The sequence below is a fragment of the Saccopteryx leptura genome, chromosome X (assembly GCF_036850995.1).
Source record: "Saccopteryx leptura isolate mSacLep1 chromosome X, mSacLep1_pri_phased_curated, whole genome shotgun sequence".
In the NCBI taxonomy this organism is placed as follows: Eukaryota; Metazoa; Chordata; class Mammalia; order Chiroptera; family Emballonuridae; genus Saccopteryx; species Saccopteryx leptura.
In genome coordinates, this window is record NC_089516.1 from 82,482,598 (window position 1) to 82,626,776 (window position 144,179).

At 40.5% G+C, this 144,179-nt stretch overlaps 2 protein-coding genes and 1 non-coding gene across 4 annotated transcripts; 2 read left to right on the top strand and 1 right to left on the bottom strand.

The window, feature by feature from the left end:
- Positions 1-40,425: 40,425 nt before the first annotated feature.
- Positions 40,426-68,696, top strand: NOX1 (NADPH oxidase 1). Its single transcript, XM_066356429.1, has 13 exons — positions 40,426-40,581; positions 43,979-44,074; positions 50,579-50,689; positions 51,250-51,334; positions 52,469-52,620; positions 52,724-52,905; positions 52,993-53,125; positions 55,982-56,074; positions 56,624-56,859; positions 57,073-57,235; positions 57,787-57,933; positions 58,133-58,257; positions 66,926-68,696. The coding sequence occupies exons 1-13, from the start codon at positions 40,537-40,539 to the stop codon at positions 67,050-67,052; spliced, it is 1,695 nt and encodes a 564-aa protein (XP_066212526.1). The 5' UTR covers positions 40,426-40,536; the 3' UTR covers positions 67,053-68,696.
- TRNAV-UAC (transfer RNA valine (anticodon UAC)) lies at positions 45,641-45,716 on the top strand. The gene has a single exon. It is a non-coding gene; the product is annotated as a tRNA-Val (tRNA).
- Positions 68,697-68,844: 148 nt separating the features above from the next.
- CSTF2 (cleavage stimulation factor subunit 2) lies at positions 68,845-102,443 on the bottom strand. 2 transcript variants are annotated; one of them, XM_066356427.1, is made up of 15 exons: positions 102,321-102,443; positions 101,111-101,189; positions 100,168-100,337; positions 98,995-99,131; positions 98,063-98,182; positions 97,822-97,959; positions 94,393-94,516; positions 84,391-84,453; positions 80,919-80,978; positions 80,165-80,306; positions 79,154-79,329; positions 78,559-78,866; positions 74,636-74,746; positions 73,429-73,554; positions 68,845-70,437 (listed from the first exon to the last, which is right to left on the bottom strand). In XM_066356427.1, the coding sequence occupies exons 1-14, from the start codon at positions 102,376-102,378 to the stop codon at positions 73,432-73,434; spliced, it is 1,809 nt and encodes a 602-aa protein (XP_066212524.1). In that variant the 5' UTR covers positions 102,379-102,443; the 3' UTR covers positions 68,845-70,437; positions 73,429-73,431. The 2 variants fall into 2 exon arrangements, with proteins under 2 accessions (XP_066212524.1, XP_066212525.1); XM_066356428.1 differs by lacking the exon at positions 80,919-80,978.
- Positions 102,444-144,179: the final 41,736 nt, after the last annotated feature.

Here is a 144,179-nt window from a genome sequence, read left to right on the forward strand (position 1 = left end):
GCTATAGCACACAGGTATTCCACAAGAATTTTTTTTTTCATTTTTCTGAAGCTGGAAACAGGGAGAGACAGTCAGACTCCCGCATGCGCCCGACCGGGATCCACCCGGCATGCCCACCATGGGACGACGCTCTGCCCACCAGGGGGCGATGCTCTGCCCATCCTGGGCGTCGCCATGTTGCGACCAGAGCCACTCTAGCGCCTGAGGCAGAAGCCACAGAGCCATCCCCAGCGCCCGGGCCATCTTTGCTCCAATGGAGCCTCAGCTGCGGGAGGGGAAGAGAGAGACAGAGAGGAAAGCGCGGCGGAGGGGTGGAGAAGGAAATGGGCACTTCTCCTGTGTGCCCTGGCCGGGAATCGAACCCGGGTCCTCCGCACGCTAGGCTGACGCTCTACCGCTGAGCCAACCGGCCAGGGCCACAAGAATTTTTAAAACATTCAGTATGTCACATGTAGTCAGAGGCACTGACCTCTTTTCTCTTAAATTGTCAAATAAAAAAATAACAGCCAACACAATAGCAGTTTGGTATGAAAGAATCAAAATTATACCAATTTTTTGTCAAATTGGCAAAAAACATATTTTTTAGTGTGCCATAGAATGTTAGTAATTAGTTTATATGGGCCACAAGATGAAAAAGGTTGAAAATCACTGATATAAACTAATTGTCAATTTTATTTGTTCTACAAATGCTTTAAAGACTATGAGCATAAAACTGTGAGGTAGTATAAGAGAATTAAATAACAGCTAATATTAATGAACACTTACTATTTGTCTAACATTGTGCTTTATATGCATTACTTTATTCAATCCTCAGAACAACCCTTATGAGGTAGGTACTGATATCCTGCATTTTAGAAGTGAAGATTTGAAGGCATAGAATAGTGATTTGAACTGCCCAAGGTCATAGCTAGTGTCAGAGACAGGATTCAGTCTTAAAGACTGAGGCTCCGGAGCTTACACTCTTTTTTGGGGGAGGGGACTGAGTCAGAGAGAGGGAAAGATAGGGACAGACAGACAGACAGGAAGGGAGAGAGATGAGAAGCATCAATTCTTTGTTGCAGCACCTTAGTTGTTTATTGATTGCTTTCTCATATGCGCCTTGACTGCAGGGCTACAGCAGAGCAAGTGACCCCTTGCTCAAGCCAGCAACCTTGGGTTCAAGTTGGTGAGCCTTGCTCAAACCAGATGAGCCCATGCTTAAGCTGGTGATCTCAGGGTTTCGAACCTGGGTCCTCTGTGTCCCACTCTGATGCTCTATCCATTGTGCCACCACCTGGTCAAGCAGAGCTTACACTCTTAATCATGACACAGGCCTCTAAATCACCTTGGCAACAAAACATATAATATGTGAAACTGTGAAGGATCAAGGCCAATCTGAGTGGGACATGAGAACCAAGTGTGAAAAGAAAACATTTCTGTGTATGGAAGGAATATCTAAATAGCTGTGCATATTATTTCAGGTATATTCACAGACATTAGCTCTGTTACTGTTGTATCATTGTTAGTACAAGTCTTCTGAGCTGTGCACATGGGTTTACATTGTTCTAAACTTCAATTTATCAAACAATTATTAAATTCTTATTTTGTGCAGGGAAAACCTATGTAGATATCTCAAAGTGCTTTATAGAGGCTCAAAGACTCAAAGGAAATCCCAAATATCAAGTGTAAGTGATATTGGAGATAAACAAGCACTCTTATGTATTACTGGTATGAGAGTAAAGTATTGGCACAAATTTTTGCACGGCAAATTGACAGTATATTTCAAAATTAAGTAGGTGTGCTTTTTGTCTCAGAACCTCTAAGAATTTTTCTTGTGGAAAAATAGCCATAACTACGCAGAGATATGTATAAGAATGATCATTGCAGCATTTTGTAACAGTGAGAAATTGGTAACAACTTAAATTTCCATCTATAGAGAAATAACTAAATTCTAGAAATTCTATAATTGGAAGTGTTTAATCATTAAGAAGAACATGGTAGATGTGAAATTACTGACTGAAAAGACAGATGGAAAAAGCAGGAGAAAAAAATGTATAAGATGAGGTTATGAAGAATTACTCAGAATTTGGAAACAAGAGTATAATAAGAAAAATAATATTCCCCTCCCAAAGATCTTCCACATCCTAATCCTCAGGACCTATAAATATATTACATTACATGAGGTTGCTAATTAGTTGACCTTGACGGAAAGACCCAGGTTCGAGACCCCGAGGTCACCAGTTTGAGCACGGGCTCATCTGGTTTGAGCAAAAGCTCACAGCATGGACCCAAGATTGCTGGCTTGAGCAAGGGGTTACTCAATCTGCTGAAGGCCCACGGTCAAGGCACATATGAGAAAGCAATCAATGAACAACTAAGGCATTGCAACAAAAAACTGATGATTGATGCTTCTCATCTCCCTCCATTCCTGTCTGTCTGTCCCTATCTATCCCTCTCTCTGATTCTCTCTGTCTCTGTAAAAAAAACAAAAAACAAAAAATTAATTAGTTGACCTTGAAATAGGGAGTTGCACTGGTTTATCCAGGTGTGCTAAATGTAATCATAAAGGTCCTTATAAGAGAGAAGGTGATGTGAAGATGGAGGCAGAAATACTTCAAGATATTACACTGGTGGCTTTAAAAATCGAGGAGGGGGCTACAAACAGAAATGAAGCTCTAGAAATGATAAAAAGTAAGAAAATAGACTCTCCCATAAAGCTTCCAGAAGAAGAAGAGCAGTGCTGGCACCTTGATTTCGGCTCAGCGAAACTGGTTTTGGACTTCTGACCTCCGTAATTGTAGAAAAATGTTCTTTAAAATCACCTACTTTGTGGGAATTTACTAAAGTGGCACCAGGAAACTAATAGAAAGGGAAAAGATGATTCCTTAAGGTTTTAATGTCATGTTAAGAGCATTTTCTAACAGGCCTGTCCAAGTGTCATTTGATGTTCTAGGTTTAGAGAATTGTAATTTATCATAATTCTTTAGGGTTACAGTTATTTTACAATTCTATAAGATTGATAAGATGCAATGATATTATTTTCTGTCCACCTAAAGAAAATACCACAATTTTGGTTCTTGTTACTCTATAGGACATTAATCAACTTTGATTTTAACTTAGCAGTATTATTTTAGTATTTCTTTGTTTTTTAACTGACTATAAAATACCAGTTTTCAAATCCTCTTTTGAGTTAATTTTGCCACCCTGCTGTTTTCCTTCTTCATGATTTAAAATTAAACTTTGACACTTTGACACATGCTCACTCTCTATTTGTATGAAACTTAAAAAAAAAACATTTTGAGAATTATACTTTAAGAATGATCCCACATTTGTAAAAACAAAACAAAAGCAATATGATCGTGTGGGGAGCTGGTGAAAAATGCTCCATTGTCTTTACAGCAGTTCTCCAGTTGGGAAGTTAGAGGAGATTATTGGTGATAGCTTCTGTGTTGAGTAGTTTGAAAGATTTGGATTTTGTATAATGTTACATCATATTTGTAATCAGAAAAATACATTACTTCACAAAATAAATATATGTAAGTGAAATAAGCCTGTCAGAGAAAGACAAATACCACATGATTTCACTTATATGTGGAATCTAATGAATAAATTAAACTAACAAAATAGAAATGGATTTATAGATACAAAGAACAGACTGACAGCTGTCAGAGGGGATGGGGTTGGAAGGCTGGGTGAAAACTATGAAGGGATTAAGCAAAAGAAAAACTCACACACAGACAACAGCATGGTGATTTACCAGACAGAAAGGGAGGACGGTAGAACAGGGTAAAGGGGAGATAAATAGAATCAGAAGGAGACTTGACTTTGGGTGGTGACTACACAATACAATATGCAGATGATGTATTATGGAATTATACACTTGAAACTTACATAATTTAATTAACCAATGCACCCCAATAAATTACAAATTCAGTAAAAAATTTAAAAAGTAAATATATGTATATAGAAACAAACATTAGCTGTATATAAGAAAAATAGTGATTATTTATTTGGAGACAATACAAGATGAATTGAAATAGTAGAGATCAGAGTAACAGAAGCTAATCCATACATGTTACCAACCTGGGCCCACACTGCCATCTTTCCTAAAATCACTCAAAAATCCACAAACCCCAAACAAGCAGCATCTGGCCTCAGTGTGTCCTATGGCTCGTGCTAAGCAGCCCCAAGCCAAGCATTAGTGGCAGTCAGCCTCTGTTCACAGCATAGCCACTCTGAGGTGCCTCCAACCACAGCACTGGCAGCTACCAATCACAGATCACTTTGTAGCTTCTACAAAGTGGTCCTGGGCTGGACACAGGCAGTTGCTTAACTGGACCTACACTGGAGGCCCTCCCAAGAGACCCCAGAACCAACACACTTTGTGTCCAGCCTCAGACCACACACAACAGTACCACCTAATTGGCACCACAAACAACACACCCAAAGTGTGGACTTGGCAGGCACCAGAGTTCTGTTAAAGTGAATGCTGCTCTGTGAGGTCAGTACCTGCACAACAACTTGTTCATTGTAGTCGCAGCTTGTTCTTCCACAGACCGTCAGCTTGAGGGTCAATATCACCCACCCACTGACATGCTCAACTACAATAGGAGGGCACACACGATCCACACAAGAGACAGCCCTAGAGCACCCACCTCAGGTGATAAGAGAGACTGCACCACAAGGCACCTGCTGCATAAGGCCACCCTGCCAGGACTTGGAGAGATGTAGTAAATCTACCTAATATGTAGACACAAACTCAGGAAGGAAGCCAAAATAAGAAGACAAAGAAACATGTCCCAAATGAGAAAACAGAGCAAAAATTCCAGAAAAAGAACTAAACAAATAGAGGCAAGCAATCTACCATATAGAGAGTTCAAAACACTTGATATAATAAGATTGCTCAATGAACTTAGAGGAAGAATAGATGAACTCAGTGAAAACTTCAACAAAGAAATAAGAAAACATGAAAAAGGAGATAAAAAAACAAAAAGAAGCAGTCAAAAATTAATAATACAATAACTGAAATGAAGAATATGTAAGATGGAATGAATAGCAGATTAGATAATGCAGAAAATTGAATCAGCAATTTGGAAGACAAAGTAGTGGAAAACACTCAATCAGAACAGCAAAAAGAGCCAAATAATAATAGACAAATGAAGATACAGTATTTTAAAGTACCTCTGGGAAAACATCAAGCATAACAACATTTGCATCATAGGGATACCAGAAGGAGAAGAGACATAGCAAAAGATTGAGAACCTATTTGAAGAAACAATGAGTGAAAATTTCCTTAACCTGGTGAAAGAAATAGACATACAAACCCAGGAAGTACAGAGAATCCCAAACAAGATGAACCCAAACAGGCCCACAGCAAAGGCATATCATAATTAAAATGCCAAAGGTTAAAGACAAACAGAGAATCTGAAAGCAGCAAGAGAAAAACAGTTAGTTACATGCAAGAGAGCTCCCATATGACTGTCAAGTAATTTCTCAGCCGAAACTTTGCAGGCCAGAAGGGATTGGCACAAAATGTTCAAAGTGATGAAGAGCAAGGACCTACAACCAAGACTGCTCCAGCCGACAAAGCTGTCATTTAGAATCAAAGGACAGATAGTTTCCCAGACAAGAAAAACCTGAAGGATTTTATCACCACCAAACCAGCATTACAAGAAATGTTAAAGAGACTTTTATAAGAAGATAAAAAAATAAGAATATATTGCAAAGAAAATAAATTCTCATTTACAAAGGTAAACATATAATAAAGCAGTGGATCAACTAAGTATAAAGCTAGTACAAAAGTTAAAAGGCAAAAATCAAAAGAACAAGTGTAGTTACAAAAGTAAATAAAGGAGTACACACAAACACAGATACAAAAGAAGTAAAAAATAATTACAAAAACATAAACATGGAGGGAGTAAGTAAAAATGGTAGTGATTTTAAAATGTGTTCAAACTTGAGTGACCATTAGCCTAAAATAGACTGCTATAAACATAGTTTTCTGGGTAAATATAAAGCCTATGGTAACCACAAACCAAAAATCTACAAGAGGTATACAAGAAATAAAGAAAAATCCAAACACAACACTACAGAAAGTCATCAACATACAAGAGTAGAGAGCAAGAGAATAAGAAAGGAACAGAGAAGAACTACAAAAGCAACCAGAAAAGAAAATGGCAATAATTACATGCTTATCAAGAATTACTTTAAGTATAAATGTTTTTTAATGGATTTTATTTATTGATTCTAGAGAGAGAAAGAAAGGCAGGGGAGGAGCAGAAAGCATCAGCATGTAGTTGCTTCTTGTATGTGCCTTGACTGAGCAACCTTGAGGATTTGAACCAGTGACCTCAACTTTCCAGGTCGACGCTTTATCCACTGTGCCACTACAGGTCAGGCTAAATATAAATGTTTTTAATGCTCCAATCAAAAGATGAATGAATAAAGAAGATAAAACATGTAGACAATAGAGTATTACTGGGCCATAAAAAAAATAAAATCTTACTACTTGCAACAGCACGGATGTACTCAGTGAAATAACTCAGAGAAAGACAAATACCATATGATTTTATTTATATGTGGAATCTAATAAACAAACAAAACAGAAACAGACTCATAGATACAGAGAACAACTGAAGGTTGTCAGAGGGGAGCCGGGTTAAGGGGATGGGTGGGAGAGGTGAAGGGATTAAAAAATGCAAATCAGTGCTTGGCCAGGCAGTGGTGCAGTGGCTAGAGCATTGAACTGGGATGCTGAAGACCCAGGTTCAAAACCCCCAAGGTCACAGGCTTGAGTCCAAGGTTGCTGGCTTGAGCAAGGGGTCAATCACTCTGCTGGAGCCCCCTGGTCGAGGCACATATGAGAAAGCAATCAATGAACAACTAAGATGCTGCAATGAAGAATTAATGCTTCTCGCCTGACCAGGCAGTGGCACAGTGGATAGAACGTCAGACTGGGACATGTAGGACCCAGGTTCGAAACCTCGAGGTCACCAGCTTGAGTGCGGCCTCATCTGGTTTGAGCAAGGCTCACCAGCTTGAGCGAGGGGTTGCTGGCTTGAGCAAAGGGTCACTCAGTCTGCTGTAACCCTCTGGTCAAGGCACGTATGAGAAAGCAATCAGTGAACAACTAAGGTGCTGCAATGAAGAATTGATGCTTCTCATTTCTCTCCCTTCCTGTCTGTCTGTCTCTATTTGTCCCTCTCTCTGTCTCTGTCACACACACAAAAGAAAAGAATTGATGCTTCTCATCTTTCTCCCTTCCAGCCTGTCTGACCCCCCACCCTCTCTCACTAATAAATAAATAAATAAAGTACAAATTGGCAGTTATAAAATAGTCATGGGGATGTAAAGTACAACTTAGAAAATATAGTCAATAATATTTTAATAACTATATATTGTACCATGTGGGTACTGGACTTATGGGGGAAGGATCACTTTGAATGTTATATAATGTCTAGCCGCTATGCTGTACACCTGAAACTAATTTTTAAAAATTAAGTAAGTATATGTGAAAATGATTCACACTGTGTCTCCCCTCAACAACTTTAAGATGTGTGTGTATGTGTGTGTGTGTGTGTGTGTGTGTGTGTGTGTGTGTGAGAGAGAGAGAGAGAGAGAGAGAGAGAGAGAGAGAGAGAGAGAGAGAGAGAGATTATGATAGGTACCCTTGAAGGAAAGAGGCTTCTTGTCTATTGAGGGCTTATCAGATGCCAAGGTCCATGTTAGATTATTTAGGTAATTTCACTTCACCAGCACAATGATTATTGGAGGTGGATGCTATCTATCTCTATTTCTCAGATGAGGAAGCTGGAGCCGAGAGTGAATTGCTCAAAGTCATACAACTATTAAAGCAAAGAGCCAGAATTTAAATCTTGGTCTTTCTGAATCCAAAGTTTATTTTCTTTCCATTCTACCACATTGCCTCCCACTGAGATTGGATCCCATAGGCTGGACTGGGTAGGATTGAAGTCATAGGTTTTTGTTTTTTTTTAAAGATTCTATTTATTCATTATAGAGAGGGGAGAGAGAGAGAGAGAGAGAGAGAGAGAGAGAGAGAGAGAGAGAGAAGGGGGGAGGATCAGGAAGCATCAACTCCCATATGTGCCTTGACCAGGCAAGCCCAGGGTTTTGAACCGGCAACATCAGCATTTCCAGGTTGATGCTTTATCCACTGCGCCACCACAGGTCAGGCAAAGGGGTTTTATACTCATCTTTGGATTTTTAAATAGGGCAGGTCCATTCACATGTAACACAAAAGGGAATAAACAAAAGGCCCCTATCACTAATATTTACACAAAAGAGCCTTAGCCTGCTCTGTGTGGTTCCCTGATATCCATGTGCTCAGACTCTTGGCTTTGGCCTCCAGTTCCCACCTGTTTACTTGACCCACTTTGTCTCTGCCTCTCTTGTTTCCCACCCTCTTGCTGCCACACTTGACTTTCCAATTTGGTCTTCTCCATTGGATTGGCTCCCTTGCCAATGAGTCATTGCTCCTCCCAGCCTCATTCCCAGGTGCCCACTCCTGCTAGGCAAGCTCCCTTGTCTTCCAGCCAGGAGCGTGGGATTGAACAGACAGAGCCAGGTCACAAAACGAGACTGTCTCTGGGAGTGGCATGGAAGAATCAAGCTTAGGGGTCAAGTCAGGAATTCAGCGCTAGAATAGAAAATCCAGAAGTTATTTGAGAATAAAGTTGAATTTGAGGCTGGGGTGTGAAGGATGCGGAGGTAAATGACAGGGCAAATTTAATTTTTTTTTTATTTCTAGATTTGAGAGAGAGAAACATCGTGCTATTCCTGTATGTGGTCTGATTGGGGATCAAACTGGGAACCTCTGTGCTTCGGGACCATGTTCTAACCAACTAAGATACCTGACCAGGAAAGGGTAAATTTAAAGCCTACAGATATAAGCTGGCCTGGAAGCCAGTGGGGTGTTGGGTGCTGAGACAGGAACAGAAGGAATGTATATGCTTGGTGCTAAGTGAATACTTCTAAGTGGGTTTAGGGGTTTTATTGCATAATCATTGGAGCTTATGTCTGCTTGGAGTTCTCCTATAGTATCTGGCAGTATCAGTCAGTGAAATAATAACAGTTTTTGGGAGCACTGAGTTAAGAGATTCCATTCTGACTGAGGAGATGAGGTCAGCAGAGGATGTGAGATTTAAACTAAGCATTGAAGGATAAGTAGGATTGCTACTGGTAGTGGGTAAGGGTGCATCTTAGCAGAGGGAATATTACAAGCAAAGACACAGAAGTATTAAAGTCTGTGACATATGTGTTCACTGACTAGCGAGTACTTACAGTGTGGCTGGTATATAGTGTGCATTTGGGGTGAGGCTCCATGCAAGATGAGGTTAGAAAGATAGACGAGGAGGTGGGAGAACTGTGGAGGGCTTTTAAAAAAGTTATAGGAAGGCCCTGGCTGGTTGGCTCAGTGGTAGAGCGTCGGCCTGGCATGCAGGAGTCCTGGGTTCGATTCCTGGCCAGGGCACACAGGAGAGGCGCCCATCTGCTTCTCCACTCCTCCCCCTCTCCTTCCTCTCTGTCTCTCTCTTCCTCTCCCACAGCCAAGGCTCCATTGGAGCAAAGTTGGCCCAGGAGCTGAGGATGGCTCTGTGGCCTCTGCCTCAGGCGCTAGAGTGTCTCTGGTCTCAACAGAGCAACGCCCCTGATGGGCAGAGCATCGCCCCCTGGTGGGCGTGCCGGGTGGATCCCGGTCGGGCGCATGTGGGAGTCTGTCTGACTGCCTCCCCGTTTCTGGCTTCGGAAAAATACAAAAAAAAAAGTTATAGAAAGAATGACATGTTGCGATAATGTATGAATTTTAACACATTTATAGATTTGTGTAACTGCCACTACAATCAGGACACAGCAATTCCAGTGCCCCCTCAAATTTCCTCATGCTACCTCTTTATGGTCATACCCTCCCCACACCACTGGTAACCACTGATCTATTTTTGTTTTATAGTTTTGTCTTTTGAGACTGTCATATAAATGGAATCATACTATTATAACCTGTGCATTGAAGCCTTTTGAGCAGAGGAGTGATATTCTTAGGGCTATTTCAGGAGGATCACTTTCATGTTTGTGTAAAAGAAGGATTAGTTGAGGGTAAAACTAAAAGCCAGGAGACCAGCTGCAAAAGTTCAAAGCAGGGATGACCATTCCTTTGGTGCATGTGGTACATATTCATTAAAAGGCTGATTGTACCCTGGCCAGTTGGCTCAGTGGTAGAGCGTCGGCACGGTGTGTGGATGTCCCGGGTTCGATTCCCGGTCAGGGCACATAGGAGAAGTGCCCATCTGCTTCTCACTCCTCTCCCTCTTGTTTCTTTCTGTCTCTCTCTTCTCTCCCCCTCCTGCAGCCAAGGCTCGATTAGAGCAAGTTGGCCCCAGGCACTGAGGCTCCATGGTCTCTGCCTCAGGCGCTGGAAAGGGCTCAGTTGCTGAGAAAGGGAGCAACGCCCCAGATGGGAAGAGCATCGCCCCCTAGTGGGCTTGCCAGGTGGATCCTGGTCAGGGCACATGTGAGAGTCTGTCTCTGCCTCCCCACCTCTCACTAAAAACAAAAACAAAAAAGGCTGATTGTAGTTAATGAAACAACTGTGGGAAGAAGATAAACTAAAGTAGGTCATATTTATATAGCTATAATGTTTTGATAAACTTTAGTATGATTTCCCCCCAAGGATATAATAATACATCCAGAGACAAACAAACAAACAAACAAAGACTAAAAAAAGTCAGGCCATAGAATAACACATACAGTATAGTCCAAACTTTATTTTGTAAAATGTCGTGTATATAGTCATAGAAAAAAAGGATCTTACCTGTAGTTGCTGCCCAGTGGGATTAGTGGTGATAATTTTCTTCCTTATGATACCCTACATTTCCAAAAACCATTTTCTCTCCTCGATCTCCCCTCTCCCACCCCAAAGCCTTGAAAATGGGTAGAATATTTCCTACATATGGATCGTACTTTCTTATTTCTTTGAACAATTCATAATTTTTTGTTGAAAACTGAATATTTTGAATAAGTAGAAATTCTGAAACTCAAATTCTTCTTCTCCAGGATTTGTTGTTGCTGCTTATTGTAAATTATTGTTGTTCGTTTAGTGACTTTTCTAAACTATTTGTTTAAATTCTGTGTTCTTTGTAATGGATGGCTACTTAAATCTGTGTTTCCTCATCTTAGTGGTCAGCTAGTGTTTTCAAAAGGGCTGTCCTTTAAATACCTGGAGTCAAAACAAGAAAAAGAAAGTAATATTCTCTCAAACTTTGTAGATTGGTTCTTTTCTGAGGTAGCACTTCAGTGTTTAGCCAGGTTGTTAACAATTATGCTTCACTTCCTGCTTCCCTGGAGTCTGAGAATCAGCCAGTGGTGAAAGCTCGGGGTCCTCTCAGGCCCTTTCAGAGCATGTGTTCAGCCCTGGGTTGTTTCTGTGGTACACCCAAGAACTTTTAGAAGCCCTCACTCCCTGCCCTGGCTGGGTGACTCGGTGGATCAAGTGTCATCGTGGCACACTGAAGCCGCTGGTTCAATCCCCAGTCAGGGAACTCAGGGAATGTAGGAGAAATTGGCGAGTTTATGCTTCTCTCTCTTTCCTTTCTCTCTCTCTCTCTATCAGTGAAAAAAAAAGTCCTTATTCCCTCACGTAGCTCCTTTCCCAAACTCTTTCTTCCCATATTTTTCAATCTATTTATTGCTTGTTCCAAATGATTTCCTTTGCCGCAGGCTGCAATTACCCTTACCTTTGTCTTGAAATGTTTTCAGCAAATACCACCCTGTAAGCCAGGGGTCCCCAAACTTTATACACAGGGTCCAGTTCACTGTCCCTCAGACCATTGGAGGGCCAGACTATTAAAAAAAACTATGAACAAATCCCTATGCACACTGCACATATCTTATTTTAAAGTAAAAAAACAAAATGGGAACAAATATAACATTTAAAATAAAGAACAAGTAAATTTAAATCAACAAACTGACCAGTATTTCAATGGGAACTATGCTTCTCTCACTGACCACCAATGAAAGAGGAGCCCCTTCCGGAAGTGCGGTGGGGGCCAGATAAATGGCCTCAGGGGGGTGGCCCACGGGGCCGTAGTTTGGGGACCCCTGCTGTAAGCTGTCTTAACCCTTGGAACACTTGAAGTTGGGCAAAGCCCTATGACCTTCCTTTAGGGAACCACCAGACAGGTTGAAGTACACATGCCTAATTCTTTTTTTTTTTTTTTTTTTGAGAGAGAGAGAGAGAAAGAGAAAGGAGGGAAGAGAGATGAAAAGCATCAACTCATAGTTGCAGCACTTTAGTTGTTCATTAATTGCTTTCTCATATGTGCCTTGACTGAAGGTTCTCCAGCCGAGCCAGTGACCCCTTGCTCAAGCCAGCAACCTTGGGGTTTCAAACCTGGGACCTCAGCATCCCAGGTCACTGCACCACCACCAGTCAGCCTAGCATACCCAATTCTGTGAGAATAAGGTCTATGTTGTTTCCTCTGACACAAGCATCCTGCACCAGCAGTGTGGGATACTATCTTCACAGCTGCTGTCAATTTGAAGAATGAGGGATGGAAAACAGGCAATTTCAAACGCCATAAATCTTCTTTTACTGCAATTGTGGAAGCTTCTTTCTTTGTTAAGCTTTCCCTTGATTTGTGTAAGTTTTTGTCTAGGTTCCAGAATTCCTGGAAACTTGAATCTGACAGTTTGCCAGCTTCTTAGTTGTTTTTGTGGAGAGACAGAGTCCAGTAGTTCTACTCCCCAATTTTTGGTGACTTTGGTTTTTATTTCATTTTATTTTTTATTTTATTTTATTTTTGTAAGCTCTTAATATGCCTTAGCTAACGACAGCTTCCAACTCATTATTTTTTTAATGCACAAATCATCTCGTCATTGGACAGTGGAATCCCCTTCAAAATGGCTCTTAGTTCTTTCAACAGAATGTCAGTAACCTTCGATAGCATCCTTGCTTTCAGCTATTAGAGATCTCAGGCTTGTCTTGTACATTTACTGACTCAGCCATGGATAGCCATTTACTGAAAGGACTTAGCTTCCTTTAGGTGGGAAATAGTATTTAAAGACCAAAGACTGTTTTGTATCACACCTATGTGTAAAATTATACTGTTTTTAGCTTTTTCCAATTTACTTATTTCATTCATTATAATGTTCTCAAAACTGAGACTCATGGACATAGATAACAGTGCAGTGGTTACCAGGGGGAGGGAGATGGGGGGTAGGAGAGGGTAAGGGAAAGGTGTAAGGAAGGACAAATGTAAGGTGACAGAAAATTATTTGACATTGGGTGATGGGTATAAAACATAATCAACTATTCAAATGCTATAGAAATGTTTACCTGAAACCTATGCATTCTTGTGGATCAATGTCACCCAGTTTAATTTAATATTCCGAAAAAAAAAAGAAAATGAAAGACCAAAGCCTGGATGCTTTTGAATTGTCATTGCTTCTAAACTTTTCAGTAGAAAGACTAAAAAAAAAACATTTTAAAAATAAAAATTATCATGAGTTTATGATGATATTTTCAATTTAAAAGTACAAAAATTAATAGTTACAAGGGTTTACCTAATTTCTTTATTTTGTACTTATAGGTTTTGTGGGGTTTTTTAGTCTGACTATCTTGGTTTCTAACTACATTAACTTTATACTTATTTGTTTTATTCTAAATAAACCAACAATGATTTCAAAATAACAACGTTGATATTGCTATTAACAATAAGCCTACTGAAAACAGTGTAAGTTTTTTTTGAGCTTCATTTTGTCCTTAGACCATGTATCACTGAGGATGTACAACCAAAATACTGTGTTTTAAAGTCACTTGAAGTTATTCCCTTCTTTATATAATTATGCCACCAACATGATATAGAGTAAGGTTTATTTGTTTCTTATCATTTTCAATTTTTAGAGATTGCTTTGTATTTTCCTTTTGATTTAATTTTACTTTAAATTATGCTTCCAAAGTCAAAACTAGATAACAAGGTTCATTTACAGAAGTTTAACTTCTGTCCCTATCACTGCACTCTGTTCTCTCCTTCCCCTTGCTTGTTTTTTTTTGTTTGTTTGTTTAGATTTTGGTTTATACTTTTGATGTTTCTTGTTGAAAAATATAAGCAAATATATGTGTATGTATTTCTTTCCTTTTTGTACACAAAAGGTAGCATACTATTGAAACTATTAATACCTTCATTTTCCTCAATTATATCCTGGAGATCATTCTATGTTAGTGTACAAAGATTATCTCCGTTCTTCTTTATAATTATGTATTATTTTATTATGTGAAAGTACTGAGTTTCTTCCAGTCTTTTGATATTACAAATAATGTTATAATAAACAGCATCAGGCAGATGTCATTTTGAATTTTTTCCAGTATGTCTTTGGAACACATTCTGAGAAGTGAGATTGCTTTAGCGTATGCATATGTGATTTTACTAGATAGCAACAAATTCCCTTCCATAGTGGCTATACTATTTTGCATTCCAACCAGCAATATATGAGAATTCAGTCCTCTTTTTTTTTTTTTTTTGTATTTTTCTGAAGTGAGAAGTGGGGAGGCAGACAGACAGACTCCCCCACATGTGCCCGACCGAGATCCACCCAGCATGCCCACCAGGGGGTGATGCTTGGCCTCTCTCCAGCGTTGCTCCACTGCAATCAGAGCCATCTTCAGCTCTCAGGCCAACTTTGCTCCAATGGAGCCTTGGCTTCAGGAGAGGAAGAGAGAGATAGAAAGAAAGGAGAGGGGGAAGGGTGGAGAAGCAGATGGGCGCCTCTCCTATGTGCCCTGACTGGGAATTGAACCAGAGATTTCCACATGCTGGGCCGATGCTCTACTGCTGAGCCAACTGGCCAGGGAAGTTCTCTTTTTTTTAATAAAGAATTATTTATTTAATTTAGAGAAGAGAGAGAGAAAGAGAGAATGAAGGGAGGAGCAGGAAGCATCAACTCCCATATGTGCCTTGACCAGACAAGCCCCAGGTTTCAAACCTGTGACCTCAGTGTTCCAGGTCAATGCTTTATTCACTGCGCCACCACAGGCCTGGCTGAGAGGTCAGTCCTCTTTATATCTCTCCACAGAACCTGTGTGGATCAATTTGCTAACTCTGACCTTCATGGCATGAGAGACTTCGCCTCCTTCACCACTCATCCCCCAGATATATACCAGAGCTTGTGGTCTATTATTTTTCTTATTAAATACTATACTAAAAACAAATGGGTTGCCTGAAATTAATGAGGAATGAAGTAATGTGGCAAGCCTTGGCTTGTTATGAGCCATTTCTCAAGCTTCCTCTGGCTGAGGAATGTTTCTGAAACATGTTCAATAGCCCTGACAGCCTGATTGCAAATGAGTCCACATTGTCTGCTGCCGAGACCAACCATGTGATCTTGCCTATGCATGTGACCAAAAAGCATGGCCTACTACACACAAGGCAGAAAGGGTCATTAGACACACATTTTTATAATTCCCTGAAGTAACTGTTTTCTGTTCATTATTACAAACTTTGAAATAAACCCATTGAGCCTGACCAGGTAGTGACACAGTGGATAGAGCATCAGACTGGGATCCAGAGGACCTAGGTTCAAAACCCGAGGTCATCGGCTTGAGTGCGGGCTCACCAGCTTGAGTGTGGGTAGCTGACTTGAGCGTAGGATCATACACATGACCCCAAGGTCACTGGCTTGAGTCTAAGATCACTGACTTGAGCAAGGGGTCACTTGCTCTGCTGTAGCCCTCCCCCTTCAGTCAAGGCACATATGAGAAAGCAATCAATGAACAGCTAAGATGCCACAATGAAGAAATGATCCTTCTCATCTTTCTCCCTTCCTGCTTGTCTGTCCCTGTCTGTTTCTCTGTGTGTCTCTCTCACTAAAAAAAAAAAAAAAAGCAATAAACCTATTGAATGCTGCCACACTATGCCAAGTAAATGTTGATTTAAGAAATGTGCAAATTTTTAAGAATTTTTGTGAATTTATTTGAGCCAAACTGATGATAATTTTCACAAACAAAATCTCAATGGATTGGGAAACTGCTCCGGAAAATGGCAGTTTTGCACCTTATTTTATACATTAGAATCAAAGGAAAAGATGTAAAGGGGTTCCATGAACTCCATTGTTGGTATATTAGGGAGACGAGAGAAAACAAAGCGGAGAAGTATCTGAGATTGGATAAGAAGTAAAATGGATAGACACGTGTATCTTTTACATTGGTGAGAATAGAATAGTGAACAATGAACACTTACAGCATATGAAGATGGTATGCGGGGAACATGATGACAATGAGGGTTCTGTGGTCTCTGCACTGGTGGGAGATTGTGCCCTGAGTATTCTGAAAAAAGGGGATTATTCTGACATTCCAAAGGCATGTTACCGTAGATGCAAAAAGACAACAGACAGGCTCAGTTGATAAGGACTAATCTTTGTCAACAAAGATACCAGTCTAAGACAGGACTATCCCCCATGACTCACTTTTAGATAGAAAATTTTAATTTTAGATCATCCTAGGTGGTTACTTTAGGTCTTGCCTTACCTTGTCAGGTTTAGTATGTGTCCCTTTTCTCATCCACAGAAACTAGACTGTTGGTCTATAGTGTATTCAGATATCAAACTATAATGTTTTATGCCTGAAACTTAAATAATATTATTAACCAATGTTCGCTCAGTTAAAATAAATTAAAAAAAAACCCCACTCATGTAAAAATGTCAATATCTTTGGGGAAGATTTACACAAAGGGCTATTGTCAGGCATTCACACTCCAGTGTGGCAATTAGATCTACAGCTTTCTCCTTTACAATGAAGGGAAATACTGGCACCTGGAGGTGCGACGCACTCCAGCTAATAATGGATTGGCACAACTTCTGGGAGTCACAGAGACCAGTGTTTGCTTTTTGCTCAATGAGTTGTATAAATTGTTAATCAACATGAATAATTATTGTTCATCCTTCTCCTCTTCAAAGTATTCCCCAAATCCATACTTTCTTCCTATTTCCACTGCTCCTACTCTAGCCCAAGACATCCTGATCATGTCCCCTGCTCCCATAATTTGTGTTTTCCACCACGACCGGAGTATAACGCATAAAAATAGGAAACCAGGTCCCATCTCTTCTTTGCTCAATACTGCTTTCTATCACAGTTAAAATAAAACCCAAACTCCTTACCTTTTAATATTTTATATGTGCAATATTTTATATCATTTTTATAATTGACTTCAAAACCCTTCAGTATCTGTTTGTAATGAACCTTATTTAATCTACTGTCAAATGCATATTTAAAAAATTTTTGTCATCCCTGAAATTGGGACAACTTTTACCATTAATGATATGTCATGTTTTTTTGTTGTTTTTTTTTTTACAGAGGCAGAGATAGACAGGGACAGGCAGACAAGAATGGAGAGAGATGAGAAGCATCAATCATTAGTTTTTTGTTGCACATTGTGACTTTTTAGTTGTTCATTGATTGCTTTCTCATATGTGCCTTGACCGCGGGCCTTCAGCAGACTGAGTAACCCCTTGCTTGAGCCAGCGACCTTGGGTCAAGCTGGTGAGCTTTTTGCTCAAGCCAGATGAGCCCGCGCTCAAGCTGGTGACCTCGGGGTCTTGAACCTGGGTCCTTCCGTATCCCAGTCTGACGCTCTATCCACTGCACCACCACCTGGTCAGGCGATATGTCATGTTTTGAGAACACTTTTCCTTTCTTGGTGCATAAAAAAATGTCAGGTCTCACAACCTACAGCATCTTGGATTCATAGAAGCAATGATTTGGTGAAATGGTGTATCTGTCTACAAAATGACCTTTTGCAATACTGGTCTAGGGTAAGAGCAGCAGAAGTAGGAAGAGGGAGTAGATTTAGTTTGTATTTTGAAGTGAAGAAAAACCAGGCAATGTTTATTCATGTTAATAAGTAATTTATACACTCATTGTAAATTAGTTTTAATCCACACTCTGGGGATGGTTAGATAATATTTGAGTTACCCTAATCAGGAATATGCACTCCGGAGTGATTAGTTAGCATTTCAAAGACACTATTCAGCTTCCCATACCCCAACACCTTTATGTTCACATTTTCCTACTTAAACCTGTGCGAAAGCAGAATTCTTAAACTTTCTTTGTGCATTGGGCTATGTCTGTTAACTGGTGAACTCTTTACAGTCTTTTTTAAAAATTTGTGTACATTATTGACTTTATATAATAATAGCAAAGATTGTTCTTATGTCTGTAAGTACATCAACATCATCAGACACCTCTCCGAGAGCACTGGGACAGGAACATGGAATCTGCAGTTAGTAAACTCAATTAGCTGTGCCAGGCTGTGTACCACCCTTGAGGAGGCCGAGTCACAACCAGCAGTTTTGTTTGCATAAACCACACTTCATTTTTTACTGAATGACTACTCCCCAAATTAAATCACAAGAAAAACATCTCATTTGAAAGTCAGTAATAAATTAAGAACTCTTCAGGACTGAACATATAAATGTCAGGATTGGGGCTAGATAACGTATGTCCAGGAGCTGAATGAGATTAAATTGTATACTTCTGGAGAACTGTTCCCATTTTAAGTGTCTTTCTCTTCTTGGGTTGTCCATTGATTTATTATATATTTGAATTCATTTTAAAAGCCTTTGTATAAGTTAAGAATTTCTTTAGCCTTTAACAATCTAAACTATCATTCTGATAATTATATTGTAATATTTTCCAATTACCTGTAACTGACACACCAAGTTAATTGGCTTTGTGTGTCACTTAAAGCATTGGTGTTTTCAAGTCATGTGGATGCCCGAAGTCAGCACAATAAAAGGAACAGGTGAACAAAAATATTTTTCTTTTCTGCCTGCTTGAGAAGGCTCTGATTTCTATGTACTTAGCCCAAATCACATATGCTTTGTATTGTCTGTGAATTGCATCTCTGATGGCTTGGTTTTTCCTACATATTTAACAAGAACATAAGTGTCCCTGGCCCTGGCTGGATAGCTCAGTTGGTTAGAGCATTGTCCTGAAGAGCAGAGGTTGCCGGTTTGATCCCCGGTCAGGGCACACACAGAAGTTGATCCATGCTCCTGTTTCTCTCTCTCCCTTTCTCCCTTACTCTCTCTCTCTCTAAAACAGGGGTCCCCAAACTTTTTACATAGGGGGCCAGTTCTCTGTCCTTCAGATCGTTGGAGGGCCGGAGTATAAAAAAAACTATGAACAAATCCCTATGCACACTGCACATATCTTATTTTTAAGTAAAAAAACAAAACAGGAACAAATACAATATTTAAAATAAAGAACAAGTAAATTTAAATCAACAAACTGACCAGTATTTCAATGGGAACTATGCTCCTCTCACTGACCACCAATGAAACAGGTGCCCCTTCCAGAAGTGCGGTGGGGGCCAGATAAATGGGCCGCATGTGGCCCGCGGGCCGTAGTTTGGGGACCCCTGCTCTAAAATAAATACAATAATCATTAAAAAAATAAGTACCCTCTGATAGATCTCCTACAGAAGGCCAACTTTATGGTAAACTCTTCACTGTAGCTTCTGTTATTTTGAAAAATCATTAAACAACCATCTCTCTAACCATCTTCATTGTTGGCCACTGAAATATGGCTGGTTTCAGAAATCTCAGTTCCTCTCAGCAGTGCTTGCTGCACATGTCACAGAACTTGTTAGTGCAGAGTACTCTTGTTCTGCTGCCACAACTACCACTTCCCTCATGCAATTACACTGAGCCTCAGAGAAAACTACAGCTAACATGACTGTTAAAATCTTACTGCTTCATTGTGTGACTTTTTTTTTTTTAACAAGTTGGGGGAGAGAGAAGCATGGACCGACAGACAGGAAGGGAGAGAGATGAGAAGCATCAACTCATAGTTGTGGCACCTTACTTGTTCATTGATTGATTTCTCATATGTGCCTTGACCAGGGGGCTCCACCTGAGCCAGTGGCCCCTGGCTCAAGCCAGCGACCTTGGGCTCAAGCCAGTGACCATAGGATCATGTCTATGATCCCACACTCAAGCCAGTGAGCTCGTGCTCAAGCCAATGACCTCGGTGTTTTGCACCAGGGTCCTCAGCGTCCCAGGCCGACATTCTGTCCACGGTGCCACTGCCTGGTCAAGCCATATGTGACTTTTAAAAAGATGTGTCTTGTTCCCAACTCTGTGTACATATTATCTTTTTTCCTCAAAATTTTCTTTGTGTAGAAATTCTACCATGAATCCTGGGTACCAGCTGTCTGGGGTACAGTGAACTCCAGTGAAAGGTACCTTGTCTATTTTGAAAACATTATGTGACCTCCGCTGATTCTTTTTCTGTATGAATACTGACTGATGGGAATCATTAGTGTATCATTTATTAAACATAATTGCTTTGTGAATTGTGCAAATGGTATCACCTATGCAACCTTGTTTGATCTAATTTTTCTGGTTTGTACTGTTATTAAAAGCACATTGTAGTGCAGTCATGTTTTTAATGCACAAAGTAAAATGAAAAGGATTATAATTAAAGCCTATTGTGTTGGAATGCTATTATCATAATAATAAAGATACAATTTTGACATTAATATGTGTGCTTCTTTATTAACCCAGAAAGTAACAAGATCTAGCAGCAAGTTTAATAATCAACATAATTTTGAAATAGTGGTGGATAGAAATGGTCTTTGGAGATATTGGTAACAGCTGCAATGTGAAGTGAAAATATCTTCAGTATGTGTTGTTGACAAAGTCACAGATACTGCTAGTAAGACTGTGGTGTACTGACTAAATTCAGTTAGAAATTGATAAAAATAAAGGCATAATTCTTTTTCCCATAAAAATCCATGGGCTTCCCTGAATTCTATCTGTAGGACCCAAGTTTAAGAATCCAAGTTTAAGAATTCATTAATGAGTATGAGATGTAAGAAATAATATTATATTGGTGAAATGAATTGTGTTCAAAATATATGGAATGGTTAGAAATATTGTCTAGGTGACTCTACCCTTGCTTGAATAGAATATAAAAATCTCGCTAGCCAGCCCCATAGCTCAGCACTCTTTTGAATGGCATTCTAGGCCTCAGACTCTGTATAGTTCTGTATCTCTCTATGGGGTCGCCAGCCTGCCAAATGGTCCCCAGAGATGCCTTCCTGTATAGTCCCTTTCCACACTGAATAGGGATAACCTGTGTAACCAGTAAGCTATTATTGAAATGATGGCATGTGAGTTTCAAAACTATGTCAGAAAATACATTGCAACTTCTGTCTTGCTCTATCTTGGATCATTGCTGTGATCTTGTTATGAGAACATATAAGCAGACTTACGGAAAGGTCTAAGTGGTGGGGAACTGAGATCTCCTGCAAACAGCTAATGCAAACTTGCTAGACATATGAGTGAACTACCTTGGAATCAGATCCGTGGCCCATTCAAACCTTCAGATAACTGCAGCCCTAGCCAACATCTTGACTGCCACTACCCAATTAAGCTGCTCCCAGATTTCTGGCACACGGAAACTACTTGAGGTAATAAATGTTTGTTGTTCTAAGGCAATAAATTTGGGAGTAATTTATAACACAACAATAGAGATACCACTTAATACAAGATTTTTCTTCTCCACTCAGAAAATAGGCTTATCCTGTTACATTATTAGTCCATCTGTTTTCAAGTAAATCTTTTATGCAAGAAACTTCATGGAGTTCCTAAAGTTCAGAGAACAGGTACTTTCACCCAGTTTACAAGGAGGGGCTCTGTGGCTGCTTCGGTTTCTGATGGCTAACAACTATATTAGCCATAAATTTCATTCTGATAAATTATCTTCACTGTAACCTTCTGTCTAGTATGGAGACTATGGGAGAGGCAATTCACAACTCTCATTTAACCTTAATCTTCAGAGGTTCCCTAAATCTACCAAAAAAGAGGGGGGGGGGTCAAGTCTATTTGCAACACATTTGCAAATGCCTGTAAGGCCTTGGATCAACACTGGCTGTATTTGTTTGCTAGGGCTGCCATAACAAAGTATCAAATACAGAATGACTTAAACAATAGACATTTGTTGTCTCCTGACCTGTGGTGGCACAGTGGATAAAGTGTTGACCTGGAAATGCTGAGGTCACTGGTTCAAAACCCTGGGCTTGCCTGGTCAAGGCACATATGGGAGTTGATGCTTCTTGCTCCTCCTCCTTTCTCTCTCTCTCTCTCTCTCTCTCTCACTCTCACTCTCTCTCCCTCTAAAATGAATAAATAAATAAAAATTTTAGACATTTGTTGTCTCACACTTCTGGCAGTTAGAAGTGGTGATCAACATGTTGACAGGATTTGTTCCTTCTAAGAGCTGTGAGGAAGTCTGTTCTGTGCATGTCCCCTAGCTTCTGGTGGTTTTCTGGCAATTTTGGTTGTTCCTTGCTTTATAGAAGCATTGCCGTCTTTATCTTCACATGGTTGTTCTCCCTGTACGCATGTCTATGTTAAAATATCCCGTTTATAAGGACAACAGTCATATTGGATTAGGACACCACCCTCCTCCAATCTGACTTCACTTAACCAATTATAACCAAATAAGGTCACATTCTAGGGTACTGGGGGTTATGCTTTGTGGACCCTGAGAAAGAAGATACCTACTAAGAATGGTTCCTGGTAGCTAACAGGGCTCAACTTAAAAACAAAAAAATAAACAAACAAATAAGCAAAAATAGAGCCAGGGAGAAGCCTGCATTCTGCACTGTGTTTCTGCCATTTGAGCCAGCCCTTACCAAGGAGTTCTTGGTGTCCTATTTCAACCTATAGGACTGAAGCTTCCCCAACCCATCAGAGCCGCACAGCTCCGACCAACCACAGTGACCCTCTTTTGACCAATCAGGACAGTGCCTTTAGAACTAATCCAACTTCAAGGATTTAGAATCCTCATTTACTTGTGGACAGACCAATCTGGGACCAAGGCAGGGGGCTTCTGTCTCTATAAGCCAGCTCCCCTCCAGCTCTGGAAATGTACTTTCCCTTTCCACTGAAGACTGCATTTCCCCAGGTCACCTGAAACACTCGAGATGTCTCAGTGTAACAAAGCAGAGCCGACAGCTGCAGCACAAAGCAGAACAGCACGGAGCAGAGCAAAGCAGAGCATCTAGCCAGAGGCTAGCCTGGGCCCAGGGCCAACTGGCTCTAGAGCTGCTTATAGCTATACTGTTTGCACAGCCATGCTGTATCACACTTGAACTTTTTTGCACTGAATAAAGTTTCTTTTTTCACTACACTCCAAATTGGGTTTTCCTGTTGTCATTAAATTGGCACCAATAACCATTGGTTGACAGCTTTCGACAGATGGATTTTTGAGGAGACACAGTTTGACACATAATACTCTGGATTTGTTGCTGTTTCTCTAGCCACTGAGCTCATTTCCACTTCATACCCTTTATACTAGTCCTTCCATCTAAAACCCCAAAGAAACCTGACCAAGCGGTGTCGCAGTGGATTGAGCATCGGACTCATCTGGTTTGAACAAGGCTCACCAGCTTAAGCCCAAGGTCGCTGGCTTGAGCAAGGGGTCACTTGGTCTGCTGTAATCCCATGGTCAAGGCACGTATGAGAAAGCAATCAGTGAACAACTAAGGTGCCGCAACGAAGAATTGATGCTTCTCATCTTTCTCCCTTCCTGTCTGTCTGTCCCGCTCTCTGTCTCTGTCACACACACACACACACACAAAAAAAAAGGAACAGAAAAAACAAAGAAGCATGACTGTTTCCTTCTCAGCATAGAAATGTCATCTCATATGTAACCATCTCAAAGAGGTCTTCCCTGGTTACCCCATCTAAAGTAGCCCCTCCACCACATATACATCATTCTTTACTCCATTACTTGTTTCAGTTCTCTTCATCCTTCTCATCACTAATTGAAGTATATCTTTTTTTAACCTGTTTTTACCAGTCCTTCTTGCCAGAATATAAGCTCCATAAGGACAGGGTGCTTGTCCATCTTAGTTATTGCTGTACCATCAGCTCCTAGCACAGAACCTGTTAGAGAGTCAATATTTAATAAACGTTTGTTGAATGAACACTGAGTGAACAAATGTTCACTTTATTGATTCTCTGATGTAGTCTCTGGAAAGCCCACTAAGAATTAAATTTTACCTGAGAAAATAGAATTTATTGTAACCTCAAGATATTTATTTCCTTTCTTTGAAATGAACTAATAATCCTCTGGAAGAGGTCAATTATAAAATAATAAAATAATGTTACCTCCCCCCCCAAGTTACTTGTTTTCCCAGAAAACAAGTAATAATAAATAATGTTAATAATAAGATAATGTTATCTCCCCCCCCCCAAAGTTACTTGTACTACCAGAAAACCACCTGACAGCAGCAAAACAATCAAAGTGAAGTGAGGTCAGTTCCAAGGCAGAGACACATTTTACATTTTCAATCCTTCCTCAAAGATTATCTCCCACCTGCTCTCTCTATAGCTTGGCTGGTTCTTTCCAAATCCAGTAGTCACACATTAATGAGCCGGGGCTGAACAACCTATTAGGAAGTAAAGGGGATCCCCTCTCATTGGATCAACTGCTCAGAAAAGGCCAATGAACTAAGCTGACGTCTCATTGAGATTTCTAAATCTAAGAGCCTTAAGTCAAAGCAGTGGCTATACTTTGTTTCTCAAAAGTCTTTTAAATTTTATTTATTTATTTTTATTTATTCATTTTAGAGAGGAGAGGGAGAGACAGAGAGAGAGAGAGAGAGAGAGATGAGAGACAGAGAGAGAGAAGGCGGGAGGAGCTGGAAGCATCAACTCCCATATGTGCCTTGACCAGGCAAGCCCAGGGTTTCGAACCGATGACCTCAGCATTTCCAGGTCGACGTTTTATCCACTGCACCACCACAGGTCAGGCTCAAAAGTCTTTTAAAAGAGAATTGACCACTTTGAGTTCTGACCTGTCTGAAGGTAGAAGGGTGAGCTTACAGCTCTCAGCTGTAGTCCAGGTGCAAAGATAAAGTGATATCTAAACCATCTCTTGGGGGTTTTTTAATTATTGTTTGTTTTCGCATTTTCTTAACCATCAAAAGAAGACTCTAAATGGAACTTTTGGTGTATATTCACCTAAACTCAGGCTATTCCAATAATAAAAAGAAGGGGTTGTTTGTGGGTTGTAAACTGAGAAGTTTCAAGCAAAGGGGAAGAGAGGTTTAGTTTCTAAACTATTCAAAAAAACCCCCACAATATTTGGCCTGGCCAGGCAGTGGTGCAGTGGATAGAGCGTCATACTGGAATGCAGAGGACCCAGGTTCGAGACCCTGAGGTTGCCAGCTTGAATGCGGGCTCATCTAGTTTGAGCAAAGCTCACCAGCTTGGACCCAAGGTCGCTGGCTCGAGCAAGGGGTTACTCGGTCTGCTGAGGCCCATGGTCAAGGCACATATGAGAAAGAATCAATGAACAACTAAGGTGTTGCAACGAAAAACTGATGATTGATGCTTCTCATCTCTCTCTGTTCCTGTCTGTCTGTCCCTATCTCTGACTCTCTCTCTGTCTCTGAAAAACAAACAAAAAACCACAATATTTGTATTAAATAAAGGGAGGAATGAATTTCATTAAACCATTTTGTGATATTAATTTCCAACATTTTTTCCATTTAATCTTTTTCTAAATATGCTTAAGTCAGTAGTTTTTGAGCCCTTGTGGGTTGCAGACCCCTTGCAGCTGTGCTTCTCGTTTAATGTGCACATGAATCACCTGGTTATCTTGTTAAAACAAAAATTCTAATATAATAGGTCTGGAGAAGGAATTATAGGGTAAATCAGGTAGATTCTCAAACTTCCCCTTTTATGCATTCACTTTGGCTTCAGCCAACCCCCAAATGCCCAATGGAGCCCTATTTTCTGAAATCCTCTGCTGCGGTACCCAGAGGCGGGTTAAGGTCGGTTGAGGCCCAGGGTGTAGAATAAAATATTGGGTCCCTTAAAAAAAGAGAGAGAAAGAGACAGGGAAAATAAAAATACATCTTAACTATATTTTTAAATAAATAAAAAATATTATGTACTATTCATGTTAAAATTGTACATATGAAACCAAACTTGGTGTCATTAGAAAAACGTGTAGAGTTCGGGTTTTGTGGGACCCTTCAGAAGTCGGGGCCCAGGGCGCGCTCCCAGTGTGCCCACGGTTAAATCTGCCTCTAGCCGTATCCCATTCTAAGTACTGCTTCTTACCAGACACCTTGGTTTACCGATCTTGCTCACCTTCAGATTTACCTGTCTTAGGTCCCTTTCTCTCTGGACCCTGTCCTCTGTGAAAATATAATGAACAATGGATGATAGAGAAGTGAAAGAAGCCAATCACAAAAGTCACATATTGTGTGATTTAATTTGTATGAAATGTCCAGAATAGGATAATCTATAGAGACAGAAAGAAGATGCCAGAGAGCAGAAAACAGGTGTAAGGGACTGGGGGAAGGCAAGAATGAGGAGTAACTGATAGATATGAGGTTTCCTTTCATGGTGATAAAAATGTTCTTTCACTAGATACTGGTGATGGTTGCACAACATTGTGTATATACTAATGTTACTGTGTTGTGTACTTGAAAATGGCTAAAATGGTGAATTTTATGTAATGTGTATGCTTGCCCATGTGCAGTCTGGAAGACCAATAGGCACACAACTAGTCTCTCAGTGTACTTGATGAGGTATAGGAGTGGAGACAGCATCTTAGGGTGGAACCCTAGAGCACCTGGGCCACCTTCTCTAATCCATCCAGCAATTCTCTTCTTTATCACCTCCACTCGAAATCTTCCCCAGATTGCAGGATACCTCTTCCCCATTCAAAATCCAGTTCAATTTTCTTTCCCCACAGTGAAGAGCCTCAAACCAGAGTCCAAATGCTTAATTAACCAAAACCTTTTAGTGTGTGTATGACAGAGACAGAGAGAGACAGAGAGAGGGACAGATAGGGACAGACAGACAGGAAGGGGAGAGATGAGAAGCATCAATTCTTCGTTGTGGCACCTTGGTTTTTCGTTGATTGCTTTCTCATATGTGCCTTGACCAGGGATAGGGAGGGACTACAGTAAAGCAAGTTACCCCTTGCTCAAGCCAGTGACCTTGGGCTCAAGCCAGCAACTTCTGGGCTCAAGCCAGCAACCCCGCGCTCAAGCTGGATGAGCCCATGCTGTAGCCAGCGACCTCGAGGTTTCAAACCTGGGTCATCTGAATCCCAGTCCCACACTCTATCCTCCTGCGCCACCACCTGGTCAGTTTCAAAACTTTTTTTTTTGACAGCAAGACCATTTCAGTCTTCAAAATTTAGATAAACTTATTTTGTACTCTCTGGAAGGAAGGACAACTATGTGCATCCTGTTCTGGGAAATATTCCTTACCCTTACAATGAGCTAAATGTTTCTAATACAACAAAGAAAAAGAATTTTTAAAAATCAACTGCATTTTCTTATTAAAAAAAAACAACAATCATTTATATCCTGCTTTACTTGCAACCAAAATAGTTCTAACTCATTTACTCTACTGCACATGCATGGAGAAACAGTATATATAAAAAATATGAATTTGAACTCAATTGAACATGAACAAGAAAGGTCACCAAACATGGTTACAGGAATGACTGAGTCACTTACTCAGGGTGGGATACACAGCCTACTGCAGTTTTCCCCTGAAGCCAGGGAGGATGCTTTTATCACATAACTGCCTGGCCTAGTTAACTATTCAGGAATGTGGTGACCTCTCTTTGTTCCTAGAGGCTATTCACGAAGAGCCCTTGTGCATATTTTCCCATAAACTAAGGTTAAAAAAATAAAAATAAAAAAAGGCCTGACCTGTGGTGGCGCAGTGGATAAAGCGTCAACCTGGAAATGCTGAGGTCGCCGGTTCGAAACCCTGGGCTTGCCTGGTCAAGGCACATATGGGAGTCGATGCTTCCAGCTCCTCCCCCCTTCTCTCTCTCTGTCTCTCCCTCTCCTCTCTAAAATGAATAAATAAAAAATTAAAAAAAAAACCACTAAGGTTTCAGACCACCCCTCACCACCTCTTCATCATCCTGGATGCTCACAATGGGTGGCCGACTTTGAAGCCCAGGCGGAGGCTTTCCTGTCTGATGTGTTGATGCATTCTTTCATGGTGTCGGTCAAATAAGTTTGTAAATATGATATATAAGTTTGCTCACTTATAGTTTGCATTGGTGTAAGGCCAGTCGGTAAAGAAACAATAGAGCCAAAAGCTGATGGGCTATCATCTTTAATCCTAGCTTGCACCCGGTAGGCAAGTAAAAACACACACTGGGCTCCAAAACCCACTCACATTCAGTGCTCACAAAGCTACTGACTAATCTGGGTTTCCTAGAATCAAAGGTTTCTAGCTCACCAGACTTATTCACCTCTGTTCCCCATCTCCTTCCTTCTTCCTGCACAAACTCTGCCCAAACTGGCTTTTCCTTCAGCACTCTGCCATCTTGGCTGCTTCTCCAGGCCTCCTCCACGTGGCCTTTCTCTGCTCTCTGCTCTCTAATGCTAATCTCAGGAACCAAGAGAGCAAGCTCCCATTCTGCCCCCATTTTATAGTGCAGAAATCAAAACCTTTAATCCAATATCCCAAATAGGGAAGTCTCTAATACAAAGTCACTTATCTGAGGCATGATGGGATTGCACCACCCCACATCAAAAAGGGTGGAAAAGGCTTAGTCCTAAAACCAAGCCCCAGGCTACAAGCATTTTGCCTGCCCACTGCCCTCTCCCAACACACATTAATATCACCTGGGCGACGGGCTTCCATGTGGGCAGCGCCATCTCTAACAAAGTGAGCATAATATATTTTATCTGCCCAACAATTGGGTATGGGAGACAGGCTGTAAGCTGGCAAAGTCATTATAGCCTAAGGCTTAGTTTTAAGACTAAGCCTTTCCCACCCTTTTAATACTAAGATCTTTTCGAAACTAAGCTTTTCCCCACACCCTTGACTGCTGCATGATATAGGGTGGCGCACTCTTTTGAGGAATCCCATTTATGCCTCAGATAAGTGGCTTAGTATCAGAGACTTCCTTATTTGTATATTGGCTTAAAGGTCTTGATTTCTACACTATAAAACGAGGCAGACTGGGTGTTGGGCAGATAAAATATATTATGCTCACTTTGTTAAAGATTACGCTGCCCACGAGGAGGCCGTCGCCCAGGTGATATTAATGTGTGTTGGCGTGGGCTAAAGGCAGGCAGAATCCTTGTAGCCTGGAGCTTGGTTTTGGGATTAAGCCTTTCCTACCCTTTTTTTGATGTGGGGTGGTACAATCCAATCATGCCTCAGAGAAGTGACTTTGTATTAGAGACTTCCCTATTTTGTATATTGGATTTCTACACTATAAAATGGGGACGGAGCGGGAGCTTGCTCTCTTGGTTCCTGAGATTATCATTAGAGGAGAGAGCAGAGCAGAGAGCAGAGAAAGGCCACGTGGAGGAGGCCAGGAGAAGCAGCCAAGATGGCGGAGTGCTGAGTGAGATGCCAGTTTGTGCAGACTTTGTATCTGGGATAAGGAAGGAGATGGGGAACTGAGGAGAATAAGGCTGGTGAGCTAGAAACCTTTGATTCTAGGAAACTCGGATAAGTCAGTGGCTTTGTGAGCACTGGATGTGATTGGGTTTTGGAGCCCAGTGTGTGTTTTTACTTGCCCGCCGGGTGCAAGCTAGAATTAAAGAAAATGACCTATCAGTTTTTGGCTCCGTTGTTTCTTTACCGACTGTCCGAATCCAATGCGAAACTGCACTGGCCGGGCTGCTCTGATGATGGCCCTGGCTTCTGGCTTTACACTGGGCACTTGCTCTCTTTCAGTTCCTGAAATTAGCATTGCATAGGAGAGGCAGCCAAGATGGCGGAGTGCTGAAGGAGAAACCAGTTTGTGCAGAGAGAAAAAGATGGGGAACAGAGGTGAATAAGGCTGGTGAGGTAGAAACCTTTGATTCTAGGAAACTCGGATGAGTTAGTGGCTTTGGGAGCCCTAAATGGAAAGAGAAGTGTTTTCCCACTGTGTGCATTTCTCACCCGCCAGTTGCTGTTGTAAGGTACCAAAAAGCTGCAAATTAATATTGATATTTGTAAAGCCAGTTTCCACGGTCACCATCACAGTTGCCTGGCCCATGCAGGTTCGCATTGGATTTGGACAGACGGTAATGAAATAATGGACCCAAGAACTGGTGGGCCATCATCTTTAATCCTAGCTTGCACCTGGTGGGCAAGTAAAAACACACACATTGGGCTCCAAAGCCCACTCATTCAGTGCTCACAAAGCTACTGACTTATCCGAGTTTCCTAGAATCAAAGGTTTCTAGCTCTGCAGTCTTATTCACCTCTGTGCCCCATCTCCTTCCTTCTCCCTGCACAAACTGGCTTCTCACTCAACACTCCACCATCTTGGCTGCTTCTCCTGGCCTCCTCCACATGGCCTTTCTTTGCTCTCCTTTTCTGCTCTCTCCTCTAATACTAATCTCAGGACCCGAGAGAGCAAGTTCCTGGTCTGCCCTCATTTTATAGTGTAGAAATCAAAACCTTTAATTCAAAATACAAATAAGGAAGTCTGTGATACAAAGTCACTTATCTGAGACATAATGGGATTCCTCATAACAGTGCACCACCCTATATCAAAAAGGGTGGGAAAGGCTTAGTCCTAAAACCAAGCCCCAGACTACAAAGATCCTGCCTGCCCGCAGCCCGCCCCCAACACACATTATCACCTGGTTGACGGGCTTCTACGTGGGCAGCGCCATCTTTAACAAAGTGATCATAATATATTTTATCTGCCCAACAATATTCCAGGAAGAAAAGGTCAGGCTTTCCTGTACTTTCCTTGGAAAATGGAGGAAAAGGAATGTAGAAGTCTCCTGACTTACAAGGATGGCTAGGGTCATTTGTTCTTAAGTTCTCTGAAAGGATTAATGTTAACTGAGAAACTTCTTTCCTTTCAGAATTAATGTACCACCCTACACTGATCTTAGCTCTCCCTCCCTTCCTGGAATCCTGAGATTAACGTGTACCTCTAGGCATAGGAGGAGAGATAGATACTGATAGGATTTGTGAATGTCTTTGATTGTATTACCTTGAAAGTTTTAACATTTTCTGTAAATCCCCTTGACAAGTGTTAATCTTGTTAATGTAATGTAAACCTTGTTAAATGTTAATCTTGTTAATGATTATGTCATGCTGTCATGTCCCCCCACCTGTATGTAGTCAAAGGGTATATAACCAGCCTCTGAAATATACTGAGCACGCACAATTTGGGTCTGCAGATGCCCCGTGTCAGCCATATGCGGCCAGCATATTTAACAAATCTCCTCCTTCAGTAAAACTCTTCAAACTTCATCTGGACTTGGTGTCTCTACATACACCCAATGAAGGTACAGTGCCTTGCAGAATCTGGGGTACAGTACTTTATAATAGTGCGAGCTAGGATTAAAGCTAATGGCCCACCAGTTCTTGGCTCCGTTGTTTCATTACTGTCTGTCCAAATCAAATGCGAACCTGCATGGGCCAGGCGGCTGTGATGGTGGCCATGGCTACTGGCCTTACACATGGTTTGGTGAGATTTGTACATACTCATAGTTCCCTTTTTCTTAGTCTATTGCTTTAACTAGCTAGAACCTAGGTTGACGTTTCTCCGTCTAGTGTTGTTGTGTAGCTTATTGTTGTGCTGATTCTTTTTCTTTATTCTACTTTAGGTTACATAAGTTCAAAACCCTTTTGATTTTGTCTTGATTATTTTTTATTGTTATTAATCATCATAAATTTCCCCCTAAAATCCATCCATGAGTAATTGCAACTCTGTACTGGGCCTCCTGCACAACACAACATGTTATCTTAATGGTAGGGATTATAGTCTGTCAATATTTTTATGTGTGTGTGTGTGTGTTTTCCTGAAGTGAGAAGCAAAGAGGCAGAGACAAACTCCTGCTTGTGCCCAACCAGGATCCACCCAGCCTGCCCACCAGGGGGCAATGCTCTGCCCATCTGGGCTGTTGCTTCTTTGCAACTGGAGCCATTCAAGTGCCTGAGGTGGAGGCCATGGAGTCATCCTTGGCACCTGGGCCAACTTTGCTCCAATGGAGCCTTGGCTGTAGGAGAGGAAGAGAGAGACAAAGAGAAAGGACAGGAGGAAGGGTGGAGAAGCAGATGGGTGCATCTCCTGTGTGCGCTGACCTCGAATCAAACCCAGGACTTCCACATGCTGGGCTGATGCTCTATAGCTGAGCCAACTGGCCAGGGCTGTAGTCTGTCAGTCTTGAGCTCTGAAAACTTTTGAGGCTTTACCTTCTTTCTCAGGTAGAGTAAGAATTTCAGAACCAGCCTGACACCAGGTGGTGGTGCAGTGGATAGAGCGTTGGACTGGGATGCAAAGGACCCAGGTTCAAGACCCTGAGGTCGCCAGCTTGAGTGCGGGCACATCTGGTTTGAGCAAAACTCACCAGCTTGAACCCAAGGTCGCTGGCTCGAGCAAGGAGTTACTCAGTCTGCTGTAGCCTCACGGTCAAGGCACATATGAGAAAACAATCAATGAACAACTAGGGTGTCGCAACAAAAACTGATGATTGATGCTTCTCATCTCTCTCCGTTCCTGTCTGTCTGTCCCTATCTATCCCTCTCTCTGACTCTCTCTCTGTCTCTGAGGAAAAAAAAAAAGAAGTTCAGAACTAGTCTATAGTCACAGGAAAGTCATTTCTTATCGTCTATATTAGTTTCCTATTGCTGCTATAACAAAGTACCACAAACTTGGTGGATAAAGGCAACCCAAATTTATTATCTTACAATTTTGATGTTAGAAATCTGCAATGGGTCTTGCTAGGCTAAAATCAAGATTTTGGCAGGGCTGCATTCCTTCCTGTAGTTCCTAGGGGGAGAACCCATATCCTTTCCTTTTCCAGCTTCCCTTGGCTCATGGCCTCCTCCCTCCATCTTCAAAGCCAGAAACAGAATTCCCACATCACAGCACTCTGACCTCTTCTTCTGCCCCCTTCTTCCACTTTTCAGGGTCCTTGTGCTTACACTGGGCCAAAATTTATAGTCCAGAATAAACTCCATATTTTGAGGTCAGCTGAGCAGCAACTTTAATTCTATCTGCAACCTTAATTCTTCTTTGTGTGTGGCCAGTAGGCACAGCCACCATCACAGCCACCTGGGCCATGCAGGTTCGCATTGGATTCGGACAGTTGGTAAAGAAACAATGGAGCCAAAAACTGGTGGGCCATCATCTTTAATCCTAGCTTGCACCTGGTGGGCAAGTAAAAACACACACTGGGCTCCAAAACCCACTCACATTCAGTGCTCACAAAGCTACTGACTTATCCAAGTTTCCTAGAATCAAAGGTTTCTAGCTCACCAGACTTATTCACCTCTGTTCCCCATCTCCTTCCTTCTCTCTGCACAAACTCTGCACAAACTGGCTTCTCACTTAGCACTCCACCATCTTGGCTGCTTCTCCTGGCCTCCTCCATGTGGCCTCTCTGCTCTGCTCTCTCCTCTAATGATAATCTCAGGAACCAAGAGAGCAAGCTCCCGTTCTGCCCCCATTTTATAGTGTAGAAATCGAAACCTTTAATCCAATATACAAAATAGGGAAGTCTCTGATACAAAGTCACTTATCTGAGGCCACATGAAAAAGGGTGGGAAAGGCTTAGTCCTAAAACCAAGCCCCAGACTACAAGGATCCTGCCTGCCCACAGCCCGCCCCCAACACACATTAATATCACCTGGGCGACGGGCTTCTATGTGGGTAGCGCTATCTCTAACAAAGTGAGCATAATACATTTTATCTGCCCAACACCATGTAAGATGACATGTTCACAGATTCCAGGAATTAGGATATATACATCTCTCAGAGCTATTACACTGCCTACCACACCATCACTTGACAAATGCTTTTTGAGCACCTATTATACATGGAGAACTTCATGCTCTGCCTTATGGAGACCCCTGAGTGAGAGAGAACTATTCAGAAAAAGTAAATAACAATAGAAGGTTTTAGGCTTCAGGACAGGTAAGAACATAAGAGGAAATCTTGCTATGCAAATTAGAAGAGGGTGTGGCATGACTGTAGAGGTGTTCAGAAAAAGTTTCCTGAAAGAGTCAGAACTTGCTTAATCGGTTTTAAAGAAAGGGCAAACCTTGAGCATTGCTTTAACAATATTTAAACATTGAACTGAACTCAGTGAATTGAGTAAGTTTTGCATACTGTCAAATTAATTAAACAAGGAAGCCATGAGACTGAAGTGGCTTTAATGGATTGGTGGGCCATGTAAGTAAACCGAAACCTATGCCCATAAATGCCTCAAGGTTAAAAAAACAGAAGCCTAAGGATACCCAGTCACAAAGAGCTAAGGAGGCTTTAAGCTATACCCAATCAAATTATTTCCTTTTTTGCTTCTGTGCCTTCACTCTGTAAGTCATTCCTTAGCTTCTGTCTGTGGAGCACCGCTAACCACTTGCAGTTTAGTGCTGCTCAATTCAAATTGATTTTTGCTCAAATAAACTCTTTACATGTTGTGTTTAATATGCCTCAACTTATCTTTTCACAATACATATTTCTGAGTGCAGCTTTCCAACATTAACAGTCCTAAAATGAAAGTAGTCACTGCTATTCAAGTGATGTCTCCGTAACACTTGTCAGCTTCAAAAGCACTGTTCTAAGCTCATCTGATGCTCCCCGGAGTCCTGTGAGGAAAGTAGGAAAGGCAGGGAAGCACATGAACTGTGTCATCATTAAGTCTCCAAGCCCCTTTCCAGGCCTAGGTCTGCACCCTGTGTTCCTTCTGCCTGGCAGCCGCAAGGACACAACTTGTTTTCTCTCCTTTCAGTAGCAGTCTTCCCAAGCCTAGCTACAGAATGAGAGTCTCCCCACCTCCCCCATTTCCTGGCTGCCATTTAAAGTCAAGCAAACAGGCTCATTTAATTTGAGGTTTATTGGCTAACCACTTTGACCAAACAGGGAATAAAGCTAACAGATAAAAGATTGTCAAAGATTCCATAATATTACAAAGTTTATATAATGAATGGCTTCTAATCTTTTCCTTTTTTCAATGGTAAAAGAAAGTGCCATTGGGTATAAGGCCCTCAGCTAATATTTTCTTAGACATCATAGCAGTGAACCACTATGGAGTGCATTGTTCCAGATGCTTTACATATTTTGACCCATTTAATTTTCACAAAATTTAATTTTATGGATAAATAAAATAAGGCAGACTTCACACCCAGGTATACCGGCTCTGAAATCTGTTTTTTTAAAAAAATTTATTTATTCATTTTTAGAGGAGGGGAGAGGGAAAAGGAACAGGAAGTATCAACTCCCATATGTGCCTTGACCAAGCAAGTCCAAGGCTTTGAACCAGCAACCTCAGCATTCCACGCTGACACTTTACCCACTATGCCACTACAGGTCAGGCTGAAATCTGTGTTTTTAACCACTATACATACTGCCTCACTGCTGTTTCCCTACCACCACCCACCTTCTACCTGTCAACTGTGCCACCGGTGGGCCAGAGCTTAAAAATCTTAATAATCAAATAGTTAAAAGACTTTTTAGAAGCATTTTTTTCCTGAGTATTCTAAGTACATTTTTAAACTGTTATTAATTTAGTAATGACTGTTACATATCAATTCCTGGAAAAGGTGTACAAGAGTTATAACTGTAAAGGTAAGTTGGAGACAAGTGATGACGAAGACAAGTGATCAGGAAGAAGACAAAAACCAACAAGTCAGGGTGTGGCTGTGTTTGCAAGGTACAGAAATCCACCTACCGTAGGCGGGAGCAACAGTCTACAGAAAATGTTTCCAAAAGACTATGGCCTCTCGTGTAACTGTGGATGAGTTACTGATGACAGTAAAGGACTCCTTAGAGGTCTCCAGGAAGCAGTCAACCTCAAACTTAAAGCCAATCTATAAACCTGGGAAATGCAAACATTAAGACAATCTTGTGAAACAAAGAGGGTGGGGAGGTATTATAATGTCTAGAGCCAAAAGAAAGAAAACAATTCTTGGAAAATTCATTTAAAAAAGAGATGGACAATTATAATTTTTTAAGTATGTCCAGCATTGCCTAAGGAAGAGTGGCCTCAGATGTGGGGCATAAATATTTTAGTTTGATTAGCTGGTTTAATCTTGTTTTGAAACAACCCTATTGATTTTGCTGCTGCAGCTTAATAATAATATTTCTTTAAGATCATTTGACTATCTTTGCTCAGGTTTTATGTTCATCAACTGATCAATTGACTTCTTACTACTTTGGTATTAGGAATAGGGCCCCTACCCACTGGCTCCATTCAGCATGATATATAATCCTTTAGGTAATATATACATTGTTATCTAGATTATAAATCACAGGATCTCATGGTTGGAGGATACTTCAAAGATATTTAATTAACCATCCATCTGGTGCTGAAATTCCCTCTATAAAGTAACTGGTATGGGGTTGCTTATTTCTTCTTGACCTGTCAGGTAACAAGAAACTCATTACCCCTTCACTTCTTTGAATACCGTTTTAGAAAATTCTGCTTTATATTGAACAAAAATGTGTTACTTTAGAGTCTGCAGTCCTAGGTTGACTCCTTGGGTCACATACAAAACAAATTAAACTTTCTCCACCCCTACCCACAGAAACATTTGTAAGCTCATGTCCCTGACTAACCTTTTTTCCAGGCCAAATTCCCTAAATTCTTTAATATCCTAATATAAGATAGTTTCAAATTATTACATCATCCTGGTTACCCTCCCATGGACAGGCTTTAGGTTCTCTTTTAAAGTGGAGTCTTGGGCATGCTGAAGTATTTTTGTAAAATTTCCAAAAGTAATACATTTTCATCACAAATGCTTAGGACAACTGTCTCTTTCTGTTTTTCCTTCCCCTCTGTCACACTTCCCCCCCACTTCAAGCAATGCTGGAATGGCTATTAGTATTTCTAGAATAAAGTTAAGGAGAAGTTCTGTTGGTGGTACGTTTAGTTTGGATTTAGGAGAATATATCTTATGTGGTTTCCTGACACTTGCATATATAGTTAACTGATTGTTAGCTGTCTTAGTGTAGGAATGCCTTCCAGGAAGACTCCAGCCACCAGCTGTGCTAATTTCACTGTGTTGTGAAAGTTGCAAGTGTATTGGGCAGCTAATGAAAATGTTATGCTATTTTTATGAGTTTTGTAATACTGAAGAGATTTATCAACTTTTTTTAAATTTTTATTTATTTATTCATTTTTAGAAAGGAGAGAGAGAGGGAGAGACAGAGACAGAGAGAGACAGAAGGAGGGAGGAGCTGGAAGCATCAACTCCCATATATGCCTTAACCAGGCAAGCCCAGGGTTTTGAACTGGAGACCTCATCATTTCCAGGTTGACGCTTTATCCACTGCGCCACCACAGGTCAGGCGAGATTTATCAACTTTTTAAAATATAAAATGTGCTGTGCATTGAGCTGTACCCTAATAATGGGAAATTTTTATGGTATGTAAATTGTACCTCAGTAAAACTATTAAAATGTTATGTGATTTCTTTTCTTACTTTAAACAAATATTCACTTTTATGCTTAAAGTAAAATAAGAGTATATAGCCAGGTATGTGCAAAAAGCTACACCAAACATCATACTTTTTTTTTTTTTTTTTTTTTTTTTTTTTTTCCATTTTTCTGAAGCTGGAAACAGGGAGAGACAGTCAGACAGACTCCCGCATGCGCCCGACCGGGATCCACCCGGCACGCCCACCAGGGGCGACGCTCTGCCCACCAGGGGGGCGATGCTCTGCCCATCCTGGGCGTCGCCATGTTGCGACCAGAGCCACTCTAGCGCCTGAGGCAGAGGCCACAGAGCCATGCCCAGCGCCCGGGCCATCTTTTGCTCCAATGGAGCCTTGGCTGCGGGAGGGGACGAGAGAGACAGAGAGGAAAGCGCGGCGGAGGGGTGGAGAAGCAAATGGGCGCTTCTCCTGTGTGCCCTGGCCGGGAATCGAACCCGGGTCCTCCGCACGCTAGGCCGACGCTCTACCGCTGAGCCAACCGGCCAGGGCCAAACATCATACTTAATGGTGAAATGTTGAAAGAATTTCCTTTGAGACTGGGAATTAGACAAAGGGATCGCTATTACTATCTTTGTTCAACATTGTATTAGAAGTTCTAGTGAGTACAGTAAGTCAAGAAAAATACATAAAAGGTATAAGAATCAGGAAGGAAGAAATAAAATTGTCATTGTACCAAAAATATGACTGACTGTGTTTGTAGAAAATCTAAAAGACTAAATATAGAAGTATTATTAGAATTAATAAGTGAGTTTAGCAACATTGCTGAATACAAAAATTGGTATGTAAAAACCAGTTATACTGTTATTTATTTATTGCACTTTTAAATAATAGTTAAAAATTAAAATAAAAAATATACTTTACAATCATATAAAAATATAAAATACTTAGCAGTAAGTGTAACAAATGAGGTACAAGAAGAAGTTGATTGTAAAATTCACACAAAATGCAAAAGGTTAACAATAGCCAAAGCCCTCTTGAAAAACAAGGTAGGTCAACTTGCCCTATCAGATGTCAAGAATTATCATAAAACCGTTAGAAATAAGGCTGTGGTATGGGGAGAACTAAACAGAGAATTCCAGGACAAACTCACCATTTGATATGTAATAGAAGTAAGACTTTAGATAAGTAAAAAAAAAATAGCTTTTCAAAAATGGTGTTGTCACAATTAGTTTTCTATATGGAAAAATAATAAATTGGACCTCATCTCACAATATACATGCAAAAAAGAATGAACTCCAGATGGATTTGAAACAAATGTGAAAGGCAAAAATATAAAGCTTTTAGAATAAAATATTAGAAAATATCTTAATGATCTCTAGATAGTGAAGGATTTCTAAAAAAAGGAAGAAAACTATAAATCATAAAAAGATTGGTAAATCAGAGTACATTAAAATTAAAAATTTCAAAACAAGCCAAAAACATAATCAATCAAGGACTAATATTGGATTATAAAAAGAATTCTAAGAATCTATAAGCCATAATAAAATAAACTGATAGAATTATAGGTCAGTAACCAGAATAAGCACTTCTCAAAAGAGAAACCTCAAATGGTCAATAACTGAACTACAAGATGCTCAACTTTATCAGGAAAACAAAAATTAAAATCACAATGCAATAGTATTTTACACTCATTAGAATCATAAAAAACAAAAAAGTATGGAAAATACTAAGTGTTGGCGAGCATGTGGAAGAAATAGAATGCTCATTCATAGCTTATTGGGATATACATTTATGTGAGTACTTTGGGAAAGGGTTTGGCATTACATAGAGGGGTTGAACATAATCAAATCCCGGGACCAAGGAATTCTACTCGGGTATATACTTTAGAGAAACTGTAGCATATCATCTACATCATTCCATCAACATTGTTTCATCACCATATCCAAAAGCGGTAGAATAAATAAATAAACCATAGTTTAGTCATGCAATGGAATGTTATGTAGTAGTACAAATGAACTGAAACTAGGCGTGCCAACATGTGTGAATCTCAAAAACACAATGTTAAGTGAAAGAAGCAAACCATGGTACCATATGTACATAATGTTCAAAAACAGGAAAAATTAAACAATATATTGTTTAGGGATTCATTTAGTTAGTTAAACTATAAAAAAAAAAAAAACCAAGGCAATGATTATCCCCAATTTCAGGATAGCTGGTTATATCTGATGGGTGAGGGGAGAGGCCTAGCAGGGAAGTTTCCACAGAGGACTTTAAGATATTGAAAAAAATGCTCTAATCTTTTTTAAATTTAGGTAGTGAGTATATAGATACTTGTTCCTTAAAACTATCTTTTAATTACATCAATGTTTTTATATATCTTTCTATGTATATTTTACCATGTTGTAGTAGGAAAAAAATCAGTGTCCAGAACTAAACACTGCTCTAGCTAATGAATCATGCTAGGAAGCAGTCACCTCCCTCGGTTTAGGTACTTTAATTATTTTCTAAATTTATACACGTATTCTCCTATTTTTTTTGTCCATTCTTTTCACTTGTCCTTCCTGCCAGCCAGCTCTCCTCAGATCCAGATCATCTTCTCCAATACTCATCATCCTCCATATACTAAAGTTTCTGAGCCAGCCAGGCTTGAGGTCTGGATTGTACCTGGCAGGTGTGACAGCTCATCTGACAGCCCACCTTACAGCAACTTCTTTAACATGCTCACTTCTTCACTTCTTGTCCTGCTTCTCCTGATCTGTTTCTAGCCCTGCCTATTGTCTTTCTTACGAGAAACCTTAACAGGTGCGTTATCAAGGAAGGTAATGCCTCATATTAGGTCATGTTGATAAGATGATGAGAGCATATTCTTATTCAAGAAGACTGCTATTTCCTGATGAAATAAAACCTCACCAGGGAAAACCCCTGTGGTTCTCATTGGTAGGGCCGGCCTACTTACTACCCAAGCTGATAACAGTTCCGTCCAGAGGAGGAAGGCTGCACGCACTTATTTATTCCTGGAAGCTTTGTGGGTAGATGTGCAGCTTTCAGCCCCTGAGCTGGAAAGAAGTCCCAAATCTGAAGAACCTTTTCAGAATCCAGGTTGCTGAATCTGCTGCCTAGAGAAGTTCCAAATCACCTCTTGAGAATGGGAAACTGGGTGGTTAACCACTGGCTTTCAGTTTGGGTTCTGGTAAGTGATATTTCATTGTCTATTAATTACTCTTAACAGAGTAAGGAGACATCATATTTGTTTATATTTGTTAAGCTATTTGAAAGGGAAAGATCCCATGCCATTGTGGAACTCATCAAGGCCAGTTATCAGATATAAATTCCAACTCAAGGATTACAGATATATGGTTTATTCATTCTTCTGTGTACAATATATTTCACTACTTTAGAGAAGGAAAAAATACAACTCTAGAAACTGGTTGGTAAAGAGACAAATAATATGCTCTCAAACCACAACTATTTAAAATTTCAGTATGTTTTCATTTTCTGTTTTCTTTTTTTCTCTTCCATCTCACTTCTAACTACTGCCCTGGGGCATTCTTTTCTCTCCATCCTATACTGTTTACATCAGATTTCATAAAATGATTAAATATTTGAGTTAGAGGTGATCTTAGAGATCATCTGGTGCAGCATTGTCCATTAGAAATATAACGTGAGCCATATATGTGATTTTTAAAATTTCTAATACTTATATTGAAAAAAGTAGAAAGACAGTCTGGCCTGTGGAGGTGCAGTGGATGGAGCGTTGACCTGGAACACTGAGGTCACTAGTTGTATCCTCAGGTGTGCCCGGGCAAGGCACATATGTGAAGCAATCAACTATGACTTGATGCTTCTCACTCCCCACCCCCCCAAATCAATAAAAACAAAATGTTTTAAAATAATAAATAAAGAAGTTATAGGCCTAAATGATACTTTAGACCAGATTAATTTGATAAAAAGAGAAAAAAGTAAAAACAAATAGGTCAAATTAATTTCAAGCAATATAGTTGTTTAATCCAATATATCAAAATATCATCCTGTCAGCATGTAATCAATACTGAAAGTATTAGCATGATGATTTATATTCTTGTATTTTTACTGTCTTTGAAATCTGTTGTGTATTTTATACTTACAGCACATCTCAAACAGAACTAGCCACATTTCAAGTGCTTAGTAGCCACATGTGGGTGCATAGCGCAGATACATGTCAAGACCTTGATTTTACAAGAGAAAATAAGACCTGGATTTCACATAGTGAGTTAATTGCAGAACCATCACTCAATCCCAGCTCCCCAGTGTTCACACCAGAACTCCTGTGTGTGCATGCGCAGGTGTACACACTCATTCTTTCATTTCTGAGCCACCCCTGAGCCTGGGACTCCCTGTGCCCTTTCTCACTTTTCTTTATCTTTCTGTCATTGTCCCTTCTAGGGTTCTCTCTTTTCTCCTGTTTTTCCTTTGGGTCCCATAGGACTGCCATGTGCTCCAGGGAAGAAGGTGTGGAGAACAATCATGTTCCCCTGGAGGGTTGTTCTGCATTTAATGACAGGCCAAACGTTTATTTTGGCAGGTTATAACTTATATTTTCAGTGTTCCAATGACCTATGTTTAATTTCTTTTGAAGTAGTTTAGGAAATAGCGTACTTGGGAATGAATTTCAGTTCTGCTATTAACTGAGTGACCTTGATCAAATTGTTTTTCCTCTTTAGACTTCGGGTTACCTGTGTATGTTTTTTTGGGGGGGTTAATTAAGTGACTGGATTAGATTCATATATAAGGGTATTTCTAGCTTTAAAACCCTCTGTGCTTTGTCTCCCTTTCCTATTTTTTGCTTGGAGATTTCATTGCCCATGGTGATGAGTCACATTTAACTGTCTAGTTTTGAATTTCCATCCCTCACCAATCCTGCTGGCAGGCTCAGAGATCCTGCTGGCAGGCTCAGAGATCTTGCTGTCTCTGACATATACTCCTATGCACTATTTTTTTTTAAATGTCAAAGTGGAAAATGGAATTCCTTACTCTCAGATGTCACTGTGTTTCATCACTCACCTTACCTACAATTGTTTATGGGCTGACTCAGAGATTCTTGTGTCTGTGTCTCTTTTGGATCCTGCAATATTTCTGCTCCCTCTAAATAAGTTTCTCTCCTCTATCTTCTGAATCTATCTGTGGCTTTCATCTCTTTTTCCATTAGGGTCAAAGACTCTCTGGAAGACACTTATCTCTGGAAAGGGTCTCTAAGCAAAGGATGCAAGAAGAAATTCATTGGTAAAGTCAGTCTGATAACAATGCAACTCTGTAACCAGCATTATTTATTGAGCTCTTACTCTGCACCAAACATTGCATTAATTACTTCACATGCGTTATTTCATGTAAGACTCACAGCAGTGCTGTGAGGTAAATGTTGTTATTATTCTCATTTAATAGGCGAAGAAAACTTAGATTCAGAGAAGTTAAATAACATGTCTGTCTAAGATTACAGAGCTAGGAAGTGGTAGAGCTAGCATTTCAGCCCGGGGAATTTTACTCCAATATCACACTTTAAAACACTATGTCATGCTGCTAGAGGTGTGTGAGTTGTCCAGATCTAGTGAATGTAAATGAGCATGTCGTTGGCTAATGGCCGTTTACCTGGGGCTGAGATGGTTCTGATCCATCCTGGGTCCAGAGATATTTATTATAGGCATCCCAGTGTCCCAGAGTCCTGCTCATTTACAAACTAGCACCTCCAAGTTTCGGCTAGAGCCCAATTGGTTGGTTTCCAAGGCAGTGAGGAGTGGGTTCCAAATTTCCTCCTTTGCCAGTGCAGAGACAGAGCTTAGAATAGACAAAAGTGATGTTAAGAGCTCAATGAGTCCAGTGCAATGATAACTTAATTTGAAAAGAGACTTACAATCTGAAAACAGGGAAATGTGTGTCAGAGTGTAATTAAAGAGTCCATCTGGAAATGTTTAGTCTTTTTCAGATGAATATTGTTATTGCTTGTTAAATTTATTTTTCATTTCTTAAGAAATCCATTCTTCACTGATGGCTATCTTTTAGGCAATAGTTTAAATGCTCTAGTCCAGGAGTTGGCAAATGTTTTCAGTAAAGAGGTGGGTAGTATACATTTTAGTCTTTGCCGTAACTACTCAACTTGCTCACTGCATCATGAAAGCAGCCACAGACAATGCAGAGATAAGTAGGAATGGCTAAATTCCAATACCACTTTATTATAGACACTGAAATTTTAATTTTATATAATTTTCATGTAAAAGTTTTCATTCTTCTCTTGATTTTTTTCCAAGCATTTAAAAATGAGAAAACAAAAAATGTAAAAACCATTCTTAGCTTGAAGGCTGTACAAAAGAAGTGGTAAACCAGATTTGCTCCATGGATCTTGGATTGCTGACCCTGCTCATTAGTGTCTAGTGCACATTTTGAAGTTCTAACTTACTCTGAAGTGAGTTAGAAATGAGCAGGATTGTACTGATTTAAAATGAAAACAGATAAGCACAAAATAGCCAAAGGGTGACACTATTTTCTATGCCTTAGTTCCTGCTGCCCATACCCAAATTTTACTTTATTCTTTGCTTTTGTTTTTTATCTTCCTCTAGGTTGTTTGGTTGGGGATGAATGTTTTCTTGTTTGTACATGCCTTCCTGTCATATGAGAAGGGCGACAAGTACTACTACACAAGAGAAATCCTGGGGGTGAGTATCACAGTTGTAATGTGAGGATCCTAGACATTTTTTCTGTGTGACAGAGACAGAGAGAGAGACAGAGAGAGGGACAGATAGGGACATACTGACAGGAAGGGAGAGAGATGAGAAGCATCAACTCGTTGTTGCGGCACCTTAGTTGTTCACTGGTTGCTTTCTCACATGTGCCTTTACCGGGGGTGGGGGGCTACAGCAGATCAAGTGACCCCTTGCTCAAGCCAGTGACCTTGGGCTGAAGCTACCCGCCTTGGGCTCAAGCTGGTGAGCCTCGCTCAAACCAGATGAGCCCATTCTCAAGCCAGCGACCTCGGTGTTTCAAACCTGGGTCCTCCGTGTGCCAGTCCAATGCTCTATCCACTGCAGCACCACCTGGTCAGGCCCTAGGCATTTTTCTTGTTTCTGATCCAGCTCTTCTGAGACCTAATGCCCTGATGGCCTCTAGGGCTAGAGTTGCCAGAAAAATTACAGGATGCCCAGTTAAATTTGAATTCCAGAAAAATAACGAATCATTTCTTTTGGTATAAGTAGTTTCCAAATATTACATAGGTATACAGAAAGTCCTTGCTTAACATCATCATCAATAGGTTTTACAGCTTCAAGCAAAATGACATGTAACAAAACCAATTTTACTCTGGGCTAATATAAACAAGAGTTAAGTTCTGATTGCATCTCATCAGCATTATAACAAAATGACTTTATTCTAGGTCCTGCTGTTCCAAAAGAAAAAAAAAATTATAGGTTTCCTTGGTGATCTGAAAGTGGCAGAGCATTCCTATGAAACCTTTTGTAAGCCAAAATGGCATAAAGTAAAAAAGCAATTACCATTAATTTATGTGGAGAACATTTTGAACATTCCTTGACCCCTAAAATAACCTCTCAAATCATACCAAATAGGCTTAAATTACATCTGGTTTTATACTAAGCATAACACTCTTATTAGCTCTGATACTTTACTTTAGGACACACCTTGCTAACAGATGTACATAATGAATCAAGATGAAGCCCAGATGCTCATAGACAGTTTGAGCTCGGGCAGCTTGGTGCTGAGATGCTGAGGTAGTTTCTGAAGGGCCTTGGCGGTCCACTTGCTGCTCAGCGTGCACACTACCTCGTAACAGCTGGCTTAAACAAACACTGAATGCTATTTTTGCTTTTAATTTTTGTTGTTGCTATTGTTAGTGGAAAAGGTACCAATGTAGGATTTTTGTTAAAGCTAAGTGGCAGAACACAAACTCTCAAACACTAGGGTGATATCTGTATTCTTTTTAAAAATCTAATGTTCAAATTTAGCCATGCACCCTGTATTTTTGTTCACGAAATCTGACAGCTCTATGTAGGACACACTCCCCAGACCCATTAGTGCAAACACACAATAAAGTAAACTATTAAGCAGTGCTTTTCAAACTGGTTTTCATGGAAACCCAGATGCTCCTACAGGGTAGAAGGGGAAGGTTAACTGAGCAGTGCTTCTGCCACTGCCCCTGCTTCAACCAAAGCAGCCCTTAACTGTCTTAGATTCCTGCATATGAGTTTAAGAGTTTGGTTAAAAATAAACAGGTCCTGGCCGGTTGGCTCAGTGGTAGAGCATCAGCCTTACATGTAGAAGTCCCAGGTTCGATTCCTGGTCAGGGCACACAGGAGAAGTACCCATCTGCTTCTCCATCCTTCCCCCTCTACTTTCTCTCTGTCTCTCTCTTCCCCTCCAGCAGCCAAGGCTCCATTGGAGCAGAGTTGGTCCAGGTGCTGAGGATGGCTCCATGGCCTCTGCTTCAGGCACTAGAATGGCTCCAGCTGCAATGGAGCAACGCTCCAGATGGGCAGAGCATCGCCCCCTGGTGGGCATGCCAGGTGGATCCTGGTCGGGCACATGCAGGAGTCTGTCTCTCTGCTTCCTGGCTTCCCACTTCAGAAAAATACAAAAAAATTAAAAAATTAAAAAAAATAAACAAAACCACCACTGTGGATGATCTCACAGAAGAATAGCTTCTATTAAATAAGGGTACTTAGGAAGGTATGTGGGTTGGGTCGTGCTGCAGAACTCAAGGTCTGCAGAAAGGGAAGGCCGGGTCTGTGTAACAGGACGGAGAAGGCTGGGAAAATGGCGCATTAAGAATAGAACATGTGGTACATCTATGCATAGAATACCGCTGAGCCATAAGAAGTTCAAGTATTGCCATTTGTGACAACGTGGATGGACTTGGAGAGTATTATGCTAAGTGAAATAAGTCAGTCAGAAAAGGACAAGAACTGCATGATTTCACTCATATCTGGGATACAAAACAACAAAGAAACAAACAAAACCCCTCATGGATACAGACAACAGGATCATGGTTACCAGAGGGGAAGGGGAGCGGAGGAGGATGAAGAGGGGAGGGGGAGTTGATCCATGGTCATTTTGGGTGCTGAGCACACAACAGAGTATACAGATGTCATGTTATAAAGTTGTACACCTCAAATTCATATAATGCTACCCCAGTAAATTTAATAATAATAATAAAAGTAATAGAAGAGGAAGGTTGGGGGTGGATAGAGCACATTGGTGTGGGAGTTTAGGGGGAAGCATGAAGATGGGAAGGGTTCTCTGACAGGCTCCTAAATTCTGACTAGAGAAGCAAATGTGACTGCTAACTCTGGTCAGTTATTCAGTAACAACAGGTGAGGGCTTTGGTTAAATCACTGTTATGTTAGGCCCTGGCCGGTTGGCACAGTGGTAGAGCGTCAGCCTGGCGTGCAGGAGTCCCGGGTTCGATTCCTTGCCAGGGCACACAGGAGAAGCACCCATCTGCTTCTCCCCCCCTCCCCCCTCCTTCCTCTCTGTCTCTCTCTTCCCCTCCCGCAGCCAAGGCTCCATTGGAGCAAAGTTGGCCCGGGCGCTGAGGATGGCTCTGTGGCCTCTGCCCCAGGCACTAGAATGGCTCTGGTTGCAACAGATCAACGCTCCAGATGGGCAGAGCATCGCCCCCTGGTGGGCATGCCGGGTGGATCCGGGTCGGGTGCATGTGGGAGTCTGTCTGCCTTCCCATTTCCAACTTCAGAAAAATACAAAAAAAAAAATCACTGTTATCTTGACGGTGCCTTATTCTATTAGCTTTCCACAAAGATCCACACATGTACACATTTAAAGACAGCTTGTCCTTTTTAAAAATCCTCCTTTTCTCTCCATAATCAAAGAATCCATGTTGAGATCACAACTAATTTAAATGTTCTGTTTGTAGCTTATTTCACCTTGCTGTTTTCTGTGTTAAATGTCGGTTCTTGATCCTTCTTTGAAAACTACAAATACAAAGGAAGTGATAATGTGTTTTAAAAATAGCTTTTTTAATTAAGGGAATGGTGCAATAAACGTAGCTACTTGTTAAGAGCTGAGTTGTTTTATGATCAAAAAGTCAGCAGTAGAAAAATGAATCATGCCGATATCCTGTGGGCATTTCATTTTTAAAGGTCCTATTAAAAAATTAATTATAACTAATGCTGCATTTGATGAGATCAAATGATATAGAAATGTATAAGTAAAATATGAATATTACCTTCCCATCCCATGCCCCAAAGATAACCATTATTAATAGTTTGTTGTGTGTATATATAGATATACTGACATATGTTCATGAATGCATCAGACATATGGGTTTTGTTTTGTTTTTGAGGTAGATATTATTCTTATTCACTTTTTTCCTGTATATGGTAAAATTTGCTCTTTTTGGTATACTGGTCTATAAGGTTTTTTGATAGTTTATTTTACTTATTATTTTTATTTAGAAATTAAATTTAATGAGGTGGCATTGGTCCATAGGAACACATAGGTTTCAGGTGACCGTCTCCATGACACATGAAATATTTGTTGCATTGTGTATCTATCATTTGGAGTTAAACCACTTTCTGTCACCATACATTTGGCCCTGTTAACTCCATTTTCCTCACCCCTCTCCCTCTGGTAACCACTCCATTTTCATCTATGTCTGTGAGTCTCAGTTTCATGGCCCACATATGACTGAAATCATATCATTCTTAGCATTTTCTGACTGACTCATTTTGCTTAGCATAATATTCTCAAATTCAGTAGGACACATAAGTTTTTAAAAATTTTAACCAAAGACAGTATCATGTTGTAGATATTGGCTGGAAATTTCTTCCCACACTTAGTATATTTTGTTTATCTTTCCATGTGTGTATGTGACCAGTGATGTGTGGGAACCAGCTCTTATCAGTTTGCAGTAACCAGTTCTGTGCATCTCTTATCAAGCTTGCATTCAGTGGCTTTCTTTTTTGTGTGTGACAGAGACAGAGAGAGGGACAGATAGGGACAGACAGGAAAGGGAGAGAGATGAGAAGAATCAGTTCTTTGTTGTGGTACTTTAGTTGTTCAGTGATTGCTTTCTCATACGTGCCTTGACCAGGGGGCTACAGCAGACGGAATGACCCCTTGCTCAAGCCAGCAAACCCATGCTCAAGCCAGCAACCCCATGCTCAAGCTGGCGAGCTGTGCTCAAACCAGATGAGCCCCCGCTCAAGCCGGTGACCTCGGGGTTTCGAACCTGGGTCCTCTACATCCCAGTCTGACGCTATATCCACTGTGCGGCCACCTGGTCAGGCTCAGTGGCTTTCAATGACACCAAGTTGGTATCTTGAAGTCTGCCATGGTGAAAGTATTTACAGCATGTAAATTGGCAAAGGCTGGAAATAAAGACCACTGTCTTCCCCTGAAAGCTGATTGTTAAAACACTGACTACCCCTACACCACTGCATAGAGCTCTAATCCTTTTGAAAACATATCACTCCATAGCATTGATGTGCCATAATATATTTATTTATTCCACACAGTATTTCTTAAATTTGTGCTCTCTCTAGGAAAATGCAGAGAATTATTTAATCAGGATGAAGCAGAGCAAATGAGTAACAGAGGAAGCGGTTTAAGTCTGTAGTCAACGCGGCATTAATAACAGCAGCAGTTGAATTAGATTATCAGTGTTGATGTTGAAAAGTGAATATAATTTGGGATATTTCAGTGTGCTGCAATGGGAAAAAAAAGATTTGTTCTAAAAAGAATTCTTTTTATACAAATGGCCTCCACAGAATATGGAGCTATGAAATTCTAGTCCTACAATTCACAATTCACTGGCCAATTTTAGACTTAAGAAACCTGTGTAACTTAAATTAGCAAGCCAAGGGAACCAATGTGGAAACACAGCATCTTCAAGATGAGCAGAGAAAATTTACTCAGAAATTGAACAGACTGTCTCTACCAAAAAGAGTCGGAGTGTGACTCAACAGAGGGAGAAACACTGGTCACATGCAAGAGCCCGAAATGGAAAACAGTAAGGCCGCTCTTGTTCACGGCACTGCCTGACATTGTAAGACATTACGGATGCAAGGCAGGTCTTATCTGGCTCATTAAACCCACTGTTATGTTTCTCCGGGTTCAGGTTGTATGGAGAAACAGTTTTTCTGCCAAAAAGATTACTAGAAAAAAAAAAGGCTGAGAAATTGTTAAGTTTGACCCATATTTTTCCCTTTAGCACATACAGGCACGTATGTAAGGGCCAGCCAGGCAGCTGAGGCGCAGCAGTAATTGCCTGGCAGCTGTGGGATGGTCACACTTCACAGCCTGCACTCGGGGCCAACTCTGAGTACATGGAGCCAACTCGGAGACCAGAGAGAGAAGTTGGATTTAGCTACCATGGACTAGAGCATATTTTTTTTTCAGTGTATATCTAATCAAGCCTATTTCTGGACTAAATACTTTTTTGAAGCACTGATTTCTTGTCTCCTTTTCTAGCAGTTTGTACTGCTGGATTAGATTGATCTGTTGGGTCTGTTGCCTGGCGACCCCCCAAAATCAGTTTGAAGTTATATTCTCAGAACTTCTCCCTTCTCAAATCTCTACCTGAGTTGAATACTTTTGCTTTGAGATATTCATTAGTTTTGCTTTAGGCTTTACTCAATTATTAAAGATACCTTAAATATGAGAGATTACATTTCAATTGTTTTTGTACATGATTATTACATGCTTATAATCACTACATTAGAAATACAGAAAAGAGTAAAAACAGTCACCATCTATAATTATACTTCTAAATATATAAGCTTTATTTAAAATGCAAATAAAAATGTGTGATCCTCAAGATTGTTTTACAAGGGACAAGCAATAAAATCATAACTGAGTGCATTAAACAAAAATACTAATTGCAAAGTAATACACCCATAGAATGTGTTTGTTAGCATGGAATCATTAAATTTTGTTATCCTTCATATGGATAAATGTATAGTCACACACTTCCAAATCACTGTTACGAGAATTTCTTGATTCAATACTAAGTTTAGCAAATTGTTAGTCATTTGCAAATAGAGAACTGGGCCTGATTATTCCAGCTATTGAGAAAAAAGGGAGGGAGCTGCAGCATGGCCACTTCCAGGTTTCAGACAAGAGGACTGGGCTCGTGCTCTCCTGCTAAATGGTCCGGTGAAGCAGCTGATATTATCTTTTCTCCTCTGCTCTAGTCGGCGCTGGCTTGGGCTCGAGCTTCTGCTCGCTGCCTGAATTTTAACAGCATGCTGATCCTGCTTCCCATGTGTCGAAATCTGCTGTCCTTCCTGAGGGGCGCCTGCTCAGTAAGTCCCAACCACTTGTAGGTCAACTTTCACTTTAAGGAAGGTGATTTAGAACACCTCAAATGAAAAAGAGAAGTGAATTAGGGTAAAGTTTCAAAGAACAATGATTTTTTTTTTCTGAATAGCAGTACATCGTGTATTACTTTTAGGACATTTATCTGAATGTGAGTTTATAAAGTACCTTCAGTTAAATTAAACCTATCAGAAAAAAGCAGACATATCACGGGGTTTTTAGGAAAAAATGAGAAAAAGAATGAGAAATGACTGTGGTGCAAAATATAACTTTCTCTTACTTTTCACACCACTCTGAAGTATGAATCACTTATGGTTTGTAAATTAAGACGTAAAAAAATATAGACAAGAGCCCCTGGACTCTTCAGTCAGTAGCTCAACCTGGAGGCCCGAGAAATGAAAGCCAGAAGGACTCCTGTGGTAGCCAAGAGGGTGGGCAAGGGTGGGTGGGTATTGGCATGCTCTGTGTAAGATATGTTGGTTATGGGCTGGTGAATTTCAAAAGGCTGCCGGGGAGACATCTGACCTTGATCACTTTATATTTGTAGCTTTGTAGGCGCACCTTGAGAAAGCAACTGGATCATAACCTCACTTTCCATAAGCTGGTGGCATATATGATCTGCCTACACACAGGTAACTAAGGCACACCATAAAACTGTAGGCTTCCGGGCCCAGGCGGTAGAGCATTGGCCTGGCATGCGAAAGACCTGGGTTCGATTCCCGGCCAGGGCACATAGGAGAAGCGCCCATTTGCTTCTCCACCCCCCCCTCCTTCCTCTCTGTCTCTCTCTTCCCCTCCCGCAGCCAAGGCTCCATTGGAGCAAAGTTGGCCCGGGCGCTGGGGATGGCTCCTTGGCCTCTGCCCCTGGCGCTAGAGTGGCTCTGGTCGCGGCAGAGCGATGCCCCAGAGGGGCAGAGCATCGCCCCCTGGTGGGCAGAGCGTCGCCCCTGGTGGGCGTGCCGGGTGGATCCTGGTCGGGCGCATGCGGGAGTCTGTCTGATTGTCTCTCCCCGTTTCCAGCTTCAGAAAAATACAAAAACAAACAAACAAACAAACAAAAAAAAAAAACTGTAGGCTTCCGGGCATTCTGAGTCTAGTTTCATTCATCCATGCATATAAGATATTCAAAAAGTGCTTATTTTACACCTGGCATTATTTGTTATGCACTGTTGTAGACCTATTTTCATAGAACTTATATTCTATTTGGGGGGGAACAGAGTATGAAAAAGATCTTGGGTCTCTCTATGATCAAGGTTTATTGGACACCTTCTGTGGACTTGGAACTCTGCTAGAATCTATATATATAAGATTCTTCTTTTCTAGTGGGGCATGCCTGACATAATGCCCCTTGTTTTTCTTAAGTGATAAGTGGGGAGACAGAAAGACAGACTCCTCCATGTGCCCAACAGGGATTCACCAAGCTAGCCCCCTAACAGATGACGCTCTGCCCATCTGAGGCCATTGCTCCATTGCTCGGCAACCCAGCTATTTTAGTGCCTGAGGTGAGGCCATGGTGGTATCCTCAGTGCCCTGGGCCAACTTGTTCCAACTGAACCATAGCTGTGGGAGGGGAAGACAGAGATAGAGAGAGAGAAGGGAGGAGAGAGGGGTGGAGAAGCAGGTGGTCGCTTCTCCTCTGTGCCCTGGCTGGGAATTGAACCCAGGACATCCACATGCCAGGCCGACACTCTACCACTCAGCCAACCAACCAAGGTCCATAATGCTCCTGAGACACCTCTCACAATCCTTTTCATCTTTCCATCTAGCTATTCACATCATTGCACACCTGTTTAACTTTGAACGCTATAGCAGAAGCCAACAGGCCACAGATGGATCCCTTGCTTCTGTTCTCTCCAGCCTATCTCTTCAAGAGAAAGAGGGGGATTCTTGGTTAAATCCCATCCAGTCTTCAAACATGGTGAGTTGACTTAATGGCAAAGCATCTGGGCTCTGGTCACAAACAGAAAAGGCATGGTATCCTTGGTGGATACTGTGTCAGATTGACATTTCTCCTTTCATAGACAGTGATATATGTGACATTCACCAGCATTCCTGGTTTCACTGGAGTGGTCATCACAATAGTACTTGTTCTCATGGTGACTTCAGCTATGGAGTTTATTCGGAGAAGTTATTTTGAGGTCTTCTGGTATACACACCATCTTTTTATCATTTACTTCATCGGATTAGGGATTCATGGCATTGGGTAAGGTCCTCTAATTTTTTTCTCATGCCCCAGTCCCTGACCTTGCATAATTCTTTGCTTTAAGCTGTCCTTCTTTGTCTATTTCAGTGGAATTGTCCGGGGTCAAACAGAAGAGAGCATGAAGGAGAATCATCCTCACAGGTGTGCAGAGAGTTTTCAGAAGTGGGATGATCATGACTTCCACTGCAAGCATCCTCAATTTGAAGGGAACCCTGCTGAGGTAAAAACCCTATGAATGAGGATAAATTCCTGTTAGAAGCTGTTGTGCTTATTGTTGTAATGGTAGATTACAAAGTAATCTACCATTATTAGTTCAGCTAATATATCCACAAAATTCCTACCATCAAAAAACTCCAATCTCTCTGGCAAGAGGCTAGGGAATTACCATTAGCAGAGGACCCTGAAGAGGAAGAACCAATGGTAGTGCATGCTATGAAACCATCTCTAAAGGTAATAATCTTTTTTTTTTTTTTATGTTTTTTTTCATTTTTCCAAAGCTGGAAATGAGGAGGCAGTCAGACAGATTCCCACATGCGCCCGACCGGGATCCACCCGGCACGCCCACCAGGGGGCGATGCTCTGCCCCCCGGGGCATCGCTCTGTTGCATCCAGAGCCATTCTAGCACCTGAGGCAGAGGCCACAGAGCCATCCTCAGCGCCCGGGCCATCTTTGGGGCATCACTCTGTTGCATCCAGAGCCATTCTAGCGCCTGAGGCAGAGGCCACAGAGCCATCCTCAGCGCCCGGGCCATCTTTGCTCCAATGGAGCCTCGGCTGTGGGAGGGGAAGAGAGAGACAGAGAGGAAGGAGAGGGGGAGGGGTGGAGAAGCAGATGGGCGCTTCTCCTGTGTGCCCTGGCCGGGAATTGAACCCGGAACTCCTGCACATCAGGCTGATGCTCTACCGCTGAGCCAACCGGCCAGGGTCTAAAGGTAATAATATTAGCCCACATTATTATTAGTGTTTATCATGGACCAGGTTTGCTGCATAATAAGAATGATCTCATTTGTACATAGCAATAATTTATGAGATAAGTACTTCTTTTGTCTCCATTTTAAGGCAAAAGGACTAGAATTCGTAGAGATGAGGTAAACTGCCAAGTAAGCAACTAGAGAATGTAATGTGTGGCATGGTGACTACAGTTAATAATACTGTATTACAAGTTTCTGAGTTGCTAAGTAAGGGAGCAGATCTTAACAGTCCTCAGCGTAAGAGAAATATTTAACTATGTAAGGTGACAGACATTAACTAGACTTATTATGGTGATCGTTTTTGCAATATATACAAATGTATAATCATTATGTTTTACTATCAAAACTGATATAATGTTATATATCAATCATATCACAAAGAAAAATAAATTAAAATTGAAAAGACAGTTTGGTATTGACAAAAAAAATATCTGTATCTTATACTATTCTTGTCACTTTTTTCTTAGTAAATGATGTGGCCATTACTATACTTGTATATTTTGTACATACCTTCTTTCTTTCTATTTTTTTTTTTTTTGACAGAGACAGAGAGTCAGAGAGAGGGACAGATAGGGACAGGCAGACAGGAACAGAGAGAGATGAGAAGCATCAGTTCTTTGTTGTAGCTCCTTAGTTGTTCAGTGATTCCTTTCTCATATGTGCCTTGACTGGGGGGCTACAGCAGAGCGATGTGACCCCTTGCTCAAGTCAGCAACCTTGGGCTCAAGCCACTGACCTTAGGCTTCAAGCCAGTGACCTCTGGGATCAAGCCAGCAATGAGGGGGTCATATCTATGATCCCATGGTCAAGCCAGGAACCCCTCCCTCGCTCAAGCTGGTGAACCCATGCTCAAGCCAGCAACCTCAGAGTGTTGAACCTGGGTCCTCCATGTCCCAGTCAGATGCTCTATCCACTGCGCCACCGCCTGGTCAGTCTGCATACCTAATTTCTTTATGCTCCATTTCCTAGAAGTGAAATTTCTGAGTAAAAGAAAAGGAATGCTTTCCAGGTTGTTGAGTTGTGTTGCCAAATTGTTCCCTGGGAAGATTCTACTAATCTGTACTTCCACCAGCTGGACATGTGAATATGCTGTTCCCTGCATCTCAGTTATTGGCGGGCATTATAGTTTAAAGCTAGTTTTCAATTTGAGAGGACAAAATGCTATTTAGTTTTAATATTCATTTTTCTGATTACTTTTGAAGCCCAAAAATTTCCCCACATGGTTATTAATCATTTCTGAAATTTTTTTTTCATGTCTTTAGAATTCAGCTGGGGATTTGTCCCAAATAGGAAATAGTGACAAATTGTATAATCCCCACTTTCAGGTTCAATAGCCCCATCTCTGCCTCTTTTCTCCCTAGAGATACTCAAGGAAGTTATTAACCTGAACCAGCATGAGAAAGCTCATTTCACACAACTCTGATATATCATAATCGAACAATTGTGCAAAGAGAGACAGGACTGACATTGCCAGAAAATACATTTTCAGTAGCTCCTGTGCATATGGAAGCAATTTGCTACCTTTAAGAAGATTTCAGGGATAGAAAGGCTGCTTTTAAAAAAATGTAGACAAGGTAAAAAGTATATGATCCTGTTAGGTGTTTTGAGCATCTGAGCAAAGAGGTGATGGATAAGTACCAAGTTTTATATATTGTTACAAATAGTGTTAGCCACTTACTTTCACCTTTGTGTTAGTTTGTTTTCTTTCTAATCATCTGCTTCTATTCCACATCTGTTGTTTTTTTCAGGTTGGATAAAGTGTCATGGAAAACGGTCTTAGATTCTTAAAATAAAATTATATGTATAGTACATATTATATCATTTTCCCCCATGTACTTTATTTCTGTGCTTTTCTTTTGTTTCCTGGTGAGACCTGTAAAAATTCAGGAAATGGTTGGCTTTATGAGGAGATTAGCAAACAAAACCATTATAGTTTATTTCTTTCCATTTCTGCCTTCAAGATTTGGTGAAATTAATGGCTTAATAATGAGACACAGCAGAGAACTCAATAAATATTTACTGAATGAAGGAATGAATCACTGCACTAATAAATCCTAAACAAAAGATTAATGTGTGACCTCATTCTTGACTCTGTTTCTGTGCAGTCTTGGAAGTGGATCCTCGCACCAGGTATTCTTTACATCTTTGAAAGGATCCTCCGATTTTACCGATCCCAGCAGCAGGTTGTGATTACCAAGGTAAAGCAAATGTACTTTCATCTTGCCATGATAAGAGTTTTGTTCTTCCTGGATATAGAAATAAGTTACCCATTTTGTCACCCTGAAAGGGGGGAAAAAAGATATTGCAGGTAACATACTTCATTTCTTCCAGTACTGGACAGACTTTGGGAAGAGGGGTTTGGCAGAAAGTGTCAGCATAGGTCTGTGTCAGAGGCTGCAAATAGCCAGCCTGTGCCAGATCTAGCCCACAGACGTGCTCTGTTTGGCCCACACACTCATTGCTTAGAAAGCTGAATTGGTTGCTAACACTTAAAAATCGAGATGGAGGCTTTCACATTAAAAATGATATTTCTGGCTTCTCTTGAAAAATGAGGCAACCTCATAACAGTGAGTCACAGTTCCATAGTGTAACCATTGTCTTCACTAAGTGACTGCTACTCCCTTTAGAAAGGACTTGTGCTAAGACATTGCCACTCACACCAGCCCTCTGGCTTTATTCATTTACTTTATCAGCCTGCCCTTGTTGCCATTTGAAATTGCCTCCTTTGGTCTCTGCCTCATTCACAGGTCGTCATGCATCCATCCAAAGTTTTGGAATTGCAAATGATCAAGCCTGGCTTCAGCATGGAAGTGGGACAGTATATTTTTGTTAATTGCCCCTCAATCTCTTACCTGGAGTGGCATCCCTTTACTCTGACCTCTGCTCCAGAGGAAGACTTCTTCTCCATTCATATTCGAGCAGTAGGGGACTGGACAGAAAAACTCATAAAGGCTTTTGAACAACAGCGTTCACCAATTCCCAGGTAGGTCCTGGAGAGCCGCAGAGACCCAGGCCAGGATGCAGATGAAAATAAGAATGAAATTACTCATTGAACCTTAAGTCTAGTACAATATAATATGATCAGAATAAACAGGCCAATATCAGCTGTGGGAACTGCTGTGTCTCTGGGAGGAGACACTTGAGGTTGGGGTAGAGACGGGACTTCATTTGCTCATTGTCTTCTGTCTTCTGCCAGGATTGAGGTGGACGGTCCCTTTGGCACGGTCAGTGAGGATGTTTTTCAGTATGAAGTGGCTATATTGGTCGGAGCAGGAATTGGGGTCACCCCCTTTGCTTCCATTTTGAAGTCTATTTGGTACAAATTCCGGCATGCAGATCACAACCTCAAAACCCAAACGGTACATTCCCTCATACCACTTTTCATCTGACTGGGTCTGACAGGCCCATCGCTTTCATGGACTAAGCTGTTTACACTTGATGAGAGAATAACCCCTCCCTGGAGTTATGAGAGCAAGTGATCACTTCTCTCTACCCAGGCGTCCACGATCTACAGCAGCGGTTCTCAACCCGTGGGTCGCGACCCCAGCTGGGGTCGAACGACCAAAACACAGGGGTCGCCTAAAGCCATCGGACCCCCGCCGGGGTCACGACCCACAGGTTGAGAACCGCTGATCTACAGATTGATCATGAACAGGGTCTTTGTTTTTAATTTGAAGTTTAAAATGACTTTGAACTGATGATGACATTGGTGATGTCTCTCTAATAAGGGAAATGATCAGAACTCTTCACATTCATGCTGCCTAAGGTCTACTGTTCTGTGAGGTGACTTTTCAGGTTACTCTAAACTTGATCAACAAATATACAGTATATCTACCTAATCATGTCACCATAATGTACATTGTAAGTAAGGGGCACTTGATGAGGCTCTGTTCTCTCTTGCTGATTCCAGATATATTTCTACTGGATCTGCAGGGAGATAGGTGCCTTCGCCTGGTTCAATGACCTGTTGGCTTCCCTGGAACAGGAGATGGAGGAATTAGGCAAAGTTGGTTTTCTAAACTACCGCCTCTTCCTCACCGGATGGGACAGCAACATTGTGAGTTCCAATAACACACTAATTCCCAGGTTGACTGCAAGCTGAATGTCAGACAAGAGACAGTGCATGTTGATTGGAAATAATTATTTCTTGTGGTTTCCTGCCTGACTTCACCCACACACACAAGTGTACAAGTGGCTGAAGGAAGAGACAGCTATCAGGATCTGCTTTTTCTAACTTTTTCTTTCTCTGACTCCAGGCTGGTCATGCCGCATTAAACTTTGACACAGCCACAGATATCCTGACAGGTCTGAAACAGAAAACCTTCTTTGGGAGACCTATGTGGGATAATGAGTTTTCTACAATAGCTACCACCCACTCCAAGTAAGTGCATTCTCTTCGGCTTAGTTGAGTTTACAGAGTTAGGGTTTAAGAAAAGTATTACAGTACGTTGAACATTCTTGGAAAAAGATCTCTAGGGCAGAAACTATTTGCATCATTCTTAGATTCTTGCTTAAAACTGAGGAAATTCCATCTGGGCTTTCAGCCAACTAAGGGTCATGACTTTGTAATTGATGAGATGTTTGCTGTCCCCACAAGCCCCTATTGAAATAGTGAGGCAAAGGAGACTCAGTTCTGATCTGTATTACCAAGCAACATACATAACTAGAACAATTCAAATGCATTGTTTTTGGCTTTAGTAACCTCTACTTAAAGTAGCAAGGGTTTGGAGTGTATCTAGTTAACTGATGACCTGACTTTGGTCTTTCTGGAAGGGTTTGAGACATGCAAGAGCATACAGGAAAACCTGGTGCCATGAGGTCAGCCATGCTAATGAGAAGAAGATTAAGCTAATAATGCTAGATTAATTCCAGAAACAAGTTGGCAGGTGAAGATCAATTCAGTTCCACAAACATTATTGGTTACTTTCTATAAACTTAGCACTCACTATTCTAGAAGTTTTGGAAGTTGAGAGAGAAATAAGATGTGGTTCTTGCCGACCAGGCGGTGGCATAGCGGAAAGAGCGTTGACTTGGGACACTGAGGTCCCAGGTTTGAAATCCCAAGGTTGCCAGTTTGAATGTGGGCTCATCCAGCTTGAGTGCGGGGTCTCTGGCTTGAGTGTGGGATCATAGACATGACCCCATGGTCCCTGGCTTGAGCTCAAAAGTCACTGGCTTGAAGCCCAAGGTTGCTGGCTTGAAGCACAAGGTTGCTGGCTTGAGCCCAAAGTTGCTGGCTTGAGCCCAAGGTTGCTGAGCAAGGAGCCACTGGCTCAGCTGGAGCCCCTCAGTCAAAGCACATATGAGAAAGCAATCAATAAACAACTAAGGTGTTGCAATGAGTTGATGCGTCTTATCTCTCTCCCTTCCTGTTTGTCCCTGCCTGTCCCCCCCCACTAAAAAAAAAAAAGTATGTTTTTTGCCTTCAAGGTCCACACCTTATTTTTATGGTTTTGTTTTAAAGTTTAAATTATTTTGATTTTTTAAAATTGAATTTATTGGGGTGACACTGGTTAACATAATAATACAAGTTTCAGGTGCCCAGTTCTACAATACATCTCTGGACAACATACTGTGTGTTCACCTCCCCAAGTCAAGTCTTCAGCCATCACTATTTATCCCCCTTTACCCCCTACAATAACCATACTGGTGTCCTTGTTTATGAGTTTTTTTCTTTATTTTTTGTCCTTTTTAAAAAATATATATTAAATTTTTATTTATTTATTGATTTTAGCAAGAGAGGAATAGAAAGAGAGAGAAACAGGAACACTGATCTGTTCTTGTATGTGCCCTGACTGGGGATCAAACTGACAACCTCTGTGCTTTGGGACGATGCTCTAACCAACTGAGCCATCTAGCCAGGGCTTTTGTCCTTTTTTACTCAATCCCTTCATTCCCCTCATCCAGTCCCCACCCCTGACAGCTGTCAGCCTATGAGTCTGTCTCTATTTTGCTTGTTAGTACATTTTGTTCATTAGATTCCACATATGAGTGAAATATGTTGCTTATCTTTTTAAGACTGGCTTATTTCACTTAGCATAATGCTATCCAGGTTCATCCATGCTGTTGCAAAAGGTAAGATTTTCTTCTTTTTTATGGCTGCATAGTATTCCACTATGTAAATGGACCACAGCTTTTTTTAATGTTTTTATTCAAGTCCTTTGTCCATTTTTATTTATTTATTTATTTATTTATTTATTTATTTATTTATTTATTTATTTCTTACAGAGACAGTGAGTCAGAGAGAGGGATAGATAGGGACAGATAGACAGGAACAGAGAGAGATGAGAAGCATCAATCATTAGTTTTTTGTTGCGCGTTGCAACACCTTAGTTGTTCATTGATTGCCTTCTCATATGCGCCTTGACCGCGGGCCTTCAGCAGACTGAGTAACCCCTTGCTGGGGCCAGTGACCTTGGGTTCAAGCTGGTGGCCTTTTGCTCAAACAAGATGAGCCTGTGCTCAAGCTGGGGACCTCGGGGTCTCGAACTTGGGTCTTCTGCATCCCAGTCCGACGCTCTATCCACTGCGCCACCACCTGGTCAGGCGACCACAGCTTTTTTATTCATTTATCTTCTGATGGGCACTTGGACTACCTCCAAATCTTGGCTATTGTAAATAGTGCTGCAATTATAATAGGGGTGCATATATTATTTCATACTAGTGTTTTGGGATTCTTCAGATAACTTCCCAGAAGTAGAATCCCTGGTGGCATAAGGCAGTTCCATTTTTAATTTTTTGAGGTAACTTCATACTGCTTTCCACAGAGGCTGCACCAATATGCATTCCCATCACCAGTGCAGGAGGGTTCCCTTCTCTCCACACTCTTCGCCAGCACTTGTTGTTTATTGATTTTATTTATGATAGCAATTCTGACCGGTGTGAGGTGGTATCTCATTGTGGTTTTAATTTGCATTTCTCCAATGATTAGTGATGTTGAGCATCTTTTTATGTCTATTGGCCATCTGTATGTACTCTTTAAAAAAGTGTCTATTTGGATCCTTTGCCCATTTTTAAACTGGATTTTTTTTTGGTGTTGAATTTTGTAAGTTCTTTATACATTTTGGATATTAATCCCTTATCAGATGTATTAAAGAATATGTCCTCCCATTCAATGGGTTGTTTATTCATTTTCTTGATGGTTTTATTTGCTATGCAAACAAATTTTAGTTTTATATTGTCTCATTTATCTATTTTTTTGTTTCCCTTGCCTGAGGAGATATATCAGAAAAAATAATTGCTATGAGAAATGTCTGAGATTTTACTGCCTATGTTTTCTTCTAGAATTTTTTATACTTTCAAGTCTGATATTTAAATCTTTAATCCATTTTGAGTTTACTCTTGTGTATGGAGTGAGAACATGGTCTAGTTTCATTTATTTTTTTGCATGTGCCTGTCCAATTTCTAAACACCATTTATTGAATAGACTGTTTTTGCCCCATTGTATGTTCTTGTCTCCTTTGTAAAATATTAATTGAACATATGAGCATGGGTTCATTTCTGGTCTCTTTATTCTGTTCCATTGATGTCTGTTTTTATGCCAGTACCATGCTGTTTTGATTACTATGGCCTTATAGTATAGTTTGATATCAGGTAGTGTGATTCCTTCAACTTTGTTATTTTTTCTCAATATTGCTGTGGTTATTCTGGGTCTTTTGTGGTTTAATATACATTTTTAGAATATTTTTTCTACTTCTTTTTTGGTCTCTTGATAGGAATTTTGTTAAATCTATGGATTGCCTTGAGTAATATGGACATTTTAATGATGTTAATTTTTCCTACCTATGAATACAGTGTATGCTTCCACTTATTTGTATCTACTTCAGTTTCTTTCTTCAGTGTCTTAGAATTTTCTGAGTATAGGTCTTTTACATCCTTGGTTAAATTAATTCCTAGGTATTTTATTTTTTATTTTATTTTATTTATTTTTTGTATTTTTCCGAAGCTGGAAACAGGGAGGCAGTCAGACAGACTCCTGCATGCGCCCGACTGGGATCCACTCGGCACGCCCACCAGGGGGCGATGCTCTGCCCATCTGGGGGCATCGCTCTGTCATGACCAGAGCCACTCTAGCGCCTGGGGCAGAGGCCAAGGAGCCATCCCCAGCGCCTGGGCCATCTTTTTGCTCCAATGGAGCCTCGGCTGCGGGAGGGGAAGAGAGAGACAGAGAGGAAGGAGAGGGGGAGGGGTGGAGAAGCAGATGGTCGCCTCTCCTGTGTGCCCTGGCCAGGAATCGATCCCGGGACTTCCGCATGCCAGGCCGACGCTCTACCACCGAGCCAACCAGCCAGGGCTTTTATTTTATTTTTTTACAGAGACAGAGAGAGAGTCAGAGAGAGTGATAGATAGGGACAGACAGACAGGAACGGAGAGAGATGAGAAGTATCAATCATTAGTTTTTTGTTGCGGCACCTTAGTTGTTCGACTGCTCTCTCATATGTGCCCTGACCATGGGCCTTCAGCAGACCGAGTAACCCCTTGCTCGAGCCAGCAACCTTGGGTCCAAGCTGGTGAGTTTTGCTCAAACTAGATGAGCCCACGCTGAAACTGGAGACCTCGGGGTGTCGAACCTGGGTCCTGTGCATCCCAGTCTGATGCTCTATCCACTGCGCCACTGCCTGGTCAGGTGGTATTTTATTCTTTTTGAAGCACTTGTGAATGATATTGATTTCTTAGTTTCTCTTTCTGATAGTTTGTAATTGGTTTATAAAAATGCAACCAATATCTGAATATTTATTTTGTATTCTGCCACTTTACTGAATTCATTTATTATTTCTAGTAGTTTTTTGATGGAGTCTTTAGGGTTCTTTATATACAGAATCATGTCATCTGCAAGTAATGACAGTTTTATTTCTTTTTCAATTTGGATGCTTTTTATTTCTTCTTTGTGTCTGATTGCTATGGCAAAGTCTTCTAGTACTATATTGAATTAGTGGACATTTCTGTCTTGTTTCTGATCTTAAGGGAAAGGCTTATAGTTTTTGCCCCTTGAGTATGATATTGGCTGTGGGTTTCTCATATATAGCCCTTTTCACATTGAGGTATGTTCCTCTATTCCCACTTTTTAACCATAAATGAGTGCTGGATTTCAGCAAATGTGTTTTTCACATCTATTGATATGATTATGTAATATATCCTTCATTTTGTTAATGTGGTATGTCATGTTTATTGATTTGTAGATGTTGTACCAACCTTGCATGATCTAAAATAAATTGTACTTGGTTATGGTATGTGACATTTTTAAAGTATTGCTGGAACTGGTTTGCTAATATTTTGTTGAAGATTTTAGCATCTATGTTTATCAGGGATATTGGCCTGTAATTCTCTTTCTTTATAGTATCTTTAATGATTTTGGAATTAGGATAATGCTGGTTTTGTAAACTGAGCTTGGAGTGTTCCCTCCTCTTGCATTTTTTGAAATAATTTGAGGAGGACAGGTGTTATTTTTTCTTTGAATGTTTGGTAAAATTCACCAATGAAACCACCTAGCCCAGAACTTTTGTTTGTTGAGAGTATTTTGATTACTGCTTTAATTTCACTAGCTGTAATCTGTTGATTCAGATACTCTGATTCTTCCTAATTTAGTTTTGAAAGATTGTATGTTTTAGGAATTTACCCATTTTTGTCCAGATTTCCCAATTTGTTGGCATTTGTTGTTCATTTCTTATAATCCTTTGTATTTCCTTGGTGTCAGTTGTTACTTCTCTTTCATTTCTGATTTTATTTATTTGGGTCCTTTTTTTCTTCTTCATGAGTCTGGTTAAATGTTTATGAATCTTGTTTATCTTTTCAAAGGAGCAACTCTTAATTTCCTTGATCTTTTACATTTTTTACTCTATTTCATTTATTTCTGCTGTGATCTTCATTATTTCCTTCCTTCTACTCACATTGGGTTTTATTTGTTTTTTTTTTTAAAGTTCCTTTAATTGTGAAGTTAATTGTTCATTTGAGATTTTTTTTGTTTCTTCAGTTAGGCCTGTAATGCTATGAATTTCTCTCTTAAGACTGTTTTCACTGTGTCCCATAGATTTTCGATTGTTGTGTTCTTGTTTTCATTTGTTTCACGGTATCTTTTGATTTTTTCCTTTATCTTGTTGTTAACCCATTCATTGTTTAGTTAACACATTATTTAGACTCCATGTCTGTGTGTGTGTGTGTGTTTTCTTGTGATTGATTTCTAGTTCCATATCATTATGGTCAGAGAAGATGCTTGATATGATTTCAATTTTCTTAAATTTATTGAGACTTGTTTTGTGTCCTAACATGTGGTCTATCCTAGAAAATGTTCCATGTGCACTTGAAAAAAAATGTATATTCTGCTCCTTTGGGTAAAATTCTCTAAAGATATCAATTAAATCCATCTTCTCTAGTGTGTCATTTAAGGCCACCATTTCCTTATGAATTTTCTGTCTGGAGGATCAATCCACTGATGTCAATGGGGTTTTAAAATCCTCTACTGTGACTATATTGCTGTTGATCCCTCCCTCTATATTCATCAAGATTTGCTTTTCATATTTAGTTGCCCCTACATTGGGTGTGGAAATGTTTACATGGGTTCTATCCTCTTGTTATATTGCTCCCTTTATCATTATGTAGTGTCCTTCTTTGTCTCTAACTATAGTCTTTGTTTTAAAGTCTATTTTGTCAGATATAGGTATTACTATACCAGCTTTTTTTTTTCATGTTCATTGCATGATATGTTTTCTATCCCTCCACTTTTAGTCTGTGTGTATTTTTTGTTCTGAAGTGGGTCTCTTGTAGACAGCCTATATATGGGTCTTGCTTTCTTGTCCATTCAGCTGCTTTATGTCTTTTAATAAGAGCATTTAAGCCATTTATATTTAAAGCACATATTTATTTCCATTTTATTCTTTTAACTATGTTCTCTGTTGTTGTTTTTTCTTTTCTTCTTATTCTTAGAGCAGGCCCTTTAACATTTCTTGTAATACTGGTTTGATAGTAACAAATTCCTTTAGCTTTTTCTTATCTGGAAAGTTCTTTATTTCTCTTTCAATTTTAAAGGGCATCCTTGCTGGGTATAGTAGTCTTGGTTATAGGTCCTTGCTTTTCATCACTTTAAATATTTCATGCCAATCCCTTCTGTTCTGAAATGTTTGTTGGCAAGTCAACTGATAGTCTTATGGGATCTCCATAGTAGCTAACTAACTGCTTTTCACTTGCCTTTTAAGATGATCTCTTTGTCTTTGAACTTTGTAATTAAGATTTGTCTTGGTGTGAACCTCTTTGGATCCATCTTGTTTGGGACTCTGCACTTCTTGGACTTGTCTTTTTTCCTTACCAGGTTAGGGAAATTTTTGGTCAGTATTTCTTCAAATAGGTTCTCAATCCCTTGCTCTTTCTCTTCTCTTTCTGGTACCCTTGTGATATAGGTGGTGTTACACTTCATGTTGTCCCAAAGTGCTCTTAAACTATCCTCATTTTTTAAAATTCCTTTATTTTTCTTTTGCTGCTCTGATTGGTTGTCTTTTTCTATCTTGTCGTCTAAATCACTGATTTGATCCTCTCCTACATCCAACCTACTCTTTATTTCTTCCAGTGTTTTCTTGAAGTCAGTTATTATATTCTTCATTTCTGACTGGTTCCTTTTTATGGTTTCTATGTTCTTTTTTATGCTTGCTATTCCTTTGCTGAATTTCTTACTTTGTTCCTTGAGCAACCTTATAACCACTACTTTGAACTATATATCTGGTAAATTGCTTATTTCCATATTATTTAGCTATTTTTCTGGAGATTTCTTCTGTTCTGTCATTTGGGGCCTGTTTCTTTGTCTTCCCATTTTGGCTGCCCCTTTGTGTTTGTTTCTATGTATTATATAGCTCTGCTATAATTCCCAGTCTTAGTGGGGTGACCTTATGTAGTAGGTGTTCTGTTGGGTCCAGTGGTGCAATTTCCTTGATCACCTGAGCTAGGTGCTCCAGGAATACCTTTTGTGTGGGTTATGTGGGCCCTCCTGTTATTATTGAATGTAATTGCTATTGGCCTGTATATCAATGTATGTAGAATAGCCAAAAAGTGGAAGCAACCCACATGTCCATCAACAAAGAATGAATAAACAAAATGTGGTATATTCACACAACAGCTTATTCTACAGTGAAAAGAGTAAGTTCTGATGCATGCTTCAACATGGATGAACCTTGAAAACAGTATCTTAAGTCCATGAAATGAAGCACAAAAGGACACATATTGTAGGATTCAACTTATATGAAATGTTTAGAACATGCAAATGTCTAGACAGAAAGTAGATTTGATTGTCTGGGTCTGGGGACGGGTAGTTGGGAAGAAATGGGGAGTGACTGCCAATACGTACGGGGTTTCTTTTTGTGATGCTGTAAATGTCCTTGGATTAGATAATGGTTGTGGTTGCACAACTTTGTTGTTATACCAAAAAGCACTAACTGCACACTTTAAAGGGGGAAATGTTATGACATGTGAATTACTTCGATTAAGTAAAAAAGAGGGGAAAGGAAGGTATGAGAGAAGGAAGGAGACGGTGAGACACAGGGAATAGATAAATGCACAATGGATGGCTGTAGTGGTAGCTACCCCATATGTACTTGTTATGTGCCAGGCATTTTTCTAATTGGTTTATATGTGTTTTTCATTTAAACTTCAAAACAACCCTATAAAGTGGGTACTAATTTTAGCCCCATTTTAAAGGGGGAAAAACTGAAACACAGACGTTAAGAAATTGCCCAAAGTCACACACCTGGGGCAAGTATCAGAGCTGGGATTTGAACCCAGGTAGCCTGACTCACTAGAGTCTAGCTAGCACTTAACCTCTATACGTAGGGCACGACATCTGAGCATCTGTTTTCAATAGAATTGGAAAGGCTGAGCACTAAACATGATAAGGGCTGAGAGCACATTTGGCACTCACAGAAAGAAAAGGTGAGAAAACTGCTTTGAAGGATGTGAGAAGGGTATCAATAATGAAATTTTTATTCAAGTTGTCAGTAGAGGCCTTGTCATTTCTTCATTCTAACATCACAGTCTTTACGACATTCTAGCCTACTGTTCTGTTCTTGCAGATCTGTAGTGGGAGTCTTCTTATGTGGTCCTCAGGCTTTGGCAAAGAGCCTGTGCAAATGTTGCCACCAGTACTCCAGTCTGGATCCTAGGAAGGTTCAATTCTACTTCAACAAAGAAAATTTCTGACTTACAGGAATAAGGACTTTACTCTGCATTCAGGCTTTCCATCTTCAACGATTTACTTGGTCTGGTCATGTTTGGGCTGCCACATAAGGAAAATAATGTGCCTCTCAGGCCTTGACTCCTTGGCATTCTTTTTGGTTGGATTCAGTTTTGTTTTTACTGAACTTTAATAACCTAAGAACTTCAGAAGTGACAATAATTGTAAAGCCCACATAGCCTTCCTTGGAAAAATAACCACAAATCATTCTGGAATGTCATGAATACAGCAAGGCCTGATAGCAGAGGTGGGTGACAACTTAACCCCAGGTGATTGTGTTGATTGCAAGTGTTACAATTTAACCTCAGGTGTTCGTGTTGGTTGCAAGTGTTACTATTTCCTGAACTTTGGGTCACACTCTTCCCTCCCACCCTCAAAAATAATTTCTAAGTAGGGTAATTTTTTGAAATAAAAATTTATTTCAGAATTAATGACAAAACATAAGCAGCATAAATAATAAAACATAATTACCAAGAACCCCCATCCCTATATATGCTATATACATCCTTACTGTTATTCTTAAACACGATCTTATCCAGTGTGAACAGCTATTTATGCTTTACTTATTTTTGCTTGTCAAAAAAAATAAATAAATAAAGGATTTTCCTCTTTGTATTTGGGAAAGAAAATCTTGAAAGTATACTAATCATAATTGAAATCGTATAATTGAGAGCCAGATATTTTATCATTAGCTTGCATTGTACTGTTGGAAATAATTGCAAAAACTTGAACTCGATCTTATGACAATTTATTTAGTTAACAGGGGCTCTTTATCACCATTATTATTAAGAGGTTTTATTAATCTCTAGTTTTATAAAAAGATAATTTAGATTTTGATAACACTCTTTTGCTCCTACCTATTCATTAGGGAATCATTCACCAAATGACATAAGCAAATTGCCTTTTCTTTTTCCTGTCAAACTGCTTTTTATTCCTCCCATCCACCTAGCTCTGGGTTGTTAGTAGTCACAGTGAATCAGTAGATGGAAAGAAGACCAAGGCCCTTAAAAAAAGGGAAAAAACCCATATTTCATTTGCCCAAAGACAATTCAACTCATCAGATTTATAAGAATGTTTCTCCTGAATTAGCATTATAGCACCTATTTCTTTATTTACCATTAAGTGACCAAAAATGAGTAAATAGGTGTTTCTAATTATCCAGAAACCTTTAAGACTTGAAGGATTAGTAAGATCAATTTTTTGTCACTAGTCTGCTGAACAAAATAAAGGTAAGTCAGGAACTCATGATAGTGAATTATGTTTCATTTATTAATTGGACATCAGTAGAAAGTACTAATGGATGTTTCTGTAGGACTAGGTTAGGGTAACCCTACTGTTGCTGATTCCCTTGATTTTAGCTGTCTAAATCTAACAAGGCTTTAGAAAAATACACAATGGCCTGACCTGTGGTGGCGCAGTGGGATGGGGCATCGACCTGGAACACTGAGGTCACGGGTTTGAAACCCTGAACTTGCCTGGTCAAGGCACATATGGGAGTTGATAATTCCTGCTTCTTCCCTCTTCTCTCTTTCTTTCTCCTCTTTTTCTTTCTCTCTCTCTCTGAAAAAAAAAATTGAATAAAGTCTTAAAAAAAAAAAAAGAAAAATACACAATGAAACTCTGACAATATGGTTCTATTAGATAACTGCTGACTAAATGACAATTCGATTTTCAATGACTTTGGCTTGGAATCTTAGTGTTCTCTGAATGCCTTATGATGAGTTCCTAATGAGAAAGGCTTCACTTTTGATCCCAATATCTAAATTATATTGACTCTTCGAGATATGACTGCTGCTCAAGTAAACATATCAAGGTCAAGAATATTCATGGAAGTAGGCAGAAAAGGTAACGATAATAAATTACACACACAATCAGCATTCAAGCCCATATTGGGGATGTGCAGGACACTCAGAAAGCTCCAAAGCTATTTTGAGCAAGTTTTTCTTCTGAGGTTGTAATATGAAGTTATCTTATTCAGTAAATTCTTGTATTAAACTTTTATGTATCACAGTAGAAAATTCCTCAATTTCAATCCCTCTTAAAGTTGATTATCTTTGCATTCTTTTGCCTGACATGTAAGCAATATGCTATTACATTCTCTAAGCCTATTGCAGGCTTTTAAATCACTTGACCGTACATCTAATCTGTGGTAGGATTCTGAGAATATAAATAGGCTCGAGTAGTTCCAGTGGAACTTTAGTAATGATTAAGGCACCTCATAACCTCTTGAGGTTGGCCTACTGGAGAGAAATCACGTCCCTCCTTCATGCCACTGAGAGAACACTAGGCTAGAAGAGCCATAGGTTAGAGCTAGGGCACTAATTATATTCATACCTATCTGCACAGAAGCAGGTAGGGAGGGCCTAATGGGCAAACTGACTACTTGTGTTCTACATTTGGTCCTCTTCAAATAAAAAAGAATGTAAAAGCATTAGGGTTTTCTGTGTTTTAATTTCCCAGAATAAATCTGGTTATAGGGTAGGTGTATAGGTTAGTGACTAAAAGGTAGGATGAAATGTATTTCATACATTTGATTTCTGTTCAGTTTTTATTTTATCCTGAATATATGAAAAATTATTGGCTTTTTAAACTTTTAAGGTTGACTAGCCATACTGAAGAGTTTTAGTAAAGACAATTAAATGTCAACAGTCTCTTGTGTTCACGACACACTAGGACCAGTAGCTAATACATCTGTCTTAACTCTGTACTATACATGTAAATAGAGCAGCTGTTGACAAAAAAAAAATGCACTTTTATATCTGGATTTTTCTAAACTAAAAATACTGCTCTGCTAGGCTCTTTGTTTTGTTGGCCTTTTGACCATTTTATAGCTCTAAGCACATGTTATTTTCTTCCAGTAGACTCAGAAGTTCTAGCAAGTTCTCAAATGCCAAATCTTATTATTCCCACCTGAAGCAAACTAAGGAAAAACTAAGTGTCAGAAAACATTGCTTCTGAGAAATTCTCAAATATCACGAAGAAGAATAAATGGTTAACTTAAAAGGAAAAACAGAGCTATGGCAATATAATATTAAAGTACAATATTGTGGTAAGGGTAGAAAATACATCTAAGGTTTCACCCTTGGTACTCAGCTTTTTGAAAGCAAAAAGGTGGTGTATATCAATTTGCAGTATAGTAAAATTGTGTTCAAAGTTTATTTCAAGTCACAGAAAATATACAAACTGAGACAACAGAATAATCTGGTTTTGTTCTGAGAGGTGATAGGAGTCCTCCACCTGGCACCACTTTGAGTCAGTCAAGGGTTAGGATGTAGAATTCATCTTTTTTGCAACATTTCAACAAAGTTATGGAAATAATTTTCAGATTTGTTGCCAGGTATTTTTGAAACCCTGTAAGGAAAAGTTGGGAGAAAGCTGTTAGAAGTGTAGACAAAGGTCTCTACCCCAATTATCAGGGAAACAATTACAAGGTAGAGGAGGGAGCCTATGCCTAGGAGCAAACCAGCAGAAGTAGATTCCTAAGGTGTCTTCCTCCTGCCTCTCAAAAGTAACCATCCTTTAGAGCAGGCTTTCTCAACCTCAGCACCACTGACATTTGAGGCCAGATAACTCTTTATTATGGGGGATGTCCTGTGCATTACAGAATGTTTACAAGCATCTCTGGTCTCTACCACTAAATGCCAGGAGCATACCAGCCCCCTAACGCTGTGAAAACCAAAAATGTGTCCAGACATTTCCAAATGTCCTGTAGGGGGCAAAACGGTCTGCGGTTGAGAACTGGTGTTCTCATGGTAGGTGAGCCCATCAGTGATAGCAGAGAATATCGGATGGAGGGAGAGCCAGGACTTTGGCTACAGTGTGCACAGATACCAGCAAATACACATTACAACCTTGCCTTTGTGAACTGCATAGAACTACATGCACACAACACATACATATTAGTGTTGGTTTAAGAAAATGGTGAGCCTGACCAGGTGGTGGCGCAGTGGATAGAGTGTCAGACTGGGATGTGGAGGACTTAGGTTCGAGACCCTGAGGTTGCCGGCTTGAGTGGGCTTGAGTGCGGGCTCATCTGGTTTGAGCAAATCTCACCAGCTTGAGCCCAAGGTCGCTGGCTTAAGCAGGGGGTTCCTCCGTCTGCTGTAGCCCCCTGGTCAAGGCACATATGAGAAAGCAATCAATGGCCAACTAAGGTGCCACAAAGAAGAATTGATGCTTCTTCTCATCTCTCTCCCTTCCTGTCTGTCTGTCCCTATCTGTACCCCTCTCTCTGACTCTCTCTGTCTCTGTCATACACACACACACACACACACACACACACACACACACACACACGGTGAAAACTGAGTAAGGTCTGTAGTCTCTTAGCAGTAATATGCCAAGGTCAACTTCTTGGTTGGTTTTGTACTTCAGACCACAAAAGTATTGTACAACAGCTTCTCACAACATTATCATTGGGGGAAGCAGGAGGAAGGGTATATGAGGTACTATTTTTCCAACTTCCTGTGAATGTACAATTATTTCAAAATAAAAGGTAAAGCAACCAAAACACCTTGCCCTGTGGTTTATGTACAAGGCTTTGGAATGAGACATCTGATAAGCAGGAATACATAATGAAGGAACTTTCAGAAACAGTTCTACCTCCAGTACCCAAAAGCAGTGATTTTCTCACATGGTAGGGAATGCCTTCTCTGGCATAAATAAATTCGAAAAATTAAAAGAGATGAAATATTTTTTATCTGTTCATCTGACTATAATAGGTACTCTATACTTTTACTGAAAGAAAACAAAATGCCTCGAGTGTGTAAACTAAAACATGAAACTTCTGGTCATTTGGAAAGTGTAGCTAGATATTCACCTATGACAGAGAAGATGTTTATTTCCAGTCTGAATGCTTTAATACCATTACAAATCTGGATTAAAATACAATGTATGTGGTAAAGACTGCTAATTAGTGTAAATGAGTCCACTAGCATATTATAATCCATGGATGGAAATTATAATACGAATGGGGTAAAAAGTAGAAACTCAAACTATGATATTCCAACCAATATTGGGACAATGTAAAATTTTAAACTTTTTTTTTTTTTTTTGAGAGAGAGAGAGAGAGAGAGAGAGAGATAAGGGGGGGGGTAATGGGAAGCATCAACTTGTAATAGTTGCTTCTCGTATGTGCCTAGACCTGGCAAGCCTGGGGTTTTGAACCGGCGACCTCAGTGTTCCAGGTTGACACTTTATCCACTGTGCTACCACAGGTCAGGCAAGGGACAATGTGGAATTTTAAACTGTTTTTGGAAAACAGAATTGTTTATGAAATACACTCGGTTGGGGAAAGAATTTTAAAAGGAAACACCAATATGTGTGATCAAGTTCGGTCACATGGCTATGAACCTTTTCATCTGTCTGATGAACGAGAAAAATAAGGGCAGCAGCAAGCCTCAGCCTCTCAAGCATATGGGGATTGATGGCAACGGTGGACAGTCACTACCTTAATTAGGTGTTGCAACAGTTTAACCTCAAAATAGTCAATAAAAAATAAATCCTGAAAACTGAAACATTTATACATTTTACTGAAATGCTTCGTATTTTTCCCATTTTGATGGGACGGTATGGAATAAAATAACACAACTGATTCTGGAAGGATGCACACCAAATTGTATTTAGAGGTTGTGTCTGGGGTTCAAGATTGAGGAAGCAGAGCTTTTTCCGCCCAATTTTTGACATTTCTGTATTTGATTGATTTTATTTTATTTTTTAATTTTTCTGAAGTGAGAAGCAGGGAGGCAGAGAGACAGACTCCCGCATTTGCCCGACCGGGATCCACTGGCATGCCCACCAAGGGGTGATGCTCTGCCCATCTGGGGCGTTGCTCCATTGCGGGTGGAGCCATTCTAGCGCCTGAGGTGGAGGCCATGGAGCCATCCTCAGCGTCTGGGTCAACTTTGCTCCAATGGAACCTTGGCTGCCGGAGGGGAAGAGAGAGACAGAGAGAAAGGAGAGGGGGAAGGGTGGAGAAGCAGATGGGTGCATCTCCTATGTGCCCTGGCTGGGAATCAAACCCGGGACTTCCACACATAGGGCTGATGCTCTACCACTGAGCCAACCAGCCAGGGCCTTGATTGATTTTATTAAATTGATTGTATGTTACTTTTGCCATTACGAAAGTTAAAAACGATTGCAGCTACTTCAAAAACTGAACAAATGCCCTGCAGCCTTGTTATCCTTACAGGGGCTGACCACTAAAGGGGGAAGAATCTGGCTAAGAGGCATGCAGGCCTCAGAGAGTCTTGAGATCAATTGAGTCTTGTTGGTTAAGGTTGGAAGTATATGCCCCAAATGTACCAGGAGCCAGTCAGACTCAGACAGCGTAAGTCTGCTCACCTTTTAAGGTGCTCCGGTAGATTTCTGTATCTGTTCCTTTAAGATCAGGATACTCTGCCTCTGTTCAGGAGGCAGCATGGCGATCTGGTCTGCAGTCAGTTGAAGAACCTGCATGATCAAAGCAGCCTGTGAAGAGGAAAAATAAAAAAGGTAGTGAGTTCTAATGATGGCAGCTAAAAATAAAACATCACTAGCATCTTTACAAAAGAAAAGCTATTTCCCACATAGAAAACAGCCCTCCTCCACAAATCAACCCAAACCAAACAAAGACTCCAAACCTGTCGGTGAGAAAAGGCTAATGAAAATATATGATCTCACTTATATGTGGAATCTAATGAACAAAGTGAACTGAGGAACGGAATAGAGGCAGAGGCAGGGTCACAGGGACCAGAGGGACAGCTGTCAGAGGGAAGGGGGATGAGGGGATGGGATCAGAGAAGGTGAAGGGATTAGTGACATTATATACACATAGCATATAGATACAGATAACAGGACAGTAAATCCCAGAGGGAAGGGGGGAGGGAGTTAGTAGGAGGGGGACAACGGAGGTATAATGGGGGACATGGGGTGGGGGGTGAGGGAGTTATATTCAGTGTGACATTTGAATCCATGTAAATACAATAAATTAAAATTAATAAAAATAAAAAGCACCAGTACAACAATGTCTAAGATTAGAAGACTCAAAAAAGCCACGTTGATGAACCCAAAGTTCTTGCAGACTAAAGTAGTATCTGTTAGGCCTGGGAAGTTTTCATTTTCTAAATGTGGTGAACGTCACTCCTTTGAACAAGTTTTAGTCTTTCCATTACACACGAGCTCCCTACAATGGTCAAATATAGAAACAGAAAGATACTCATGGGGAATCGGCTACTGTTTTCAGGGATAAAGTAAAAAGGGGAAGAAGAAGGGGATTTAGATTTTCAGGTCAATCTGGCCGGAAAAAAAAATCCAAAAAGACACTCCCACTCCTCCAAAGGCTATATTGGCAGATGAATCTGAAATGTAAGCTAAGCTGTTGCTTACCTACATCTGTTTTAAGGATTTGGGGACCGGCCCACAAATTTTCAGGTTAATAAGATCATAAAGAGTTGTAAGAATAAATATCACTTGCAAAGGGCCTATGAAAAACCACCACTGGCACACGGTAACTGAACAGAGGAGTCCAGAGGATCGGTACGCACGGAAGCTGGCAGGCAGCGCCGCTTACCTTCTCGTGGTCCTGTGGAGTGACTTGGTTCTGGCCGGGACTAAAGCCACCAGGCTGGCCTCCACCTTGGATGTTTGCTCCTTGCATGCCTGCTGCCTGCATGACTGGGACCTACGTGCACAAAGAGAGATGAGGAGAGGGTTTTGGAACTTCTTATACAGACACCCAGACTGCAGTAACAGCAATGTTAAAAAATATGATCTGATTATGGATATGAGTAAGAAAAGCAAATTAATGATTCGGAAGATCATTTCCTACTGCTAGCGATGGCAGAAGGCAGGGTTTAGGCAGAGATCAACTAGCAATTAGACACATTTGCTTAGAACAGCTCCAGCATCATCAACAAATATCACACAGCACAACTGGGTACCATCAAATCAAGCGAAATTCAGCCACATAAGCACAGAGAAAACAAAGCATCCTGGAAACTAGTGTTCAGTGGAGACAGAAATGACAGCCGACAGATTCCAGAGATAATGTATGCTGGCCCACTGGGGAAGCTCCATTCACAGGGACACCGCCTACCTCTCGTTCAATCAGACATAGGTTGTTCATCCCAAAGGGCCCTACCCCACAAGAAAGGCAGAGATGGTCCTAATGGCTGAGGCAGAAAGGAGATGGGAAAACCTCTGGGGAGAAGATTGCTATTAGCCCAATATTTGCTTTTTGTAACTTTCCAGAGAGAATATGCAGCAGATGCTAAATACAGACCAACAAATATGACTGACTCGAATTAAAAGAACAAGGTGCAGTTATATATATCATGCTTATGGGTATTTAAAGTTTTTGGTAAGTTCCATCTTTACGGAGACTACCAAAACCCAGGGAAGGGCCTCAGAGCACCTAGCGTAACAGTTCCAAGATCCCTGTGCTGCAGTTCTGTTCACCCAGAGCTCAGGCATTCACCCAGAGCTCAGGTACTCCTATTCTACACAGATGGTTAACGAACTTGTTACCTGCTTCCCCAGCAGATTAGAAGCAGCAAAGCACAAAAAATGTGGATAGATCGTTAGGAGCAGATACCATGACAGCAATTGAGGAACCAGGTGACAGCCTGACGGTGAAGGAAACTAGAAACCAAACAGGAAATAACTGTGCTTTCTATTACAGCATAGACAGCAACGGGTACATTGAATGATGACCTGGAGTAATCAAAAGGATTACAATCTTTTTTTTTTATTTTTTATTTTGGCATCCTGTTTAAGAAAGGAAGAAAGCATAATACACTTTATGAGTTACATTTTTTATTCCAATAGTTTTAAAATTTGGTAGAAGAGTTCCACCACCTAGAACATTTGTTTATATGCAGTAACTCATTTCCTGAAGACACTGGGCAGTTGACGCATTAGTACGGCTTTGTACAGCTTGCCACATGATTGTCATTTCCTGTTCTTTATCAATACTGAATCTAGAGGCGGGTCTGAACTCTTATCTGTTAGGGGTCTGAAACATCTCTGAGAAGAACTTTTTTGAAGCTTCAGTCAATACTAATTTAAATTACTGTAATGTGATCATTAATTGCCATTTAAAGTTCCCACGAGCACCTATTCTAGGCAGACAAGTAATAACACGGGTGATCACACATCTAGGTTGCTTCACACAGTCCCAATTTATGCTTGTGTCCCCGAGTAAATACGAACAGCACTCTCACTCCCAAATGCTTGATGATAAGTTATATCATCACCCTATTAATAATCCTTTTACTGATGAGTTCCAACTCACGTGTATTGGAGGTCATTTTAAAATGATTTAAATTTATCCATTGAGGACATATTGTTAAGTGAAAAACAAAGTTCAGAATGGTAAAAGGAGCAAAAAGTAAAACTATATGTATATTCAGATTTGAAGAAATAAGAATATATATTTATTTGCTAGAAAGATACATTAAAAATCTAATAAAAGGAATTATCTATAGGAGATGGAGGCTCACAGAGGAGACAGGTACAGGGAAGAAGTGAGGTTCTCATTGTACATCCATTATATATGTATGAATGTATTATTTTTAAAATTTATTTATTTTAGAGAGGAGAGAGAGAGAGAGAGAGAGAGAAAGAGAGAGAGAGGGGAAGAGCAGGAAGCGTCAATTCCCATATGTGCCTTGACCAGACAAGTGCAGGGTCCCCAGCGACCTCAGCATTCCAGGTCGATGCTCCATCCACTGGACCACCACAGGTCAGGCTGTGAATGTATTTTATATACTTATTGTCAAGTGTACACATTGACTTAAACAGTTTTTAAAAGGGTTGAATATAATATTTTCTCTACCTCAGATCTAATTAGCTTTATAGAATCTACTAGTAAAAACTATATAAGCCTAATATTACAAAGTAATGAGTTCAAGCACTAGCAGAGATAAAGGAGCAAGACATTATCCAGAAATACTCTTCTAACCACTATTTTCAGTGTGTCTTTCCCCACAGAACTATTAACCGAATTATATAAGCACATCATGTAGCTATTTGTTGCCTGTGTCCGTCTCCCCAGTTGGAATGCAAGCCCATAGGGGCAAGTTCTTTTGTTCACACTGCTATATCCCTAGTACATATAGTTCTGTCTGGTACCAAGTAGGTGCTCAATAACTATTTGATGAATGACTAAATGAACTTATAAAATCATTTTTATTACGAGGCTACTGTCCAGAGAGAGCACAATAAACATCGAGGTCCATGAACACATATTTTAAAAGCACAACTTGACAAACAATAGAGAGCAGTTTCTTGTACACATACTAGAAACAACATACTCATACTTCATTGTGAAGAGGGGGAGGCAGACACACATATACACATAGGCAACATGCAGGTAACAGGATAGAGTGGTACAGGGGAAAAAACAGTGGGTCCTATTCCTTGCTCTGCCACTTTTTAGTTGTGTGAATTTAGACAAGTCACCTGAATTCTTGGGTCTCAGTTTCCAAACCTACAAAATGAGAGAATTGGATAATTGACATGTTCCATTTCAGCTCTGATATTCTCTCCTTTCTCTCTCTCTCTCTCTCTCTCTCTCTCTCTCTCTCTCTCTCTCTCTCACACACACACACACACACACACACACACACACACACACACACACGGGAAAGGAAGGCACAAAAGCACAGGGAAGAGAAATGAGAACTACATAGAGGAAAGAGAAAGATACAGACACGAAAAAGGAAGGTGGAGGGGCTAGAAAGAGATGAAGGCTCTAACATATAAAAACTCAGGGAGGATACACACCTCCCCACAACCAACTGGGGGTGGAGAAGGGGGAGGTGACAACACAGAGATAATCACAGACAACCATATACTCTCACAGCTGGAGAGAGACAAATACAGAGAAAGCAGCAATAAGAATTCAGTTTCATAGGTTTTAAGATGAGCATTATTAGTAAACTGCCTTTCCTACTCACTGGTCACTTAGGCTATGCAATGAAAGCAAATTAAAACAGGTTTCTGCAAACTTAAGATTAGCTACCATATTTTTCACTCCATAAGACGCACGGGCATTTTCCCCTTCACTTTGGGGGAAAAAGTGCATCTTATGGAGCGAAAAATACGGTAAATGACCACTAAGAACTCTTCATATGTCCTAGTACAGTGGCTCTTACGGTTGTACATTAGAATTTTTTGGGAGAGGTTTCTCAAATAACCTATGCCTAGATTCTATGGATATACTCTTTATCTCTGAATCTTCACGGCCTCTGTCCTGAATGAAAAAGCCCTGGAACTTGTGGGACGTTACTCTTTTGGACTATAGTCCTGGTAACCAGAAAATCACTACCCTAAGGGACAGGCCAGAGAAACTAAGGAAGGGAGATTCCAATCTTCCTTTCTAACAAGCTGAGACATAGTCCAAATCAGAAAGCAAGAATAATCAGGTTCAATAATCAGTTCTTGAATAGACCAAGATTTCAAAAAGAAACCAGAAATGAATGTCGTACATACCTGTCTGGGTCCCTGGGGGCCAACTGCCCCCATGTTCATTGGGTTGGGACCCTGGATTCCACTAGGTAGAGGGCCTCTAGGGCCGGGGACTGGGCCCCTTGTATCCATGCTCCTGGCCTCCATCCCTCTGACTTCCATCGCACGGGCCTCCATCGCACGGGCCTCCATCGCACGGGCCTCCATCGCACGGGCTTCCATTGCACGGGCCTCCATCGCACGGGCCTCCAGTCCTCTGGCATCTAATCCTCTAGCCTCCATGGCTCTTGCCTCCATCCCCCGTGCGTCTATGCCTCGAGGGTCTCTTCCACCTAAAAAACAAGGTCCGAGAAAACCACTGTATGGCTATTCACCTTTACTGCAAGAAGAACCAACAACCCAAGAAAGACAGCAATTAGTTCCTTAGTCACATTTCCCCCTAACTACAGGAGACTGCTTCCTTCTCCACAATTTCTCAGATTTGCAGATAAACCTTAAAGATGCTGGCCAATCCCATCACTCCAGCATTTTTTATCCCAGGTTAGAGCCCAAGGCAGCCCGGTTTATCATCAACCCAGAACTAGCACTCAGCTTTGCGACATGGTCTGCCCGCCCTTACCTCTGCCATCCATGGGTGGACCCCTCTGATCTAACATGGGTCCTCTTGGCTCTGCCATTAGAGGTCTGGGCTCGGCTAATGGTCCTCCTCTCATGTCATGTGGAGGTGGGCCACGGACGTCATGGCCAGGGACGTGGTGCATGGGTGGACCCTGATGAGGAGGTCCTAGGTACCCTCTACAGATGGAAAACCAATGTTATATTTTAACACAGGACAAAAAATAAGGCAAAAGTGTCAGCCAGAAGATCAGTAGGTAAAAATCAGACAAAGAATTGATGCAAACATCAGTCTATGAATGTTAAGAGAATAAAACCAACTGGCAGAAGAAAAGCTATGGAGATGTGAATCAACATATTCTAGAATTTCATATTTAGTCAAGACACTCAGAATTAAGGAAGAATTAATGGATATCTATTATATATAATAAGTATGCAGTATAGAGCTTAAGAACAGTGTTACCATGTGGGTTTAAATCTATGCCCCACCACTTACTAGCTATGAGATCTTGGGCACATTTACTTAACCTCTCTATGCCTTGCTTTCATCAACTGTAAAATGGGACTGATATTGTTATCAAGCCACAGGTTTGTGTGGATTCAGCGAGAGGATCTAAATAAAGTACTCAGAGCAGCGTTGCAGGCATAATCCTCATTAATATCAATTACTTTTTTATTATTATTGTCCCTATTAATATTACTAATACCAATAGGCAATATGCATTTTTCATGTTCAGGTACATGTGCTAGAATTTCTAGTTTCTGAAGATGGGAACAGCAATTGTTAGTTCATAACGACATACTCAACTACACAGTTCTGCCCACGGAGAGGCGCTAATTCTTGGATAGTGGCCCACAGGTACAAATGGTATGGAAAGACTGTTCTCAAAGCCAGGGAAAACTCCGATTCCTCTAAGCCAGCGGTTCTCAACCTGTGGGTCGCAACCCCGGCAGGGTCGCGACCCACAGGTTGAGAACCGCTGCTCTAAGCTTTTGCTTCTAAGCCATTGCTTACCTAGGCTCTACGTCTCCAGTGACAGAAAGTAAAGTGCCCCCGCGTGGGTCATTTGGAGCGTCTCCTAACAGACCCCGAGGAGTTGGGACGTTGGCAGGCAGGGGCCCACGCTGCATGGCCGCTCTGGGGTCCTGCATTGGCACTGGCAGGGAAACAAACGGGAGTTACTGCTGTGAAGGATGCACAAGGAAATAGGAATGACTCTGGTGCACCACTGCCGACATAATTCAGACACCTCAGAGCGGGTGCAAGCTCACCGCAGTGGACACCTCCTGCAGCTCAAGAACAGAAGCAGGGCATAGGCCAAGTCTGTGCCGTGTCGGAGGTACGGATGGAATTATGTCAAGAGCAAACTGGGAAGCCACCTGTGAAGGACTGGCACTGCCAACAGAGGAAACTCACGCTCCTGGATTTCCTCATAATCAATCTTAGTTCAAGGACCACAGTCACAAAAGAGAGGCTGGGTCCTCGCATGTGTGAGCACTGCCATTCCATCCAAGCCTCCTGACACCCGTAGGGAGGGAGTACAGCCTCGAACAGACGCCCACATCATCCCTGTCCTCTGCCCCGTGTGAAGAGGTCAACCTTAGGCTTGTGGCCCCAACAAGAACAAATGACAAAAATAAAACAGAAAACACAAAACACTACCCTTTTGGGTTCTGAACGTGAGGATGACGGCCAAGCAGCCCTTGTCTTCTCAATGTCCCACCCTGAACACCACAAGCAAAAGGAAACCCACAGATACAATGGGTACCTTGAACTCGCTCAATTGATGCAGGCCCAGCGGGTCCCACGGGCGAGTGCTGTAGGGATCCTAGGTGAGCAGTAAGTTCAAAGGAGAAAGAGCAGACGCTTAAAATAGCTTGCACACCATGCAGAAACACACACATACAGACACCAGAGTTATATGTGGAAGTGGAAAAGCCAAGAGTTCATTAGTTTGCCCCAGACTGCAAAATCTTCCTGAACTGCATATTAGCATCTTTAGGATTCTGCTCTGAGGAGACTGCTTATGTAGCTGAAACCTGTGGGCCACCGATTTTATTTGGGCAAGAATAACCAGCCACTTTCAATTTTCACCTCTGCTACTATGATTCCCCTGAAATCTCCTCATGGTACCATTAAAAAAGAAACAACACAGCTTGACCAGGCAGTGGCACAGCGGAAAGAGTGTCAGACTGGGATGCGGAGGACCCAGGTTTGAAAGCCGAAGGTCACCGGCTTATCTGGCTTGAGCATGGGGCCACTGGCTTGATCAAGGGCTCACTTGCTCTACTGTACTCTCCCACCTCCGTCAAGGCACATATGAGAAAGCACTCAATGAACAACTAAGGTGTCGCAACTATGAGTTGATGCTTCTCATCTCTCTCTCTGTCTCTGCCACACACACACAAAAGAAACAACATAGAAAAAGAATGGTTCTGAATCTCTACTCAGTTAAAGAACAAACACATATTTTCATAAGTTAAAAGTGAAAGAGCCCTGGCTGGTTGGCTCAGTGGTAGAGCATCAGCCTGGCGTGCAGGCATCCCGGGTTCGATTCCCGGCCAGGGCACACAGGAGAAGCGCCCATCTGCTTCTCCACCCCTCCCCCTCTCCTTCCTCTCTGTCTCTCTCTTCCCCTCCTACAGCCGAGGCTCCATTGGAGCAAAGTTTGCCCGGGCGCTGAGGATGGCTCTGTGGCCTCTGCCTCAGGCGCTAGAATGGCTCTGATGCGGCAGAGCGACGCCCCAGATGGGCAGAGCATTGCCCCCTGGTAGGCATGCCGGGTGGATCCTGGTCGGGCGCATGCGGGAGTCTGTCTGACTGCCTCCCTGTTTCCAACTTCGGAAAAATACAAAAAAAAAAAAAAAAAAAAAAAAAAAAAGAAAGAAAGAAAGAAAGAAAGAAAGAATTATACTGAATATGGAAGGCAATATTTACTCCAGAGAGGAGCATCACAGAATGGGGAAATGCAGTGAATCACCTTTAGATAAGGAACGAGAGTATAGCTCCTCCAGAAGTACTCTGCCACTGCAAGTCTTTGATAATAAACATCATGACAACAAAACAAGGACTAATGAGATGATATCTTCTTAAACATTGCAATGTTTCCTTTCATCACTACAAATGTGCAAAAGAAACAAGGATTCCAGGAAAGGAAAACAAACTAGGTACAAATGGAGAGAGTCTTGCTTCCTCTGCCGGGCACTGTAGGAAAACTTATCTCGCTTTGTCTCTTTTGAAGACAACCTTGAATATACTTTTAAAACCCGAGCACTTTCCCTTTGTTAACTTCTGACCAGAAAAACGAAGAGACCTACAGCAGAAAGAAAGATGTCTTGTGAAAGTTTAAATTAAAAAGCTCTAGCTTGAGTGATGGCTTGGGGAACGGCAAAAGGAAGACTGAAACCCCAATTCCTTCCCACTACTGCACAAATACTTTGGGACACACACACGATCTACAGATTAGCAGAGGAGGGTGCGGCACAGCTGCACAAAAGCATGGGATGCTCAGATGAGGTATTTAGCCAGGAGCTTGTCCCAATAGCAACCATCTGACAAGATTAGTTGTTGACTCTGGCCAGTTTGCTCAATAGTAGAGTGTCGGCCCGGTGTGTGGAAGTCCTAGGTTCGATTCCTGGTCAGGGCACACAGAAGAGGCGTCCATCTGCTTCTCCACCCCTCCCCCTCTCCTTCCTCTTTCTGTCTCTCTCTTCCCCTCCCACAGCCAAGGCTCCATTGGAGCAAAGATGGCCCGGGTGCTGGGGATGGCTCCATGGCCTCCACCTCAGGCACTAGAATGGCTCTGGCTGCAATGGAGTAGAGCATCGCCCCCTGGTGGGCATGCTGGGTGGATCCCGGTTGGGCACATGTGGGAGTCTGTCTCTCTGCCTCCCAGCTTCTCATTTTGGAAAAATACAAAAAAATCCCCACAAACAAACAAACAAAAAGATTATTACTTGTCACTTCGGTAATGAACCCTAATATGTACGGACAAGGAGTAAGTATATAGTCCTAGTCCTTAATATTTTGCTTAAAAAGGTTTCACTTATAGGCCATATGCTAAGAAGTAACTTAAGCTTCTTTAGGTTTGTCCATAAAAAATACTTTTGGAAGTTAATAGAGGCCATGGGGATTGACAGAAAGAGGACAGATTCTAGTATCAGAGACTTCAGAATCTTAGCTTTGTCACTTACGAGATGAAAGAGATGGTGAGTGCTCCTAGTCTCGTCCATGTTACTCAGACATCGGTGGTTGCTTACCCTGGGCCCTTCAGTAAGTAACTCAAAACTCTGAGCTTCCCTCTCTTTACCTGAGAACTGAGGTGCTTCCCCCTAACTCACAAGGTTGTTTATGAAAATTAAAGTGCCTGGCCCATAGCATGTATTCAGTTTTATTGTTAGTTCCTTCTGTGTTCTCACTGTCTCTCCTAAAGCTGTTTCCAGTGGAACTGCTGCATTTTCTTTTATTTCTAACTCCAGTAACATAAAAAAATAGCATGGAGATTTTGAAGTGCCCACTGCTGTGGTATCCAGTGTCATCAACAGTACAAAATATACCTATTAAGTAGGCTCCTTAGACCTTTGGTCCCCTCCTAGTTTTCTCTGGGGTTTCAATTTAGTCTTCTATGCACCCAGCTGTATATTACATGCCCATTATTAAAATTCTTAACTCAATCACCAGATAGCCATAGAGCAGGGGTCTCAAACTCACGGCCCGCGGGCCGCATGCGGCCCGCCCACCAATTTTGTGTGGCCCGCAGACTAATCCACGAAGTTTGATTAGTCTGCGGGCCACACAAAATTGGTGGGCGGGCCGCGAGTTTGAGACCCCTGCCATAGAGGGAGAGCGAACGAGTCAGCAGAATCATTAGACTATCAGGAAAAGCTGAGAAAATTCAAAGGCAACAAAGGATCCATTTGCTTTATCATCAATTTTCGTAGAGCTGGGCTCGGAATCGCTACATGGAACGTCTATACCAAAGGTGTCCAGTTGAATTTTCTACAATGATAGAAATGTTTTGTATCTCTAATATCCACAGTGGTATCCATCAGTCCCATGTGGCCACCGAACAGGTGTAATGTGGAAATGAATTTTAGCTTTTACCTAATTTCAATTGAACTTAATTACTTTAACATTCAAATAGCTCTGTGTACCTAGTAGCTGCCATATTGCCATCTTAGGCAGTGAACACATACAACATTCCCAAGTTCAGTCCACATCAATACGATATTGCTATTTACCTTGTGCTCGCTCCATGGGCACTGGCCCGCCTCCTGGCATGCCCACCTGGGCCTGCATTCCTCCTAGAATATAAAGGGCAGGAAAGAAAGCACAGATTAGAACAGTGGGGAGAAAGTGAGCACCATGGCTGAATTCACAAGTTTCCTTGTTCTGTCCCATAAGCAGAAGCCTCCAAAGGAAGACAACGGCCACCAAACAATGCGGCTCTATAAAGGTGGAAATTTTTCAGCACACTTTAAGCTTCAGTAACAGAAAAGTGAATGAAATAATACTTAATCTCATTGGTTACCAATACTTTGGCAGGAAGTTCTGTAATGCAGGAGAACAAGAGCACTGACCCATGCAACTCCTCTCACTGGAGACCATACTGTTTCCAGGGTATTTTGTAAATGTGTGGGTATGGTATACTATTTCAGTTGTTAATCAAGAAATGTGGGTGCATGGCTGGCATTTAATAAGAATCCAACAGGGATACTGCAATGTATCAGATAGTCCCATAAAATGAAGAATTACCCTGGTCTTGCAAAACTTTCAAATGTCTTGCTGAACACTCACACAAATGAAAACCTGTTTATAGTTATCTAAACTTAAAACCTAAGTCTTTTATATGTAAAAAAGGTCTTTGCTCTGTTTACATGTGTGTGTTTTATGTATGTCTGTGTGTGTATGTATATACAGTGGTACCTTGAATATGAGTTTAATTCGTTCCGTAACCAAGCTCATAAGTCAGTCAACTCGTATATCAAACAAATTTCTCCCATTTAAAATAAATGAAATAGATTTAATCCATTCCAGCCCTATGAAACATTCCAAAACCATCCTAAATTATGAAAAAAGACATGTTTTTTTTTTAATATTTTATTTATTGATTTTTAGAGAGGGGGGGGAGGAGTAGGAAGCATCAACTCCCATATGTGCCTTGACCAGGCAAGCCCAGGGTTTTGAACCGGCAACCTCAGCGTTTCCAGGTTGACGCTTTATCCACTGCACCACCACAGGACAGGCCAAGACATGTTTTTAATTAAGAAAGACACATGTATACTTTACCAATGTATAACAAAATATATGAAATAAAAGAAAAAAGAGTTATTTAGTACTGTATTCTTACCTTGGAGACAGATGAGTGCAGCTAATGGAGGTGAATGGCGGAGGAGGAGGGAAGGAGGAAGGGATGCAGGTAGACCCATAAACTAAAACTGCACTTTCTTAACACTAAATGTAAACTAAAACTGCATTTTCTTTACTTTAAACAAAACTAAAACTGTACTTTCTTTACTTAAAATGAAACCACAAAAACTTAATTGTAAAAGAAAATATACTTTCTTAACTTTAAACTTAACCTAAGCTTAACATTACATATTTTTCATTTAATCATCACCTGTTTTTGCCTTTTTGGCTGCACTTTCAGCACTTTCACTTGCAGGACATTTGAATAAAAATCTACCCAAAGAGGTTTGCTTTTCCCTGCCTTTTAAAATGTTACAGAAATGTGACAAACAAGTGTAATTAAAAATTGCTGAAGCACGACCAGTTGAAACTTTTTTTGGGTGTTTCCTTTCAATGAAACTTGACAGCTTCTCCCACATTGCCAGCGTGTCTTTAATTTCACGTGTAGAAATCACTTTCTCCGACTCTACCTCCTCCTCACTACTAATCTCTTGCAGAAGCTCTGTATGTTGCATCATCTGTAGCTCCTTCAACTCCTCAGTTGAGAGTTCCCCTTCATGTTCCTCTACGAGCTCATTTACGTCACTCTCATCTACCTCCAGACCCATCGAATTCTTTTTTTTAATTTTTTTATTTATTTTTTATTTTTATTTTTTCAGACCCATCAAATTCTGAGGTACACAATCTCCTCCAATGCTTCTACCTCGGTTTCAGTCTCTGGTTTGAATTCTTCAAAGTCCCTGTCTGCAACATCAGGCTATAACGTTTTCCATGCCAAATTCAAGGTTCCTCTTGTAACCTCTTGCCATGCCAAGTCAATAATGCATAAACATATCATGATGTTGTAGTGATCTTTCCAAAACTCTCGAAGGGTTAGATTTGTATTCTCAGTCACCTCAAATCAGCAGCAGAACAAGTGCTTTGTGTAAAGCTTTTTAAAGTTGGAGATGACCTGCTGATCCATAGGTTGCAAGATTTATTTTACTTTATTTATTTATTTTTTTTACAGAGACAGAGAGTCAGAGAGAGGGACAGACAGACAGGAATGGAGAGATGAGAAGCATCAATCATTAGTTTTTCGTTGCGCATTGTGACACCTTAGTTGTTCATTGATTGCTTTCTCATATGTGCCTTGACCATAGGCCTTCAGCAGACCGAGTAACCCCTTGCTTGAGCCAGTGACCTTTGGTCCAAGCTGGTGAATTTTTGCTCAAACCAGATGAGCCCATGCTCAAGCTGGCGACCTTGGGGTCTCGAACCTGGGTCTTCCGCATCCCAGTCTGACACTCTATCCACTGCGCCACTGCCTGGTCAGGCCATAGGTTGCAAGATTTAAATCATGTTGGGTGGGAGGTAGAGGACTTTCATGAATTTGAACTCATCGAGAATGTCATCTTCAAGACCAGGTGGGTGGGCTGGAGCATTATCAAGGATTAGTAATGCTTTCCTTGGGAGTTTATTTTCTTGAAGATATTTCTTCACTGTAGGACCAAATATGAGATTTACTCATTCAATAAAAAACTGTTGCATAACCCATGCCCTAGCATTGGCACGCCGTATAACCTGAAGTTTTTCTTTAAGAATTTTGTGAGTCTTAAAGGTTCGAGGATTTTTCTCAATGATACACTAGCAGTGGCTTTACTTTACAGTCATTGCTAGCATTTGCACCCAATGCAAGGGTCAGATGGTCCTTCATGGGTTTACAGCCTGGCAGCTTGCTTCTCCTCTGCAGTGATGAAAGTCCTCTAGGGCATTTTTTTCTAAAACAATCCTGTTTCGTCACGGTTGAACACTTGTTGAGGGATGTAGCCTTGCTTTGCAATAAGCGCAGCAAAACGTGCGATGGACTCCTCAGCTGCCTTAACATCAGCACTCACAGCTTCACCATGCCTCACCAAGTGGATGCCAAATCTCTTCTTGAAACTTTCAAACCAGCCGTGACTTGCCTTAACCGTATCTTCTGCTGCCTCTTTTGAGGTTGATGGTTCTTTCTTCTTCAAGTCGCCGTAAATAATACGTGCCTTTTCGCATATTACAGTCTCTGTCACTGTATCTCTTGCCAGCTCTTTCTCTTTCACCCACACCAGCAGAAGCTTCTCCATTTCTTCATGGATATTTGTCCTTAATTGGGACAGAATTGTAGTTCCTTTCACTGGATTTGCGCTTTTGATGGCATCCTTCTGTTTAAGGATGGTACAAATTGTAGATGTATTGCGGTTGTAAAGCCTTGCCAGTTCCATCACTCGTACACCACACTCATGTTTTTCTATTATTTCTTGCTTTACTTCTATCGACATTATTATCTTTTTCTTCTCACCACTGTCCTTTACACTCACTTCCTTCAGCCCCATGATAGCACACACAAAAAGTTAGTAAAAAATGCAAAAATGATACAAGAATGAGTACAGCGCATGAGATTCGACTTGATTCTGTGGGTAACATGTGAGAAAGAACGAGATGCTAGTGTTGTGCTGCCGATACTGGACCTATGCGCCAATGCGCCAACTAGCGGCGGCTTCCTGAATCATGACTTGTATCTCGAAATTTTGCTTGAATCTCGAACAAAAATATAGACTAAGTTGCAGCTCGTATCTTAAAAAATTGTATGTTGGTCTGCTCATATCTCAAGGCACCACTGTATTATATTTTCCAGAAATTTAGAAATGCAATTACTGAGTAAATTATTGGTACTATATTTTGTCTTAAGAACTTTACCAAGAGTTTTCACTATACCAGAAAATCGTTATCAATGTCAACAGTCCTTGTAGTATCTGAGCTGCCAACAAAACATACCTGTATCTGCCTACATTTGCAGCTTTACATTCACTGCATAGGTGTGAGGTCTGACTGCTACCCTTTGTTTTCTAGTGTGGTTTTGTCAGAACACTTGCATATTAAAATATTTTTTATAATCAACTTCTTTTAATTTATCCTTTATGTTATAGTTATGGTATTTTGCTAATTTTTTTTTATTTCGGAAATCATGTTAGGTAGGTTATATCAGTGGTCCCCAACCTTTTTTGGGCCACGGACCGGTTTAATGTCAGAAAATATTTTCACGGACCTGCCTTTAGGGTGGGATGGATAAATGCACAAAATAAAATTATGTGACTGGTGTAAAAACTGTGGTATTTTTAAATATAATTGTCAAACTTACAATATTTATTGGGCTAAGTTAAAGGAGGAACGAGCATGTCCTCATTATTCAGGCTGTATTTAAATTTGTTATTCTGACAATGTTTCATGTTATTTATTCTTTCTCTGCAGACTGGTACCAAATGACCCATGGATCGGTACCGGTCCGTAGCCCAGGGGTTGGGGACCACTGGGTTATATCATTTGTGCAATTCATTTCAGGAAAGTATGGTGTTACTGTGTGGGAGACAGGTTGTAAGCTGACAAAGTCCTTACAGCCTAGGGTTTAATTTAAAACTAAGCCCTTCCCCTCTCCCTTTTTAAGACTAAGCCTTTCCCTTCATCTCTTTTAAAGACTAAACTCTTCCTCACACCCTTGGCTATTGTATGGTGGGGGGTGGTGTCCTCTTAAGAGGATTCCCGTTTATACCTTAGATATGTGACTTGGTATCAGAAACTCCCTTGTTTTAGAAATGGATTTGTTCTCTGCACTATATAATAAAGCTGGCCGGGGTTTTTGCCCCTTTTTTCTTGTATGCTTTCAGACTGCAGGAGGCCTCCCGATCCTATCCTTTTTATTTCTGTGGTTCTTAATATCCGCCGTTCTCCCTCAAGACCTAGACAGTTATGAGTCATGCTGGTTTGCGGCATTACTGCGAAAGATCTGTTATGAAGAGGGGCTGCTAGGTCTAATAGAGTTGAGAACCACTGGTCAATTCAACTAGTCACGGTATAATGACTGCTATACAAATCATCACCATGTACCATGCATTCTTGTCTGGTCCCTTCCACATAGAAATACTTCCCTTTTCCTCAAAAGAACAATATATGCTGCAAGTGGGGAAAATACAATAGACAAGCTGAACTGTTTGCAGTTATTAATACTTACCTAAAATATCAAGTATTATCACATTCTCTTATTCCATTTAACATGCCAGGCATCAGAGAGCCATAGATAAAAGAACAACAACAAAAACCAAACAACAACAAATAATAACAAAACAACTGAACATATGCTAGCTCAAGCTATGCTACTTAGTGTGACTTTGAACAAGTAATTTGATAACAATTAATGTCTTTTCTGACTTCCTCATATGTAATGTGAAGGAGTTGGCCTAGACCAGAGGTTCTTAAAATGTGGTCCTCAGACGAGCAGAGTCAGTCTCACCAGTGGACTTGTCAGAATGTAAATTCTCAGGGCCCTACATCAGACCTGCTGAATTAGACTCTGGTGGTGGGGACCAGCAATCTGTGTTTTAGTAAGTTCTTTCAGTCATTCTAATGCATACTGAAGTTTGAGAACCACAGGTCTGATTTCACAGCTCTGTTCTAGCCATAACATTTTATGAAATTTTTTTAGACTACTCACCAAAACAATACAAAGATTTAGGATCTACAGAAAATGATGGTAGAAAGAATTATGGGCATAATTTCTCATATTATAAACTATCACACAATGGCACATTTATTGAAAGCACTAGATTCCCAGAAGTGGATCTGGTGGGTCAGAGTGTATACGGATCTCTAATGTGAAACTTCCTTAAAAGGCTGAAAAACTTCCCATTTCCACCAGCAATGTAATTACGATACCACATTCCCCATCAATAGTGTCTGTCATCTCTCCTTGCAACTTTTGCTAGTCGGATGGGTTTAAGTAAAGTAAAATCTTGCTATTTAATTTGTAATTCCATGACTATAACTGAATTTGTTCTTGCTGCCATTTGGATTTGCTCTTCTATGAAATACCTACTGAATTTCTTTGCCTACTTTCCCAGTTGGTTCTTCTCTCTTTTCATCAACAGGCTATCTCAAAAATCTTAGTGAAGTTTGAATAGCTTCAGAAGCATAAATGCTATAAACTCACAAAAAAATAACATAAAATCCATTTACACGTAACATCAACTTTTATATTTATTAATTTCTTCTTGATTTTTTAAAAATTATTTTTCTAACTGGAAAGCCACATGCAAAAGAATGAAACTCGACTACAGCTTGTCTCCATGTACTAAAATTAATTCAAAATGGATCAAAGACCTAAATATAAGACCTGAAACAATAAAGTACATAGAAGAAGACATAGGTACTAAACTCATGGACCTGGGTTTTAAAGAACATTTTATGAACTTGATTCCAATGGCAAAAGAAGTGAAGGCAAAGATAAATGAATGGGACTACATCAGAATAAAAAATTTTTGCTCAGCAAGAGAAACTGACATCAAAATAAACAGACAGCCAACTAAATGGGAAATGTTATTTTCAAACAACAGCTCAGATAAGGGCCTAATATCCAAAATTTACAAAGAACTCATAAAACTCAACAACAAACAAACAAACAATCCAATAAAAAATGGGAAGAGGACATGAACAGACACTTCTCCCTGGAAGAAATACAAATGGCCAACAGATATATGAAAAGATGCTCATCTTCTTTAGTTATTAGAGAAATGCAAATCAAAACTACAATGAGATACCACCTCACCCCTGTTCGATTAGCTATTATCAACAAGACGGGTAATAGCAAATGTTGGAGAGGCTGCGGAGAAATGGGAACTCTCATCCACTGTTGGTGGGAATGTAAAGTAGTACAACCATTATGGAGGAAAGTATGGTGGTTCCTCAAAAAACTGAAAATAGAACTACCTTATGACCCAGCAATTCCTCTCCTGGATATATACCCCCAAACCTCAGAAACATTGATATGTAAAGACACATGTAGCCCCATATTCATTGCAGCATTGTTCACAGTGGCCAAGACATGGAAACAACCAAAAAGCCCTTCAATAGAAGACTGGATAAAGAAGATGTGGCACATATACACTATCGAATACTACTCAGCCATAAGAAATGATGACATCAGATCATTTACAGCAAAATGGTGGGATCTCGATAACATTATACGGAGTGAAATAAGTAAATCAGAAAAAAGCAAGAACTACATGATTCCATACATTGGTGGAACATAAAAACGAGACTAAGAGACATGGACAAGAGTGTGGTGGTTACCAGGGGTGGGGGGAGGGAGGACGCAGGAGGGAGGGAGGGAGAGAGTTAGGGGGAGGGGGAGGGGCACAGAGAAAACTAGATAGAGGGTGACGGAGGACAGTCTGACTCTGGGCGAGGGGTATGCAACATAATTTAATGACAAGATAACCCAGACATGTTTTCTTTGAATATATGTACCCTGATTTATTAATGTCATCCCATTAACATTAATAAAAATTTATTTAAAAAATTATTTTTCTAATTCTTTAAAACTAGGACTTAGAGTTCCTTTTTTCTTTAATAATATAGGCATTTAAGAATATCCATTTTATCCTTTAAGTATTTCTTTCACTATTTCCTGTACTTTTTTATATGACATGCACTATTTTTGTTCTTTTAGATAATTTGTTTCTTTTATTCTTTTTTTTTTTTTTTACAGAGACAGAGAGAGAGATAGATAGGGACAGACAGGAACAGAGAGAAGCATCAATCATTAGTTTTTCGTTGCACGTTGCAACACCTTAGCTGTTCATTAATTGCTTTCTCATATATGCCTTGACCGTGGGCCTTCAGCAGACCGAGTAACCCCTTGCTTGAGCCAGCTACCTTGGGCTCAAGCCGGTGAGCTTTTGCTCAAACCACATGAGCCCGTGCTCAAGTTGGCGACCTCGGGGTCTCGAACCTGGGTCTTCCGCATCCCAGTCCGATGCTCTATCCACTGCGCCACCACCTGGTCAGGCTATTTCTTTTATTCTTTAATTGAAAAATTAAAGAGTATGTTCCTAGTAAAGGTTTTTGTTTTCAGTCACCTTTTAATTATTTATTCCTAATTTTATAATCAGAAAATGCAACCAGTAAAATCTCTATATTTTACAATTATTTTATGGTTAAGGGTTTTTTGTTTTTTTTTTAAAAATGTTCCATGGTTCTTTAAGAGGGGGAGTGAATTCTCTAGTCAAAATATATAAGGTTAAGCCCTGGCAGGTTGACTCAGTGGTGGAGCATTGGCCCAGCGTGTGGAAGTCCCGGGTTCGATTCTTGGCCAGGACACACAGGAGAAGAACCCATCTGCTTCTCCACCCTTCCCCCTCTCCTCTCTGTCTCTCTCTTCCCCTCCTGCAGCCAAGGCTCCATTGGAGCAAAGTTGGCCAGAGAGCTGAGGATGGCTCCGTGGCTTCCGCCTCAGGCGCTAGAATGGCTCAGGTGCAACAGAGCAACGCCCTAGATGGGCAGAGCATCGGCCCCTGGTGGGCATTCCAGGTGGATCCTGGTCGGGTGCATGTGGGAGTCTGTCTCTCTGCTTCCCTGCTTCTCACTTCAGAAAAATCCAAAAATAAAAGAAAAAAAGAAAAAAAAATATATATGGTTATAAAGTGTCCTCTATATATTAAATCAAGTTTATGGATTCCATTATTTTATTCCTTTACATGCTTACTTACCTTTTGTCCACTAACAATGCTACTCAAAGTGTGGTCCACAGACAGACAATGCTGACCCACCCTCTGTGCTAACATTCATGTGATGTAAGAACAGAAATGCAGAGCAGTCACTCAGAAACCTTTACAGCAATCCACCATTGCTATGATATCCAGGTGCATGGTCTGTACACTTGTCTCACAGAACAGGATATTTGAATGTTTTTCAACTCATGTAATGAGCTGCATGTATCGTGGCTTGCATACTTGTCACATGTAGCAGGACCACATTACAACTATTTTTAAGGTAAATTCTTCACCTATAATTCATAAATGTATAAAATACAGAATCCATTTCTTTTGCTGAAAGACAATTTAACTATAACACTAAAGGTAAATAAAAATTGTGAGCTGGTGAAATTTCTTTAAAAAATCCCTTCTTCCATCCCTTGTCACCTTGTCTCTGTACGAAACAGAACAATTTAGATTTGAATTATTCCCCATGAGTAGTGTGCTGCAGTCAGTCTGACCCAGATTAGATAAATTAGTATGAAGCAAGGTGGTTGTATAAAATACTTTCAATACTGATATACACTGTGCATTCATTCATACAGCTGTTCCACATGGGGAACCTGGTTCAGGCATAACGTTAGTTACAAATGCTGAATTATAAAAAGCTACATGTGTAAAAGCAATGCTCTATTAATTCCTATATATACACTGTCAATAAATATATGCAGTTTTTAAAATTCTTTTTTCCCTTTTTTCTTTGGTATGTATATTTAATGAAATACAATTTTATGTCTGTTAATTAAGAAGAAATGTGTCATGTATGTTGTTTTTTTCTTTTTCATGTGCTTTTACCCTAATCTAACAGTCTCTGGCTTTTAATGGAAGAATTCAGTCCATTCACATTTAGCAGGACAATGACTACACAAGACTTTATTCCCTCCCCTTACTCTATGTTTATTATTACTTACTTCACAATATCATTTTCTTTTCTCTGTATCTGCTGGCTTGGTCTAGTTTCCATTCATTCTAGTTTTCCCTTCATTAATTTGGAAGTTTTACTGTACCTTTCCACTTTAGTGTCTTTTTCCTGTTCTCATAATCAGACACACAGGAGTTGCACATAAGAAATCAATGATTTCTTCCACCTAGGATATATATGTCCTAGCTGTATAATAATATTATATCAAGATCTATCCCATTTGCAGAAAAACAAAAACAAAAACCCCAAAAAACAGCAACAAGCAAAAAACCCATTAGAAAAATAGCAAAATGGTGAAAACTTAAGTATACCTCCGGGAGCTAAGGGACCAGGGCCAGGTCCTGTAACGGCAGCTGGCATTTGCCCGGGAGCTGGGACTCCAGCCTGCATAGAAGCTTGCATCAGAGGAGGTGCGCCATTGACGTGCATTGCACCCTGACCAAAAGAAAAACCAGAGAATGCAGATACCTCTGTGGAGACTCAACACATAAAGTCTATTACCTTAAGGAACTCTTAAAATTGATACCCCCAAATATTCTACCAAATATCCTTTTTTGTACAGCATGTCTCACCATAGACTTAGGTATATAACACACTTTGAACAGAAGATGAAATACACACAAAAAGCCTGGTTGTAACAGTTAAGATGGACCATATTCTCTTTGTGTGTGTGTGACAGAGACAAAGAGAGGCAGAGAGAGGGACAGACAGACAGACAGGAAGGGAGAGAGATGAGAAGCATCAATTCTTTGTTGCGGCACCTTAGTTGTTCATTGATCGCTTTCTCATACGTGCCTTGACCAGGGGGCTACAGCAGACTGAGTGACCCCTCGCTCAAGCCAGTGACCTTGGGCTCAAGCTGGTAACCCTTGCTCAAACGAGATGAGCCTGCATTCAAGCCGGTGACCTCGGGGTTTCGAACCTGGGTCCTCTGCATCCTAGTCCCATGCTCTACCCACTGGGCCACCACCTGGTCAGGTAAGATGGACCATACTCTAAAAGCCAAAATAGACAAGTCTTATTTGTGTGGTGAGCTTACCTGTAGCACTTATTTTTGACTTCCTGACTAGAGCCTGGCTATATAAGAGTTAAAAAAAAAAAAAGTCTTGAACCCAAGGAAAAAAGAGGGGACTAGGGACATTTTTATAAAGAAACTGCTGGCAGTCTGCCTTTTTAAGACAAAATTTCAAAAATTTGACCAATCTGTTCTCATCCCTGTCCTGAGATATAATTCTGGTTTTGAGGGGACTGTTAATTTTTTAAAAAATGCTATAATAAAGCTCCTGGAGGGAAAGGGACTGTTACGTTTTCATCTGTGGTTTCCCCAGGGAACTGAGCAGTACCTTGGAATAGAAAGAGCTCTACAAAGAAAGAATAAAAGCTAAGTTATATATATAAAAAATTACATATGCTCTCAGATAACACAAACAAAACTCTAAAACACAAAATTGTATAGTGATGTGGTTAAGAGAAAACAGGCTATGACATCACACAGAACCAAGTTTAGATCTTGAATAAGCCATTTACAATTTTCCTAAATTTGGATCAGTTAACCTCTCTGGGTCTTAATTAATTTAATTTTATTTCTGAAAAAATATTTATTGAATTAGAGCATGGGTTAGCACACTATGGTCCTTGGGACAAATCTGGCTTATTGTCTCTTTCATAAGTTTTATTGGAACACGATCACACATGTCTGTGGCCGATTTTACACTCCAATGGCAGAGTTGAGTAGTTAAGATAGATTCCACTGCCTGCAAAGCCAAAAATATTTATTGTCGGGCCATTTACAGATGTTTGCAGACTTCCGCCCTAAACCTTTGTATGATCCATCTAAGTTGTTTGCCTCTGCCAATCCGAAAGATGAAAAATGGCAGGGGTTTTTTTGTACTTTCTGTTTACATTTATCTTTTTTTTTGTTTTTTAGATTAAGCACTTTTTTTTTCCTTTTTAATTTTCAGAAGTGAGAAGCGGGGAGGCAGAGAGACAGACTCCTGCTTGAGCCTGACCGGAATCCACTTGGCATGCCCACCAGGGGGCGATGCTCTGCCCATCTGGGGTGCTGCTCCATTGCAATTGGAACCATTCTAGCACCTGAGGCAGAGACCATGGAGCCATCTTCAGCGTCGAGGTCAACTTTGCTCCAATGGAGCCTCAGCTGCGGGAGGGGAAGGGAGAGATAGAGAGGAAGGAGAGGGGGAGGGTCGAGAAGCAGATGAATGCTTCTCCTGTGTGCCCTGGCTGGGAATCAAACCCGGGACTTCCACATGCCGGCCAATGCTCTACCGCTGAGCCAACTGTCCAGGGCGAGGTTGAGCACTTTTACATATATTTAATATATATCTGTATTTCCAATTTTGTGAACCGTTTATGCTCATTGCAAACTTTTCTGCTGGGTTATTGGTATTTTTCTTACTACTTTATAGGAGGTCTTTTGTGTTTATTATGAAAAATTTCAGATATATAAATTGTATAAAAAATGAAATTAATCACATAGCTTAGAAAACAAACTGCACACATGACTGAAATCTCTCATATGGTCTTCCCCAATTGCACCCTTTGTTCCCTTCTTAGACAATCACTTAAGAATTCTTACAGAGGTTTTGAAATTTTATGTAAATCATTATATACTGAACATATTCTTTGTGGCGCACTAAACATGTGGTTGTAATATATACAGACACTTATCCCATATTTTGGGAATCCTTCCACACTCTTTCTTTTCACGTCTGTGTGGTATTATGTTTTTAAGTTACCTGTGTTGATACTATGTATCCCAGTTCATCTTAACTGCTTTATGGAATTATGTTTTGAAAGTCATTCATGGTGACATATAGTTTTTTTAAAAAAATTTACCTTTAATTTATTGTGTTGACATGGTTTGAAGCATCCCACTCAATATAATACCCTGTACCCACTGGAGAGCATTCATATTTTCTCCATTCTTCTGCTGATGTACATTTAGGATTTGCCTAATTTTTTCACTATTACAATGTGGCAATAAACATTCTTAAATATGATTAAGGTCTCTTAAGTAATGAGCCCATTACCCACATGTGTGGCAAATACTTTTTTCCCAACTTGTCATCTGTTTTTGGTATTTATTTCTTTTTCTCCATATATTAAATTTTCAGTTTTCAAATGTATTGATTTTTTTATGGCTTCAGGGTTTTGTGTCACACTCGGAAAGCTAGGTGATGCCTGGCCTGTGGTGGCACAGTGGATAGAGCATCAACCTGGAACGCTGAGGTTTTGGTGCAAGGCCCTGGGCTTGCCTGGTCGAGGTGCATGGGACAAGCAGTCAATAAATGAACAATTAAAGTGATACTTCTCACTGCCCATCCCTCTGTTTGTAATCAATCAATAAAATATTAAAAAGAAAGTGAGGTGTTTATTCATTGGTAAGAATGTAGCTAAAAGTGTACCTTCATCTGATCGATTGTGGTATTACATGAAACAATGTATATGAAATACAGTGCTAGCCACAGTGTTACACATACACAAACACAAAATTAGCTTATAAAAAGGGTGCAAAGGAAGAACCTCTTTGTTTTACAAACTTGGCACTGAATCCATATTCATTCAGATGCGACATATTCTGCAACCTGGAAACTGTGTTTATGCCTAGAAATTGAAATGATCATCTCTGGCTCCTGACCATTCTTCTGTCAATATATGCTCCTAAAATGAAACTGCCATTCTAACACAGATGAAAGAAATGTTAAGGGGTAAAGCCGTACCAAAGTCTGGGCCCCAGGGGCCTGAGGAGTCTGCTGGTTCATTGGCACATTGGCTCCTGAGGCAGGCCCAGCACTATGGACTGGTGGAGGGTTGCCTGCAATCAGTGTCGGGATATTTGTCTGGCGATGCAGAATTTTCTGAAAAGTAAAAAGACACATCTGTGAGCTGCTTAACAAAGCAATTCCATATTCTGCAACCTGTTGACCCCAGCAATTGCAAAAAAGAACATGAAGCACTTACCAGGGCGATCTCTGGATCTACAATTCTCATCACTACCTGTGCTTGTAGCAAAGCATAAGCTAGTTGAGGGTTTTGGAGCAACATGTTCCGTGCTTCCTGGGGACTATTTTGGACACAGAGCTGAGAAGAAACAGAATCACCATCAGGTTCAACACTTACCGATATTGCTTAGAAATCAGTGATTTAGAACCATCCCCTCTGAGAAATGTAACAGTTTTTGCATAGCACACAAAATCTTGGTCACGGGAGGCAAGAGAAGGAAGAGGCATTTCAAATACCATAAAATCATCATTTAGGAAAAACCCCACATTTTAATATCTATATCTGATACCCATGGGCCACAAAAACCCAGACAGATTGTGTTGGTGTGTTTGTGTACATCAGTGGTAGTCAACCTGGTCCCTACTGCCCACTAGTGAGCGTTCCAGCTTTCATGGTAGGCAGTAGCAGAGCAACCAAAGTATAAATAAAAAGATAGATTTAACTATAGTAAGTTGTTTTATAAAGATTTATTCTGTCAAACTTAGCGAAAATACGACATAAAGTACTTGGTAAGTAATGATTATTATATGCTTTAACTTGTCGTAACTCTGCTTTATAAATTTTATAAAGTAAAGTTACTTCCCTACTTTATAAATCACCATTACTGTGGAACCGGTGGGCAGTTAGAAAATTTTACTACTAACAGAGATACAAAAGTGGGCGGTAGGTATAAAAAGGTTGATTATCCCTGGTGTACAACAATGGAAAGCTCTTCGCACAAAATGTAAAATATAGTGTGCATGGATAGAACAGTGAAGGTGCATGATAAATGGTGGTCAGCGGGCACACTTTCTGCTAGAGCTCAGGGAGTCATTTCTGTTAACTTGTTTAATGAACTCTTAAAAATGTGATGTGATTGGATTTATTCATAACTTAATGCATCATCCCACCTTCATCTGTTTCATCAGCTCAAACATCTGCTCTGGTGGAAGGCTGGCAACCGCTTTGCTAATGGACTCAGGGGCGTCCTCAGGACTGATGGTCTCTCCATATGGTGATTCAATCACAGGGGCACCAGTGCCGAGGCCTGATCAGGAAGAAAGTACAAAATAACTTGAGGAGGTGAAATAAAGAGCTAACCCATTTCAAGTAGCTACTTTCCAGGGCTGCTCTAAAGACCTGTTGATAACTTTCAAGTCTCTGGCACTGAGAAGGCAGTGATTTGCAAGTCTCCTATTTCTGTAGAACAAAGTGAAAGGGTGTAATTTCTGCTTTCAGAACAAAGCAAGAGGTTTATTTATTTATTTATTTTATGATAATCTGCTAAATATACAAGTTGGATTTGTAGAGTATGTTTTGCCTTGGGGCTGTACAATAAACAGGTTTCTTGAAATGATCCATGGGTAGGGTTAAGAATGGGCCCTGGTCAGATTGGTGGGAATGGGGCAGAGAAGGGCACAGGGGAGGCCATGGGATAAGCCATGACCCTCAGGGACCTATGGGTACAGTCTCCCAGATGACAGCCCCTAAGTGAGCACCCAGGCAACACAGGTGGGCTGGTTGTTGCAAACTCACCAGCACTCACCTCAGCACAACCACCCCTACTATGTAATCTACTGAACAAATGGACACTTTTCCTACCCCACCTCCCAGACACCCCCAACAAGGGTTCTGATTTTTAGAAACAGCAAACATTCAAATGGTTACATATGAAGTGGCAAGAGGTTTAAATAGAAAAAAAGGTGCTAATTTCAAAATAGTATTCCTGGATCTATAACCTCGTAAACAGCCCTAAGAATGCCTTAGTGAGTGTTCCCACCAGTTACAGATCTGGCAACATAATTACAGGAGTACCACCAATGATACACTTAGTATATAACTAATGGCTTGCTGAGCCAGAATTCATCTTCATCCGGAATTAACTCCTTGGCAAATGAAGGACTTCTAATGTCAAGTGTTTCTGAAAGATACACACTTGCCTAATGCAGGCACCTCAGGCGGGTCAAGCAAAGCAGCTGTGCGGGTAACCACTGAAGCAGATACTAAAACATACCATCAATAGAAACTCTTCGTTGTGACATCATTGCTAACTCAAGCTGCATACAACTTGGGTTTGTACTCACTCTTCAGCTCTTCTTTGTTCTTCTCACTGGCAGCATTGTCCACTCGAAGTGCTCTCCCACTGAATTCGCGGCCATTCAGGTTTCTCATGGCACTAAGTGCTGTCTCCTGGTCTTGGTATTCACAGAAGCCATAACCCTTTGGCTTTCCTGTCTCCCTATCATATACCAACCTGAAGAGCAGAACCAAGATACAGGCATAAATGTTACATACACACAGGGTTCCTGCAAATATTGCCACGTTCTAACTTGGTGAACTGTAAGGCAAATGACTTGATCACGCTGTTGCACTGAAATATTTTTTTAAACCTTTAAAAAATATATATTTAAATTACAGTAGACCTTCATAAACATATTTTAAAAACCAATTCCCCCCCCAGGTCAGTTGACAAGACAGGGCAGGTCCTAATATCAACAGCTTCTCTCCGACTAGTGGAGGGGTGACTCAGTTTGGTGTGGTGGAAAAAGCCCACACCCAGCTGTGTTGTCGGTAGAAGCGACAACCGCTGGGGTGGCTGAGTAGGGAATGCTCCCAGCTCCATTAGCTTGACATTGTAGTAACTGTTAGAGAAGGCACATTTTCTTCCCTGTGTGCATGTGCAACAGATTCTGGAGATAACTCCAACTGGTTACACATACCTAGCTGGCCCTGAAGCTGAACACATGTGCACTGGAAACACAAAAGGGGCCAGGAGAGAGTCAATGCCTGGGCACATTTGAAAATAGCATGAATTTTGAATGCTGCTGGCATTAAGAAAAAAAAATGTACCTTTTAGTAGAAATGAATGTGAATTGTAAGGTACGTAAATTACATCTTACTAAAGCTGTTATGAAAAAAATATGCATGTGAAAAGTCACGAATGTGAAAACCTTGTCATTATTGCTAAGGGCCAAATTTGTAGTGATTTTTAAGAAAGTCCCACCAAGTAGTGAAAGGGAATCGCACCTGAAGCTAACAACAGGTCCAACCTCAGAAAAGATATCCTTTAATTGCTCTTCAGTAGCCTCATATGGAATGTTCCCCACTAAGGAAGAAAATAGAGAACATATTACAATTCTGGCCTTGGAATCTAGATCTTTAGTAAGAAAATAAACACTAACTACTTATACCATGTAAAATGTATCAATTAGCTCAAAACACAGTGTTCCTCCAATCTCAGTTCCACGGTACTCCCTTAGATAGGATTTCAATCTTTACTGACTTTAATTGCAAGAGAAAGAAATAAATCACTGAGACTAACTACAAAAGGTGTAGACACTCCTAAATATCAGTTATCAGACTGATCTGACAAGTTAGATTCCTTAACTTTGGTGAAAATACTTAGGCATTGGTATTTATTTGAAGGTCTGCAAGTCTTATAAATAACTACTAAAATATCAATATTGTAATTTTAAAAACCAGATCAAAAGTCCATATTTACACACACACACACACACACACATACACACACACACACACACACACACACTCAAAAGGGAAGGACCATGGCTATAGTGGAAGATGATTAAAAATCATTCTGAACTGTTTTGTCATAATGTGCTTCCAAATGGTGCTTTAAAATCACCACACATACTTAAAAGGTCACGAACAAGCTTATTTCGGCTTAAAAGATTACTTAGAATCTATTTGATCCTCTTGAAAATTTCTTTGAGGAGGCCCCAATCGTTCCTTCATTCATTTATTTACAATCAATATTAAGACACCAGGTAGCTGCTACCACTATCAACGAACTAAAATGTAACGGGCTCTAAGTACAGAATGAAAATCCTTATAAGAAGGAGAGAAGCGGTCACAAGTATCTACACCCTCAGCACAAATATTCTGAAATAGGGGGTGAGAAGTAGTAAGGGACAGTTGCCAAGCGCCATCGCTTCTAGAAAATAATTGAAGGTAGAAAATCAATGAAAGGAGAAACGCATATAAGCTGAACGCTAGTTTAACTTCCTTGGCCACACTGTGCAGGGGCTGCCAAACCTCGGGTGAAAGGGAACATCACTTTGCCCACGGGTCCACCAGCCTGACCACCACCACACAGGAGGCACGGCTGACAGATCACAGGTTCCTGGGCGATTCAGGAGGTGCAGGGGGCGTCCCTCGCCGCTCACTGCCCCTTCCTGTTCCTCTGCGGTACTTGGCAACACTGAATTTCTCTTACCGAACACCGAACGTAGAGAACGGTCTACCGCAGGGTCTCTAACATTCAAACCCGCCATCGTTCTTTTCAGGCGGCTTCCGGTATGCCCGGGCACGTTTCCGTACCGCGCGTGCACCGGAAACGCCAGGGCTGCAGGGCCCCGCCCCTGGCGTTATTGCATCATCAAAGGAGGAGTGTTTTATGTCCGCGACATCAATGACTCCTCCCTCCTGGCTGGGTTGCAGCCTCACAGTAACTTTCTTCTGAGTCGGTTCGGGCTTTCCTAGGCGAATGGTATCTTTTATCATTCGGTTTTTCTTAGGCTAGAGCAAGTAACCTTTGACCACAATAAAGATGGCAGCGGCGGCATTACCATGGTAACAAGGAGGTCATTTGTTAACCACGTGGCACTTTGGTTTTAATTACGCCCTGTTGTGGGAGGGAAGTGCTTGGCCCCGCCCCAGCAGCGTGCAAATTATGCTTTTATAAAATCTGAGTTTATGAAGATGGGGAAGGAGAGTTGCGGCAGCCTAGATGAATGGGAGAATGAGGGGCACTTAACGTCAGAGCGCTAACACATAGATGAGAAGATGGTGAGGCAGAACATACCCCTCTCTACTCTTGTCTAGCCCCTGGGCTCCCTTTGCTTGGTGGTGGTGATGGGGCCGGGCATTAGAGAACGTTGGCAGGCAGGGTGTCAGAAAACAAGAACAGGGCGGTGGCGCAGTGGATAGATCGTGGGACTGGGACTGGGACGCGCGTGGAGGACCCATTTCAAAACTCCGAGGTCGCCCAGCTTGAACGCGGGCTCACCAGCTTGAGTCCAAGGTCGCTGGCTTGAGCAAGGGGTCACTCGGTCTGCTGTAGCCCCTGGTCAAGGCACATATGGGAAAGCAATCAATGAACAACTAAGGCGCTGCAAGGACAAATTGATGCTTCTCATTTCTCTCTCTCTCTCTCTCTCTCTCTCTCTCTCTCTCTCTCTCCCTGTCACACACACACACACACACACATGACAGGAACCCTAGTGGTACACAACAAGCAGCTAAGGCACTGTTGTGAGCTAAGGTTGCCTTGGCTCCAGAGATTGAGTGCTCACTACTGCATCTAATACCTCTCAGTAGAACTGAGGAAATATGGATGGCTCAACATATTACCATGCTTTTCTTGAGAAAGAACTTAAACTTTATGAGGTGATACTGGATCAGTGATTCACTCTGAACAACCCAAGAATAGCGTGAGGCACTTAACTAGGGCTTGTTCAGCTACCATTAAACCTCTGTGGAGAATGGTTAATGTTGGTTTTATCACTGCCTCAACTAACCCTACTCTACTGGTTATAAAAGAGGAGGTGGGTGCAAGACATATTTCCTAAGCTTTTACTTTATATTTGAGTTTACTTATAGGCCATGGTATCTGTTGTCCATGAGAGTGTTTTCCCTTCACTGTGACACTCCCACAGTGACACATTTTCTTTTGCCTCCCAGTTACAGGAAAATGAAGACAAGATGGGACATTTGACACTGTTGTAGGTGTTATGACTAAGCCTCAGTTAACACAATGATACAGATGCACTATGAAGAGGTAGGGGGAAAACTAGGAAAGATGCATTTCTACACAAATGGTACTAAATATATGGGTTAGGTGTTATATGGGAGCTTTGAGTACAAGAGAAAGGATACATTGTGGAGAATCAAATAATTTGGGAAACCACAGTAAAAATTTGTAGAGCATTGATTGGCAGGAAGTTTTATGGAAAAGTTTTGAGTTATTATCCAATCTTTTTGATGATGCTAAGAATCTTAAATAATGTACAATTGAAGGAAGCAAACACATTCAAGATTGTGAAGGCACAGAGACTTGGAGTCTTTCTCCTGGCCATAGAATATCAAACTTCTAAGGCTGCAGTAAGTACTTCTTCATGCTTAACCCTTATTTAAAGCTCCTCCAAGAGTCATGGAATGAAATCCCTCATTGATCCTCCAGGGAATACCTGCAGAGGCAGCAATTCCTGGACAGACATCATTGCATGAAAAAGATCCCAAAAGGCACTGTAGCATTACCCATGTTAGGAGGAATCTTCAAAGATTGGTGTCTGGATTGCTAAGGGAACTTGGAGCCCTCACAGAGCAACTGACACAAATCCTGGTCAGTATCTGGATGTAGGTACCAACTAGCTTGCTTTCCAGAAAGAAACATCATTCCTAAGTTTTGCACTACTGCATTATTATACTCATTCTGCAGCAATATCTGTACTTTATGGGGATATCTAAGGCTACTCTACAGAGAGTTGACCAATCCATCAAAGCTGGTTATTCTGTTTTATTTTGTTTTTATTTTTATTTTAGCACTCATTTTTTATTTCTTTCCTATTTTTGTTCTCAATTCATACTCAGTGATTTATTTCCTATATTTCTTTCCCAGAAGGTTCAGGATTCTTCACCTGCTCAAAGGCTGCCTTATGAGATACATTGCCTAGTAGCAGGCTAAGGAGTTAGGTGAGTCAACTTTATTGGAGGAAGATTTCCCTTGTTCTTGGCAATGGCATGGTGACCTCTTGTTGCAGAATGAGGACTACTTTCAAGCCAAGCATTGGGGAATATTGAGTAAGAAGTGGAAATCTGATTTTTGTCCCTTTAGAATCCACCAGGCTTGCTTGTCTAAAACTTATGCCTATTTGAAGGCATGTTTTATTGTGGCAAAATATCCATAACAAAATTGACCATTTTAACCCTTTTAAGTATACAATTCTGTAACATTAATTATATTCACATTGTGCAACCATCATCACCAGTCTATCTCCAGAATCTTTTTAAAATTAATTAATTAATTTGTTGTATTTTTCCAAACTGAGAAGTGGGGGTAGGGGGTGGGGCGCAGACACACAGACTTCTGCATACACCCGACCAGGATCCACCCGGCATGCCCACCGGGGGACGATGCTTGGCCCATCTGGGGCATTGCTCTGCTGCAACCAGAGCCATTCTAACCCCTGAGGCAGAGGCCATGGAGCCATCCTCAGCCAACTTTGCTCCCATGGAGACTTGGCTGTGGGAGGGGAAGAGAGAGATAAAGAGGAAGGAGAGAGGGAGGGGTGGAGAAGGAGATGGGCGCTTCTCCTGTGTGCCCTGGTCAGAATTCGAACCTGGGACCTTCACATGCTGTGATGACACTCTACCGCTGAGCTAGCTGGCCAGGACCCAGAATTTTTTATTTTTGTAAACTGAAACTCCATACACATTGCACACTAACTCCCCATTCTCTCCTATGCCCATCCCCTTGCTACCACCATTCTATTTTCTGTCTCATTAATTTTTTTTGTCTCTTAAGAATTTGACTACTATAGATACTTCATATAAATGGAATCATAACACTATTTTTTTTCCCTTTTGTGACTGGCTTATTTCACTTAGCAAAATGTCTTCAAGGTCCATTCATGTTGTAGCATGTCAGAATTTCCTTCCTTTTTAAGGCTCAAGAGTAAATACCCCATTTATGTATATACCACATTTTGTTTATTCACTGATTGATAGACATGAGGGTTACTTCCACATTTTGGCTATTGGAAATAGTGCTGTTGTGAACATGGCTGTAAAAGTATCTGTCTGAGTCCCTGCTTTCAGTTCTTTTGGGTTTATATCAAGAGGTGGAGTTGCTAATTGTATGATAATTCTGTGTGTAACTTTTTTTTTGTATTTTTCTGAAGCTGGAAACGGGGAGAGACAGTCAGACAGACTCCTGCATGCGCCCGACCAAGATCCACCCAGCACGCCCACCAGGGGCGAAGCTCTGCCCACCAGGGGGCCATGCTCTGCCCCTCCGGGACGTCGCTCCGTTGCGACCAGAGCCACTCCAGCGCCCGTGGCAGAGCCCAAGGAGCCATCCCCAGCGCCCGGCCATCCCTGCTCCAGTGGAGCCTCAGCTGCGGGAGGAGAAGAGAGAGACAGAGAGGAAGGAGAGGGGGAGGGGTGGAGAAGCAGATGGGTGCTTCTCCTGTGTACCCTGGCCGGGAATCAAACTCAGGACCCCTGCATGCCAGGCCGACGCTCCACCACTGAGTCAACTGCCCAGGGCTGTGTGTAACTTTTTTGAGGAACCACCATACATTTACCACAGCTGCAGCACCATTTTTCATTCCTACAAGCAATGCCAAGGGTTCTCATTTCATCCTCACCAACATTTGTTACTTTCTGCTTTTTTGTTTCTGATAATAGTCACCCTAAATTGGTGTGGAGTGGCATTTCATTGGGATTTGATTTGAATTTCTCTACTATATTAGAAAAGTCTACCATTCTCTCCTGTGTGTCTCTTTTACTTAGACGCAGAACACTTCACTTCTGACAATTCTCACGACCAAATGCGGGTTGTTTTTCCCCACAAGTATTTCTCTGCAACATCAAGTGTTGTAGTCTTGGTATAAAAGCGTTTTTAAATACTTTGTTTTAGTCTTTGTCTTGTAATTGTCATGCCTATGTTTTCTTTCGGGGACAGTTTCTGCCACTTTATTTTCTTCCTTTGAATGTGGCATATTTTCTTGTTTCCGTGTATGCTTTGTGTTTTGTTTTTTTTTTTAATTGGGAATTTGAGCAAACGGTTTTGCAGATAGGCTCTGTGCGAGGAAGACATTTACTAATTAGAAGGGATAGCTGTGTGCCTTGTAATAAGCCTCGTGTGGAGGCTTAAAGTCTTCTTAGACCTTTCCTAAACATACATCTTGTCTGGGCCTGTTATGTGCTTTTTTTCAATTGCCTTACATACACACATCTGTTTTAAAGTGTCTTAATTTCACAGAGTCTCAATATTTTATTTTTTTTTATTTTTCTCAAATGAGAAGCAGGGGGGCGGCAGACAGACTCCTGCATGTGCCTGACCGGGATCCACCTGGCATGCCCACCAGGGGGAGATGCTCTGCCCTCCCGGGGCGTTGCTCTGTTGCAACCGGAGCCATTCTAGCGCCTGAGGCGGAGGCCATGGAGCCTTCCTCAGCCCCTGGGACAACAGGAGTTTTGTCTGCGGGAGGAAAAGAGAGAGATAAAGAGGAAGGGGAGGGAGGAGGGTGGAGAAGAAGATGGGCACTTTTCCTGTGTGCCCTGGCCGGGAATCACACCTGAGACTTCCACACGCTGGGCCGATGCTCTACCACTGAGCCAACCAGCCAGGGATGAGTGTCACTTTTGCTTTTTTTTTTTCTAGGAACTTTTGATGTTCTATTGTGTTTTCTAACTCTACTTTCTTGCCCTAGGTGTTGTGAGGCTGTAGTACTTCTGCAGCTTTCACAAGCAACATCCTGTATTTTCTGTAGCTTTTCCCAGCCTGAGATCCAAGCTAGGACGCTTTTCTCTGTCTGAATTCCAAGTTAGGTGAAACAGAGAGCACTACCTCGGGCCACCCCCAGCCAGATTAGAACATTGCACAAAATGTCCACCTTCCTTTTTCCAGTGAAAGAGAAGGAATTGGTACCTGGGCCACTGCTCCTGTGCTATGAACACAGTGGAGGAAAGAGGGGTGGAGTTCAGGTAAGTAACAATGTTATGATATTTCTTGCCATTTTCTATGTGGCTTTTCTTGGTGAAGTGTTTGCTTGTTGCTGTATTCTGTTTTCCTGAGCAGCTATAAAGTTATTTTACCCAGTCTCTGATTGCTGGTTAAAATGTTAATTCGGTGGGGGAAGCAGGGCCTGGAACTTCCCAGTCTGCCAGACTGCAGATGACACTAAAAAGTAAAAAAGTAGTATTCTCTCTAGGCAGTTTATAAACAGGTATACCAAAACTCAGAAAGTGACTTGTACAGTATTACAGAGTAAGAATCAAACCTGTGATTTAACTCTATTTTTCCAAGTTCTGTGATTATTTAAAAAAACAACTACTTTGTATTTTAGAATACTTTTAGATTGACCAAAAAAGTAGCAAAGACAGTACAGAAAGTTCCTGTATGCACCCACCCCCTGCCTTGCACAAAGTTATCCTTTTTATTAACATGTTAGATTAGTATAGTTCATTTATCACAATTAATGACCCAATACTGATAGACTATTATGAACTGAAGTCTATACTTTATTCAGATGATCTTAGTTTTTACCTAGTATCCTTTTCTGTTCTAGGCTCTGGTCCAGAATACTGTTTACATTGTTGCCATGTCTCCTTGGGCTCTAGTTGACCATGAGAGTTTCTTAGAATTTCTTTGTTTTGATGACCTTGACAGTTCTGGGGAGAAGTACTGAGATATTTTGTAAACTTTTCCTCAATTGGGATTTGTCTGATGTTTTTCTTGTGATTAGATTGGGGTTATAGCTGTTTGGGAAGAAGACCACGTAGCTGAAGTGTCATTCTCATCATCCTCATATCAAGGCCTTGATCAGTTGGCCATGGTAGTTTTTATCAGGTTTCCCCTCTGTAAAGTCACATTTCCTACTTTCTATTCTCTTATATTTTTTAGAAGGATGTCACTAAGTCCAGCCCACACTCAAGAATGTTTGGAGAAGATAAAGTTATACTTCCTGGAGGGTAAGAATCTACATAAATTATTTAGCATTATTCTATAAGGAAGAATGATTTGGTTTCTCACATTCTTTCAGCTTTGTCCTTTGCAAGCTATTTCACTCTGGTTCCTGTGTCTCTTTGGCATGCCCCCATTATTTTGATTCTTGAGCACTTTTGTACTTTTTGGCACTAGGGATGCTCATTTTGCTTATTCCCTGCCACAGCCATTGCAGAATCAGCCATTTCTCCAAGGAACCCTGGTTCCTTTTTTTTTTTTTTGTATTTTTCCAAAGCCAGAAACGGGGAGGCAGTCAGACAGACTCCCACATGTGCCCAACTGGGATCCACCTGGCACGCCCACCAGGGGGCGATGCTCTGCACATCTGGGGCATCGCTCTGTTGTGACCAGAACCACTCTAGCGCCTGAGGCAGAGGCCACAGAGCCATCCTCAGCGCCCGGGCCAACTTTGCTCCAATGGAGCCTTGGCTGTGGGAAGGGAAGAGAGAGACAGAGAGAAAGGAGAGGGGGAGGGGTGGAGAAACAGATGGGCGCTTCTCCTGTGTGCCCTGGCCAGGAATTGAGCGCGGGACTCCTGCATGCCAGGCCGACGCTTTACCACTGAGCCAACTGGCCAGGGCCTCCTGGTTCCTTTTAGTAAGCCAAAATGTCTTCCTGAATATGAAAGATCTAGTAGACTGTAGTAGATCCAATGGAAAACCATTTAGATGAATACATGCATGTAGGACAGGGGTCCCCAAACTACGGCCCGCGGGCCACATGTGGCCCCCTGAGGCCATTTATCTGGCCCCCGCTGCACTTCCGGAAGGGGCATCTCTTTCATTGGTGGTCAGTGAGAGGAGCATAGTTCCCATTGAAATACTGGTCAGTTTGTTGATTTAAATTTACTTGTTCTTTATTTTAAATATTGTATTTGTTCCTGTTTTTTTTTTTTTTTTTTTTACTTTAAAATAAGATCTGTGCAGTGTGCATAGGGATTTGTTCATAGTTTTTTTTTTTTTATAGTCTGGCCCTCCAATGGTCTGAGGGACAGTGAACTGGCCCCCTGTGTAAAAAGTTTGGGGACCCCTGATGTAGGAAGTGGTTAACAGGGACAAAGGAAAGAGAAAGCTGGAAGGGTCATAATCTGTTTCTCCCTTGAATGGTAGTTTATTATACATGTGGCAATTTAAGAGCACAGTGCCAGCTCTGTCAACCTGTCTGAGAATCTCAATTTCCTCATTTGTAATATGGGCATAATAATCTCAAGTGGTTGTTGGGATGAATAACATGGGTAGAACACATGCTTTGCTGCCACATAGTAAGCATTCATATGTTAGCTATACTAGTTTCAATTCTTTTTTTTTATTATTGATTTTTTAGAGAGAGAGGAGTGAGAGAGACAGAGAGAGAGAGAAGGGGGAGGAGCAGGAAGCATCAACTCCCATATGTGCCTTGACCAGGCAAGCCCAAGGTTTCGAACTGGCGACCTCAGTGTTCCAGGTCGATGCTTTATCCCACTGCGCCACCACAGGTCAGGCAGTTTCAATTCTTGACTTTTCTGAACTAGCTACTATAATGTCATGAACAACTGTGAGCCCTTGCTTTTTTTTTTTTTTTTTTTTTTTTTTGGTGTGATGCCTATGTTATTCATCTTCCCTCTTATTATATTTTTTTCCCTAGGAATAACTTGATTTGACCCAGTGCGTGTTTTCCTTTGAGATTGTCAGTGAGAAGCTTTGCTGGTCAAACACTAGAGGGTCTCTCTGAAGGTAAGTTTTGGGACCATTGGCTTTAAGTAGCTGCCTTTTCCCTAGACCCCTGCTCAGGTTTATTTCACTCTTGAGTCTTTATCAAGGGGGGGATCTAAAGCTCCACTTCCTGGAGGGTGAAAAAATTGTGTTGTTTGACAATCACATGTTCATATTAAAGTGCACTGAACACTAAATCTCTTTTTGTTAATAGAATAAAAATTCTGCCTGACCTGTAGTGGCTCAGTGAATAAAGCGTTGACCTGGAATGGTGAGCTCACTGGTTCAAATCCTTGGGCTTGCCAGGGCAAGGCACATACAGGGGACAACTACTATGAGTAGATGCTTCCTGCTTCTCCCCCCTCTTTCTCACCTTCCCTGTCTTTCTCTCTCTCTCTCTCACTGTCTCTCTCCCTTCTCTACAAAAATCAATACATAAAAACTCTAAAAAAAGATTATGTAGTGTCCCCTTGTTAGCCTTTATATCTGTGAGCCTTCTCCCATGACGCCTACACTGAAATGCTTCCTTTTTTTTCCTTATAATTTCCTTTGTTAGCCTGATAGTCAAAAAACTTTCAAATCCCCACCTGGAGTAATTTAAGGAATGCTGATACTTCCCTGTCTACTGTCTTTTGCATACTACCACTCAATTATTCCTTAGAATGAACTGGCTCTTGATATGTATATGGTGTAAGTATTCAAAGTATTCAACATTTGGTTATGTATCTTCTAAATTTTGTATTAATGTTGTATTTTCCCTAAAGAACATGTAAGTACCCTAGTGAAGATGTAAGTATCTGCTTATTGATAATGAGGAGGAAGATAAAGACTCTTTAATAGGTCTAGAGTATACTTATCTACAAATTTCAATAAGGGAACTTTTCTGTATTGTTTAATACATCTCAAAAGAATGCATATACAAAGAATTGAGACATGAGAAAGCATTGGTTCAACACTAATGAATCTACAAGGATTAGGATTTGGGGAAGGTGGAGAAGATTACCTAACCTTTTTAAAAATTGGAAACTGCAACCAAAATAAGCTGCTAAAATCCCTATTAAAATTTATGAGGAGTCTTCAGAAGACTCTCTCCATGATTTTTATTAAACTAGAGAGCCCCTGTTGGGTGCTCTGAGGTTCCTCATGCAAAACAGAAATTAGGGGATTCCCCTCTCCCCCCTCCTTTTTTTTTGTATTTTTCTCAAGTGAGAAGCAGGGAGGCAGAGAGACAGACTCCCGCATGCACTGGGCAAGCCCACTAGGAGGCAATGCTCAGCCTCTCTGGGGCGTTGCTCCACTGTAACCAGAGCCATTTTAGCCCCTGAGGCAGAGGCCATGGAGCCATCCTCAGTGCCCGGGACTACTTTGCTCCAATGGAGCCCTGGGTGTGGGAGGGGAAGAGAGAGACAGAGAGCAAGGAGAGGAGGAAGGGTGGAGAAGCAGATGGGTGCTTCTCCTGTGTGCCCTGGCTGGGAAATGAACCTGGGACCTCCACTCGCCAGGCTGATCCTCTCCCACTGAGCCAACTGGCCAGGGCCCTTCCCTTAACTGGTCTAAATAAGGGGACTTATTACATCTGAGATTGTCAGTTTCACTGTGCCTTCTTTAATCCTTGGCTATGATTATAAGGAATTAACTTCCAACTCAGTTGAAAGCTGGATATTCTCCCAAAGAGATTGCTGGTTCTGAGTCTCAGAGCTTAGAACCTTTATTTATGTTTGGCCTTTTGGGGCCCATAATCTCATAAGATATCTAATCTTGCTATCGGAATTGACTGTTTTATATTGTCATTTCTAGTTCGTGCTGGTGTGGACTTGGTCCACGCCTGTGATTGGAATCCTCATGCTGTAGCTGCTGAGACAGAAATCTAGGTAGAATTGGAGTAGCAGATGGGGTGCAAAATATACTCTGAGGATAACAGAAAGGTAAGTGCAGGGGAAATATATTTTTTGACAACTCAGAGTGATTTTCCATATATACTACCAGGCAGTGATTTTCAGAAAATACCTATTTCTCCAAAAACAAAACATGACCAACTGTATTGCTTGCATTCATCACTTCACTATGCAAAGTACTGCTCACACATGGAATGATTTTACTCAGAGAGTTTGCATGATACTATTTAAAAAGTCAGTTGCATGTAATTGGGTCAGGGCCAACATCTGAAACCAGTACAGAGATAATAAAATTGTTGAAATAAAATTGTGGGACTTTAGAATTTTAGTGCCGTTTAATGATGTCAATTGCCGGCTCTAATTAAATTGGAGAATAAAACAAACGGGGAAATTTAAGTTGGAGTAAAAAATCATGAAAGATGAGTCATCCTCATTTTCTATAGAAAAAAGTAGAGAAGATTTTTTTCCTATTTTCCCCCCAAAAAAATGACTGAAAAAGAGAATTGAGAAATAAACATAATAAGTTTCCCTCCTACTGTGCTGTAGCTGTGTCCCATTTGATAGTACATTTTTTTTTTTCCTGGCAAATAGGAAAGTTTAATTCAGTGAAAACAAATGCTTCCCTGGCTGAATAGATCAGTTGGTTAGAGCATCATCCTGAAGCACTGAGGTTGCCAGTTTGATGCCCAGTCAGGGCACATATGGGAACAGATAAGTGTTCCTGTCGCTCTCTCTCTCTGTCCTTTCCTCTCTCTAAAATCAATAAAACAAATATATTTTTTAAAAAAACCATTTAACCTAACCAGGCAGTGGCGCAGTGGATAGAGCATCACACTGGGATGTGGAGGACCAGGTTCGAGACCCCGAGGTCGCCAGCTTGAGCGCAGGCTTATCTGGTTTGAGCAAGACTCACCAGCTTGGACCCAAGGTCACTGGCTCGAGCAAGAGGTTATTTGCTCTGCTGTAGCCCCCAGTCAAGGCACATATGAGAGAGCAGTCAATGAACAACTAAGGTGCCGCAACGAAAAATTGACACTTCTCATCTCTCTCCCTTCCTGTCTGTCTATCCCTATCTATCCCTCTCTGATTTTCTCTCTGTCTCTGTCAAAACAACAGCAACAACAACCCCCCCCCCCCCCGAAAAACCACATAAATGCTACTGGCTGCCCTTCTCTCCCACTTTAAAATGCATGGACTTTGTGACAGAGATTACTTTTGTTCCTCATTTTACTTTCTTTACACCTCTTAAAGCTGAAACTGTTGCACATCTCTGACAGTAATTCCGTGGCTGGTCCTTTGCTCTGAAGAGGCTGGTTCATTTCTTTCCAAATGTTACATCAGGACACTATAATCTTCCCTGAGGAAGGATCTTATGCATCTTGGAAGCAAGGAAATAAAGGAGAAAACACTGTCATTGTTCTTAGCAGATTATCAATGACCAGTGGAAATAAAAAGCTACCAGGGTTTCTGTAAAGGCAAGCCAGAGTGGCAGTCTGTAGAAATTTGTGGTGGCATTCTTCACCAGCAAGTGCACAGTAAACCATGGAGTACACGGATTGTGCATATTCAGCCAGTAAGGTCCTATGCTGCCCATGTGGATCACATGGTCCTGGACCTGAACTGTCACCCCTGTACTCTAGTTGACTAGAGCAGGCGCATCCTGGGACACAAGGATTCCATGTACGAGAGACCTTCCAGAGTTATTACCCTTGACTCCTACCATTTTGTTGTTAAATTGTAAGAGCTCTTTATATATTCTGGATATTAGACCCTTATCAGGTATATGATTTGCAAATACTTTCTTCTATTCCGTGAGCTCTCTTTCATTTTGAAGACTTTTTTAAGAGTAATTGTAGGTTTTGTAGCAAATTTGAGAGAAAGGTACAGAGATTTCCCATATACCCCTGCCTCTACACCCTCATAGCTTATCCCATTTTCAACATTCTCCACCAGAGTGGGACATTTATTACAATTGGAGAACTGATGTTGACACAACATAATCACTCAAAGTTCATAGTTTACCTTAAGATTCACTCTTTTTTTAAAAAATAATTTTATTTTTTTAATGGGGTGACATCAATAAATCAGGATACATATATTCAAAGATAACAAATCCAGGTTATCTTGTCGTTCAATTATGTTGCATACCCATCACCCAAAGTCAAATTGTCCTCTGTCACCTTCTATCTTGTTTTCTTTGTGCCCCTCCCCCTCCCCCTTCCCCTCTCCCTTTCCCCCCTCCCCCCCCCCCCGTAACCACCACACTCTTATCAATGTCTCTTAGTTTCACTTTTATGTCCCACCTACGTATGGAATAATGCAGTTCCTGGTTTTTTCTGATTTACTTATTTCACTTCGTATCATGTTATCAAGATCCCACCATTTTGCTGTAAATGTTCCGAAGTCATCATTTCTTATGGCTGAGTAGTATTCCATAGTGTATATGTGCCACATCTTCTTTATCCAGTCATCTATTGACAGGCTTTTTGGTTGTTTCCATGTCCTGGCCACTGTGAACAATGCTGCAATAAACATGGGGCTGCATGTGTCTTTACGTATCAATGTTTCTGAGTTTTTGGGGTATATACCCAGTAGAGTAGAGGGATTGCTGAGTCATAAGGTAGTTCTATTTTCAGTTTTTTGAGGAACCACCATACTTTCTTCCATAATGGTTGTACTACTTTCCAACATTTGCTATTACCTGTCTTGCTAATAATAGCTAATCGAACAGGTGTGAGGTGGTATCTCATTGCAGTTTTGATTTGCATTTCTCTAATAGCTAAAGAAGATGAGCATCTTTTCATATATCTGTTGGCCATTTGTATTTCTTCCTGGGAGAAGTGTCTGTTCATATCCTCTTCCCATTTTTTTATTGGATTGTTTGTTTGTTTGTTGTTGAGTTTTATGAGTTCTTTGTATATTTTGGATATTAGGCCCTTATCTGAGCTGTTGTTTGAAAATATCATTTCCCATTTAGTTGGCTTTCTGTTTATTTTGTTATCAGTTTCTCTTGCTGAGCAAAAACTTCTTAGTCTGATGTAGTCCCATTCATTAATTTTTGCCTTCACTTCTCTTGCTTGTGGAGTCAAATTCATAAAATACTCTTTAAAACCCAGGTCCATGAGTTGAGTACCTATGTCTTCTTCTATGTACTTAATTGTTTCAGGTCTTATGTTTAGATCTTTGATCCATTTTGAGTTAATTTTAGTACAGGGGGACAAACTGTAGTCCAGTTTCATTCTTTTGCATGTGGCTTTCCAGTTTTCCCAGCACCATTTATTGAAGAGGCTTTCTTTTCTCCATTGTGTGTTGTTGGCCCCTTTATCAAAAATTATTTGACTATATATATGTGGTTTTATTTCTGGACTTTCTATTCTGTTCCATTGGTCTGAGTGTCTATTTTTCTGCCAATACCATGCTGTTTTGATTGTCGTGGCCCTATAATAGAGTTTGAAGTCAAGTATTGTAATGCCCCCAGCTTCATTCTTTTTCTTTAGGATTGCTTTGGCTATTCGGGTTTTTTTATAGTTCCATATAAATCTGATGATTTTTTGCTCTATTTCTTTAAAAAACGTCATTGGAAGTTTGATGGGAATTGCATTAAATTTGTATATTGCTTTGGGTAATATAGCCATCTTGATTATATTTATTCTTCCTAGCCAAGAACAAGGTATATTCTTCCATCTCATTATATCTTTTTCGATTTCCCTTAACAATGGTTTATAGTTTTCATTATATAAGTCCTTTACATTCTTTGTTATGTTTATTCCTAAGTATTTTATTTTTTTTGTTGCAATCGTGAAGGGGATTATTCTTTTGAGTTCCTTCTCAGTTGTTTCATTGTTGGCATATAGAAAGGCTATTGACTTCTGTATGTTAATTTTGTATCCTGCGACCTTACTGTATTGGCTTATTGTTTCTAGTAGTCTTTTTGTGGATTCTTTGGGGCTTTCGATGTATAGGATCATATCATCTGCAAAAAGTGATACCTTTACCTCTTCTTTTCCGATATGGATGCCTTTTATTTCTTTGTCTTGTCTGATTGCTCTGGCTAGAACCTCTAGTACCACATTAAATAAGAGTGGAGAGAGTGGACAACCCTGTCTTGTTCCTGATTTAAGGGGGAAAGCCTTCAGTTTAGTGCCATTTAATATGATGTTAGCTGATGGTTTATCATATATGGCCTTTATCATGTTGAGATATTTTCCTTCTATACCCATTTTGTTGAGAGTCTTAAACATAAAATTGTGTTGTATTTTCTCAAAAGCCTTTTCTGCGTCTATTGATAAGATCATGTGGTTTTTGTTCTTTGTTTTGTTGATATGGTGTATTACGTTAACCGTTTTACGTATGTTGATCCATCCTTGAGATTCTGGGATGAATCCCACTTGATCATGATGAATTATTTTTTAATATGTTGTTGTATTCAATTTGCTAGTATTTCGTTTAGTATTTTAGCATCTGTATTCATTAGAGATATTGGTCTGTAGTTTTCTTTTTTTTGTGCCATCCTTGCCTGGTTTTGGTATGAGGGTTATGTTGGCCTCATAAAATGTGTTTGGAAGTATTGCTTCTTCTTCAATTTTTTGGAAGACTTTGAGTAGAATAGGAACCAAGTCTTCTTTGAATGTTTGATAAAATTCGCTGGTATAGCCATCAGGACCTGGACTTTTATTTTTGGGGAGGTTTTTAATGGTTTTTTCTATTTCTTCTCTACTAATAGGTCTGTTTAGGCTTTCTGCTTCTTCTTGACTCAGTCTAGGAAGGTTGTATTGTTCTAGGAATTTATCCATTTCTTCTAGGTTGTTGAATTTAGTGGCATAAAGTTTTTCATAGTATTCTACAATAATTCTTTGTATATCTACGGTGTCTGTGGTGATTTCTCCTCTTTCATTTTGGATTTTGTTTATATGAGTTCTTTCTCTATTTTCCTTGGTAAGTCTTGCCAAGGGTTTGTCAATTTTGTTGATTTTTCAAAGAACCAGCTCCTTTTTCTATTAATTTTTTCTATAGCTTTTTGTTCTTTATTTCATTTATTTCTGCTCTGATTTTTATTATCTCCTTTCTTTGACTGGTTTTGGGTTGTCTTTGTTCTTCTTTTTCCAGTTTTTAAGGTGTGAAGTTAAGTGGTTCACTTGGGCTCTCTCTTGTTTGTTCATAAAGGCCTGAAGTGATATGAATTTCCCTCTTATCACTGCTTTTGCTGCATCCCATAGATTCTGATATGTTGTATTGTCATTTTCATTTGTCTGTATATATCTTTTTATCTCTGTGTTCATTTCTTCTTTGACCCATTCATTTTTTGAAAGTATGTTGTTTAGTTTCCACATTTTTATGGGGGGTTTTTCCTCTTTTTTGCAGTTGAATTCTAGTTTCAAGGCTTTATGATCAGAAAATATGCTTGGTACAACTTCGATTTTTCTGAATTCGCTGATGTTATTTTTGTGGCCCAACATATGGTCAATTCTTGAGAATGATCCATGTACACTGGAGAAAAATGTATACTTAGTCACTTTGGGATGAAATGTCCTGTAGATGTCTATCATATTCAGGTGCTCTAGTGTTTTGTTTAAGGCCAATATATCTTTATTGATTCTCTGTTTGGATGACTGATCTAAAGCCATCAGTGGTGTATTGAGGTCTCCAAGTATGATTGTATTTTTGTCAGTTTTTGTTTTAAGATCAATGAGTAGCTGTCTTATATATTTTGGTGCTCCTTGGTTTGGTGCATATATATTAAGAATTGTTATGTCTTCTTGATTCAGTGTCCCCTTAGCCATTATGAAATGGCCATTTTTGTCTCTGAGTACTTTTGCTGTCTTGTAGTCAGCATTATCAGATATGAGTATTGCTACACCTGCTTTTTTTTGGATGTTATTTGCTTGGAGTATTGTTTTCCAGCCTTTCACTTTGAATTTGTTTTTATCCTTGTTACTTAGATGAGTTTCCTGTAGGCAGCATACAGTTGGATTTTCTTTTTTAATCCATTCTGCTACTCTGTGCCTTTTTATTGGTGAGTTTAATCTGTTTACATTTATTATAATTATTGACACTTGTGAGTTCCCTATTGCCATTTTATATCTTGCTTTCTGTTAGTTTTGTGTCTTGTTTGATCCTTCTCTTTCGTTTTTCTATCTTTTGTTTTTATTTGGTTGTATTCCATACATCTTTCCTCTGTTGCTATCTTTTTTATCTCATGTGCTTCTGTGGTGGTTTTATCAATGGTGGTTACCTTTGAGTAATGAAAAGGGTCCCTACCCTGTTCATTGTAGCAAACTATTTTTGTGAGTACTTTTGCACTCCATCGTCCTTTGCTACTGTTAATCTCCATCTTCTCCCCCCCTTTCTTTTTGTTGTTGTCACAGTTTAAATTTGGTTTTATTGTGTTCTTCTTGGAGCTTTTACTTGTGGCTCTGGTTTTTTTTGTTCTTTGTATCTGATTGGAGAACCCCCTTTAGTAATTCCTGGAGTGGGGGTTTTCTGATGATAAACTCCCTCATCTTTTCTGTATCTATGAATGTTTTTATTTCTCCTTCATATTTGAAGGATAGCTTTGATGGGTATAGTATTCGTGGCTGAAAGTTCCTCTCTTTCAGGACTTTAAATATTGGGGTCCACTCTCTTCTAGCTTGTAGAGTTTCTGCTGAGAAATCTGATGATAATCTAATGGGCCTTCCTTTATATGTTGTATTCTTCTTTTCCCTGGCTGCCTTGAGAATTTTTTCTTTGCTGTTGGTTTGTGTCAATTTCATTATGATATGCCTTGGAGTAGGTTTGTTGGGGTTAAGAAAACTCGGAGTTCTGTTTGCTTCTTGAACTTGAGGCTTTAGTTCTTTCCACAAGCTTGGGAAGTTCTCATCTATTATTTGTTTGAGTATGTTCTCCATTCCATTTTCTCTCTCTTCTCCCTCTGATATACCTATTATTCTTATGTTATTCTTTTTGATGGAGTCAGATAATTCTTGTAGGGCTATCTCATTTTTTTTTTAATTTTTGAGTCTCTTTCTTCTTCTCTCTGTTGTGCCTCAAGTTGCTTGTCTTCTATTTCACTAATCCTCTCTTCTATCTGACCTGTTCTATTAGCTAAGCTTGTTACTTCGTTTTTCAGCTCATGAATTGAGTTTTTCATCTCTGTTTGATTTGTTTCTATAGTTTCAATTTCCTTGGACATATATTCTTTGTGTTCATTGAGTTGTATTCTGAGCTCCCTAAATTGCCTTTCTGTGTTTTCTTGTATATCTTGGAGGATTTTTATGATTTCTATCTTGAATTCTCTGTCATTTAGCTCCAAGGTTTCCAATATATTAAATTTTTTCTCCATAGATTTTTCCTCATCTAGCTGTGTTACCTCTCTTTCTTTTGTATCCATGATATTTGATTTTCTCTTCCTTAATGGCATCTGAGGGTGGTTTTGTTGATAGTATTACTGAGATTTAATAAAGAATAAAAAGTTAAAAAAATAAAAAATCCAAAAGAGTTGTTTTTTTAAAAAAATTAATAATGAAATAAAGAAAAATAAAATAAAATAAAAATTAAAAAAAAAGGAAATTATTCCCCCCTCCTTTTTTCCTCTCCTCTCCTCTCCCCTCTTTCTTGAGAAAATCTTGTGGTGAACTGTGAATTATAACAAACAATGCCTGTAATGGAGGGCCTGAATTGGGGAAAAGTAATAAAGGGGCAAAAAAAAGAAAAAGAAAAAAAAAAAAAGAAAAAAGAAGGGGGTATGGACCCACAGAAAGCAAATAAGGAAAAAATTTGGGTCAAGAATAAAATGATTTGCTTTTAGGTGTTGGTTGACTAAGAGTTATGATGAGAGGAATAAGAGGAAAACAGAGAAATGGGGGGACAAATTAAAAAATTACTATTGTATTTAGTGGAACAACAACTAGATAAAATGGAGAGCCAGCGATGGGAGCACTGCTAGTGAGTTAAAAAAGTGAAGTAAAAACCCCCCAAAATGCCACAAACATAAGTTTGAGTCCCAGATAAGATAATTTGTTTGTTATTGAGGTTTGAATGAGAGGAGATGTAAAGGAGAAAGGAAGAAACTAATATAGAGGGAGAAAAGAAAGAGAGAGAGAGAAAAAAAGAGGGAACCACTAAAAGAAGAAAAAAGAAAAAAAAGGAGAGAGAGAGAGAGAGAGTTAAGGGTTTTGGAGTGCAACCCTCATAGAGAGAAAGGAAGAGGAGAGAAAAGATAATGGGAGATGTAACACTTATGGGTAGTGTAGTTCAAGGAGAGGAGAGAGTAAGACCGGCAGAGAGTAAATCGGCCAAATTGGAGGAGGAAAAAAAATATCAAGAATGAAGATAAGAGAAACAAACGAACAAATATAATAAAATGGGATAGGTTATAAAGTCTGCAGATTATTATTGATTTTGAGAGGTTATCTTCCTTTTCTTTTCTCTCCCTCTTCCTGGTCAGTGACTCTGTACCCCAGGTTCTGCCCCTTTGGCACGCTCAGGTAGAGGTTTGCAGTTGATAAGTCTCTATGCTGATGTCATGTATTGTACTTTAGTCTCGTTGGCAGTCGAGGCTCATTAGCATTTATAGGCTCCGACAGTGAGAGAGTCCATGTTCCTGGAGCCTCTCTCCTAGTCTTTCCTTCCTCAATTAGTAGCCTGATAATCCAGTTATGGGGTTGCTGCTGCCTCTGCCTGGATAGTAAGAGGCTCAAAGAGCTGGCAACTTCCCACTCTATTTCCACTCAGCACAGGGCTCTGGGTAAGGCTCAGTCAGTCAGAGCTGCTAGCATAATCAGGCGGGGTTTCCACCCACTCAAAGACCTCTGGCTCTGTCACTGTGTCCGGTAACACAGGCGGGCGCCCACTTCCGGGGCGCTTGGAGGAAACTCTCGCTCACTATCTGTGCGTGCAGACCAGGATATCCGGCCAGCAGTCTCACGCTCTGAGTGAATCCCCCAACCGCATGGAAAAGTTCCTGCGTTGGAATTGGCTCTCGCTCCGCTCCGTGCGCGGCTTTTTCAAGGCACTGGGGCGGCCCGAGATTCTGCTTTGGCCCACACAAAGGCCCCTGACTCTGCCCCTCTGTGCGATAACACGGGCGTGCACTGCCGAGGCACTCGGAGGAATCTCTCGCTATCTGCGCGCGCAGACCAGGATATCAGGCTGGCCGCGTTTCCCTCTGAGTGAAACCCTCACCAGCACGGAAAAGTTCCACCGTTGGAATTAGTTCTCGCTCCCTCCCTTGCGCGGCTTTCCCAGGGCGCTGGGGCTGCCCAGAGATCCCGCTTTCGGCCCACAGAAAGGCCTCTGACTCTGCCTTTCTGTGGGGTAACACGGGCACCCACTCCCGGGGCTTAGGAAGAAATCTCTCGCCCACTATCTGTGTGCGCCGACCAGGAGATCGGGTAAAATGGCTGCCCCGCTTGTCTTTCTTTGTTTGGGTTTGGCGCAAGTGTTAGCTTGTATTGCCCGGGTTGCCACAGGATCAGTTTTTCCTCGGCTTGGATCTCCGTGCCACAGCCTGGTTCGGCCGTTTGTGCCGCGGCCTGGATCTATTCACCCCCTTTGCCCGCCTCAGTTTCTATATTCACGAATCCCAGAGAAAGCCGCACTGTTTAGATTAGTGAGGAAGGCGGAGCATTTCTTACTCCCTATTTCCTTCGGGGTTTGGTTATATATTTAGCCAATTTTTCGCTCGACCATACCTTCGGGTGTATTGTGAAACATCTGGAAGCCCCAAGGATAGGTTTTTCTGTTTCTGGTTGAAGATCTTGTTGAGTTTTGGGGGAGATTTATCCGTATTGCTTCCTACCCTGCCATTACTCTGACGTCATCCCTCCAAGATTCACTCTTGATATACATTCTCTGGGCTTGGGAAAATGTATAATGATACATGCCTATTATTGTCACATCATGCAGAGCACTGCCCTAAAAGTCCTCTGAGCTCATGTCCCTTCTACTCTGCAACCCATGGCTATCACTGATCTTTTTTTGTGTGTGTGTGTGTGACAGAGACAGAAGGACAGATAGTGACAGACAGACCGGAAGGGAGAGAGATGAAAAGCATCAATTCTTCGTTGCAGCTCCTTAGTTGTTCATTGATTGCTTTCTCATATGTGCCTTGACCAGGGGGCTACAGCAGACCGAGGTAACCCCTTGCTCAAGCCAGTGACCTTGGGTCCAAGCTGTTGAGCTTTGCTCAAACCAGATGAGCCCACGCTCAAGCCAATGACCTTTGTGTTTCGAAGCTTGGTCCTCCGCATCCCAGTCTGACGCTCTATCCACTGCACTACTGCCTGGTCAGGCATCACTGATTTTTTTTACTTTCTCCATAGTTTTGTCCATTCAGAACGTCATTTACTTAGAATCATACAGAATGTAGCCTTTTCAGATTGGCTATTTTCACTGAGTAATAAGCATTTAAGGTTCCTCCATACCTTTTCATAGCTTGATAGATCATTGCTTTGTAACACTGAGTACTATTCCATTCTCTAGATGTATTACAATTTGTCAATTTGCCTGCTGAAGGACATCTTGGTTACTTCCAAAATTTTGGAAATTATGAATAAAACTGCTATAAATATATAAATATTTTTGTGACAGAGACAGAGAGAGGGACAGACAGACAGGATGGGAGAAAGATGAGAAGCATCAATTCTTTGTTGCAGCACCTTAGTTCACTGATTACTTTCTCATATGTGCCTTGACTGGGAGGCTACAGCAGACTGAGTGACCCCTTGCTCAAGCCAGCAACCTCGAGTTCAAGCTGGTGAGTCTTGCTCAAACCAGATGAGCCCGCACTCAAGCTGTCGACCTTGTGATTTTGAACCTGGGTCCTCTGCATCTCAGCCCGACACTCTACCTGCTGCACCACTGCCTGTCCAGGCTTAAACTGCTATAAATATTTGTGTACAGGCTTTTATATGGACATAAGTTTTCATCTTTTTTAGGTAAATACCAAAAAGTGTGATTGCTGGATTGTACGGTAACAATAAGCTCAGTTTTGTAATAAACTAGCAAACTGTCTTTCAAAGTGGCTGCACGATTTTGTATTCCTGGTAGCAAAGAATGAGAGTGTCCTTGTCACTCCATACTCCTGTCAGGATTTGGTGTTGTCTGTGTTCTGGATTTTGGTCACTCTAGTGCAGTGGTTCTCAACCTGTGGGTCACGACCCCGGCGGGGTCGCCTAAAGCTATCGGAAAATACGTAATGCATATCAGGTATTTACATTCCGAATCATAACTGTAGCAAAATTACAGTTATGAAGGAGCCACCAAAATTATTTTTTGGTTTGGGGTCACCGCAACATGAGGAACTGTATTGCGGGGTCACGGCAATAGAAAGGTTGAGAACCACTGCTCTAGTAGGTGTGTAGTGATATCTACTTGTTTTAATTTGCAACTTCCTGATGACATATGTTGTGCGTTTTCTTTCTTATGCTTACTTGCCATCTTTATATCTTCTCTGGTGAAATGTCTGGTAAGATCTTTGGCTCATTTTTTTGTTGCACTGTTTGTTTTCCTATTTATTTTTAAGACTTCCTTGTATATTTTGAGTAACAATATCTTATTAGATGTATCTTTTGCAAATGTTTTTTACTGAGATAAAAATGACATGTAATATATTACTTTCAGGTATACAACAGAATAATTTGATTATTTGTACATATTGCAAAATGATCACTACAATAAATCTAGTTAACATTCACCACTACGAATGGTTATAATTTTTTTCTTAGGATGAGAAATTTTAAGATGGTTCTTTTAGTGACTTTCATCTGTACAATACAGTACTATTAACTATAGTCACCATGCTATATATCACATCCCAAGAACTTACTTATTTTATAACTGGGTATTTGAGTCTTTTGACCACCTTCACCTGTTTTGCCCACTTTGTACCCCCATATCTGGCAATCGCCAATCTGTTTTATGTACAAGTTCAGTTTTTTGTTTGTTTGTTTTAGACTCTATTTATAAGTGAGGTCATACAATATTAGTCTATCTCTGTCTGAATTATTTTACCTAGCATAAGGAACTCAAGGCCCATCTGTGTGGTCTCAGATAGCAAGATTTCATCTTTTTTCCCCAAAATTATACTTTATTTGTCTATTTAAGGTATAATTGATGTAATTTTAGTTTCATGTGTGCAGAAAAATGATTTGATATTTATATATATAAGGCCAGTAGTTGCGGCTGTCATGGCCATTCACATGCAAGTTCTCATTGAATTCAGGCAGACGGTAAAGAAACAGCAGAGTCGGAGGATGGTGGGCCATTCTGTTTATTGGTGTCTCTCCAAGACAGGAAAGCCACAAGAAAACCAAGGGAAAAGCAGAAACCTGTTTTTCCCATGCAGGGCAAGGGACCAGGGAGGAAAAAGAAATCCTACAGCACCTTTCAGTGGTGGGAGCAGGATCTGTCTTCCTCTTCTGCTCTTTCCTTTCAAAACTTTCTGGTGAGAAAACCTCTCCTCCAGCAAACACTAGCAAGACAATGGCTCTTCCTAAGCAGGAAGGTAATTTGCAATTTCACAGACCACATATACTTGGTGCTGCTCAGGCCCCAATGCAAACTGTAGGCGAGCAAACATACACATCGTATTTACAAACTTATTTGACCAACAATAGATTTTGTGAAATGATCACCACAATAAGTCTAATTAATATCCATTAGCATACATAGTTAAAAAAACTTTGTGATGGGAACATTTTTTTTTTTTTGTATTTTTTCTAAAGCTGGAAACGGGGAGAGACAGTCAGACAGACTCCCGCATGCGCCCGACCAGGATCCACCCGGCACGCCCACCAGGGGCGAAGCTCTGCCCACCAGGGGGCGATGCTCTGCCCCTCCGGGGCGTCGCTCTGCCGCAACCAGAGCCACTCTAGCGCCTGGGGCAGAGGCCGAGGAGCCATCCCCAGCGCCCGGGCCATCTTTGCTCCAATGGAGCCTTGGCTGTGGGAGGGGAAGAGAGAGACAGAGAGGAAGGAGGGGGGGTGGAGAAGCAAATGGGCGCTTCTCCTATGTGCCCTGGCCGGGAATTGAACCTGGGTCCCCCGCACGCCAGGCCGACGCTCTACCGCTGAGCCAACCGGCCAGGGCCTGTGATGGGAACTTTTAAAATGAACTCTCTTAGCAACTTTCAAATATGCAATACAGTTAACTATAGTCACCATGCTGTACATTATATCCCGTGACTGACATATTACAACTAGAAGTTTGTACCTTTTGCTCCCTTACCCCATTTTTGCCCCTCTTCACCCTGCGTCTGGCACTCCCTCCTGGTCTATTCTTTGTATCTGAGAAATTAAAATAACAATTTGATTTAAAATAGCATCTAAAAGAATTAAATACTTGATCGTGGTGAATTACTTTTTTATTTGATTTGCTACTATTTTGTTTAGTATTTTAGCATCTGTATTCATTAGAGATATTGGTCTGCAGTTTTCTTTTTTTGTGTTGTCCTTGCCAGGTTCTGGTATCAGCGTTATGTTGGTCTCATAAAATGTGTTTGGAGTATTGCTTCTTTTTTTTTTTTAATAAATAAATTTTTATTAATTTTAATGGGGTGACATCAATAAATCAGGGTACATATATTCAAAGAAAACATGTCCAGGTTATCTTGTCATTCAATTATGTTGCATACCCATCACCCAAAGTCAGATTGTCCTCCGTCACCTTCTATCTAGTTTTCTTTGTGCCCCTCCCCCTCCCCTTCCCCCTCTCCCTGACCCTCATAACCACCACACTCTTGTCCATGTCTCTTAGTCTCGTTTTTATGTCCCACCAATATGTGGAATCCTGCAGTTCTTGTTTTTTTCTGATTTACTTATTTCACTCCGTATAATGTTATCAAGATCCCACCATTTTGTTGTAAGTGATCCAATGTCATCATTTCTTATGGCTGAGTAGTATTCCATAGTGTATATGTGCCACATCTTCTTTATCCAGTCTTCTATTTTTTTTTTTACAGTGATTAAAGCCTTTAAGCAAACTTGGAGTATTGCTTCTTCTTCAATTTTTTTGGAAGACTTTAGGAAGGATAGGAACCAAATCTTCTTTGAATGTTTGGTAGAATTCACTGGTGTAGCTGTCTGGCCCCAGACTTTTATTTTGGGGGAGTAAAAGTGGTTTCCCCACTGCCACTGGAAGTGGTCTACCCTGCAGTAGAAGGAAAATTGGCCTCCCCTGCCCCATCAAATGTCTTCCCCAACTCTCCCAGGAGTGGCCTTTCTACCCTCATTGGTGGCAACATTCCACCAATTGTAGAAGCCTCCACACAGAGGTATGGGCCTCCCCAGTGTCTATGGGGATTGACACTGCATTGCCTGAGGATTGGTGTTGCTTCCCTGTAGGCAGGTGACATGCAAGACAATACTGAGTTCCCCCGGGATCCATTTTCATCACCACTTCTAGACCTATAACTAGACTCAAGTCTTCGCAGTCCTCTAAAGGTGAGATACTAGGTGTGACCAGATACTACAGGAGCAGCAGAATTCTAAGGTAAAAGACAGATATTTAGTAGAAACTTGTATGGAGAGGTTTTTCCCTTCTATAAAAATTACACTTATAGCCTAATCCTTAGATATTAATGTGGCTGCAGATTTAGGAACTTGACTCGGTTATATATACCATATATGTTGCCCAGGGGAGGCAGTATGTCAGGCATGAGAATATAGTCTAGGGGTGCCAAACCAAGACTTCTACCTTCTCCCCTCTTTTAATGGTATGTGTTTCATTCTGGGTAGAGTATGTTTCAATAATTCTAGCTTGTAACAGTACAATGGGATCCCAGTGGTGATTGAGTAGTTCCCTCTCACCCAAGGGGGGTGAATTAAGTCATTCATCCTGATAGGCCCTCCTGTTGAAAATTCCAGTAAATAATGCCTTTCCCAGGCATGATGGGGTTTGGAATTCTTAGCAGCATAGCACATTGATCTATAGTGAGAGTCAGAGCCATGGCTGTCTCTCTCAATTTCCATAACTTTATATACCTTCATGTTATTCATGTTATTGGGTGTTTCCACTTGGGTCTGCGGACTGACATATGGAGCAACAAGACCTACTGGGTGATTATTCAAATATATTAAAGCCTGGGATGGCACTTTTGTAATGTTTCACTTGCTAGTTATGTAATCTACTGCATTAATAATCCATTCTTCCTTTCTATTAACCCTTTGGCTTATGGGTTATAGGGGAGATGGAACCTTCATTCAGTATCATGTTCTTTTGCCCAGTCTTTCATCTCATGACCTTTGAAATGGGATTTCTTTCCCCATCACTGTCTGTGAGACAATTGTGTCTATATGTGGCACTCAGCTTCTTCTACCCTAGTGGTGGAAGCCTGGTTTGTGTGACTACAGGTTAAAGCTTGGGTTAAACCAGATGTAGTATCTACACAAAGCAAGGCTATTTACAACCCTCACTCTCAGAGAGAGGGGGGCAATATAATCAATTTGGTAATCTTTCACGAGTTAGGAGCAGCAGCAGTGAATGGTCCAGACTCCTTTGGCAGTTGCCTTGGATGTTTTTTTTTTTTTTTTTTTTTTTTTTTTTTGTATTTTTCTGAAGCTGGAAACGGGGAGAGACAGTCAAACAGACTCCCACATGCGCCCAACCAGGATCCACCTGGCACGCCCACCAGGGACGAGGCTCTGCCCACCAGGGGGCGATGCTCTGCCCCTCCGAGGCGTTGCTCTGCTGCGACCAGAGCCACTCTAGCGCCTGGGGCAGAGGCCAAGGAGCCATCCCCAGTGCCTGGGCCATCTTTGCTCCAATGGAGCCTTGGCTGTGGGAGGGGAAGAGAGAGACAGAGAGGAAGGAGGGGGGGTGGAGAAGCAAATGGGCGCCTCTCCTATGTGCCCTGGCCGGGAATCGAACCTGGGTCCCCCGCACGCCAGGCCGACGCTCTACCGCTGAGCCAACCGGCCAGGGCCCTTGGATGTTGTTTAGAACATAAAAGACATGCTGTTAATTCATGAATAGTCACTGTTTTTCGAGGGCAATCTGACATCCTGCGCAATACACTATCCCACCAAGGCACCACTCTAGCCACGTTTTTATGCAACCTAATCTGTTGTATCTGCTGAAGAGTCAGTGTCTAGGGCTTGTACCTGGGTTAGGGCATCAGTGTCCTAATTTTAAGAGGGTGTCAGTGCCTCTTGAGCTGGAATGTGAAAAATAGTGAGGACTGTCTGAGGCTCTTATAGGCAAATCCAAATGTTTTTATACATATTCTAACTCCATAAGATCTTATTTATGATTACCCACCTCTAATCTTCCTATTGTCCAAGCCATACAGCCCAATTATCAGTGCAGAGGGTTAAACACCAGGGCTTATGAGTAAGTCCTTACCTGTCAATAATTACTTTAAATGTGAATGGATTAAACTATCCAAACAGAAGGCATAGAGTGGATAAATGGACAAAAAAAAAAAAAAAAAAGAAAAAAGAAAAGACAACTATGTGCTACCTGCAAGAGACTCACTTCAGTTTTTTGTTTGTTTGTTTACCAATAGTCACTATTACTCATACATAGAAAGCAGGTGACAACTGTTGGGGTCAGGGCGTTGAGTGAGAGAAGTAGAGGGATAGAGCAAAAGAGGACGAAAAAGAACTTCATGGACAGACAACAGTGTGGTGATTGTCAGCATGTGAGGAGGTAGAAGAGAGTTTATGGGGGATAAATAGTGATGGATGAAGATTTGACTTGGGCCAGTGAACAATCAATTTGATATACAGAGATATGTTGTAGAATTGGGATCCTGAAACCTGTATAGTTATGTTAATTAGTGTCACCCCAAGAAATTAAAATTTTTTTAAAAAAGAGACTCACTTCAGTTTTAAGGACATACATAGGTTCAAAGGAAAGAGATGGAAAACCTAAAGAAAGCAGAAGTAACTATACTAATAGCAGACAAAACACACTTTGAGTCCCAACCTGTAAACAGAGACAAAAAATGTCAGTATATCATGATAAAGGAGTCTGTTCATCAAGAGGATATAACAAATGTATACATACATAAATATCCATATATATCTAGCTGTATCTACATCTATATATTTAATATCAGAGTAACTAAATATAGGGGTTGGCAAAAGTAGGATTACAATTGTGAGTACAGGAAACACAGTTTATTCTTATGTCATTATTTATTAATTATTGTATTATTTATTTGTAATACAACTGTAAACCTATTTTTGTTCACCCTTGTATATTAATCTCTGATGGGAGAAATAGACATTATAATATATTAAGGAACTTCACTATCCTACTTTCACCATTGGTGTATCACCCAGACAGAAAAATCAATAAGGAAACATTGGCCTTGGACTATACTTTATATTCAATAGGTCTAACAGACATATAACAAACATTTTACCAACAGCATCAGAATAGTCATTCTTCTCAAGCGCACATGGGAAATTCTCCAGGATAGATCATATGTTTAGTCCCAAAGCACCTCTTAAAAAATGTAAGATTGAAATCATACCAAGTATCTTTTCTTTTTTTTTTTTAAATTTCTTATTTATTCATTTTAGAGAGGAGAGGGAGAGACAGAGAGAGAAAGAGAGAGAGAGAGAGAGAGAGAGAGAGAGAGAAGAGACAGAGAGAGAGAAGGGGGGGAGGAGCAGGAAGCATCAACTCCCACATGTGCCTTGACCAGGCAAGCCCAGGGTTTTGAACCGGCGACCTCAGCATTTCCAGGTCGACGCTTTATCCACTGCGCCACCACAGGTCAGGCCAAGTATCTTTTCTTATCACAAAGTTCAAATCAATAACAGGTGGAATAATGGGAAATTTAAAATTTTTACAAATATCTATTTGTGGCATGCAGGGTTGTCACAAACCTTCAATTTGTAGAAAACACAATATCTGCAAAGTACAATGTATGGCCAGTGGCTGCCGCAGTGGCTGTGCAGGTTCTCATGGGATTCTGGCAGAAGGTAAAGGAACTGTGGAGCAGGAAAGTGGTGGGCCACTCTATTTAATAACGTCTCGTAATGGCGGATGAGCAAATAGGCCAGGAAAACTGCTTCCCTATCCTCAGGGCTCCCAAGCCCCAACTTGGCCAAAACCGGCCAGGCAGATATATCCCTTCTCCTGCAAACAATAGCAAACAATGGCCCCTCTCAAGCAGGAAGGCAAACTGCATCTTGCAATCTGCTTCCTTGAGGGCAAGCACCTGCAGCCTTCCATAGACTATACACACATAGTGCTGCCCCACTCCAATGCAACAATTAGGCAATATATAAGCGAGCAAACCTGTTACAAGCTTGTATGCCCAACGCACAACAAATCAAAGTGCAATAAAATGAAATATGTCTGTACTGATGCATGCTATAATATGGATTAAAACTTGAAAACATTATGCTAAGCTAAGGAAGGAGAAGTTAGCCCCCCACCCCTGTTCCTTGAGCAGGATGAAACAAGAAGAATGCAAGGTAAAGGAGACTGCAGGGGTAGATAAGTCAGCCAATTATGGATGAACTACTTCCAATAGTTCTCTGAAAGGTTGCTCTGGGCCACTTGCTACACAAAACAAGGAAGATAGGACTTGTACATAGCTGAGACCACTGGTCCAGAAACCCCTTCCCATTTGCTGACCTCACCTAAACTCACCCTCCCCTCCTGGAGTCATGAGAGTGATGTACACTTCTAGACAAAGGTATCATGATCCCCTTGCATGAAAACCTGTATTCTCTGAAAGGTATATAACCTGTAAGAAAATTAACTTTGGGAAGCATGTATCTTTGCAGCTACTAGGCCTGTGTGCTCTGCTGGCTTTTAATAAATTCTCTTTCCTCTAATTAAGTTATCTGAGTGTCTGATGTTGGGTTGCTTTCTGCTACAAAGCAAAACAAACCAGTTTTCAAAGATGCCATATTATATGATTCCATTCATATGAAATGTCTACAATAGAGAAATCTATAGACATAAAGCAGTTTAGTGTTTTCTTAAGAATTGGAAAGATGGAGGTGGGGGGTGACAACTAAATTGTGCAAGGTTTCTTTTTGAGGTGATGAAAATGTTCTAAAATTGACTGCGGTGGTGGTTACACATATCTGTGAATATATTAAAAATCACTGAGTTGTACACTTTAAATTAGTTAACTGTATGGCATGTGCATTATAGATTGTGAAGCCAGTAGCCAGGGCTACCATCACAGCAGCCCGGCCCATGCAGGTTCACATTGGATTCGGACAGACGGTAAAGAAACAACAGAGCCAAAAACTGGTGGGCCATCATCTTTAATCCTAGCTTGCATCCGGCGGGCAAGTAAAAACACACACTGGGCTCCAAAACCCACTCATTCAGTGCCCACAAAGCTCCTGACTTTATCTGAGTTTCCTAGAATCAAAGGTTTCCAGCTCACCAGACTTATTCACCTCTGTTCCCTATCTCCTTCCTTCTCCCTGCACAAACTCTACACAAACTGGCTTTTCCTTTAGCACTCTGCCATCTTGGCTGCTTCTCCTGGTCTCCTCCACGTGGCCTCTCTCTGCTCTCTGCTGTCTCTTCTAATGCTAATCTCAGGAACTAAGAGAGCAAGCTCCTGTTCTGTCCACATTTTATAGTGTAGAAATCAAAACCTTTAATCCAATATACAAAATAGGGAAGTCTCTAATACAAAGCCACTTATCTGAGGCATGATGGGTTTGCACAGCCTCACATCAAAAAGGGTGGGAAAGGCCTGACCTGTGGTGGCGCAGTGGATAAAGCCTCAACCTGGAATGCTGAAGTTGCCGGTTCAAAACCCTGGGCTTGCCCGGCCAAAGCACATATGGGAGTTGAAGCTTCGTTCTCCTCCCCCTTCTCTCTCTCTCTCTCTCTCTCTCTCTCTCTCTCTCTCTCTCTCCTCTAAAATGAATAATAAAAAAATGGTGGGAAAGGCTTAGTCCTAAAACCAAGCCCCAGGCTACAAGGATCCTGCCTGCCCACAGCCCGCCCCCAATACACATTAATATCACCTGGGTGACAGGCTTCCATGTGGGCAGCGCCATCTTTAACAAAGTGAGCATAATATATTTTATCTGCCCAACATAAATCAAAACTGTTTTTTTAAAAAAGAGTATGACTTGACTCATGTGGAGTTTCATCTGCAAGATGTCACAATAGGAAGCCCTAGAACCTCTTTCTTCCACAGAAACACCAAGTTAATAATACACCGAACAATTGCCTTGGTAAGAAGTCAAGAAACCAGTTAAATGATTCTTGCACCTCAAGTAAACATGAAACCAACTGAATCAAAGCCTGTTAGAAAAAAAAATTGTTGCATTAACTCATGAGAGCCCCTCTTTCTAGCACAGTAGGCATGGTGGGAGAAAACTCCCAACTCCCTAGTTCTTTCTGGAGAGAGAAAGATAAGAGTAGAACATATATCCACTGTTCTGAATTTTGGGGTGGTTGGTTTTTGTCTTGCCTGAATCTGTTCTCTAACAAGAATTAGGCCCAAGGTTGGGAACCTCTGAGAACAAAGATCAACATGCAGTAGAGTGTGCAGTGCCATAAACAGACAAGAGATGGAATTCCAGTATTATGACCTAGTACAGAGAGGCTGCAGTACTGAAAAGAGACACGAGAGGGAGCGCATGTGTAGAAAATGGCAAATCTGTAATCAGTTAAGTTGAAGAAGTACTTCAAATAATTAAAATACTTAAGGTAGAGGCAAAAAAGATAAAAAAAAGAATGAAGGGAACAGAGTAAGGGGATATCAATAGGAGGAACAATATATAAATTAAATAGGAGACAGAGGAAAAGGGACAGACAGACTATTTGAAGAATTAATGGTCTAAAATGTCCCAAATCTGAGGACAAATGGACACACTAATTCAAGAAGCTAAAAAAACTCCAACTAGGAAAAATATAAAGATACCTACACCAATGCAGATTTAATCAAATTGTCAAAAGTCACAAGCAAAGAGATGGTTTTCAAAGGAGCAAGAGAAGGAACAAGTCATTACATATAAGTGAGTTCTTATTAAAATTTCAGCATCAAAAGAAATATGGTCAATAATGTTGTAATAACTATGTGAGGTGCCAGGTGGGTACTGGAAATATGAGGAGTAACACTTTGTGAAGTGTATGATTGTCTGACCACCATGTTCTATGTACACCTGACACTAATGCAAAATAATACTGAATGTGAATTGTAATTGGAAAAATAATTAAAATTATCAGTATATTTCTCATCAGAAACCTTGCAGGCTAGAAGTACCTAGGGTGATATATTCAATGTACTGAAAAAAATGTAAAAAAGCCCTGCCATCCAAGAATAAAACGTTAAGGGGAAAATGTATTAAAATAATTATAGCTATAAATTTTGTTAATGGATATACAATGTAGAAAGATGTAAATCAGGTCATCAAAACATAAGGTATGTGGGGTAGTAAAAGTAGAGGGTTTTGTATGTGATTGAGTTATGTTGTTATTAAGATTAAAATAGACTTGAAACTGTAAGATGTTTTATGTAAGCATCATAGCAATCAATAAGCAAATAAAAACTTACAGCAGACACACAAAAGATAAAGAGAAAGGAATCAATACATAGCACTGAATAATCATTAATTCACAAATGATGATAGCAGTAGAGAAAGAAAAAACAGAGGAACTATAAAACAACCCAAAACAACTTGACTGTCAATTACTGCATGACTGTATATAGAAGATGGAGATATCACACACACACACACACACACACACACACATACATATACACAATGGAATATTATATAGCTTTAGAAAAGAAGGAAATACTGCCATTTGCAACAATACTAATGAATCTAGAATACATGTGCAGTAAGATTATTAGACAGTGAAAGTAATCTATTGTGTAGTTTCACTTATATATGAAATCTAATGGGGGAAAAAACCTCATAGAAACAGAGAGTAGAAATGTTGTTACCAGGGTCTTAGAAATGGGGTAGAGGAGTACATACTGATCAAAGGTGTAAGCCTTCAGTTATAGATGAATAAACTCTGGGGACCTAATGTACATACAGATGGTGATGACAGTTCATAATACTGTGTTGTGTATTTGAAGTTTACTTAAGTGATCTTGACCACACACAAAAAATTAATTACATGAGGTGATGAATTTGATAATTAACCTATTTTTGATAATTATTTTAAAATTGCACATGTCATCACATTGTATATTTTAAAATATATACAATTTAATTGTTAATTATATCTCAATAAAGCTGATTTTTAAAATCTAAAACTTATGGGATTCAGAGGAAGTTTATACTGGTAAATGCTTAAATTTAAAAAGTAGAAAGATCTCACATCAGCGATTTAACTTTACACCTCAAGAAACTAGGAAAAGAAGAAACTAAGCTCTAAGTAAGCAAAAGGAAATATATAATCAAAATTGGAGTAGTAATGTGTGAAATAGAGAATAGAAAAGCAATAGAAAAATATCAATGACACAAAAGTTGGTTTTTAAAAACATTGATTAAATTGGCAAACTCTTGGCTGAACTAAGAAAAAAAAGAGAAGACTAAAATAACTAAAATTAAACATGAAAGGGGACAGCTGATGTCACAACAATGAAATGATTGTAAAAAACTAAATGAACAATTATACACTAAGAAATTGGATAATCTAAAAGAAATTTATTCCTAGAAACATAAAACCTACCAAGACTGAATTATGTAGAAATTTTAAAAATATCTGACCAGACATATAACTAATAGTAGATTAGAGTTGTAATTAAAAGCCAACAAAGGAAAGTCAAAGACCATATAGCTTTACTTGGAATTCTACTGAACATTTAAAAAAGAATTAACACTTTCAAACCCATTCTGTAAGGCTAGCATTACTCTGATACCAAATCCAAACAAAGATATAAGAAAACTACACAATATCTTGGATGAATATTAATGCAAAATGCTCAACAAAATTCTAACAAACTGAATTCAATAGCACATTTAAGGGATTATACACCATAACCAAGTGGGATTTATACCTGGGAATGAAAGATGGTTCAATATATGAAAATCAATCAATGTAATACACCACATTAACCAAATGAAAGACAGAAGCACACAGTCATCTCAACAGATGCAGAGAAATCATTAAAAATATTTAACACCTTTTCATGATGAAAACACACAACAAACTAAGAGTAGAAGGAAACTACTTCAAGGCAATAAAAACCATGTATGAAAAGCCCACAACTAACATACTCAGTGGTGAAATACTTAGAATGGATGATCTCAGTGAGAACTTAAGCAGAGATAGAAAGCATTAAAAGATATAAAACCTATAAAAAAGAGTGAGTCAGAAATGAAGAACACAATATCTGAAATGAAGACTACATTAGAAGAAATCAATAGCAGGTCAGATGAAGCAGAGGATCGAATAGTGATTTAGATGACAAGATAACAGTGAGCACTGAAATAGAGCATAAAAGGAAAAGAGAATTTTAAAAATTGAAGAAAGTCTAAGGGGCCTCTGGGATAACATTGTGCATGACAATATCTGCACCATAGGAGTACCAGAAGGAGAAGAGGGTGAACAAAGGATAGAGAACCTGTTTGAAGAAGTAATTGCTGAAAACTCTCCTAACCTGGTGAAGGAAAAGTCACACAAGTTCAGGAAGCACAGAGAGTCCCAATCAAGATAAACCCAAAGAGGCCCACACCAAGACACATCATTATTAAAATGGCAAAGCTTAAAGACAAAGTGAAAATGTTAAAAACAGAAAGGGAGAGACAGTTACCTTAAAAGAACTTTCATAAGGCTGTCAGCTGATTTCTCAACAGAAAGACTTTAGGCCAAAAGGAATTGGCAAGAAATATTCAGTCATGAAAAGCAAGGATCTAGAACCAAGACTACTCTATCCAGCAAGGCTACCTTTTAAAATACCATGAACTTTTCTTCTAAGATCTAAGCATCTGATGCCCACTCTCACCACTGCTATTCAAAATAGTACTGAAAATTCTAGAGAGAGAAATTTGACAACTAAAAGAAATAAAAGGCATTCAAATATCAAAGACGTAAAATGATCTCTGTTCACAATTGACGTGATCTTATTTGTAGCAAACCTTAAAAATTCCCCACAAAAAAACTGTTAAAACTAATAAATGATTTTAGCAAAGTTGCAGGATACAAATATCAACAAACAAAAACCAGTTGCATTTCTATACACTAACAATGACCAATTTGAAAAGTAAATTAAGCAATAAATTGAAATCAGAATATATTTTATTTTATTTATTAAGTGAGAGGTGAGGAGGCAGAGACAGACTCCTGCATGCTCCCCAACTGGGATCCACATGGCAAGCCCCTACCAGGCAATGTTCTGCCCAGCTGGGCCGCAGCTCTGTTGTTCAGCAATTGAATTATTTTAGCACCTGAAACAAAGTCATGGTGCCATACTGAGCACCTGGGGCCAACTTGCTCAAATCATTTGAGCCATGGCTATGGGAGAAGAAGAGGGGGAGTGGAAAAGCAGATGGTCGTTAGACTTCCACATGCCTGGACGATGCTCTACCCCTGAGACAACTAACAAGGGCTATGAAATCAGGATCTTTTTTTTTTTTGTATTTTTCTGAAGCTGAAAATGGGGAGAGACAGTCAGACAGACTCCCGCATGTGCCCAACCGGGATCCACCCGGCACGCCCACCAGGGGGCGATGCTCTGCCCCTCTGGGGCATCGCTCTGCCGCGACCAGAGCCACTCTAGCGCCTGGGGCAGAGGCCAAGGAGCCATCCCCAGGACCCAGGCCATCTTTGCTCCAATGGAGCCTTGGCTGCGGGAGGGGAAGAGAGAGACAGAGAGGAAGGAGGGGGGGGTGGAGAAGCAAATGGGCGCTTCTCCTATGTGCCCTGGCCAGGAATCGAACCTGGGTCCCCCGCACGCCAGGCCGATGCTCTACCACTGAGCCAACCGGCCAGGACTGAAATCAGGATCTTGAAGAGATATCTGCTCTTCCACATTCATTGCCATATTATTCACAATAGCCAAGATATGGAAACAACCTAAGTGTCTATTGACAAACGAATGAATAAATTATATATATAAAATGAATAATATTCAGTCTTATAAAGAAGGAAATCTTGCATGGATGAACTTGGAGGACATTATGCTAAGTGAAACAAGTCAAACAAAAAAGGATAAATATTGCATGTTCTCACTTATGTGTGGAATCTAAAAAATTCAAACTCGTAAAAGCAGAAAATAGATTAGTAGTTGCTAAGGGATGGGGTGGGGAAAATGGGGAAAGTTGGTCAGAGGTCACAAGCTTTTCAGTTATATGCAGGACGCATAAGTTCTGGGGATTTAATTTATAGCATAATGACTATAGGTTACAGTACTGTATTGTATAATTGAAATTTGCAAAAAGAGTAGATCTTAAGTGTTTTCACCACAAACAAAAGAAAAATAGTAACTGTATGAGGTGAGGGATATGTTAATTAGTATGATTGTGGTAATAATTTCACAATGTATATGAATATCAAAACAGCACATTGTATACCTTAAATATATATATATAATTGCTATTTGTTAATTTTGTCTCTATAAATGTGTAAAATAAAGTAGCCATATATCAAAATAGGTTCTAAATTAAGTTTATATGTCGCTCTTTTTTTTTTTTTTTTTACAGGGACAGAAAGTCAGAGAGAGGGATAGACAGGGACAGACAGACAGGAACGGAGAGATATGAGAAGCATCAATCATCAGTTTTCCCTTGCAAGATCTTAGTTGTTCATTGATTGCTTTCTCATATGTGCTTTGACCGCGGGCCTTCAGCAGACTGAGTAACCCCTTGCTCGAGTCAGCGACCTTGGGTCCAAGCTGGTGAGCTTTTGCTCAAACCAGATGAACCCGCACTCAAGCTGGCGACCTTGGGGTCTTGAACCTGGGTCCTCTGCATCCCAGTCTGACACTCTATCCACTGCGCCACCGCCTGGTCAGGCATATCTTTTGTTTTTAATTTCATAATATTTTATTTAACACAGTACCCAAAATATTTTGTCTATATATAGTATATGTTTATTTTAAAAACATTAGGTAAGACTACACTTTCAGGGATCATTTCTATAGTTTGTTAAAAACATTAGGTTAAACAATGATGCTAGACACCAATTTCGACCACTAAATTCTTGTTTAAGAAGACAAATAGAGGTTATAAAAATTAAAATTCATCTTCAATTTTTGCTACTAAGATTGCAAGATTAAAAAATCCAAAGAAAAATATGTATAAAGTGATCAATGTGAAATGTCTACATCACATAATAAATGATGCTCAATAAACTGAAAACATAAAATGTATGGGAAATGCAGTTAAATTTTTTCATATACTTTGAGGCCAAAGTATTAATTTGTTAGCAAATAATGTGAGCCTTGAACTCAAATTTCATGTTTTAACATGGAATTTTTAAAAATTATATCTTAGAATTACTACTCAAATTAAAATTATTTAAAGTTATAAACTGCATCCATGTATATGTATAAATTATATTCAAAGATTTAGTCACTGAAAACATTTTAGCAGTCACTTTCTACAGTTGGTTGCAGACATCCAGCTACCTAAGAGGCAGGAAATATTCTACTAATTGTTCATTTAAAAATATATTGATTTTATTAAATTCTAAATTGTTTCTAGGATTATAAAAACTTTTCATTAATACAGTATATTAGATAATTTTCAATGTCACAAAATGTAGTTCTGTTTTATCTAAAATAATGAAATAACTAACCAGAAAGGCAGATGTTATTAATGAGCGTAGTCTATGTTACCTTGTATTAAAAGAATGAAATGTTTCTAATATTAACAATATGTTGAAATAGATTAGGAAATAATTTCATTGAAATTATTTTCATTGAAAATAAGAATTATTTTCATTGAAAGAGTAAAAACATTTCTAATGAAATATCTAATATAGTCATCTATCAAAATATGAGTAATTTTTAGTAAGAGTCTGTTTGCAAATGCTTCATTGTTTAAAGGTTAAATATTTAGGAAAAAATAGCAAGTTTGATAGATACTACAATGTATCAAATTGTAACATGAATCAATATGTTATAGTAAGATACTATTTCAAATCAGTAAAAAATAGACATACAGGATAGGAAGAAATAAAATCTACTCTATTCACTGAAATTATTATTGATATAGATAGGCCAAAGGAATTTACAGAAAATGTCTCTAAGAAATAATAATTTTATTTAGCAAGGTGACTAATGATGCTAATAATGAATTTGGAAACTTAAATTTAAATCAATACCATTTACAATACCTACAAATAAATAAAGTTATTAGGTATAAATAAAAAATGTGCAGTATCTATTTCCATAAAATACTGATGGAAGTATAATTATATAAAACCTAAACAAATGGACATGCCATATTCATGAACTGGAAAACCCAATGTTGTAAAGATCTCGGTATTCCTAAATTGATTATAAATTTTATGTACATAGTTTTGATCAATACCCTAGCAGGACTTTATGTACCTATAAATGGATAAGGAAATGGAAAGGAACAAGCTTATACAAAATCATTTTGAAATAAAAAAATAAAGCTGCAGAGATTCCGTGATCTATTTTATTTTATTTATTGTGGTAAAAACACATAACATAAAATTTATCATCTTAATCATTTTAAGTGTAGTATAAATTTGTAGAGTAACTGCTTGACAGTAAGCTTTTTTTTATTGTAATGTAAGTGCCTGACATTAAGCTTTTTATTGCCAAGGCATCCATTTCAAAGACATCCACCTTGAATAAATATATTTCCAGCTATACAACAGACATAAAGCCAGGCTGCCCACCAATGAAGTTTCCCTTGTAGAAAGTCCTTGGTGACCCTAGATAACTGACCACTTAAGTGACCCTACATTTCCCTTCTTATAGTTTAATTCTTAATCTTATGTTTTAAATTCACCAATACAGAGTGAACCCACAAAGCCCTAGATACCCCAACCTCGACCCAAATAAAGGCAGAATCCTAGGTCTGTACTCTCACTGTCTACCTCTGACCTCGCTGTGTGGCTCTGGGTGTGTTGTGTGCGCTTTTCAGGACTTACACATAATAAATCTTGTATTTTCAAAGTCCCTTGATAGTTGTTGCTGAGGTGCATATTGTAGTCATGATAAGAACCTCAGATGCTGTTCCAGCCACAATACTGACTCTGGTCACACTGGGAAATGTCTGTGGTGGTGCCACAAGTAGCACAGGCCCAGGTGAATGCCCTAGGCATTCCTAGCTGATATCATTACTATCTATAGACCAAGACTGAAACAGAACATTTGGTGTAGTTGGCAGGATTGTATGATTGCCCTTTAGCTTCAACTGACTTACTAACTGGCTAAGCCAGGTGAGCAATGCCATCTGGGAATACAACAGTGCTTGCTGGAGGTCTCTTGCATTGCTATATGCTTTTGCATTTTACCTCTGCTGTGTGTTTCCTAAGGTATCCATCCTAAAATGTCACTGCTGCCCAAATAATTCACTGATGACCCCAGAGCAGCAGGATCGAGGCCATATGATCTAATGAGATGATTAGACCACTAATTACAAAGGTCTTAACTGACTATTAACATATGAGAGGGTCTTCCACTCCTTGAGGCCAAGAAGTGCAAAGGAGGGTGAATTGGGTTGTCAGGCTATTGTCACTGCACGAGGAGAGTCTCCAGGCTGAAGTCATGAAGAAAGGATATTACCATAGGTAAGGAAGAGAGAGACCTCTGCCTGTGACTGCTAAGGCTGTAGGTTGGACCAGAACTACCTTTCTTAATCCAGATGAGTGAAATGGCCTTATAAGAGGAAACCAATGACACCATCAAAAGGTGTCATTGCAGCAGTGTCAAAACTGCAGCAGAGGCCTACAGTTTCAGCATCACTGTCTCACTTGCCGCTGTCATACTTTGCCCCCTGACCTGATGGGATATTGTGGGTCAAATCCTTGACATAATGTTGCTAAAAAGTTCATGTAAAAATATAAATGCCCTGAATATCTGGTACCAACATCTCCTAAGGACCCAGAGAAAGTACACCAGCTCCTTAACTAAAGTAAAACCCCTGTAGAAGCTTCCTGGGCATTGCTTAGTGCCACCACATACTAATATGCCAAGGCTCTGGCTAAGCTCCAGGGACCTGGGTACTTGACACAAAGGACCTGTACATATAGTGCTAATGGAGGCCCACCCTAATTCTGGGAGGTGGATTGGGACACCCTGGAAATAAAAGTGGCTTCCTATGAAGAAGGCTCACAGGACATCATCCACAAATTTTTCTGGTAACAACACATAAGGTTAACAGGAGAAAATCAGGAAGTAGAAACAGATCAGAAACTATACCTTAACTAAAATTCAAATGTTCCTTAAAGATTTTGTGCAGCAGGAAGGAGAGAAGGGAGCTGATTTGTAATGGTGGCTTTTTGGAACAAGCTCTAAACTGATACTCATAGCTGCTGAAATGTGTCAACTGTCTAGAATCTCTAAAGACCCTAAAATCAATTGCATTCTCAAAGATCCATCTGGTAGAAGGTGACAGAGGACAATCTGACTTTGGGTGATGGGTATGCAACATAATTGAAAGACAAGATAACCTGGACATGTTATCTTTGAATATATGTATCCTGATTTACTGATGTCACCCCATTAAAATAATAAAATAAAATAATAAAAAAGATCCATCTGGGCTATATATCTGCTTACTCTGAGTTACCACAGATCCTGAATCCCTTCAACTTTCCTCTGAATAGAGCAGAACCAATAAATGTGTCTCATGAGGCGTCCCTGCCACCAACGTATCCTCCAGTAAAGACGAAGAGGGATAAGGGAAGGCAAAGGCTATTAGGGTCACTGATATTCATACCAGCACCTTCTCTCTTCACCTGGATGTTTATTGCCTGGTGCTATGTCCATTCTTCCATCATGGTGATTATTGTTAAGATTCATAGTGAATGGAAAATATTAGATAAGGTCCTGCTGTGCAAAATTGGCACAGTCCAATGGGTTTATCATTTCTATGACCATTGTGAACCAAATGACTCCATTTCCATTTCTAATTATTAAGAGGCCCCATTCGACCCTAAGGTCAGAAAGTTCTTTTTATAGGATACTCCCCTAATTAAAGGGAGAAACTGCTATATTTTATTGGGACTGCTGAAACCATCCAGAAGGCATTGGAGGGCATTGACATGGTTACTAAACATGGAGAAGATTCCTACCCAGATGTTGAGATACTTCAGACTCATGGCCTCCACTCCTGCTGTTCTAGAAGGGGTCTCCCTCGAATAAATTTCCTTCAACAGAAAGGGTTCCTCATTCCCTCCCCAATAAACCCTTGACCTAATTTTTCCCCTTATAGAAGTATACAGGCAAATCTTTACTTGAAGTTGTTAAAACTTGGGGTTCCTGGCCACTTGATCCCTGGACAGCCGGTCTCTAAACTGCAGGCCCTGAAACTAGCATTATCCCAGCTACAGCCCTTTTCTCCCATTCATTCACTTGCTACCTAGTTGCTGTTTAATCCCTCTGATCATTTCCCTAACCTTTAGGACTGGTAGCCATCTAAGCCTCTATCCTAGGAAATCAGCTCCCTGGGGCTTGTCCCAACTCCCAAGAACAATGGCTCCTATTCTACTCTGGCGGTCCATTGAGATAATAAAAATTGGCCCTGTTAGACACCGGGGCCCAAGTCACTGTCATTCTAGGCAACCCCTCTAAGTTCCTGAGAGGGGAGTCCTTCTTACAAGCATTGCCAGTAAAACAAACTAATACGCACAGACACATTTAGATTTAACTATTGGGACCATTCACCTCCAAAATATTACTGTGGTGACAGACCTGGCTTTTTCTTTCTCTCTTGTAGGCATGGATGCACTGACACTATTCCGTGCCATTTGGAACAAGCACAAATCCTTGGTTTTCCTGGTGGGACTCACCAAATGGATGTCAAGGACTCTTTCTCCTCCAGTCAAGGTAGTAAATGTTCCATAATATACACTTAAAGAGGGGAATGGAAGGCCCCCACACACTGTCATTAACAATTTGCTTGAGTCATTAATGACTTGCTTGAGAAGAGAGTTGTTAAACTTACAATCTTCCATTTCAATAGCCCATTTGACTGGTACTTAAGCCAGCTATTAATGAATGGTGCTTCACTATTTACTCTCAAAACCTCAATGCTCAGGTTACCCCATTAAGGCTTCAATTCCTAATATGATAGAACTGATTGGGGACATAGCATGTACACAAGAAGCATCCTTCATGGATCTGTTCTGTTTCCAGTGTGGAAGAATCTCAGGTTCAGTTTTGCTTGCACTTTTAGAGGGGCTCAATATACATTTATGCAGCTCCCAATGGGATATTTACATAGCTCTGCAGTTGCATGTAACCTCTGCTGCCAGGATTTAAATAACCTTACAGTGGGAAGGTCCTGTTTTTTGCATTATATTGATAACATTATGCTGAGGGGTCTCTGAGGAATCAGTACGAGCAGATCTATACATACTGACCACCTATACCAATGTGGCTAGGCAATTGCCCTTCACAAGATCCAAGGCCCAGACTCATTTATCAAGTTTCTGGGCATTGTCTAGTCTTGCAAGGGCCAGAAATCATGAATGGTCAAGCATCAATTGTTCACCATTAAACCACCCACTACACTCAGACTGGTGCAACACATATTAGGTATATCTGTATTCTGAGGCAACATATCCCTTATCTGCCACTAATTCTTCAGACTATATATAAAATCACACACAAATATGTCACCTATCTTTGGAGCAAAGCCCAGCAGTACTCTTTGGAAGCTTCCTAGCAGGACTCC

Bases quoted from the DNA above. Each gene is read 5' to 3' on its own strand.
- NOX1 (XM_066356429.1), top strand. From the start codon at position 40,537: ATGGGAAACTGGGTGGTTAACCACTGGCTTTCAGTTTGGGTTCTG. The intron at 53,126-55,981 runs GTAAAAACCCTA...GTTTCTGTGCAG, and splicing joins TTGAAGGGAACCCTGCTGAG to TCTTGGAAGTGGATCCTCGC. The intron at 57,934-58,132 runs GTGAGTTCCAAT...CTCTGACTCCAG, and splicing joins CCGGATGGGACAGCAACATT to GCTGGTCATGCCGCATTAAA.
- CSTF2 (XM_066356427.1), bottom strand. From the start codon at position 102,378: ATGGCGGGTTTGAATGTTAGAGACCCTGCGGTAGACCGTTCTCTACGT. The intron at 80,307-80,918 runs GTACCCATTGTA...TTTCCCTGCCAG, and splicing joins ATCAATTGAGCGAGTTCAAG to TGCCAATGCAGGACCCCAGA. The intron at 79,330-80,164 runs GTAAGCAATGGC...TTCCATCTGTAG, and splicing joins ACTGGAGACGTAGAGCCTAG to AGGGTACCTAGGACCTCCTC.